We start from the raw sequence: 104,375 nt of genomic DNA, 5'->3' as shown, positions 1-104,375 counted from the left end.
TTGTCATGAATATTGGTTAGCTTCACATATACATTGGTTTTCTATACACATGTATTGATTAGACATTAGTGTGTATATTGGTTTTATATTTATATAATGATGTAAGCATCGATGACAAACCAATATATGTGCGAATGACTAACCAATGTGTGTATAGCAAACCAATATCCATGACAATCAAACCACCAGATGTGTAAATAGCAAACCAATATATAAGCAAATTATTAATTGATACATGCATATATCAAACCAATATACATGGCAATCAAACCAATAAATACACCAATGACAAACTAATGGATACGTAAATGACAAACCAATACATCCAACCATTCATTACATTATATTACATGTTCTGTTATCTATTATCTATACCCGCTTATCCGGGGCAGGGTCGCAGGGGTGCTGTAGCGTATCCCAGCGTGCATTGGGCGAGAAGCTGGAATACACCCTGGACAGGCCGCCAATCTATCGCAGGGCACACAACATTCACTCACCATTCACTCACACACTCATACCTATGGGCAATTTAGAGTCTCCAATTAACCTACCTGGTCGTAGTGGGGGGAAAAGTGGAACTGACTATCCAGGGACTGAATGGAGGGAGGGCCCTTGAAAAGCCTGGAATGATGCGTGAGAGACATGGATCAAGAGAGGAAGGGGGCCCACAGAGACTGCTTATGTATAGGGCCCAGAATTTTGTGCTACACCCCTGCCTGCATGTCTTTGGACTGTGGGAGGAAACTGGAGCACCCATTGAACCCTTGAACTTCTTGCTTCTTGCACTACTGTGCCACCCAAACCAATACATACGCAAGTTGAACCAATATATGAGTCAAGCAAACCAATATATACATACACACAATGGCTTATTTTTTCCTGAACAGCACCCCATACCAATACTAATCGATACACCTCACGGTATAAGTAATTGCTCTGAGTCAAAATTTAAATTTGTATTTCATTTTCTTTTGTGTGGGTTTTCCTACCAAAGGGCATGAACTCGCATCCCTGTTCTGACCCAGTCACAAACACATCAAATTCACAGCATCATCAATAACCTTTTTATGCAAATCTAATAAAGGTGATCAAATGCAGCTCTATTTTAGCTGTATGCATTATTAAATGCATATTTAATTGGTCATGGATCAAACATCTCTCAGACATGTTTATGTTTTTCCAATAATTTCTGATGATAAAATATGAGTATGGATGTCTGTCATTCCATTGTAGAAATTGATTTCATTCATGTTTTGAAATGAAGCATAGATCTCATAAGTACATATATTGGAAAAATCAATTGCAGTATAGCAGCGATGATTAAATTATACTTGCATTTTTCACATAATCCTGGATAAAAAGGGAGTCTTTCAGATCCGCACGGAACAAATGGCCAATTAATGAACGAAAATTTATGGGGAATGAACTCACCTGAACATTTTGAATGTGTGCTGTATTATTTTACTGCCATGTAGTTGGATTCAAAAAGCTTTCCTAGAGCACATTTCCTGATTATATTAGCGGCATTCATCATTTGTCATATTGGGGCATGAAAAGAATGAACGCTTTGACTGAGGTATAACCGGAGGTAAACTCCCAAGCACCTAAATCATTAGCAGTGAGGGGAATGAGCAATTTATACTCAGCAGCACCTGTAATGAAAATAAAAGGACTACATTATCCTTTGTAAGCCTTTCTGACATCAAAGAAACACAAAGGCCTTCTCCAATCAGAGGGAGATTAATTGTGTGTGTTTTCCTTGCACAGTGTGACTGTGGCTGACCATCCCAGTTATGACTGTCACCTACTCTGGACATGGCAGAGCTGTAGTTCACTCATGGTGAAAGGAATGTCAGGGGCAAATTCCTCCCTGCCTTGAATCAACCCCATTTTTTCTGATGTTTGTCTTGCAGGTATTCACCAAATGGAAGAAACAAAATGGAATCTTTATTAAATACAATTCATTTAAACTATACAACCATGTAGACACAGCAGAACAGTAACACCCTTCGCCACTCCCTCTCTTTCTACTGCTCAACTCACGTCGCTGGCCCCCTCTCCTGTGCCAAGCATAGAGATGAATATTTAACTAGATAGGCTAGCGCTCCTTCAGTTGACCTAAGCTTGTCGAGTCCCGGAAGTAAACCTGTACTGCATGTGAATGGGGTATGTCAGACTTTTGAAGTTAAAATAAAACGTCCTTGATGGTATTTTGAAACTCGATTGATGACCGTTAAGTTTCATGTAGTCAACACATCCTAGTATTACAGCAGCACCTGCTGTTACTCAAGCTGCAGCATCTAAACGAAGCATAATAGAAAAAAACATCTCAATGTTTAAAAATGTACTAATAAAATAAACTAATGAAGTCAGACGTTTCCCCACATTTATGTTTTAAATCAAAGTAGCAATCCTCTTACGTAAACTAGCCCTGAAAACAAAAGAATAGAACTCCATAATTATACTCATAGCATGACGACTAATAATAAGAAAAATAACAACATGAATAAAATATGACTACTGATCTGTGTGCTATTGAATATATATTTCCTTTCTGCTACAATGAGCTGGAGGGGAAAGCTGAATGACACTCAGCAAATGTAGAAAACGTTTTACAAATCATTGGAATTTTTGTTGCAATGTGCTCTCTATTACCAGGCATGCAAGACCAAATAGATGTGACATTGATCAATATGATTGCATTATGCTCAGGAAGCACACAACATGTTTTCATTTCACTTATGATTATTATCATTCATTTTAATATTGGCAATTATCATAATTTCATTATCATGTTGACAATATTGAATTATATAATCTGTACTCATAATAATGCAATTGAGTATCATGAAACATTCATATCACAATCATGAATTCTTTTGTTTTATATCATTTAAATTACCAATGATTGAATGTAGTCCTAGAAGATCTAGTAAGCCTTTGAGCATTATCAGATATATCGACACAAGACAGGTTTAATTCGATTTATTAAAAAATCACAAACATCTAACTATCCTAAACGGTAAAAAAACGATAGCTTTTAGACCCTCACGTAGGTCACCAACGGAAGTCAGTACATGTGATAATCTCCATGTCAGGGATTAAACTAGTGCAAAATACATAAGTCTAGTCTCATGAATTAATACAATTGGTTCTGATCATATCAAAATGATTAGTGTTTTAATTCACATTTAAATATAACAAGATGAACTACGATAAGATTCACCGAGAGAGGTAGCTCAATGCATTCATCACAAACACTTCAATCAACCAACGAAACTGTGCTTGTTACATTAAAATGCACTATTATTACAAGTTGAGAAAACTTAATGTTAAACTCATGCTAGAAGTTCCTGCAGGCAATTAGCTCAAGTGACTACCGTGTGTGTTCCCATTACCGGAACTCACAACCCATTACCATGTCGGCTACTCCTGTCCAGCTCATCTGACCGGACCATCACTGTGAAACCCAAAATGCACACAGTCCGTGAGAGCCTTGCAGTTAATAAAATTGAAAAAAACTTGACAGAAGACCACAGTAAGCCTTTACCAAGTTGACTGATGAAATTCACAGTGTTCTCACCCAAACCTTTGGGTCACCCTTTAATTCCTGTCAAATTAAACGTAGCTGATGGCTGCTGCACAATCAGCTAACCACCTAGACAAATTGGAAGTGGAATTAAGCATGTTACAGAACATACATTTGTCCTCATTATATAATGCTAAATGTGCCTTTTTGGCAATCACTGGGGGAGATTATGTGTCTCGGTGTTGGAATAAAAAAGGGCAGCTAAATGGGGAAAACGTAAAGTAAAATATATACGGTAACTGAAGGCTCAGATTCCTGACCTTGTCAACTATTACATGAGCTGTGTACCTGGAAGTATATTGGTGTGTTCATTATCCAGTTCTAGCATACGTACTGCACCTCTCCTAAATTGTACGTACCTCAGGTACATTACATGGCTGTATTTAGAAGACTATATATGGTTGCTATAGTCCAGAAGGTAATTGTTCTTTTCTTAAAGCTTTTATCAATGTGCGAGCATTTCTGTGATTAGTGAAGATTCATTTTTTGCTTGAAATCCATGTCTTTGTGTTTCTTAGGTTTTTTTTTTTTTTTACTTCTATCCCCATACCTTTACTTTATTACGATGCAATTGCATTATTTTATTGCTTAGAGGTGTCAGTTTCTTGTGATGTTTGGAAAGCCATATATAATTTATACAAATTCTGCTCCAGGTGATGTGGAGCAGGGAGACATTCTTCAACTCTCCAAAGCATCAGCATGTTTTCATGTTGTGGGAATTGAGTAAAGCAATGTTCTTGTTAGAAAAGCAGTTACAGTAGTTGCTACAGCTTTATTCATAATTTAAAGAATAGGTTCTATGCATATTCTCTTTGAACTAACCTCATACTAATACATACACATCAACATAAAGTACATATACACATACATATTCATATAATCATACATACATTTAATGATCTTTGTGTGATAGTACCATGATACATACAGAACACTTATTTTCAATTTTGATATGGCCACCCACAAGTACTGTTAGCAATGTATTTTGTACAGTAGTTACATGTAATTAGTGAAACATATTTATGTCTAGTATCTATACCCACATAACCCAAATGCAAAAATGATATAGCCTGTTTCTTCCATTTTTCCTAGTTTAACTTGTACATTCCACCATAACTCCCCATATTTGAATAATAGGGTGCAATCGCAATCTGTTCTCTTACTTATTAGAATTATGTCTACCTGGCAACCACTTTGTCTGTCATGTTAATCTCTACTTCTTACCCTATCCTGTAACAAATCCTTTTGAATACAGGAAATGCCTATTTGTCAAATGAAACTATTTCCTTGGGATAAAGTATTCCTAACTTACTGAAATAATAATATTCGGAGGTCATACTGCTCCAGAAACTCTGGAAAATGATGAATCCAAAAATTATGCATTAATTGAATTTAACAGCGGTGAATGAATGCATATGCATATCCTCCTGCACATGTGTATCATCCTTATAAAAATCCTAATGTCATTTTGTCCATCACTCCTGACAGCAGTTTCCTTTCACACTGCTGTTTGTTCTTATAGCCTTTCATTTATTCCCTTTCATAATTTCTGTTTCCGTTGTGTTTGAACAGTCTGCACATATATTAAGGATTAATTGATCTTGACAGATACAAATACAAGATGCATCAAGTGGTGTAGAAAATAACCACATATACATTATACTGACGTACTCTGCCAGGCCAAATAAATAGCAATTTTCTACAATAGGTACATAGTACACTGAAATGATCTGACACATGGACACTAAGTGTTTCAGAATTGGATGCATTGAAAATAAGCCCAGTATTGGGGAATTGGACTGGACAGGACGCATATTGGATTGAGCGAGCCAGAACAGGGGTTGTGATTGCGCTGTCATTCTTTACATTTTGCCATGACAACCTGGTATTCCATTAGCAAGACCTAAAGCATGTGCTATCTAAAGCAGCCTGTATAGTACTCACACTGTCATTACATGAATATTTTATTGTAATGTATTTTACATTACATTACATTATAGGCATTTGGCAGACGCTCTATCCAGAGCAATGTACAACAAAGTGTATAACCATAACCAGGGACAAGTGTGTCGAAAACCCTAGAGAGAAGTACCGTTCCAAGTGCAGGGAACAACCGCATAGTTCAACTTGGACCCTGAAGGTTAAACTGATTAACACTAACACAAACGAGAACAGCAACAATGCAGTCTATGCAAAAATACAAGCAGTAGTTAAGACAGGTGCATTAACTAAGTCACCTACGAAACAGCTACCTAGTAACAACCCTAAGCTTACTGTCATTTAAGAGATTACAGGGAGGTAGGGAGGGATGGGGAGAGGTGCAGCCTGAAGAGGTGAGTCTTCAGTCATCGCTTGAAGTGGGTCAGTGTCTCAGCTGTTCTGACCTCCACGGGGAGGTCATTCCACCATCGTGGGGCCAGAACAGATAGGAGACGTGTTCGGGAAGCGCAGGTGCGAAGAGGGGGAGGTGCCAGGCGTCCTGAGGTAGCAGAACGAAGGGGTCTGGCTGCCATGTGGGGTTTGAATATCTTGTGGAGGTATGCTGGGGCTGATCCCCTGACTGCCTGATATGCTAGGACCAATGTTTTAAATTTGATGCGAGCTATAACAGGCAGCCAGTGGAGGGTAGTGAGCAGGGGAGTGACGTGGGAGTGTCTGGGGAGGTTGAAGACCAGACGAGCTGAGGCATTCTGAATGAGTTGCAGGGGTCTGATGGCAGATGCTGGTAGTCCAGCCAGAAGAGAGTTGCAGTAGTCCAGGCGGGATAGTACCATTGCTTGGACCAGGAGCTGGGTTGAGTAGGTGGTGAGAAAGGGGCGGATTCTCTGGATGTTATACGGGAAAAATCTGCACACCCGGCTTACTGCTGCGATGTTCTGCGATTTTACTTTGTTAAACTATATTAAATATGTTTTATATTATTTTAGTATAGTTTAACAAACTCTTAAAGATCTTAAAGAACTGGCTTTTTTGATTTAATCATCCCTTACTTGCCCTTTAATTTACCCAACCCTTTAAATAAACAACTGAAGGGTTAATGGAGCATCATATTGTTCAGGCAAGCCACAAGGTTCGACTTGGCTCTGGATGAATCAGAGAATGGCTCGACTGACTAGTGATGTTTGCCTATTACAGCCCATTCACATTTTAAACTGCCTCCCCCTACTCATGTGGCTGCTTCCTCCTGTACACAGGCTGCTTTATGCTGCCAGCCTAAACCTGCTTCCTCCCGCATACATGTTTGCTGCAGCCTGCTGGCCTAAAAACCCGCCACCACCCCAGCTCCTCCCTTATGTGTATATCAGACTATCCTTTATAGGAGGCATGGTGATGCAGTGGATGACATTGGGACTGACCCTCTGCTGAGTCACATTCTCCATGAACTTTTTCTGGTCAACCAAGGCATAATTTCGTGCCTGTCCCCTTCCTCTTGTGACCCTGCAATAAACTCACTGCTTGATCAATTAAAGCACCAGTTTGGGACAGGAACACCCCTTTTAGGAGGAAATGGGGAGCCTGATTTTAACATGCTTGATTAAGCATTAAAGCATTAATCAATGGTTTGTCTATCCATGTTTTATTGACTACTCCAATACCACAAACCAATCAAATGTTTGTGCGTATTACAGGCACAATGAGAAGAATGTGTAAAACAAGCAAAACACAAAATGGAGAAAGTCATAATGAATTCCGCTCCCTCCCTTGCTCCCACTTTTTCGATTGAGCTTTTACACATGTCTCTCTCCTCTTAGTCATCATTTCCACAGGGTACACACAGCTTTAGTTTTCGATTGCATTTTGTGCGGTTGTCTTTAGCCCTATTCCGACTGCATTTTTCTAACCCGGCACAGCGTTTACTTCCCAGGAGTGATGGAGGGACCACCGAGGTGATGCTGCGACCATGGCTGCTCTGGTCGCTGCTGCTTCTTTCTTCAACTTAATGTAATTTTCATGCAGCTTCTATGCCAGGTCCATGATGATGTCATTCATCAGTAATTCCAGTCCTTCCTCTGGTCCCATTCACTCGTGTGATGTTGCCTTCCTGTAGTCTATTTCGATTTCATCTGAAGTCGCTGTTTCAGTGAAAAATTGTCGGAGGCGTTATCTCCATGGACCAGAACCCATCATTTCTATGATTACAATGGCCAAAATTATTGATCCCCACACTGAAGTCAATAATCAAGGTAAATCATCAAATGATTGCGGTGAATTAATTTTGTGTTATTATATGTGCAAAATTAGTTTCGATAGGGCTTTACCCAGTAATTTGTACCAAAGCGTCGGTCATTCAGTTGCTGAATAGCTTGCTGGAGGAGAAAGCAACCCATTCACATGAGCACCTGGTACCTTTTGTCTGGCAGCAGGGTTTTGTGAAGAAAACAGAACAAAATGTCTGTATTTCTTTAATGAGTCGATGTTTTATAATTCTAACAATGCTGTTATTTTAAGCCCAGCTATTTAAGAAAAGTCCTGGAAGGAGGAGGGTATTGCATTTGTGGTTTTGGAGTAATTTGCATTTACATTGCAAGATCCAAACGCCTGATGGCATCGACTCTGATCTTTCTAGTGTTAAACCATCCCACCTAAATGTAGGCCATAGAAGTGTTTCCAGGAAAAACAAGGGGCAAACTACTGAAGATATTTAAGAAGGACCACCACCTTACGGCCCTGATGGAGTTATTGTTTTTACTTATGCGGCAATGATGGACATAAATCAAAAACATGCAAGTCTACTTCAAAAAAGCATCTTCTTATTCAGAGGTCACCAAAAAGATTAATGACTTGCGGGCAGCTTTGGAAAGATTGAACACAGAAAATGGGGAATTGTGATCTGTTTTGAAGAAGTAAGACATTAAGCCAGCTCCCCTTTCAGCATAGGGATTTTAGTCCGCCATGGTACACGTAGCACCTTTGACACAGCACAACTATGGAAGACAAAGTGTACATTTTGCTGTTGGAGGCTGACACAATTATTGGCTACTAGATTCAGGTGTTTTATTGTAGATTATACATCCTGATAGTCATCCACTCAATGACAGCAACATGGTACAATATCTTTTGCTTCTCGGTCAGACAGCTTGTCTTTTCAAATCGGCAGTGACATTTTCAAGGACAAAGCTTCCTTCAGCACAACAAGTGATGGTTACAATATTTTAGGGTCAGAAATCATACCGTAACCGTAACCCTCCGAGTAAAGATAAGATTCTGGTTATTTCTGAAGTTCAGGCAGTTCATGTAATCAAGAAGGCAGAGGATTAGCATTTAGATACCTTTTTATCAGTAGATGATTCCCAATATCCGATTTGTTGAAACAACACAGAGCTTTTGGTAGAAGCAAACATGACTGTGACCACATTGATCCCAGTGTCATGAAAGTGAATGTGCAAGGACATAACCCACCTTTGCTCATTCAGTAAAACTATCTAGCTTAAACAAGTTCATACATACAGAGCACAACTGACTCTCTGCTTGAACAGAGTATAATTAGGCCTTGCCTTTCACTCTCACTAGCTTCAATATGGCCCATATGTAAACCAAGTGATTCATGACGCTTGTGCATAGACTCTCAACATAAGCACTCCCACTTGTACACCTTTCACCCCTGATGTTCTAGCATCACTCTTCCCAGAACCTAATTACTATTCAGCGTTAGATGTTTCAAATGGCTTATGGTCCATTCCACTGCAGCCTGATTGTCATTAAAAATTTGTATTCAAATTCAAAAATACCCAATACACATGTGATCCCTCAAGGTTTTGCTAACTCACCCATATTGTCTCAGCAATGCTTTGCTAAAGTATGGGAAGCCTTCTCTAAACCAGAATGTCTCATTCAGTACTTGGACAACTTACTCTTACAGACTTCTGCTGGGGAAGAACACATCACTTTACCCTCAGAACAGCTTCACCTGCTGGAAGAGGCAGGAATTGAATTGAGTCCCAAGAAAGCCAACTTAAGTCAGAGGTTACCTATATGGGTATCAAGATACACGAAGGGAGGCACACACCTGACCCATGCAAAGTTGGAAATTATTCAGAGACTTTCAGTTCCAGTGCCAGTAACAGCTCTGAGGAATAGTAGGATTTTGAAATCAATTCACTGAAGACTTTGCTGACATTGCAAAACCATTGAACTCTTTTCTTTCTGGCTGTAGGGAAAAGACTGATTCTTTAGATTGGGGTCCAGAGCATCTTACAGCATTTGAAAAATTGAAAGAGGCATTGATTAATGCTCCAGCATTATACAATCCAGAATCATCACAACCATCCATTTTGCAGACAGTTGCAACAGAGTAAGCTCTTTTAGCCCCAGGTTGTACAGGGAAACCTGCGTCCCATTGCACATTATTTTTGTATACTCTCTCCAGTAGAAAAGTAAGTCCTGTGGCCGGCTTCTATGTTTATCAAAACTATGACTTCTCTGTTGAAGGTGAAAGCACACCATGAGAAAGGGGTGTGTACACACGGTGATGGTAATTTGGTAGTTGATGAGCTTGCACAGAAAGCTGCTGCTTCCAGACTGTTATATGACCAAACCGATTACAGCTATCAATATCAGGGAACCAGTCGACCTTGTGCTCAGCAGAGTGATCTGATCCACTTGTACAGGAAGAAATTGTATTGAAGCAAAATGGGGAGGTAATTTCAGATGGTCCATTTGCTGAGTGTAATGCACAGATTATTATACATGACAATGATTTGCTATGTAAAACAAACAACATTCCAGTATGGATCCCATCAGCAGGAGGATATAAAAATATTTTTCATCATAGCCACAATCAGAGGGACACCTAAGTGAAACTGTCAGGGGTACTGTAAAAAGAATCAATCAATCAATCAATCTTTGTTTGTATAGCTCATTTTGTACAACTGAATGCAATGAAAGAACAATACAAATCAATAAAATAATGCGATAAAAGAATAGCAGATACAGCAACTAAAATAATGATGTATAAATAAGTATGTAGTGCATAAAAAAGGAAAAAGTGTCTATGAAAGTAAGCTTGATACCTACGTGTTTAGCTGAAGGCCCGTGGACAAATTTGGTAATTAATTATGTTGTCCCTCTTGAAGCAGCTAAAGGAGGGCACGGGCACATTCTTATTATAGTGGACACGTTCAATAAATGGATAGAGACATTTCCATTCAAGTCCAATACTGCTGCAGCCAAAGCAATATGGGAACAAGTTTATTTTATATGGGGCCTACCTTAGCTTGGAAATTGATGGAGGTTCTCATTTTACAGGAAAAATTCATACAGATCTGTTTTAAATATTGGGAATGAAACATCGGCTTCACTGTGTCTCACCACCCACAGTCCTCAGGAGGAGTAGAATGCACAAACAGAACACTTGAAACAGCACTAAAGAAAATGGTGTTGAAGAATGGCTCAAATTGGGATCAGAACCTTCCTGGCATTCTGATGTCTATGACAGGAATTGTACACAAAGCGTAGGGCAGAGTCCCCATGAATGATGACAGGTAGGAAAATGTGAATGTCAGAACGTTTTCTGCTAGAGGTGAACACAACATTCCTTGAGAATCTGTGTTCCTCTTTACCCGATATGTACCAAAAGCTGGCTCCCGTCAGGAATACAAACAGTACTACGTCCAAAATATCAATGACCAACATGACCGTGGAACTGCAGGGGTGTCCAGAGCAACAACCTGATCCCCAGTCTGTTGTGGTGATGAGTCCTGATCAACAACATCCAGCAGGTCCATGTTGCAGCCCCGGTGAACCTGATCATGTGTTCTACAGAAGTTGATGGGCAGTACAAGAGAGAAAATGTGACTGGAATGTACAAGGACCTCCTGATGACAGCGGTCCTGGAATACTGTGGTACAGTAGCGACTAGTTCATCTATGGGCCAGTCGGCATAGGAGCTCCAAACTGCCCATCTGAAAGGAGCCACTTCAAAGTGGATATTATTGGGGTTCATGGATAATGTACTTGGAGCAACCAGAACAGTTTTGGGGATATCTAACTGGGTAGATGCCCAAAAGCTGAGTGAAAATGTAATTAGCCGGCACACTAATTCCCTTTAGCCTGTCCTCCAAAAGGACGCTTACATACGGGTAGGACAAAAGGAAGGATTACAGTATGATTGTGTCCTTAAGTGTGAATTCCAATCAAAGACAATCTAATTAGGAAGGATGTTTCACTGCTTAATTATCATGTTGCTAAGAAACAGGATATCTCTACATTTGGTTTCACCTCCACGTTTAGGTACAAATAAATTGATGATTGAGTCAAGGACGAATGGCCATCAATCATAGAATAGGACCTGCAGTGTGTGATTGTGAACAGTCTCAGGCTGGAATGTATATTGATTATATCAGGAGTGAAACTTCATTTACATCAGAAGCATAACTTTATTGGTGCAAATCTGTAGTGTAAAACTATATATATTGCAGGCTTGAGGTTTTAGATGTTTGGGATTCAGATTGACTATAGGCTACTAAAACTAGGGTGCATTTCACATACAGTATTTTTGACTACTGCTGTTCCTAGAAAAAAAATAATCTTTTCCACAAAGATTGGAATTGTGCTTTTTTCCTGAAAGTTTATAATGCCAATTTTACAAGGTGTTTTAGCTTTTTTGTCCTTCGGACTATACACATGCTACAGTATATATTTTACATAAATTTGGAAATAATAAGAAACAATGGCATTTATCCAGCCCATGCCACGAAATTGGTACAAACCCATCAGTCATTAAGCACTGAATGTAGCATCTCATCTCAGGGAGATTGTTACCTTTGCCTGAATAACTCACCTGTGTCACCTGCAGCATGTCCTCCCCTGTAAGCCTTATTTACATGACTTGACAGCTCAGTGCCATGCTGCACATTTTCTTCTTTACTTTATGACATTATGGCTTTGGTTAACTGACAAATGTGACTAAGAATTGCATCAAATTCAGGTCTGTAAACTCAGTGCTGTTACAGTGTCTATATACTGTACCTATTCACCTGCCATTATTGACATGGATCACATTTCTACAATTACTGCGCAAGGCCACTAATCGTAGTTCTGATGACTGATGTGTGAAACTTCTCTCGAGCAATTAATGCAATTTAAAATTAAGCAGGGCACCTTTTTGACTAATTCATTTTCTCTAATTCATTTTTCGCTTAAGAGATTGTTTTCTTCTTTCTAATGTTATTGAACTCCTTGAAGGCATATATTCTGCAGATAAGAAGCTGTGGGAAAGGGCAATTTTTCTACTAGAATGAGATAACAACAGCTCAAGAATCCTTCTCACATGCATCGCTTGCGAACGCCCATCTCTGCCACTTATACTAAGCGATCACAGGAAAGAAAAACATTTTTCATGGCTTGCAGCTATTTTTAACTTGAATTGTGGAATCCAGTTTCAACAAAGCAGCTTTGCCAAAATGTTAAATTGCTTCCATTTAATTTTACGATATGTTTTATATTTAGGCAAGCCAAACAAGTTTCATAAAAACTGTGTGTGTGTGTGTGTGTGTGTGTGTGCTTGGTCTGTCCCATCAAACACTTTCCCTACTTGATATTTTATCATACAACTAACCAAATGGCCTTTTAAAAGACTTTTAAAAGATATCAGGATTGCAACTTAACATATTATGTAAAAAAATTACATGATATTGAAATTCATAATACTCTGTGTAACTGATGTGATGCTCATGAATGCATCATGAATGCTTTATGAAGATAGAGTTCAAGTAAATTATTACCAAATAATATTTCATGGTTTAAATGTATAAATGCAAATATACTTCCGTAACTGAAATGGGAGTTCAATGAGAATGTGCAAAGCAAACCACTAACCACATAACAATCAAACCGACCGTTTATTTCTGGTGAATGCTATTGCAACCGTTATATGTAACAATGAAAACCCTAACTATTGGTTGTTGAAAAGGGTCTTACAACTTGATTCCTCTCGATAACCTTCACAAGGCATTCAGCAGTCTTCTTATTATGAATTTTCATTCAATTATTCATGGAAAAGTGACATTTAAAAAACCTCCATCACTTGTCATTTCAGGGTCATTTTTATTCATTTCAAAAAGCTCTGTAACTGCAGTAGTCAGTAGGCTTCTGAATGGCTCAATAACTGCACCTTCAAATGTGAGTGCTTGGAGGCTTGTCATGCAAACATGCCTTGAGTGAGGAGAGAGATGCTAAAGTGACTGGCCTTGGAGGAACGACAATGACTGACAGACAGCAAAGCAAGAGTCATCAGAGATGATGGCTACGCTTCACTAAACACCCTCCTCCCCCCAAACATGCTCCCATCATCTCAATTTATTTGGTTGACCTCTACCTGTAATCCCTGAACTTGGCACACTCATTAAAAAAACACTTAGAAAACTCTTAGATATAGAGGGGAAATGTCATGGATGGAACCACAGTTTAGAAGAGTAGCGATAAAAGGCCATTCTAAAAAAAAATTCTGTGCTGATATTCTCTAGATCAGGAGTGCACAACGAGGGCTAGTCGGTTATTGGATTTCATTTCAACATCTGCCCTTCACTATTTAATTAGCCCAAACATTATGTTTCACTGTTCATTATTTTAGAAACCACGAGCAACTACTGATCCCAAACTACAGCTACAGATTTCATTGTATTTCACAGATTCTCATCGGTATGACACATTTTCCAGTGAACATTTACTAACTGGGAAATGGCAGTAACCTGTTGAGCGCATAATGTTACAGTAGCATTTATCCATGTTTTTGATCAGATGCACAATACTTATCCTCTTATAAAAATGTGTGTACCCACATTTTTTTCCTCATCCCAGATAATGATGTAATTACTTGTGCTACTCATATATAATAAACTATTCAGTGAGATGAAATGATGACAGATGTCACCTGATGCTGGTGCTGCTGCAGGCCAGACAAGACAAGGTTGTGCTAGATGGCAGCTACTGCTGGGGTTTCGCTGGAGGCTGAAAAACGGCATGACTTCTGTTTAGGCCAGCTGTTTTTGTCCAGCGGCACATCACTCCATCCATCCAAATTCTGAGAGAGACCTCTGTGCCCTTTTTTCCATTCACTGCCTCAGCTTACACGTCTGTTAGGCACATTGGGGCTCACCTCACTCAGGAGAGCAACAGAAATACAACACAGACAAAATAATGCATTTTTATCAGTTTCGACCTATTTCTTTGAACCAGGTTTTCCCCATTCAGCACTGCACACATGATGCATGAAGTGTGGGATGCCCCTCAGGCTAGGGATAATACAGAATGGCTAAACACAAACACAAAGGGGTCTGCTCAATTCAGTTTGTTCGATTAATTTTAAATCCGGAACAATTTGATTCACATTTGTACCAGTATGTAGCTACTGGGATATGGGTGGCTCTCTCTATATAGATCTATATATACACACATCTTCAATTGTAAATTATTAAGTCTCAATTGTTATGTACAATACTGCATATATACTGTAGTATCTCTGACTTTAGTCAGTCAATAAAGCTCATAATTCAGAGCCTTAAGTTGTATGTTTGGAATTTCTGTCCTCTGATAATAGTGTTCATCTGCAGTCTCTATCATGGTTTAGTCTCCATATCATGGTTTTACTGACAGCACCGGAAAACAATTTTGTTTCATGGCTAGGTCTTGCGGTACAGCTCAAGGATGAGCAAGATTGACTGGAGTCGGCTGTTAATTCCCTCATATTTTTTTACGTTCAGGCAAAGGCCTGAATGACCTGTTGGAATAATGTGGCGCTGTGAGAGTATGACTCCAACAAAAAAGTTCAGAATGCAAATGCCTTCATGCATTTGCAACTCATGCATTTGGAGATAACCATGATGTGCAGCATATTTACGTGTGATTAGTCGCTATCATGCTGTCAGATCCACTGCACCATCTGGTCTCTAATCCCAAGAGGCACCCACAATTATAGGTATTTTTCCAGTCTAAATGCACTTTTACTATTGCTTACTAAACCATTAAGAATTTTTTGGAGGTTTAAAGTCAGAAGTGCATAAAACTTTCATGATGCTCATGCCTTATTTCCCTAAATCATTCAAGGGTCATTTGGGCACCCATTAACTATTAATGTTGCATTATAGTGTCTGGTTATTGTGCATTGCACTGGCCCACACATCACTGTTTGTATATATTATGTGGAACAAATAAGCTACAAAAATAAATGTGTGAACAGGATGTACATGTAGTGCCTTAGAATAATGTAGAAACATAAGCTAATTTAATCAAATCCTCTGCCAATATTTAATGACATCATTTATCGAGCAGCAAAAATGAAGTACTTAAGCATGTGTATGCGTGTCTTTCGTAGATTTGTAGCCTGCGAGTTTGTTAAAGCAGTTCGTTAGGAACCATAATCACATTGAGGTACTGAGGTATACTTTACATGGATGATTTTCGTCCAAGTGATTCACGTGTGTGCCCCACGTCACATGGCGCCACATTTATAGTAAATGCCCATATCCAGTTGCTCATTTTAACCTTGTTCCTGCCAGAGACATAGAAAATCAATAGTGACACGGCCAGCAGGGGTTACATCTAACTCATGAAGTAAAGCATGTAGGAAGTAGGGCTGCAATACTGAGGAGTTCACGTTATTCAAGAATGTATAAAGAGGGGGTTGGCCACCGCCATATTTGTTGCAAGGACTTATTCATTTTTGGGCCCTGTCACCAGGAGATGTATGGTTTTATTCCTGCAATATTTTCCACCAGCTCCCTCACCACTGACTGATGAGATCTCAAGAGGAAAGGTTAAGCCAGCTGTGGTTATGAATTCTGTCAAAGCACCTGAAATAATTGGAAAACAGGTCACATCGGTCAAGTACACCTTCATTACACCCAAAAGACTTGCGGTTCACCTTCAGGGAAATTCAGCTCAATCTGTGATACATAAAGGCCTTTCAACCAATTCACTTGCTCACAACACTCATAGTTGTTACCATTAGCAGTGTCATATGACCATTCCAAACATTCCATGAGCCCCCTTACAATGCTATAATTCTGTGTGTCCCACTAAAGTGCTACAAGACATTATTTCCCATAAAAAGCTACACTTCCATGCCCACTGCCAGTGTTGACGTACTGTAGTATGCATCCTAATGTCCCATTTATGCTTGTCTAATTAAGGCTCCTATTCCTAGATTATTCATCAGTCAGATATTGTTGAATGCTTTTATTTATTTAGGATTGGTAAATCATCATGAAATGCACAAATATTAGATTTTCCATAGAGCTATTAAAGAATACAGACATCACATATTGTTCAACCATATTAATTGGTGAATTGTGGTGAAAATAGTGCTTCCAGCTGTTTCCTGTTTTCAGCCTCTCCCAAGAGCTATTTTAGGAACTCCCGCTAAGAATGTCCTTGGATCTAAGACAATATAAACCTTTCAAGAACCAGTTTAATTTCAGGGTCTAAATTTTAAAACAATGGGCTGTACAGAGATGCTTTTGTACAGGGTTAAATTGGCTCAGCATTATTTCCTCATATTCAAATAACTAAAATGTAGGAAATATATTCAACTGTGTCCCCCCATAAAGTAGATAAAATGTCATATACTGTATGGAGACTAACCATATATCACAGAAAGTAAATCTAATAGAACCTTCACGAAAGATTTAATAGTTTGCCCATAGCCACAGATGTGTAACAGGGATAAACATCTGGATATCATAAAGTCGAATTCAGAATTTCAGAATTGCAATATTACCCCAATTATATTATAATCATAGATTAATGTGGCACACATAAATATGAAAATAGAATGCAAATTCAAATTACCCATTAATATGTTGCTGAATATGTTATGCTTGCCACATGCTAATTAAATATGGCATCCAGAGGTCCTATCTTTTTTGAGGGGAAGGATGCACTTGGGTGGATACATACTACCCTGTTGCCTGGCTTCCAGCAGTGTGCACTGCATGTTAACAGGTCAGTCTATAAAGAACTCAACACAAATCATGAGATTTGAAAGAGCAAACCTGACAGAGGGTCTGAGAAAAATAGGATGAGTGAGTGAGAGACAGAGAGAAACTGGAGTGTCACCTCCCTCCTATCTAAGAGGCACCATTGGTGTTGATATAGCAGCTTGCCTTATCAGTGCGGTTTGACAAACAGCTGTTGGGGACACTGATGGAGAATGGGCTGCCAATCTCCCAAGTGAGAGAGCTGTGACATGCTGCAGTCAGATTACAGTCTGTCCCCATAAATCACACCTCTCGGTCCGTGTTTCCACTGCCCTGATTTCCAAAAATACGGCCTATAAATTAACCATGTAACCAATTAGAAGTTTAATTGAGTCAAGGCATTTTTGTAATGTAGTAGATTTTAGGTTTTACTTGTCATTTATGCTTTTATCAATGATTACTGGTTCTTCGGATAATTCACAGACGTGAGTGCCAGCATCTGTATTTTAAATTCTGTAACTTTACTTATTTATATACGATGAAGTAATATGATGAATATTTGAAAACTTATAAAATATAGAAGTGGCTGATTTGGAAACATTTTTTTTTAGAGAACATCAGAATAAGAACACACACACAAACAAGACCCCCCCCCCCCCCGCCTCCACACACACAAACACACACACAAATTTCATGGTAAATATTAGTATCTGTTACAGTATATTTGTCATGCATGGTTGCATATAATATACATAATGTGAAGCCACAGCCTCAGAAATGGTGCCGGTTTCCCACCTGCTCAGAACCAACCGTCCTGTTCTCATTTGTCTCCATGTACCTGATACCTACAGGCATATGGAGGACATGTACCAGCTGAGGTGACAGATGTGTGAAAAGACTTGTTGACAAGGACACAAGGTGTGAGCCTTTGCTGAGTCATAAATACACTCCATCGCTCGTGAATGGCCACAGGACAAATGGGCACTATCAGTCTTTACAGGGACGTTCCAAAACAATTGCTTTTAATCAGACACAGCTGCACATTGCTAGGAGTTTACAAGTTTCCCTGTCATTGCCAGGCATCCTCAGGAGACTTTCAAAATGACAGGTGGGGGTGACCCTTCTTTTGTTATCCTTCTGACCTCCGCGTCCCCGTCAGCCTTAACATCTCTCTTCCTTGAGAAGAAATCTGTAGTTAATTAACCTGCTTACTGTCTCTGAATGGTGCTGCCAGCCTAGCATACTGTGGTCCCTGAAACCTGTGCATGTACAGAACTCCCCATTAAATAATCTTAACTATCCTGAAAGGAGTGTCTTAATCTGTCATGCACACACTCCAATTAATATTAACACACTGAATTTGAACATTTAATGTACAGTACATGCATTCCATATATTGTATAAAATTTAAGTGGTAAAACGTGTTTGTAGCAGATGACAATGTAAAATAAATTAATTTACGCCTTATTATAAAATATACTGCTGTCATTTTTCAGAAAGAAGCCAAATTCATTTGAAGCATATGCATAAAATGTCTGGTATCTCAGAGATTAAACCATTAATTTCTGTTACTTTTCATTGGGTAATTAAACAAGAAAATTACATCTCTGGGAAGTGTTGCATAAATAGCTAAAGTTTATGACTAAGCCTGACAATAAGACAGACTTTGGTTATTCTATTTTCAGTGGTTACATACAGCTGTCTTACACTGGCCTAAGTATGACTTATACACCCATATCTCATTAAAGTTTTGGTACATTAAGATCAACATTATGGGGCCAGTGCCAGTCTAGGTTGTCTATAAAACAGCAAGTCAATGACATGTAAACATTATTCAACACTGGAAACAATGGCCAACTAAAACACCCAAGTAGTAAACAGAAATACAAAGTTAAAGGTGAACACTGAATCAAGTACAACTGTGATTTTTTTCAGATGGATGAATGTAACGATGTACATACATCAACATACAGCAGTCACAATCTGTAAATTATTTTTGATAAATCTCAACAAATCCACTCATGATTGTTACAGTATGAAGCATTTCACTGTCTATTCCACAACACACTGAGTTCAATTTACAAAATGAATCGCTCATGATGATGACCTCAGTGTGGTCATGTGTTCCCTTATAGAGATATACTTGTTTTACCAAATGATTCAAAAAAATTCGCTAAGGCAACAGGTTGTAGACCAATGTCTGTGCAGTACGAGTCAGCATTCTGATGTGAGCATGTTGAGTGAAGAGGGGCCACAAATAGCACAGCAGCGCTGATTACAATCACAGGCTAGAGGCTCGTCTGGTCAGACATGCTCCCGGAGCCTCTCCTGCCCGAGAGTGTTTGCAGAGACACTTGCTGGCTGGACGTGGGTGGAGTCTCACACACAGTACTGTGAGGGTACCAGTCAGAAAAGTGCTCCTCTGTCACCTGACAGATGGTCTCCCCATGCGCCTCAACCTCTGGCACTTTGAAGGACAGCAGATTGGGCAGGGGCGTGGAGGCAGTCTGCTCCTCTGTGAAGGATGAGCTGAAGAAGGAGATGATCCTCTGGTGGTACCTGCTTTTGATGACCTTGGCCGAGCGGTACAAGTCTCCAATGAAGCAGTAGCAGATGGGGTTCAGGCTGGAGTTGGTGAGGCCCAGCCACTGGGCGAAGGGCCGCAGCTTCCAGATCCAGGGAGGCGGCCGCTCCTCGCGGTCGATCCAGATGTCGGCCATGTAGAGGGGCAGCCAGGAGATGGCGAACACCAGGACCAGGGCCACCACCATCTTGGCGATGTTCTTGCGGGTCTTTAGGCGCGAGGAATGGACGGCCCGGCTGCGGGAGTCAAGCTCAGAGAAGTGGCGGGAAGTACTCCACAGCTTCCGCCCCGTCAGGAAGCTGATGATCAGGTTGAAGGTGACCGGGAGACAGTAGAGGGTGACAAACAGCAGGACGTTGTAGACCTGCTTGAGCCTCTCCTGAGGCCAGATCTCCCTGCAGACATGGAAGACGAAAGGCCGATCCTCAATTGGCTGGATCTCGTCCCGCTTGTTCATGAAGATGAGGGGCATGCAGATGCTAGAGGACAGGACCCACACCACCACAATGGTCCAGAAAATCTTCCGCCAGGTGAAGAAGGACCTGGCGGTGAGAGGGCTGTGGACGCTGTAGTACCTGTTAACGCTGATGACGGTCAAACTGAGGACGCTGGCTGACACGGACACCGCCTGGGTGAAGGGCACCGCCCTGCACAGGAAGTCCCCATATACCCAGGCCGTGTAGATCCTGTTGCCCAGGGTGATGGGCATGCAGACGCACACCACCATGAGGTCACACACGGCCAGGTTGATCAGCAGGGTCCGGGTGGTGCTCACCCCAGCCAGCCTTTTGCTTCGTTTGCTGGTCAGCACCCTGATGGACATGATGTTCCCAATGAACCCCACCACGAAGGAAAGAGTGTACATGACAGTGAGGGCGATGGTCGTGGGCTCCCTGATGGTCAGCAGGACCAGCCTCTCCAGCTCGGCGCTGTCCTGTAAATCGCTCATCTTCCCCGTGCCTCCCAGTGATCCATTCTCATGCGGCAGTAAGTGAAAAAAATGCAGCTCTGCTTTGTGGTGCTCTGAGGAGAGATTCATTTTGCAGAATTGGCATATGTTTGAGAGCGCTGATTCATCTGCATGTGTTTCTGTGTGTGTGTTCATGTGTTTGACAGCACCTGGCCCATAGCGTGTGATCCACGTCATCCCACATGCACACAAACATTCAAGTGGAGAGGACGTTTATTCTTCATTGCCCAAAAGGGTTTCTTGACACAAATTCAAGCCATCTCAGTTTGCAGGATATGTCACATTGGCTTCAAAAGAAAGGCAATGTCATTCGTTTGAATAGGCTTGTATTTTAAAAGTTAACAGACCAAGCACTTCTCAACAGAAAGTCTCATGCCATAAAACGCTTTCAACAAGTCTTTAATTTAGGTGTTACAGCCTGCTGCAATGTATAAATGCTTTATTCCTATGTAAAAAAAAAAAAAAAATTTTAATTGTACACTCCTTTCAGTGCAAAGTTGTCTTTATGTTGCTCCAATAAGATTTGTGTATTTTACGTTATAGTTTAAGGCAATAACACAGCGCACTTTGCATTGCTAACACGAGTCAATTTAGTGCCCGTATTCCAAAATGAATATAACCAGTCTACTTTCTGAAGCACGCATGTCACTAATACATTGCATCTATGCCATATGCAGAAGACCTAGAACAGTAGAAAGTATGTATTCACATTATCTTTTAAATATTTTGAATTGTGTTTAATCTGAATTTGTATTTTAATCGAAAGAAAACGCCTACGTTCAGCCGAACAAACAAACTATGTATTGCCTATTTTCTTTTAATTAGCAATTATTTTAAGGAAAATAACTCGTGTCATTACAAATGGACATTCTCATGTTATTGTTATTCACCACCATATTATTAACTAGCCTACTGTTTATAGGTATGGAATGCTTACCTTACTGAAAGACACTGGTTTTCAATTGAAACCACGCGGAAATTAAAACAAAAGTTACGTCCGAACAGCTGTTTCAAATTCACAACTTCTTTTAATGACAAAATCCTCTTAGTGTGTCACCTTCACCTGTAAATCCAGGTTACATGTCGTTGCCCTGCTCGCGTGGCGTCTCAGAAACGAATGAGCATCTTGCTTTCTGTAGGCGCTTCCTATGAGCTGGTTCCCTAATGCGGGAGGCAGAGATGAAAGCCGCTGCACGAAGGCACTTTCATGATTGTAAAAAGCGGCTTCGATCATTTTTTCCCATTGCATGCAATTCGCATATTTCCACACTAGCGACACATTCCACTACAATGAGTTCTGAATTGTCATGTGCTGGCAGTGGAGGAAAAAAAAATCATAAACCAAATAAGCAAGTTTTAACCTGATGGTTATTTAAAACTTCTACAGAATATTAGTTTAACTGTTTCTATGGCAAGTAAAAGGTAATAGCCAAATTGTCAGCAATAGAAAAATTGCATAAAATAGTAGCCTGTGCTATCAAATCAACAGAACTCCCCAGCATGAATTATACAGCGGCTGCAACATTTAACCAATGTGGAAAAATATACACCCCGGGGCTAGCGTGATGCTGCTGAAAATGAATGTCTACACAGACAATGCAATAAGGATAAGCCTAAAACATCGTAGATATGCTACGTAAGACAAATAACACTGTTCACCATCGGACAGCCTTGCAGTTTACCAATACATGCAGAAAATGTCAAACATTCATCTCTGTTATTTTCCTATTGAAGTACTTTTTCATTCAGTCTGACAGTGAAAGTGATTGCCTTGCCTAACGGTTTTGTTAAACCGTGTTAGGAAACCAGCCAGGTTTGTTTATTTGCTAGTGCATTTTGGTAGCCTACCTAATTGTCTTTAATAATGTGTGCGTGAATTTTGCTCCACTCTCAAATATACATATATATGTGGGTTATGTACTGTTTTGTAGCATTGAATTAGATTTATTTATTTCTTTATTTATTGAGAAAAATAAGTCCTTAATTCTGTGTATACTGCAATTGATATGGAGCAATCTTATCATCAATCCTCGTAAATGTTACTGATAAAGCAAGCTCAGTGATCCCTCTCTAGTTTTTAAAATACTGTATGTGAGATCTTTATGAAATAATGTTATTGAGGTATTATTTAAATGCATTGAATGGTTAATTTATATGGTGAAAGATATGAACTAAAAAATAATTATTCAGAGGCTTGCTTCACATTTTATACAACATCCATATTTTTTTAACCATTTGCATGGAGAGATTGTAGTCCTTAGAAAGACATGACTTTGTTATCAGACTTTGTAGTCATGTCTTTCTAAGGACTACAATCTCTCCATGCAAATGGTAAAAAAAAATGGATGTTGTATAAAATGTGAAGCAAGCCTCTGAATAATTATTTTTTAGTTCATCTCTTTCACCATGTGAAGAACATGAAAATAATTTGTTATTAATGTGTGAAATTACTTAATTACTTCACCAAGTATTTTAGAGTCTGGATCAGAGTAATAATTTTATACATAAATTAGATGTATGCCATTGTTTTGTTGGATGCAAGTAAAATGGATCCCCATATCAATCCTTTAGCATTTTATAAAATGTAAATACTTCTACTTGTTGAGTTGTGTAAGCTCAGCTACACCATATCAAGCATGCAAGACATGGTTTGATAATGCAGAACAAGCAAGGTTTTGCATTACAGTTCAGGTAGCTACTGTACACGTTCAGGATGTGGTCCATAGTAACAGCTTGATACCTCTGAGATGTGCTTATTATTATGAAAGGCAGAGAAAATAAGCGACAGTATGTATCCTTCTGTATCAGTGCCAAGCAGTAATGCACATCTTTTCTAGAAAGATGTCAAAGTTACCGTCTGAAAGTTGATGAAAATTAACTCTTCGAAAACTTACATTACTTTCATTTCACAGCCCATTTACACTGGACTTAGTCATTTAAGCTCTTGTGCCATCTCAATGGGACAACTGTAACTGGTTGTCTCCCTGTATGAGTCATCAGACCACTCCAGCAGGCCACCACAAGATGCAGCTGGTCATGTTGTCTATTACCAGTCAAAGTACTCACACCATGAATTTCCTCATCTCCTTCCACTGATTACCATTTGTGTCAGGAGTAAAATACTAATTTCCTACTTTATAGGCAGCAAGAGGAACTGTTGTAACTTTCATTCTATTATTTCATTAAGACATGAAAAGTATGCTAAAGATGAAAACACAAAATGTGATTGCCCAGCTGGTGATACAATGTATTGTAATACAGTCCTAAAATGGAGACCATTTAATCACCTATCAGTGCCTATTTCCTTCCCATACCCGCCCCTTCCCCAAGGTGATAAAATATACAAACAATGAAAAATGTCCATGAACATTTAGACAAATTTAGTTGTACAACCTTATGTAGCAAACTGATTTACAAGTTATACGTGCTGTTAAAACTGTACTTAATAATTCTACCTACAGTATCGTCAGTAGCTTAGTTAGCTCCATAAAGCTGCAGGTAATGGTGCAATAACTATTGGCTTCCTAATAATAGTGGTATTGCGTTAAAGTGTCCTGTGATTGGTTTCCCCTTCTGGGCATATTTTATTCATAGTTTTTGCAGAGGAAACACAGTGTGGTATGTTAGCATTTTTGCTCTTCTGTTTTGTTTTTGTTTTTTTGAATGCTGTCTTTCTGCCTATAGGTGGAGCTGGCATGGGGAGCTTGAGGGTTTAAAGGGGCACGTTCCTTTGATGAACAGAATTGCTGGCTTACATATTTTGATAGCGCCTTATCCTGTTTAGGTTCTAGCCTTTTGTTATTGATTTATTTCCTTGGCCTTTTCATGTGGTGTACTGTGTTGCCAAGGACAGGCTGTGTTTATTTTCTTCTTTTTGTGCACCTTTTTGTTATGATTTTGGTAAGTTGACAGAGTAGGAAACCTGTAGAAGACCTTCCATTGTATTTTTCTTGGGAAGAAGAATAACTACAGATTGAAGATCAGGGTAGCAGTCTTCTGCATCTTATTTTTATGCATTTTATGATTTTAGCTTGTTTTGTCGTTTTGTATGTATTTTATGATTTTAGCTTGTTTTGTGTTTATTAATTTGTAATAAACATTATTTTGGTTACATTTCAGTTTTATCAGCACCTGGTTTTGCTTTTGGCATATGGGTTTGGTTCGCTATACCCAAACTGTTGTTCCACAGTTAATGTAACATGGATGGATTTTGCGATGTAACTTATTGGGGGCTCATTCTTGATTGGGCTTTGGTTGTGCTCCTGTTGTAATACATGTTTTGAGTGTGTCCAGTCACATATTTTTTATGCATTCATGCATTTTCACTTGCTGTTGGTTTTTGTAGCATCATGCTACTCTTCATCTCTAGTATTTCCTAAATGAAAGGAAGCACAGCAACTAACATTTGTGCTCTGTCATGATTGCTCTCTGTCATGCCTGTTGGTCAGTTTGGTATGGTTACAACCTGTTCTGTATTTTCATTTTGTACAATCACATCATAGCATTTAATTTGGGTAGTTAGTAAATGACTCAACCATAGAACACTTGGACAGCTGCAAGAAAGCTGACCTTTTGTTGCTTGCAGAATATTAAATGGTGTGTGATTCAGTCTGACACTTAAAAGGACAAAAGTAGACAGCAGATTGTACCTAATAACCAACCCAGCTGTTCAGAAACTATGGTGCAGTTATTTTTGAATGAGTTACAGCACATTTGAAATGCCTTGAAGCTGTCTGGACGCTGATTTTATAATGCATGTTGATGGGTAAAGCAGAAGTGGCATATTAATCACTGTAAACAGACCAGATTTGAGTTGGGAAAACCTATGTAATGTGAGTATATGAGTTGGCATACTTAAAGTATCGTCACACCTGTCTAGCCTTTGGCCGGTGAAATCAAGAAAATTAGCATATCAAAAAAAAATTTTTTAAACTCCACACATCAATGCTGCGGCAAGTATCAACATTTTTTTCTTTTCTTTTGCTGTTGCAGTGTTGTGTAGAAATTATGAGTTGGTCCCAGGAGCTTATCACCAAAAAAACAGCATTATCAAAAAAGCTTCACAAGTTTCCCTTGTGAAAATTACCTCACCTGTGTCTGGAATTGGTTTCTATGAAACAATTTCTATGAAATGGTATGAGATAAGCCAGTAGAAAATGCATTTAGCGATCGCATATGGAAGCCACTGCTTCTAGAGCTACTTTAATGTTCACTGAAGCTGTCAGCAGTGGCCCTCATATTGAGGCCAGTAACAAACAAGCTAACTCAAAGGCCAGGGACCTTGTCCTGTGTCGGCTATGCGGGCAAAACCTATATCTGCTCCTATATGCTGTTGGCGTAAGTTGCTGTCATGACTGCCGTCTTCACCGGGCCCTGCTGCTAAGCCTCTTGCCTCTGCCCGCTACTGCTACCGCTATAGGTCTGATAAACATCATGTGATTGCCCCAGGAGCAACAGAAAGGTCTGATGAACATCTCACATACGACCCAAAAGCTTCCTGCTGCTGCTTCTGTGAGCAACTATAACACCAAGCCTGAATACACGGCCCTGCTGTCCAGTGATCTGACAGCACTGTCACAGGGTGAGTTCACCTCTGCGTCTTCCGCCTGCTCCGAACCGTCGGCGCCGCGTGCACAGGTTGGTCACGGATGACCTCCCTTCTGTGCAGCACCCAATTCGGTCCTGCTTCCTTACTACAAAACAAGACATGAACTGCCTGAGCACAAGGAATATTCGGCCAGGCCTCCGTAACATATTTGTGAATAATTGTTGGGAGAGAGCAGGTTCATTCTGTTATCTTCAAGATAGAAGCCGTAAGTCAGTTTCGCTGTGGTTGCATCTCCCTTGATTAACCACCTTAATAAAGTTGATGTTGTTTGGTCTAATAAAATGTCCGCTTGCTTTTGAATAATGTTAAGGCCATTTTAGTCAGTGCTCCTGTTCTCTCTGCCTGACTCCTGTTTAAGCTTGCTGTGGACGGAAGTGGGTAGTCCTTCTCCAAGATGATTCTCATGAGGTTGGGCATCTAATCTATTACTTTAGCCGTTTTAGAGAGTATACTCCACCACTGAGAAGGAGGCACTTGCACTGGTCCTTGTGCTGCAGCACTTTGATGTTTCAGTGAGCTCTGCTTTTTGTCTCATCATAGTGTTAACTGATCATAAGCTGCTTGTTTTGCTTCATCAAATGCATAACACTAACAAGCATCTTGTGCAGTGCAGTTTGTTTTTCAGGCATTTTAGCATACTCAACTCGGAAAAGATAACATTGCTGGCAATGCCTTGTTGAAGACTTTTCCCATGTTCATCTATCTTATTCAACATCTCCATTATGATATTTCAAAAGACACACATACAGAGAGATGCACATCTGAACTGTCTCATTCAGAGTGATTCACAGGCAATGCAATAAAGTCAAATGAGCTCAGATTTCCTCATGTGGAGCGCTCGGTAAAAAAGCAGCACATTTATTTGGCCCTCACTACTGTATGTCATGACAGTGTTTTCAGAGGCACACTACTCTCCAAAGTGTTCCCTATTATGGTTGCATATTATTCAAAATATGCTAGAATTTGAGGAATGAGTCAGCCCAAGCCAAAAGAATTTAGCAACAGACTTAAGCCTCAAGGCAATTTGAATTACACTGTGTGTTGACATTTTCAACATCTTTAACTTGTATTTTTAAATTCTGAACGGATTTTCCTTTGTATAAATAGCCCAAGGAACTAAATGAGAACAAACAGAACATCACTTAACCGACACTCTCATGGATACTCTGCTGATGGATGCATTTTACTTATGCTGTCTCTGGGAATATTAAGATTTTTCAAGAATTTAGGCTTTCCAGTGTTCTGCTGAAATAAGTAATAGATGACTGATTAATAAAATAGTATTCAATTACGCAAAACTTGAATTCGCTCGTAGATGAAATATAATTCAGTAAGCCAGTGATGCTTGTTCACCACTGCTAATGCTGTGAAGTTACTCTTCCCACCTGTCTCCTTGAAAAGGTAGCCACAGAAAAGAGGAGGTTGGTGTCATCTGAGCCCAGAATGGTGGTAATGATGAGTGAAAGAAATGGAAGGGCCATCACTTAAAAAAAAAAAAATCTGAAGACAGAATTGGGAAACAAGAGTGACAGGATTGACATTCTTTAAAATGATTCACAGAGAAATGCCTACTTCTCTTAAACAAGAGTGGGAGGGTTTAAAAAAATCACAGCACCCACAGAAAGGTCAGTCTCACTACCAGAGTAAAATGTTTTATTAATTTCATGCAGAGCAGCAACACACTGTAAATTAAGCTGCCGGTTCAATTTCAGATGATGACATTTTAGGCCTTCTGGACTTCTTTAAAGCCAACTGAAACATGGCAAGTAATACTTGAATTGCAGATTAATTTGGCTGTATAAAACCAGCACTGAGTGGGCAGTGTTTTTTTCTGAAATAGTTTATCTTCTCTCAGATAATCTGTGAAAAAATGTCACTCCAGCAGTTTTGATTGTTGTTTTAAAATGTGGTTACAACTGAACAGAGAGCAGTACAGTAGCTGTACTATGAGATGTTGCCAGCGAGTGTTCTAATAATTAGAATCTGAAAGTTCCAAGTGATAAAATGACACTAGCACTATGAAACTGGGTCAGCTGCTGACAAAAGTGAGTATTCTCTAAAAAGTGCACTTACTGTAGTACACTTCTTAGTACACGAGTACACTTCTGAGGCAAAAGATAATCATAAAAACTGTAACTCCCAGAAACATCAATGGAAAAATAAATGTTAATACAGTAATTTATTGATATATATCCATTGTCTATACCCGCTTATCCTGAGCACGGTCGCAGGGGTGCTGGAACCTATCCCAGTGTGCAAGAGGCAGGATTACACCCTGGACAGGCCGCTGATCTATCACAGGGTAAAACCTCTCTTTGACTCTTTGTTGATCAGTGTTGTAGCACATGGTAATACTGCCTTGTAGCAGTAAGGTTCTAGGTTCAAACCCGGCCGTGGTATTTCTATGTGGAGTTGTTCCCCCTGTGTCTGGGTGCCCTGGGTTCCTCCTACACCCAAAGACATGCCTATGATAATGAATTAAAGGTTGATAATTGAAGGTATGCCTTGCTGCTGGATCTGTTCTGGAGTACCCCTCCTCTGCTGCCCTCTCTGCGTTACCCCTATGCATGCTTGCATGGATGGCCAGGATGGATTCCAGAACAGTGCCACTTTTAGCAAGCAACTGTGTTGCCATTTTGATTGCCATAACAAGATCACTAATAAAGATTGTAATTTTGACAACAGTGGTTCTGGCTGAATAACATTTAGCATAATTTTGTTAAAATGTAATCATTATATAAACCAGTGTTACATGTTACTAAAAGTTTTTCTGTATTTTCTATCTCATTTTGACCAGTTTTTAGGAAAATGATTTCCCTTCTGTTTGCTGTGCTTGCAATGGACTACAATTCCTCTCAGTGAGAGTTTGTATGAAAACACTAATATTTCAACACTTACACTTATCTTACCACACAAAATGCATTGCACTGAACTGCACATCATTTGTCCATGACAAAGCCTTTTATTAAACCCAGCAATAGCTGTCATAGCCTGCATGTGTCACTTCCTTGCCAGTGAAGTTGGAGGCTGTGTATCTGTATTAGATCCACTATTAAAATGTCCAGACTTGTTGTGCAATTGCAGTGACCACGGAGGCCAAGGGAATCCAAATAAATTGATTCCCGTGTTGCATTTGTTGTTCTTGCAGCGGTTTGTGCTCGGACTTGCCTTCTATCTGTGAAAGCATACAAACAAGCCCTTTCAGAGAGACATGCAGGAGACATATGCTCCACAGAATGCCCCAATTACCAGTATGTATGGGTAATTGCCCAGTCTATTTAACCATTGGTGTATGTCTTCAGGAAGATAAAAACATTTTTAAATAAAAACATCTTTAGTGCATGTATATAGTATATGGTAGTGGATAACAAAGAAGACATTGCTGTGTTAAGTCAGTTGTATAACAATTCAGATTCCTTAGCATTATGCTGCTTCTTGCAGTTCTCTTGTGAGCATAAACGTACCAGAAAAAAAGAACTATGGGAATAATTATGAGTTAAATTTTCAGCTTAGATTGGAAATGAGAAAACTACTGTAGGCCTAATTAATTTTTAGATGACTTCTTTCACTATTTGAAGCGGCTCATTTTTCACATGATGTCCTCAGTTGATGTGCTATTATACCAACATTACAAATTAATTTTATGTTCTGTAAACAGAATGTTTGTCAATAAACATAACTTTTCTTTATGAACTGTGTTTACCATGTATTCTTGTAAAATGAGTTCAAATGATTAAACTCAAGTTCTGACATCGATCAATAAAGATTTTCCGTTGCCTCTATGAGTAAAATTGACTGTTTTGAGGTTGAGTGAATATAAAATGTCTGCACATTTAAATGCAAAAATAAAGGCTAGAAAGACAAACATACACATGAAAAAACCTGCTTTAATGAACAACAATGAACAGTGGGATTAATGAGTGCAAGCACAATGCATGCACCATGTTGAAATCCAACACTTATTTAAAAGAATGTGTCTATTTTCTGCATACTGCAGGTTGTAAAGTGCTAAATTGGCTAAAATCATCACACCAGCTAGCAAGCTCTTTATTTTGTATCATGCCTAATAAACCCCTACAATCTCAGGCAAAAATCCAAAAGTTAAGATGGGCAGCAGGGCATTTTCTAGAGGGAAAACTATGAATTGTAAATAGGAGACAAATCTCCCTGTATAAATTAATTATTTGGCCTTAGGTTTATCAAAAACATACTCTATACAGAGGTGGCAGTGAAGGGCAAGACAAATGAACAAATCAGAAAAAAAACAATTCATGAAACACATTAACAACACAGTTCAACAAAACAAATCAAAATTAATTTATATTACGCATTTGACAAACAATTGTCACAATACGCTTCACAGACAACACCCGGCCTAAACCCCCACAGGAGCGAGCCTAAAGTAACAGTAGCACGGAGAAACTCACTGTAGCAGATAGGAAGAAACCTCGAAAGAAACCAGGCTCAAGGGGGGAACCCATCCTCCACTGGTCGGCTCAGGGTGTAGCTTTGTGACCAACATGGTTAGTTCATGTTGATCAAGCAACCATCACAATTAAGAGTAAGAGTACACATTTCCCCCCTTAGTATTTTAGGACCTAAAACCAACATTTCGGTCTTATCTGAGTTCAAGAGCAGAAAATTGGAAAACATCCAAACCTTGATATCTACAATACAGACCTCTAACCGTGATTCGCGAGGTTTGAAATATATCTGTGTATCGTCCGCAGGTAGCAAACCTGCCATTTCCGATGCAGTATTTCGTCTGAATATCGCTTAATACAACTTGCTTTGAATTCAATGAATTTAATCCTGCGGTCGATTCCCACGGACTCACAAACAGAAAAGCAGCATACTCTCCAGTTCTACTCACCGGCTTTGCGGCCTGTGGCAGGAACAGCTAGGCTACTCTTGGACATCCTGTAGACTTTATTTAACGTTATTTTGCTGTCTGGCTCTACTCTCCGGCTTTGCGGCCCTGTGGCTCCCTGGCTTTGCGGCCCTGTGGCACCCCGCCTTCACTCTGACTCCGCACCTTGCGACTGCTGCCAAAGGACTTTTGGACTTCTTCGGAAGCGGAATCGGACGTGCCTTCGTTGATCCCACTCCTTTAGAGCTGTTCTGCATCATTTGCTATTGACTGGGCTCCTGCCGGTTTTTGGCCGCACTGGCTGCAACTCCTAGGCTCTTGGCGAGAGGGTACCTGCTCGGAAGTCGGCTGCTTTGCTACCAGCGTTTCTAATCCGTGAGTAAGCGCTCAAAATTTATCCGTGTTGATTTTCTGGTTTGGGTTGTTGCTTTGTGTTACTTAAATTATGAATTCGACTCCGTATCCAGTCTCTGGCAAATGAGTTACACCTGCTGTGTGTGATCTTATTGCTCTGGATAGGCTATCATTTATTGTGTTCAGTTTCGGCAGGACGCAGGTTACACTTTTCATAGTCTGCTAAATCATGACGCTGCAACGCAGTTTGGCGATTGGACTTGGATTTACTGGCTCACCTCTTCTCATGCTACCTCTGTTTAGGATACCTTAGCAATCATCTACATGTAAATTAAACTTTTGTAAACTCCAGAATACTTTCCTCTCTGCATTTATCTAATACTATCCCACGTTTTACTGAAGTTAACTGAATTACGAGGCTTGAACATAGCAGGTTTGATTTCCCATTTTGTTCTACCTCCAACATTTTGTGATTTTAAAAGCATTTATTGTTCCGACTGAGTCCATTCCAGGTCCTGATGTCTTTAATAATGATACGCAAGGGTTAAAGGACTAGGACTAGACTCTTAATTGTCCTTTTACTTTTACTTTCTGGAAATATTAAGCCTAATCCCGGGCCTGGAACTGATCTCGGTAGTTTGTCAATTGATTGATTTGGATGTGTGAAATTATGAGTCACAGCACAGATACAATAGTGATGATATTGGTCCAAATTTACAACCCAGATCCATAAGGAGGTTCATGCAGATGCTTACTCAGCAGAACAGTGTGTGAGTGACTGTTTCATTCCAGCACTGAGTGATAATTCTCACAACATTTATTTATCAATGTGTTGATTTGAAAATGAAAGAAAAAACATTTATGCAAAATATTTATGTTTTACATTGTGTTTACTAGTAGTTGACAAGTATTTTTAATGCTTGCAAATATGAGTACGAAGACATGTCTCACACAAGTTAAATCTAAACGGAAATGAGTGTGTACTTCAAAATATTAAAGACAAGAAGTCTTTCTTGTTAAAAAGTTACAAGCTGTTTTACATGTCTTTTTTTGCTTTTATTGATTTGTTTTGAAGAAGGCCTTATCCAGAGCGACCTCCAACATTGTAAATACAAATAAGACAAGAAAAATGAACAATAATTTTGTAACCCTTATGGTTGGATAGTGATATTTTAATGGATTGGAATGGTAAAAACATAACAGCCAAAATAAATATGCCATATTATGTAAAAGCTCAGTGATGGCTCATACACAACTGGGCATACTGATTAGGTACATGCTGCCAACTCTATTGTGTGTAAGAATTCAATTATAAATGACAAGCGGGTTTGTGCTATCTTTTTTGCTCTGTTCATTCACTGCCTGCGAAACCCATTGGAAAGTGGTAGACAAAGAAAAGTGGCCATGACCAGAACGCCTCCTGTGAGACAGCAGCCACTCTATCAGTGTTCCTGCAGCCTTCCTTACCAGACATCTGGACACGCACGTGACCTCGTCAGGCCACAGGGGCCTGCTTATCTGGATGAAGTCTTTCAGGTATTTTCCGGGGGTGAACAAGGAAAGGCATGAAACACGCAGACCTATAGGATTCAATGGAACCTGCAAAACACTTGAACCGACTCAAACTAACTCATTGATTATTTCACGTGCATATTTTTGGTGTAATACCGATACATCTTCTTTGCATTGTATGTGTTTTTCCTACCAAAACTGGAATTCTATTGCTATGTGAATGCTGAGACTTGTTAATTTGCGATAGTTTCGCGTTCACAATAAAAGGCTCTTTCCCTTAAACTCAACTCACATAACCCAGTTTTAAGGAAATTGCAGTTTAATCAAACCCCGAGAGTTCTGCAAAAGCAGTTAGAGATTGAACATTACCATAAGATGCCATTGCGTGTGGTCCTGATGGATTGGCCACGATGAGGATCAGAGATTGCAAAGCCATGCCCACCTGTGAAATATCTACCAGTCAGTCAACCAGACAGGCAATGCTGTCTTAAATGTGCTCTGATGATTGTCTTGAGGTCCTAAAACACTTCAGTAAAAAATCTGAATCTGAAAGATCTTAATTGTCTGAAACTGGTGGGGAAGACTAGATAAAAAGAGGATGACATCTTTCCAGAAACCAATGCTTTCACAATTTAAATTCTGTTTGTTTCATATGAAATAGAGATGTTTGTAAAATATTCCATTTCAGCAGTGCAGTGACCTCTTCCTTTCCCTTCATTTTCCTTCAAAATAATTTGCATTATAACTAATCATAGGCATCGCCTAGAATACAAATGCATATTTATATGCAAAAAACACGTTGACACAAATACAGTTTGAATGACATGTATAACAAATGTTTAAATTAATATAACGGTTCTAAAATAAGCAGATGGCTAAAATAGCTTTTTAAAAAATGATATTTAATAATGAAATAAGTTCATTAAATAGGAATTTAAAAACAGTAAAAAATTGGAGGAAGAAGAAAACAATTTAGAGTGAAAATATCACTATGTCTCCACTCGAAACATAAAGTAAAAGTGAACAGAGGGTTGTGTTCTGTATGCATAAACACAATTTTCTGTGAGACTGAAAATGTCCTTCTTGGATAGGATAAAGATTATGCAACACATAATGATAAGCTCTTATGAAAATGGAATATGCAAATAACATACTGAAATAATAAGGTTATCACGGTACTGCAACACTTCACAATATACAAGCAAATAGTTATAAATAAATTATCACTGCTCATATATTGTGATATATTTATCCTTATATTTAATATGTGCTGGCATATATTCAATCTTTGTAGCTTCATTGCCACAAACATCCTAAAGGAAGAACAAACACGCTGAATGGTGTTCATTTTCAGTCTCATCTCAGGGGTGCAATATCCATCCTGATGAGCACAGTAGCAGTGCATCTTCTGGAAGGACAGGACCATTAAATACTCATCAGCTCACAGTGAGGTTCTGATAAATTAAAAGCCAAGAAAATGCAAACACATATTGAAAGTCTTTTCATTTACAATCCCACATCCTACGCAGGGAGAATGGAAGCATAATTGAATAATCATAAATGAACAAGCAGAATGAAAAGCATTTTCAATAATGCCATGTTGTATGGAGTGCTTGGATTCAGGGATGCAGTTTTCTTTGTTTTCACACTGGGAATCAGACTGAATAGACATCATATGAGGGTGGGGAAAATTATATATCTCTCTGAATCTAGGTTGTGGCGCTTCATTATTATCTGGCTCTAGTTTGTCCTGAAGACGTACAGTGCTTATTGATTCACACTGCCATCTTCAATATAACTGAATTGTCAAAGAGCAGATGAACACAATCACATATTGGGAAAACAATGTGTAATTTAATCATTAATACAGTGCTTGCACAAAATGCTTGACATTTTGGCAAAGCCTTTCTCTAGGGAGTGCTGATCACAATTGTAATTTTGTTATGTGTTATCTCTGTCTTTTTTCTTTTTTTTTTTCTTCTAACATGTTACAACAAGCATTCATTACACCTGAGCTTGCTGTGAAAATAATTTGTTTTTCATTTTTAAGAATCAAGAATAAGGTCTACCCTGTGGTAGAGCTATTTTACATGATGACAGTGCAAAGAATGTCATCTTGTAGGCCGTGCTCACAAGTATCCATGCTTTCCTGATATTTTAGAATGGGGTGGCGCAGCATGCAGCTAAGATGTACTAAGAATAAGGATGTAAAGTGTTATATTGTTTGAGTTAACAAGCGGAACTTACGCAGACCAAGTGGCACAAAGCCTGAGGAAGTGTACGCACAGTTCTTCCTGTTTTCACAAACCCAAACTCACCAGTCACAATACACTTGGTTGCTTTTATCTCAGGATTGTTTTAAAGGAAACTGCATTCAAAGGTATTGCTGTATGTCACTGCACACCTGCCAGCTGTCTGTCCCACAGTGAGAGTGCGTCCACTCTTGGCATCGTACATGGATACTGCTGGGTAGTCTGGTCTCTAACATTTGTCCTTAACTTGCCATGAAACGCAAGTATTTCCTTTACTCATTTTGTCAAGTTCAGTAGAAGGTTCACAGAAATTAACTTCCCAAATCGTGGGAAGGAAAACAGTTTCACTCGCTTTTAGGTCAAGTTAAGGACAAACTTTAATTGAATTCAGGCCAGCAGCTCTGCAATCCTGTTTGGCCTTCAGCTGTTTTCAGCCAGATTCAGATGTTTCAAGGGCAGTGAGGGAAGAGGGGAACACATGGATGCACGGAGACTTGAAAACCTGTGGTTCTAGAAAATTCAGTTAAAAAAGTGATTATACCAAGAAGCAAGTGTTACAAACGGTGTGAGGTGGTAGCGCCCTGTGTATAATTGCATGGCATGTGGAGAACAATTGCATGGAATTTAAAGATTGAGCTGACTGCCTTCGTCTGCACTAACCTGCCTTTGGAGTTTTCTCCCACCACACTAGTAGTACATGAAAGCAATGAAGCTGTTCTTTTATATACATTACTTTTTAGGTCTTTTTTGTTCTAATGTTTATGCTTGCCAAAGAAGGTCATGGTCTACATGCTTTTGTGGTATCATGTGTCAGAGAGACAGAGGGAGAGAGCATTTTTCGAAATACATAAATAAAATAAACAAACAAAAAACTTATTTCATCCTCACAGGATCCGGGTAAAAATAATAAATTATAACAACAAAGCCAAAATAAACGGAAACAACGCAACAGCTTTTCAACCAGGTCTTTCCTCTTCCTTCATCTCTCTCTCTCAATTCAATTTCAATTTCAAAGTGCTTTATTGGCATGACAAATATAGGCACTTGTTTTGCCAAAGCAGGGGTTGCAAAATACAACTAGTATATACAATTATTATTAAGTTAGATTATGAATGAGTTATTTAAAAAAAATGTGTTTTAAAGCCAAGCCTATAATGAAAATGGCAGTAAGTGATGTCAGGTGTGTGTGTGTGTGTGTCTGTCTGTCTGTCTGTTTGTTTGTCTGTGTGACGTGTACATGAGTGCACTGCGTGTCTGCTTGTAATTGTGAATGCAGTCAAATTTGGCACATTCTATCAGGAAGTGTTTCTCTGTTTCACTTTTGTTGACTTTGCATTGTTGGCACAATCTTTTGTCATCCGGCAACCATGATTTTCTGTGCCTGCCAGTCTCTGTGGCTAGGTGGTGCTCACTGAGTCTGTACCTCGGCCAGGTGGTTCTCAGTTACTTGCCTGTGACTGTGGTGAGAGAGTTTGCTACAGTCTTCTGTCTTTTTAGGGCCAGATGACGTTTCATTTTGCTCAGTTAATAATTCAGTTTCAGCTGTGTTGCAATTGGGTTTGTTCTTTTTTTTGTATTTTTTATTTTCTTCTGATCCTGAGCCATTGAGGTGTTAGTATGTGTTAGTGTATGTGGACTATGTATGTGCAAGTAAGACTCAGGACCAGCGGGTGCATAAAATCAAGCCATGCAATCTCCATTGACAAACAGTGGCAGTAGAATGGGTCGTACTGAAGAGCTCAGTGAATTTAAATGTGCCATAGCTTATCACCTTTCCAACAAGTCAGTTCGTCAAATATTTGCCATGCTCGAGCAACTTCTGTCAACTAAGTGCTCTTATTGTGAAGTGGAAACAGCAGCAGCTCAGCCGCGAAGTGGTAGGGCACACTAGCTCACAAAACGGTACCGTCGAGTGCCGAAGCGTGTAGCGCATAAAAATCATCTGTCCTTCGTTCCAGCACTCACTACAGAGTTCCAAACTACCTCTGGAAACAACGTCAGCACAAGAACTGTTCATCAAGAGCTTCATGAAATGGGTTTCCGTGGCCGAGCAGCCTTACACAAGCCTGAGATCATCATTTGCAATGCCAAGCATCGGCTGGAGTGGTGTAAAGCACACCGCCATTGAACTCTGGAGCAGAGGAAATGCAGGGTGATTAATCGCGCTTTGCTAACTGGCGGTCTGACGGACGAATCTGGGTTTTGGCGGAATGCATAATGCCGATTGTACTGGCCCAAATAGTGCCAAGTTTGGTGGAGGAGGAATAATTGCCTGTGGCTGTTTTTCATGGTTTGGGCTAGGCCCCTCAGTTCCAGTGAAGGGAAATTTTAACGCTACAGCATAAAGTTACATTCTAGAGAATTGTGCACTTCCAACCTTGTGGCAACAGTTTATGGAAGGCCCTTTCCTGTTTCAGCACGACAGGGCCCCCGTGCACAAAGCAAGGCCCAGAAAGAAATGGTTTGCTGGGAGTTTGGTGGGAAATAACATGACTGGCCTGCACTGAGCCCTCATGTCTACCCCATCAAATAACTTTAACTTTAACTGCGAGCCAGGCCTTATGCCCAATATCAGTGCCCAACCTCAGTAATGCTGTTGTGGCTGAATGGAAGCCATTCCCCCAGCCATGGGTTTGGAATGAGATGTTCAACACGTACATATGGGTGTGATATATTAGATTTGAAATTAAGCAACGAATATGATGTTAAAGTGCAGATTGTCGACTTTAATTTGCTATCTATAGATCCATGTAGGAATTACAGCTTTTTTATACACAGTTCCCCTATTTTAGGGGACCAAAAGTAATTGGGCAAATTAACATAATCTTAAATAAAGTCCTCATGTCTAGTACTTGGTAGCAAATCCTTTGTATTCAATGACGGCCAGAAGTCTGTGACCCATAGACATCATCAGATGCTGAGTATCTTCCCTGGTGATGCTCTGTCAGGCCTGTACTGCAGCCATCGTCAGTTGCTGTTTGTTTCTGAGGCCTTTTACCTTCATTCTGTCTTCTATTCAGTGAGTGAAATGCATGTTCAGTCGGATTCAAGTTTGGTGATTGATTTGACCAGTCAAAAATATTGTACTTTTTGGCCTTAAAAACCTCCTTGGAAACCTCCTTGGTTGCTTCAGCAGTATGTTTTGTGTAATTCTCCAGCTGTAAGGTGAAGTCAAAAGAGTTTTGCAGCATTTCATTGAGTCTGAGCAGATAAGATGCTTCTGTGCTCTTCAGAATTCATTCTGCTGGTGCTGTCAGCAGTCACATCATCAATCAAAACAGGTGTGCCTGTTCCAGTGGCAGCCATGCATGTCCAAGCCATAACACTACCTCCACCATGTTTCACAGATGAAGTGGTATACTATGGCTCATGAGCAGTCAATTTCTTTCTACACACTTTTCTCTTTCCATCCCCTGGTACAGGTTAATACTCATCTCACCTGTCCATAAGAGTTTGTTGCACTTTACAGTTTTTTTTTAAATACTTATTTTTTTATTTTTAGAGCAAACTCTAACCTGCCTGTACTGTTCTTGAGGCTTACCAGTGCTTTGCGTCTTGCATTGAACCCTCTGAGGTTATGCTGTTGTAGTCAAAATATGTTATGGCCAGAGCTTGATATGCTATGCGCCGTCCCCAAAGCAGGCCAGCCGGAGCTGCACAAAAGAGCGGAGAGTCTCCTGATGATATCTGTGCGAGGCTCCGTGTCAGGCGCGTTGCGCTGCTGATAAAAGAGCCGGACAGAGAGTGCCGAGCTCTCTCCCTTCTGCTGGAAGCGCAGCGGAAGCTAACGGCTGCATCCTGCTAGATTACATTGTGTCTGAGGAGCTTGTGCTTCAGGGGCTGGGGCAGAAAATGTGCGGCACGTGGCCGACCGTGTCAAGGTGGACAGAGGGCTCGGAGGCAGTCCTGTCGCTGCTTTCTGATTGGTCTTTGCGTCATTCTAATCATGGGAAACCCTGGCCATTTCAATTAATTCCAGGTCCAGATAATAGCCAGTTTGGTGACAGCACTTGAATCTGTTAGAGAGTGGAATTGAGGCCTGATTCATTCATTCCAAAGCTTTAAAAATAGCACCCACTGCCTCTGTAGCCCTCAGCATCACTGGAGATGAGTAAAGATAATGGCCTTGCTGTGAACTGACATCTAATCCCAGAGGGCAAAATCATGCAGGTGCATCTGGTTGTTTTACAGTGAAAGTGAGGGCTGGCTATGAGCCATTTACAGTATGAGGCACAATAGAACACATCAAATTTGGTTTTACAGTCGTAATAGGGTGGAACGTCCTGCCAGTTCAGGGTCTGTTTTCCACTGCTATTGACATTAAGAATATGATGCATTATTATATGATGAGAGGCAATACAGGAGCTCTTTCCCTACTGTTGGAAGCACAGCGGAAGCTTAAGGCTGCATCCTTCTAGGTTACATTGTGTAATCATTGTGTTATCTCTATCATTTTTACATTAATAAATGAGATACTTCATTCTTATTTGTTAGTAACTTCAGAAAAGACATTTAAAATGAAATTACACTGAAAGATCAGTCTCCTTGTGATGTGACACATTAATTACCCACCACTGATTTGTTTAATTAGAAGTACAAAATGTAACAATTGGGAAGCCAAGACACGTTCATAGTGCATGTAATAAACGTTCACTTATTTAGCTGAAGTATAGATTTAAATTGAATTATTTTGACCTTTAATAGCCTCTACTATGTTCATGTTGTGTTTGCTTCAATTCTTTTATGTTGATAGTATCAAATAAATTTAGTTCTTTAGGGTAACCGACAAAAGCTCTTAGAATCCATTTTCAAACATTCCCGTTTGTTACCTATTTGCTTCTGCATCTGTTAAGCTTGGTGTATGCACCTGTCTCATTATAAGAGCATACTATTAGTCTTGATCTTCAGAATACCAGTTATGGTATGTTTGCACAGTTTCAGTTTCCCTTCAATTCAAAGCTTCGCAGACATTAAAAGCCGTGCTCTGGAGGTGCACACACATTAACTGGAGCTATGACTCCACCTTGTGGAGAACCCTAAAATGTACTCTTTACTGTGAAAACATACTTTGGACACTTGCATTTGAGCACGCACACAAATACACACACAGTCCCACAAATTCCAACATTATCTCAGAAAGTTATTACATCACATATGCTTAACACTGGAAACTATCAATTGCCGTTTGAATTGTATTTCATATGTGTCGTGTCGTACTGGTCTTCATTCAGTTTTACATTCTTCTAGAGGAAACAATAAATTGTGCTTTATTTTCTGTCTGATAGTCCTGTTTTCAGGGGCTGAGTAATCTGATTTATATTATTTCAAACTACATAATCAACCACTAGAGGGCATTAAATACACATTTTGATATATAGAATAACAAGCTAACAAATTGGTTGTCATTTATGAAGACTAATTTAGTTCTGTCATTAATGAAGACTAATTCAATCTACTACTCTGAAAGGTATATTGAGCTGAACGTTATAATGAATAAAGAGTCACAGATAGTTGTGCTCTTGTCTGTATTTTTTAAAATAACTTGAAAACATTTACACAACTTTTCATTTACATTACATAAAATGTACCAATTACTCTTATCCAGATAACTTACTGCATAGAGTTGTGCATACAATATGATTTAGATGAACATCTAAATAATTGTTTTCAAACAATGCTGTAGTAATCACATAGTCAAGAATATTTTTTCCGTGTTGTCAATGATACGCTTATAATTTGAAACAAACATACACTGATGAAGCTGTGGACCGAGTCTAGCATAACAATCATTTATAAAGAAATTCTATATACATATGATCTGAACACACAGTGATCTGCACAAGTGTGATAATTCAGGTTTAAAAGGAAACAAATACTCTTTGACCCACCAAGTTTCATTTATGAAGGGTTTTTGTGAGAAAAAAAACATGAAATTATAAGATGTGAAGAAATGATAATCCTTCGTAAATTGTGCCAGAAATCAATATGCCACAGAGCAAGAGGCATTAAGCGCTGGCTATGTTGAATTGTGAAGGCTTTTGTGTGATAATCACTGTAAAAGCCTGGCTGGAGCTATAAAGAGGAGAGTGTAGCAAATTGGTGTCTGTTTGAACCCACTCTAACTTAGTCAGCCATGTTCATGCTGCATGAGAATGCATGCTATATCAGTGAGAAAAGTCACTGTTGCTCCTGAGTGAACTGACAATTGGTGCCAACATTGGCCCCTCTAATGATTTCCAGTTACCAAATGTTGACCATGGTATTTAACAGTTAATCAGCCAGAAACATATTAAAACCACAACGTCACTGGACACCTTGGCTCAAAGAATGACATTAGCATCATATTATTGTTTATTTAGGCAGAGATACAGTTTCCCATAAGCAGAAAACTCAGAATACAAACTAAAACAGCTATAATTCACAGCATGAGGCCAGCACTGTCTGGTGAATCATGTTATAAAATTGTCACACCTTCTTAATTCACAAAGCTTGATTGTGTCAATATTTTGCATTGCATTTTGCCAAAACATACAGTATAAAGCCAAGATTTTAAATTTAAATTGGTAACACTAAGCCAAGAAAACTTTGTAAACACTCTCTTGAAAACCTACTAATGGTAATACAATTTGATCATTACCTATTTAAATTTATTCAAGTTCACTGCATGCCACCAGGTTTATGATTTCTGGATACACTGGTAAAGATAAAATATTATACCTCATTTCTGTTGGAGCTATTCACCACCAATGAGCGAGTGGAAAGGGAAATAGGGAAATAGGCTCATTAAATGGCAGATCATTAACTGGGTCAGCATACATTTCTATCAACAACATCAAACCATGTGATGGATGGTTTCAGGCCATCTCACACAATCTGAGGTCCAGACAAAAACATATCGAAACAAGGAGCTATACATGCGAGGACCCTCCATTTTTAAATGTCCAGTACGGTCTGATGCACCTCAAAGATGCATCATTGTTTTTCCGATTGACCGCCGGGCTGCATGGGAATGAGCTGGTGTCTCTCAGACTGCGCCCCTGGGCTGCCGAGGCTGTGCCCTGCATGCTGTTGTGTAATGAATGCGGCATTGGCATTAGCATAATGATGCTGCGGGTCAGCGTTTCCCAGCAGACATTTAAATGCGCACCATATGCTGCTGCTGCCGAACGAGTCCCTCTGGGAGGGGTGTTTTCTCACACTGGCCGTGATGTGGTGAGACTGAAGAGCAGGCTCTGAGCAGCAGACCGTCACTCAAATTGCTCTGCGTTTGGCGGTTTTGGAACAGGCATTCCGCAGCACCCTAAGCAGGCAGCTGCTGTGGGTGGAAAGGAGGAGATGGTTACAAGAATCATTTAATTTGTGGCACATATTATGCACAGAGCCATGAGGAGCACACCCAGTAATGAGGACATGATAATTACTTCATCACGTCCGGCTTGATGCTTCAAAAAGGCTGAAAACAAAACAAACAGCAGTGCGTCGCTCCTTCTAGTGGTGGCAACGGTTAATTGCACAACTCACCACACGCACACGCAACACACATACAGACACAAACACACACACACACACACACACACATATGCTCGCACTCATGAACACACACGCACACCCACACACACACAGACACGCACACACTCATGCACACCCACATGCAGACACACATGCACGCACGCGCACAATAACCAACGTGCTCACACGCCACGCTCATATCGGCTCCTGTGGACACAGCTGCTCAGTCTGCACATCACTATGCGGAGATGACACGGCAACAGGGCAGCGCGCAGCAACAGGCAGTGGCCGTGCGATAAGCATCACCTGCTGCGCTCCCCGAACGCCCTCTAATCCCGCTCCGTGTCGCCCCGCATGCCGGGGCCTGACTCCGGGAATGCGGGGTCCACCCCCCCCACCCCCCCCCCCACCCCAAACAGCACACGGTGAGGGGCGCAGTGAAAGGAATAAGGCGTTCCGCATGCGCCCGTTTGCGTATGAATGCTTTCATTTTAACGCTCCGATCGCTGCCGCCTGCACGGGCTCTGCTGCCTCTGGCAGCTGTCTCTCCCTCTCTCCCTCCCTCTCTCTCTCTCTCTCTCCTCTCTCTCCTCTCCTCTCCCTCTCTCTCTCTCTCTCTCTCTCCCTCTCTCTCTCTCTCTCCTCTCTCCCTCTCTCCCTCTCTCTCTCTCTCTCTCTCTCTCCCTCCCTCTCTCTCTCTCTCTCTCCCCTCTCTCCCTCTCTCTCTCTCTCTCTCTCTCTCTCTCTGTGTCATGGCAGACCGGTGGCACGAAACACACTTTCAGTTTTCTTTGGAGTCCCTTGCCTTGTTTTGCCGTGTTTTTGGGTCCTCCCTGGAAACGGGTCCTCTCCATTTCGGAAAACGTGTGGCTAGCTGACTGCAGGCTAATTGGAAAAAGGTTTTTCGTTAGCTTTTGGGAGCTGCACAGAGAACTGCAGGGGCAAAACAACTCTGATGTGGTGCCCTGTAGCCAGTAAGGGAAGGCAGTTTCTATGGCCAGTAGAGAAGGGTGTGGGAAGAGAAAGTCCAGGGGATGGGGGGGGTTGGGGGCAGAGAGGTTGTCTGCAGCCAGGGGGCTAGCACTGACCCCCCTGACAGGCAGACAAACTGCCCCAGTGGTCATCGGGGACCGCAACAGGATGCACCGCTGCAGTCCTTGTGGAGCACTCTCTGGTCACGCTCCGGTTAAAGTCGGAGTCTTTCATGCCCTGAAACATAAACACAGACTGTGGTCGCAGCTTTCCATTACACTGAAGAGGGAGACTAATAAATTACTGTATAAAGACTCAATTACTGCATTAGAGTGCTAACCTTATGGCACTTGTTGACCACAAGAGCTCATTCTTCTGCACACGCACTGCAGTGCTGTAGCGGACTGGTGTGCTGGTCACTGCGCCATGTGTCATTTCACAACTCTCCCCGTGGCTCAAATACAAGCATCCACCCCAGTGTGATTAAAAACACTCCAGCTTTGCTCAAAGACTAATACTTATGAAAATTGTTGAATAACAAACTGAACTCTGTCAACTGACGAAAATAGCTTTAGCCCCATTAAAATGCCAAATGTGTTCACCGAAATGGGCAATGAGGAAGGAGTCCTATTTCAGACATGGCTTGAATAAAAACCCTAAAACTTAAATGGAGCCATGTCGTTGATGGAACCCAGTTGCATTCAGTGAAGGTCCCCTTCTGTGAGTCAATGAACAATAGCATAGCATAGCTTTTGAACATAGCTTTTTGCTATGTAAAAAGTAGTGTAAGTCGCTCTGGATAAGAGCGTCTGCTAAATGCCTGTAATGTAATGTAATGTAAAAAAGGATTCTAGCACTGAGGCGGCTGTGGCTCTAGGCATATGGGCTTGTTGAAGGGGATTATGGGGAAAGGATGTTTTCCACAGGGGTTGCAGTAGATGACAGTTCTTCTCACTTTCCCCTTGGTCGAGGTGGTGATGATGTGATGGGGGGAAGGGGTGGGGGTGGCATGCTCTCCGCAGTTTTCTTTAGGGAGAGTGGTTTGACCTCACGAGGCCACTGGTCTAAAATTTCAGGTCATCCAAATTCCACGTTTGTTTAGCCTGAAGACTCAGTCCATATGGTTTTGTTTTGTCTTAGAAACCTTTAATGCTTCAAGAAACAACTAAAGTATATCATAGAACAAACCGGTTAATTCCATTGTTTATAGTTATAAACGGTCTTCCATTTAATGTACTTTCCTTAAAATAAGCAGTCTCAGTGTACTCAAAATGTAGACTGATATCAATGCAGTACACCAGTAACTATTCTTATTCAGAATAGAGCTTACCATGAATTGCTGAAGTAATCAGTACTAGTCACAAATTTAAACACAACAAAAATAAATAGCACAAATAGCAGGTATTTAGAGTGAAATGTACTTATATCTCAGGCACTGCATTGTATGAGACATGCTACATGGCTAATGAAATACCCAATAAAACCCAGTTGTGCAGGCTACCCACCCTTAATTAATGACACAGAAAAATGTACTGTTGAGAGGAAAATGAATGTGTGTGACTCTGAATGTCTAATGATGGTATTGCACATATTAACAATCAAAGACAAAAAACATTGTAAAGGCCAAAACATAGCCTAAGCATCAGAAGTGACCGTAAACATGACCATAACTCATTTCTGCTCGTCGAAGCTTCATAATTTTGTAGAACAGGCCTCATGAAAATGAGCTCTGCATGCATAAAAATGAAAGCTTGCCAACTTGATAAACATTCTTGACCTCAAGTGAGTCAAGAGTTTCAGAAAAATGGAAATAATCAGTTTAATGCGCATTACGGCAAATGGAAACAGCTGCATTTCGCAACAAAACTTTCGCACCCCACCACAAACAACCAGGATGTGGGGCTTGTTAAGCTCGTATGACATCACACAGAAACACCTGCATCAGCGGATGTTTTGTGCATAAGTACAAACCATTGTTTTTCCACTCAAACGTAAGTTCACGAAGACCTCCTAATGTAAACATCTCCCATACCACGGCATCCTCAGTTCATGCTCAAGGCCCCTGTCCTCTGGCTGAAGGGCCCTACAGGAGTGGAAGTGGTGCAGTCTCAACAATGATGAAGGCAGGCCAGCCACACCCAATGGATCCGACCCGCAGTTAGGGCCAGAGGTCCTGCAGGTCTCCCCCGTGTGTCTCCAGAGGAAAGAGGTCCTGCCAGTGATGGGCAGGGACAGATGGGCTCCCCTCCAGAGGACGTTCTGGAAGTTCATCTTCAAGGAAAGACAATACACCACAGGCTGTCCAACTTAAACAAACACTCATGTGTCTCTCAAATTCAGATGATTAAAAACCAGAGGAAATTCACGGTTACTGGCACAAAGAACTCATTCAAGCGCAATTAATAACTGAAGGTGGACCAAAGCCCAGTATATGAAATGTTGGATTAACCTGAGAGGGAATTACCCCATTACACCCAGCTGTGCAATATTTGCCCTGGATGTCTTACACTAAACAATGCTTGCCATGAAATGACTATGACCTCCACATACTGACACTTTCCAGGACTGTGAATGACTCTTACAGACACAAAACGCATAAAGCTGCCATTATACTGGCGTGAAAAACACAGTTATGATCTAGGTTTCCATGCCCACTTTGTGCTAAACAAAACATCCTAGAAGCAGTTGATGTAATTGCGATATGTTCAAATTGTATGTAATTTCAATAGACATACTGTAGTTTGAGAGAACTATTTTAATAAAATATAAAAAATTATTTTGGTCTTTTCAGCATCCTAGATTGATTGTGTGTGAAGGGGGAGAGGCTTTAAGACATGAGATTTCTACACAGACGCCCAGTTTCTCCTGTGCCAAAGATGTGCACTAAAATGAGTTGACATGTCCAGTAAAACAATGGCTGACCTGTATGTTCCAGGCCCATCATTCTCTTCTAATCTCTTATCGAGTTGGGCTGGATTTGTGAGCAGGCCAGAGAATCAGATGGGACGTTTGAAGTCACAGACTCAAAGCTTCCCTCCTTTTCCTGCAAAAGAAAATGGAAAACTGGCAGTACAGAGATAACATTCCTTGAAGAAAAGATGGCACAAAATAAAAGTTTGTTATTTAAAAAAAAAGTTGTTATACAGTTTATACTGTGTAAGTCAATTCTTAAATACTTTCCTGCACAATCAGAGGGATCAAAATGTTTTGTCCTGTTGGGGACTGAGGCAAACCTAAGCACTGACTTCATTCCATAAAAAAATTTCTCTGCTGTCACCATAACAACACGGAGCCTAAAAAGCTTGATAAAACGGACAGTGTTATGCTGTAACCCCTAAGGACGCCTGAGGAGGTTTTCACTGTCCGTGTGAAAAATGCCTTGGCATGGCGGGCGCAGAGGCCGGGATGGGGAGTGAGGGGTCAGCTGAAGAAAAAGAAATGATGTCATGCAAAAACATCTGTATACGTAGGAGTGACCCGCTGGGGATACATCAGCCCCAGCCGAAATGCATCCGCTTCACCGCTGGATGTAGGTTACTCATGCCTATTGATACGGGTGGTCTGCACTCCTAGAGATTTTAAGAATATTCTCATATGGTACTAGCTAAGGCAAAAGGCTGTAATATATGCATATGGTTTCATAGCAATCTGATGTCCAAGCTCTTATACTGGGCAAATCCCATCACACACCTAGCTGCCATCTGGGCATCCTGCATCCTCATTTCTGGGTAAAAAAAAATATCTGTCCTTCCAGCATTTTACTATAACTTCACATCCAACAGTACAAGATTACTCTGGGTTTCACTGCACAAACTCTCAATGAGCCATGAAAAGCTTTGTATGTGCCTACCACAATCTCCTAAGTCAGAAACTAGTCCTTAGGACACTGAATGCCATAATACCAGTAAAGCATCTAAATCTGGGCAGCTCATAAGGTCAGAGCTTATTCCTATTTCCATGGCACGAAGGATTGTGATGTACAAGTACACCACTTGGATAGGATGGGAGTAACAGGGCGTTTACCATGTCTATCTCATTACTTGCCGAGTGCCAAGCGGAGAAGCACTTGATACATTGGCCCCAGACAGAGACTGAACCAAAACCCTGCTGGGTCATTTCAGGCACTAACCACAAATAATATGCATACATTTATGTAAATATGCATGCAACATTATATAAAACTGACTGCAGACTGAGACGGATAGTATAGATGAACTCCCTTACATAATCTGTCTGACAGCCAAAGTGTGTGCATGTAGGTGGAGGAAGTTGGCAAGTAAACATCATAAACCTTCCTGAGCCTCAGATGGTATCTCAAGTTACTGGTTCCTTCAATTTGCCACCCTAAGCAAGTTTTCAGTGATTATAGTTTCATTCACATGACTGACCTGTCACGCACAAGTGACCACGTTCCTGTGCTAAGCACAAAATGCAGTGCATTGGCTCTCTCTCTCGTATTCTCTCTCTTAACCCTGTTTACACTTCCTTTGTTTTAGCTTTGTAGCATGAGTCAATGTTGCCTCAGCTGTAACAAAAAAACCTCAGTATGACAGGACATATTTGTATTCTACTGTGTGTATTAAATATTCATATTCACATGCCCAGGGCTGTACATTCTTCCTGAAGAGCATCCAAACAGCAAGGGCACCCCTTGCTCAGCCAATAAACCTTGGCCTTTTATAACGGAACTTGCCTTCTTGCACATACCAACAGGCCTCCTCAGGTTATCCAGAAGACTGCTACTCATTCCCCACCATTGATGAAGAGTCACATCATAATTTAATCTGGTTTACTGAGCATCAGCCTCTGGTTTACAGGATGGATCCCCATTAATTGCTTTACCTTTGGAGGGCATGCATTCCAGTCACATGACACTTATTGATTGTCACGCCCCAGCACAAACTGAAAACCCATCTCTCTTGGCTGTGTCTGGTGTCTCTGAGACCCAGACTATCCTCTCTCATTGCACTAATAAGGATTTATTGAACTTCAGCTACTTAAGATCATACAGATGCACTTTGTCATAGCACTTCTGTTGCATTGTTTTAATTCCTTTTGTTACAGTACTTGTTCTTCAAAAAATTAATGTACATTGCATAATACAATGTACAATAATACAATACTTTCTCTACTGTGTTAGAGTTTATTCCTTTATCTTTACTGCTGTTCAGCTTGCCTTTTACTGTCTGCTAAATGAATAACTGCAGACATAAATGAACTGACAGGTGACTTTAAAAGGAATGATTTTTGTAGAGGAACTTTGGTCACTTCTTATTTCTTCAGGTTCCTGTAGTAAGAGGTCTTTCGGCTCATTCAATACATGAAATTGACTGTGGGTAATAAAAATGAAGGAAATGGTTTTATTTGGCCCAATAAACAATGTTTACTCTGGGGTGATAAGGCCCTTTGTTCCCTGGAGCAGCTGCATGTGTGGTGATAATAGACTGAAGGTGGAGCTTTAACAGGGAGTGTACAGAACATTCTACATGTTAACACTTTCCCTGTCATCATAAAACTACCTGTTCACTCAATGGTTGATGGCATATTTCTAAATGAAACACAGTGACATATATGATTGTTGCATCGTTCACTGTTTAATTTACTGAACTAACCTGTGCCTGTGTCAAATAATTATACATTGACACTAATGATTTTAAACTCAATTTGCAGAAAAATACTTTATATTTCTTATATTGATGACCATAATGGGTAAAATGTATAGCATGTCCTTGAATAATTCAGCTGGTTTAATTCTTGCCATTTTACCCTTGAGCAAGGTATTTAACCTAGATTTTATAAATAATAAAATCCAGCTGTATAAATAGATATGTAAGAAATGTAAGCTGGTGCTGAATGATGCTGTCTGCTAAGCAAATAAATAATAAATAACAAAGATATTACATAATGTAAAACTCATCCAAACTGAACATTTTGTGAATGAACTTGTTGTTTTTTAATTCCCCGTGAAAAACAGCACATCTGCTTTCCCACAAACAAGAGGCCAAGGTTTCCCCCCTCCCAAGTTCCTGATAATTCCATTCCTATTCTCATGAAGCTGCTAAACTCCACACAGTCACAGCTAATTGTCGATTATATTGTGAAATGACTATTTTAAAAAAACAGGGCTATTTTTGGAAATGCAAAATACCAGAGAAAGATATAAAATCGAACTCTTGTCTTGTAAAATAACAAGCCAAGGCCGGCTGTTGGGAAATACAACAAGCACGAAACCGTCCGGACTCACGGCGCACTTGTACAAAGTGTCATGAGTAAAACTTGGCTAACTATATAGCTAGCTAGCTATGGCATGTCCTCACCTCTGTAATGTTATTTATTGTCCTTCGTGTGTCCATACATCTGTATCGGTGGTACGCGCTAACTAGGTTAACTAAAGTAGGCAAAACGCTAACATGTTAGGGTTAGCTAAAGTAACGTTAGGCGATAAAACTGTGCTTAAAAATCTTCCGTTCGAAGTGGTGATTTGTGGAGATGCACCTGTGCATGTGTTCTACTAAACGAAGCACCACCTGCGCATGCGTCCTACCAAACATCCCTCTCAGGTTGTCCATGAGTGAGTGAGTGCGTGACCACAATTTGCCACGCATAGCCCAAGGCGGCAGGCAGTCCTGCGCTCCGTGGGGAAAAAAGCAGAGACACTGATAGCTAAACTTCTAGCATCAATGGTCAAAGGTCACTTTACAAGCTTTCAAGGCCAAGCAATGCTTTTAGTAGAACAAACTGAAGGGCTATTAGTTGCCATAATTCCCCTCCCCCACCAATTCACAATATGTGCCAGGCCAAGCCTTACATACTCACGCAAAATCTTTTTTTTTTTCTGGCTAATTTAGTTATCCCAATCAACCAGTGCATTCAGTACTTTTTTACTGAAGGTCAATAAACAATAAGCTAATTTGTACTGTACAACATATGGTTTTGAGCAAATATACTGTATACAAATGTATGGAATACTCAAATCACAAACAATTCTTAAATAGAAGCCACCTGAGGCAGATGAAAGAGGATTTACTGTCCGTACTGCATGGCCGTATAAGTGTTTATCATGGCAGTAAATCTATTGCTGATTTGCACAGGTTAATTCATGTGCCGCAGTTGGCTTCACCATCTGCTGTAAAGGTGTGAGTTGGCTGCAGATGTAAGAGGCCCTACCCCTCATATCTGTCTGTGCATCGGCAGTCTTTGTTTTGTGATACAACTGACCTTGTTTTTTGGCTTCAGTCCTTTTATCCTCCTTAATCTTTTGCTCAAAGACCGAGAGCAAGGCAGCTGATGCTTCAGCTCAACAGGCTTTCATCCCGATTGGACCTGAGGACTTTTTTGAATTGTGTGACATAAAAGTAAAAACATTGAGGCATAATTGTCATTGCATTTGTAAAAACATATTTTGTAGAAGTAGAAGTAGATTTTCTGAGGCCAGGTAATAGCATTTCTCCTCTATAAAAAACTATTTAATTTCTTGTTACATTACATTACATTACAGGCATTTAGCAGACGCTCTTATCCAGAGTGACGTACAAGAAGTGCGTGATGTCTTATGTCCATTTTTACATAATCTTTACTGGAAATGTGGACAGCTGTATACAAAAGATGTATTACCCAAACCATTCAGTAGATGTGAACTTGTATTAAAGGTCCAGTTTGACAGTAAGGCCGAAAACACAATTTAACTAAACATGTATTTGCTTACGTTAACTGAAATATGTCTTTAATGACCGGGCACTTCACTGGACTTTTTGGCTCTCAGTCCAAACGAAATACGCAAGTTACTATCCTGTTTGGGTCTCATCTGACCAACGGGACATTTCAAACTTTTGCAGCAGGGTGCGGCACTGGATTGGCTTACCTTGGGCATGTCATATGTCCCCCGGAAGAGCGTGTTGGTGCTGGGATAGCCAGCCACCCCGCTCCTTGGTGGTACAGCATGTGCAGCCAGAGAATGCAGCTCTGCAGTTGTAGAAATTCCTAAGAGGCGGAACTAGAAATGACAGCAGGGGCTAAATTTGAACTGGCCCTTCTTCACCATTTTTGTGATCTGGCCATCAGGTTCAGATTAGGGCACTGTCAGAAACTTGGTGGGGAACGGGGAGGTTGGATATTAATCACAACGTTGGCGGGAGGGGAGCCCCCCCTGGGACGGCCTCCCTGACACCTGTGCCTCAGCAGGGCCTCCAGGCCTGCTCGCCTCCTCAAAACAAGGCCCTCCTCCCTCACAGTCTCCTCTGGTGTGTTGCACTTTCTCCTCAGAGTAAATTTGCATTCCCAGTCCTGCAAATACATTAACGCAGCGTTAGAGTTTGTGAATGTTGCTTGCTGAGGGTCTGGACAAATAATAACTGAAGGGTTAGTTCAGAACATTAACAGGCCTATTTGTGTAGCCTAATGGGTCCTTCCCTGCAAAGTTAATGGCACTAAGGAAAACAGGGGCCTTATGGTTCCACGGCAGGGGTTCCAATAAGAGTAGGATGCTTTGCAATCTTATGTATACAGCCCCACATCAGGCCGTTATTTATATTTGCTTGGACAACGTCAGCTAAGGGGTCCGTAATGGCTTGTCCAGATGGGAGTAGTGCATTTCAGCACGCTCTGGGAAGCTTGGATACAGGGCCACACCTCCCTTCTCTCCGTCACCGCTGAAACAGTAGCCTCTCTTTGATGATGAATCTGACACAGAAGAGCAATAAACTGCAGTGCGCCCCTCATCACCATGGTAATCCAGCCCAACTACTTCAAAGTTTTAGAACGTATTTTCATATTAATCATGTTCAAGGTTTTCCTCAAGTATCCTTCAGATCTATGGCATTTTGTTAGTGACTTTTGCTTACTGACAGTTTGAGTATAAGTATATATTTATATATACATACATTAATAATTAATACTTACTTAATAATACTTAACATAGGTATTTACCATTTGACTGTATATACTGCAAAACTTCTGTTTATAACAGGTTTTTTGGTTCAGCTGAGCAGAAGCTGGAGGACAGGGCTAGCAAGGTGTCCGAGGGGATGGGAGACCGTTAGACTGCAGATAGGCAGACACGTTCTCATGTCATGTACTGTATGTGACACTTCACACCAGCCAGCAAACACTGAGTGCCCACCCCGCCGTCTATTTGTGTCTCACAGATTAGATAACCCTCACACTACCCTTATTAGAAGGGTCTGCTTGTGAAACGTAAGAACAACACGGAATACCTGTCATCACCTCCTCTGTGGCAAAAGACTGAGTCTGGCTGACAGTCTCACAGGATGAGATCATCTGGGGTAAACGGAATTAATCATTTTCATCACAACAACGCAAATCAACAAATTTCAGAATGCCGATAATGCAGAGCCGATTTTGTTTCAAAGACTTTTATTGCCCTTTCATGTGTTTTTTTATTCAAACCATGAGAATCATTTCAAAGCTGGCAATATATATTCAAAGCAGTGACAAGTTAAAACCTGGAAATATTTTGTTATTTTGTTACTTATTAGGAATGGCTGTGCACAAGGGATTCCAGGAATCGTATCACTATTGACTGCATGCCAAGTATAATCAACTGCATGTTTTCAATGAAATTAGTAAATCCCTTGTCAACCTTTGCCATTGCTTGGCATATTTTATGAGGTGGCAAAGAATACTGTCATGATATCTGTCAGATATTGTTATTTAGGAAATCTGAATCACTTGCCTAAAAGAATTTATCCTTTTTTAATGGTGATTTTTAAATGGTTTTATATGACATGTTTTATATAGAGTTTTATGTCCATATGGTTTAAATACACACTTGTTAGCTTTTTGAATAATAGATGACCAGGACAAGAGCAGCGGTTTTATTTTGACTATTTGAAGGGGCAAAATATGTCCCAAAATATATTTATCCTACAGTCTTTTGAAGATTACTGACCTGTGGGAACATTGTGTTATATAAAGGTAAAAATGGCCCTGGAAAAGAGGGGGGAAGGTGGTTCATCTAGAATTCCACAATAGAGACTGTAAAACTCACAAAGTCAAAGGATTCCTGACCTTTCAGCTGTACTGTGAGTGAGCTCTGGGTCACACTCCACATCTGGGCTAGTCATCAGCTCTAGGGAGAGGTAGGGGAACACACACATTTCCTCCGTTCAAACATAAAGCTTTACTTTCAGAACTCTCATATACAATGACGCTGTCTCAATTAAAGAAAAATAATATTTACACGGATGGCCTGTTTCCATAATGACCTGTACAAATTTCTGCCTTTAAAATGTAGGCAATTAACTCAGTGGATACCTGATACAGTGATACGGTGATTAACTCCCAGGAGCGCGTTAGTCATGGGTCAGAGGTCACTGTTAGTCTTTAGCTGCACCTAGTCACCATGAGTGAAAGCAGGGGGAGGGTGACTTAAATGATTTTTAAATAGTTTTTAAAGTTACAAGTGTTTTCAGATGCTTATTCATGTTTCAACGGATGGAAAGGGTTATGGCGTTAGCATTTTTAGAGATATATGGTTATTGATTCTTCGTTTTGATTACTCTCAGCTCTCTCTCCTATGCTCTAAATCAGGAGTCTTTGCTGTGAGAGCCACTGTATGAACTGACTAGCTTAGCACCAGAGAGCTCCTTATCAAACTCCCGCTGAGCTGACGGAGGTACCGAGTGTCAGATCACTTGTGCCCAAACAGAAAGATCAAATAATGAGCTTTCAGTCGTCTTGAGGGAGAGAGGAGCTTCGCTTTCATTCTGTGTATTTTTAGAAAACTATGAATTGGCTGGCTGGTTGGGGTCTTTCAAAGCCACCGCTCCAAAGCAGAAATGCAGCTTGGATTGCAGCCGCAAATGTAAGGTGACCACAAAAAGCAAGGACACAGGAGCAAACCGATCCCTTAGGCATTTAATCATTGCAGATGACATCGTGACTGTATCACCACTATTTGAAGCTTCAGGTCTGCGCTCAATTAAACCATAACTGGAGCCAGGCAATTGATGGGAGACATTATACAACCCAAGTGGAGCTAGAAGGGAAGGCTTTATAAACAAGATCAAAGTTTCACACCCAAGATGAAAGAAACAAAAGATTTTATGACGGAACAGCTTGTTTGTTCTTTACTATGGCCGCCCAAGGACTTTTAGCTTTGTCACTGATTAGCAGGGACAATGGATCTCTGGGCATAGACCCATAACCTCTTGCATGCATCCAGCACTTTGGGAACTGACAGATACATGATAAAAATAAAGACACACTTGTGAGGCGAAGCCATGCTGTAAACTGGTCTTGGACTGAATGTATATTAATGTACAAAGGCAGTCGAAGGGAACTCTCATTCAGAATTAAGGGAGAAGAGTGGAAAAAACATTAAACGAGGCATGAGAAATTCAGACGATTAAAAATAGAAGAGTGAACGAATGAATTTCTTCTGCTGAGGTTTTTTTTTTTGTTAATTTAAACAGAATCTTCCCAAGGTTACAAGTCTCTGATGTATGGAATATACAGAGTGGGTACTTTTAAAATATAAAGCTTTTTTTGTGATTGCATGTACATTATGTCAGTCACAACAACTTGCCTATACTTAGCAGATCTGCATATGTTATGTAACTACATACTGTATGGGACGGTATGGAGCAGGTAAAAATGTGTATGGAAATATCCTCAGTATGAGTTCGACCTTAGTATCATATCAGACCTTCCTTATAATATATAACAAAACAATATACTCAGGATATTAAAAAAATAGAAATCAACCCACTAAAAAAACTGACCCCTTTTAATAACATTTTAAAATGGGTAATTACCCAATACAATTACCAGTGTCTTTGCAGTCCATACAAAGTACATGAGAATGAATTAAACTGTTCCCCTTCGCCCCATAAGCCATTTCTCAAATGGTGGTTATGAGCTTAGAAATGTGTTAAAATGGCAGTCCTTTATATGAAAGACAATAAAAAGACCTTATTAATTTCCCATGAATACAAGAGGGCTGACCTCTCTCGGCTCTTTTACAGTTACATCACCAAATGGCTATTTTCTAAATGAGGCCGGCAGCTCCAGACCTCGGTACAGTCCCCTGCTTTCAAAACAGATCCATTTCTGCTCTTTGGCCGCCCCAAATGGACTTTATTAAATATCAGTGTACACTGTAACTAATCCATACTCGCAAAATAATTTATCTTCCCCAGGTCCCCCGTGAAAGGCAATAGCGCTAGTGACCTCGTTAAAGAAGCCTTGTGGGAAGGATGGTCCGCAGGTCAGCTACTCTCCCTCTTCTGGGCTACTGTACTGTGCTCTCAGGAGGAGCGATAGCTCCTAATTCAATATTCCCAGAGCCCGCTATTCCTGTCTGTCTGACAGGAGGGATGGGAGACCCGTCTGTCAGGGGTACCTCTGATTTCACGCCGCGCCCAGAACAAACGGGCCGCGGAGCCGAAGGGTTCTGCTGGCCGCGCTCGGGGTCGTGGGGCGCGTCTGGACCGAGCCAAGCGTGGAGAATCCAATCTGGCTGTTGTCAGGAAAATGCTGAGGTGACCTTCCACACAGCACTGGCCCTGGAGCTCCTGCCAGTAAATCATAGCGTGGAAAAACAACTCGTCAGGCCATGTAAATGCACCGAGGAAAGCAGAGATGCAATCACCATTTATCACTTCTGCTGCAGCTTGGCTATGGATATTAGATTCCCATTGGAAAAGGCTGTTTGAAGAATATGTAATTTGAAGGTATTCACCCATGGGACATCAGTGTAATACTACTTTAGATTAACATTCATTATTATTTTATGACAGAATAAGAAGCTCAGAAAGCATTATTATTACTGTAAATTTTCATCTCAAACCTACAGCACAGAGTTGGTCATGCAATCTCTTGATGCACATCTTGTATGTATCCTGGCTGCCCACAGGTGGACATCAGCCCAAGAGGTATGGCTGAAGAGACTGTGAACGGATGCACCGTCTTATCCGAATATGGCCAGATGCTTCTCTTTCCTCCTGGGAGAAACAACAAGTCTGTGGTTTTGAGTTTGCTTTCTGTCAGGCTCAGATACACCATCAGCTGTTTACATGGTCTTACGGCCAGCATGCCGGCATCCCTGTGATGACTCACAGGAGATGTCCGACGCCTCCGTGTGACCCGGCTTCATGCATGGCGGGGGCAGCGATGACACGTGTTACACCGCAGGCAGCCTGTTTCTGCTCTGTGTCGCTGCTAACACCAGGCCCGGCCCAGGGGCTACTCGACCGTGCTCTACACTTAAAGTCCCCTCAAAGCTGGTGTGGCCATTGACACTTCCCATTCTTAACTCTGCTGTTAGTTTCGCACGTTGAGTGATGGCCTGTTTAAACCCTCTAATGACTTGACACGTGCCCCAACGGCCACCAGGAACTGTAATCCAGCCGCGTTTCCAGCTGCTTCTGTCCGTGTATCCTATGACTTCTTGCTCTTATATGTTTGCCTATGCAGGCATGCCCTGGAATAAAAGCAGAGGAGCTGTAGCTAACGGGGGGAAGCTCTCCTGTAAAGCCAGCTTTTCAATCTGATACCAAAGGTAGGGGAAGGATTGAATCCAGCACTGAGAGACCGGAGATTATATCTGAATGGGGAAATTGCCACAATCATTAGAAAGTGGAATCCGTTTCTATTGACAAATACACCTCACTAGAGTTTCAAAGGGATTCAGAGGCTGCTCGGTTGCTCCCCCGCACACTGGCGCAGGTTTTGTGTGCGTCTGTCTTTGTAATTCAGCACAAGGTAGATAGAGTTACAGCCATGACTGGGTTCTGACACAATGGCCAAATCCTGCTCTCAGCCCCTTTCCTGCAGCACACAAACCCCTCTCATATCTGCTTCCGTTGGACTCTAAGCTACATTAATGTGGATGCCAAAAAAATGTAAGGTCCTATAATGATCTACATTAAACATAATTAGCGAGGCTACAAATAAAAGAAAACACATATTAAGCAACCTTCTCTCTGAGTCCCACACAGGCCACAATTAGTGGTCATGCCGTCCCACAATGTTCACTTAAGCATGACGGTGAGTGAGACAACTTCATTAATCACCCCAACTCTCTGCCCGCCTGAGGACAGTGAGAACCAACTGTACCAAAGTCTGGCATTCCTTCTCATTAGTCCTGATAATCTCACAATCCCAGTGTAAGACACTGTTCCAGCGCGCACAGCATTGAGAACCAGACCACTAAACTGTTTACTTTAAATGGTGAGTTTACTCTGTGCTACGTGAACTGAGAAGCATGGCCCTTGAGGTACAGTGAGAAGCTGCTTTCTCTCACAGTAGCATATATGCCCACACATACAGTCTTCACCCCAGCAGTCCGGTTCTCAGCCTGTTTGACTGTATTGCAGGTCAGAAGAGAATTCTTGAATAGATGCATTTCCAGTGTGAGTGTGAGTGTGAGTGTGAGTGTGTGCGTGTGTGTGTGAGTATGCATGCATGTGTGCATATGTGAGTGTGCATGCATGCTTGTGTGCGTGCATGCACGCATGCATGCATCCATGCATGTGTGTGTGTGTGTGTGTGAGGCTAGGGTGGGTATATGTGTGTGCATGTGAGCGCATTGAGTGAGCGAACAGATCTGAAACTGGAGGCAGGGTGGGGGTGTGGAGGAATTCTCCTTGGCAGATGGCGAAGTGGAGCCCTGGGGGCAGAGGCAATGCTACACCCTGGGACCTGGACACCTCACAATGCCCCGCACATCTCTCCACTTGCAGCTCCACAGCACACAATGTAATCTCATCTCTCTGGCCTATTGTCCTGCTCATTGGCAGTAATGATACTGTGTGGCTACACACAGAGAGGCAGACAATCCCCCAGAGCGGACCACAGACATTACTGTGGGAATATAGCAAAAAATGGGCTGCATCTGTAAATGGCAGCCATTCATTGCGCAGTAGCTGATGTATAGCATATACATTAAAATAACTGCAAATTGGAAATGACAGGATGAACAACACATTTCTATGAACATCAGTGGCACAGTAGAGCTAATATATTAAGTGCATTCTTGGTTCGTGTGATTGAATTATTGAATGATACATTTCTGTGGTTTATTTACTAATGACTGCTGGCAAACGGTAGACAAGTCAGGAAGTTGCGGCTTCCTCTCTTTTGTAGTCCTTTGATTGATGGTGTCACTTGTGAATAATATGAAGGGCGGTGCCTCTGAGGCAACAGTATCAAACAAAGGCAAGAAGTTCTGTTTGGAACAGCGGACAATTGACAGTACATGACAGGCCTGTAGAGGGAGAGAGCATCAAAGAGCAAAAGTAATCTTCTTTAAGTGACAAAATGGCAGGATTCCTTCTCCTGTCACTTGCCTCCCGGACATTTCAGAAACCATATGAAATCACAGTTAAATTCTGTAAAACTACAGATATCATTATACATACAACGCCCTCTTCAATTTTACCAACATACTTTAAAGAAAATAAAAATGTAGATTCATCATTTATTTTCTTTTGAACTAATTATTAGGCATAATACACAACATTTTTGTTCCATTAAATTTGGAAAAAACTAGTTAGTATAAACTAACATAGCTATCCAACAAGGAACTAAAGCAGCATCTATCCTGCAACAATATGATTATATTTCTCCATTGGATGAGGACTGATCGAGTCTACAAGTCCCAGCTGGTTAGCTCAATCCATGACCTCTTTGTCAAGAATGGTACAAAACCTACAGTGGTTCTTTGGTAGATGTTAAAAGCCTACATCATATACTTAATCATTGTAACTAGGACACATGGAGCCAGACGATATTGGTCATGTTACAGAAGTTTCAGACGACTTGCTTTCTAATGTATACAGTTATGACTTTTTAAAGCTATTCTCCATTAAGGGAGAGTCACGTATGAAACATAAAGCAGTTGTACAGATTAACCGACTTAGATTGTACAGATCTGGATAAATTATTACTCGTGGTTTCATTAGAAATGATGAAAGAACCACAAAAGTCAAAATCCAAGGTTGTATAAAAATGATGATTTGTGATCTTGCTATTTAAATAAACAAAGTGTCCATTTTGGTGATGGATCAGCTCATTTTTTTCTCTGTAACTGACATCTACTGTAGCTCTGCATTTCCATTTGGGACCCTGTAGGCCATATACAGTTATATGAAGATCACACTGCAGTTGCATATGCCGCTGACAACCGGATGACCCCTGCAAGCTTTATTTATTCCATACATTCTGAACCTCCCAATTCCCCAGGCTTTCTTCTGCTATTGGTTGTGTGAGATCCCACTTCCCTATTACTACATGTCAAGAGATACTGGAGGTCAATTTCAGAAGGAGTGCATTCCCTATAAAATAGTTTTCTTATGGAAAATGACCCATTATAAAATTTAAGTCATAGAACAGTACGATAAATTTGATTGGTTTGATAAAGCCTTTCATTCAATTCAGTTCAATTCACAGATTGTGAATCCATCAAATCCATCAGATATATATATGAAAAGTTATCTCTGGCTTGTTAGCTTAATTAAACAGAATGCTTGTCACAAGTTTCCTACATTGGATCAGTCCCTGAGCAGGGCACACGTACGAGTCATTGGTCACACACTTCACCAAATCCCAGTCCCACCAATCTTGATATCAAAGGAGCTTCACAAATCATGAACCGCTACAATCTCCGCTACCATGTGGGTAATTTGTAAAACAAAGGAATGCCTTGTTTCTCCCGCAGTTTGTGATGGTGGGGTTGCAGAGGGATGGATGGGTTGGGGGTGGTGTTTGGGGACACCCTAGTTCATTTTGGGAACTCTGAAAATGTAACCCTATCCCCACAACAAAGGACTCGTGAAGCCGATAGCTCGGAAAGGGGTCCTTTTTTTAACCTCGCCGGTCTCCAGAGCCCTGAAACACAATCTATTTTCAAACTGGGCTCACAGAGAATGCGAGCGGAGCTCCAACCGAGGGGGCAGACCCTGCCCCGTCCTACAGGTCAGCGCAGAGGACACACAGAGCCGGACCAGTCCACTGTGGTAACATATCCCATGGATCACACCTTCCCAGCAAAACCCACAGCGTGACCCCGCTGCCCCCTCCCCGCTGCGGGTGTTGCTCTCCATAGTTCTATGGGAAACAGAAAGTAGGAGAGTGATTCAGTTACTTTGGGGATTACTTTAGGGCCCTGTGTTGCTCCGATGTCCCTTAAATTTCCATGGGCAGTCAAGATGAATAATTATCAGCTCGCTGGTAGTGGTCTGTCTTAACCTATTCATTAGTTCAGCATCTTCACCAGTTGTGAGAACACATCTTCCTATAATGAATCAGAGTGAAAGGTTCTGTGAATGACGGGTTTCTCTTTCCTTCCATAGAAGAGCTGTTGCAACAGGGTATAGTTTTACAAACCCATCAGCATATTATTTTGTTGCTTATATCGGAAATCTGTTGAAAATGAAAATGAAAAATCTATTTGTATTCATGTCCTTAACACAGAGTTTTAGTCACAAGTTAATCTAAACTTAAATGGGAAAAATTTATTCAACCTGCATCAATTAGACAGTTATATAAAAGTCCTACCCAGGATACACATTAATCTACAATTTGATAAATAGGCCGACAAGACATTAATAAGATTGTTGTGTGACACTATCAAACATTTATTGTTTACTGGAAAGTCTGCAGTAATGACAGAGTACACTTTATTCTTAAAGATATTCAATTAGAGTCAGCATACTACAATGATAAACAGAATGCAAGGTACTACACCAGAGTGTCTTTCTCTAAAGGAAAGCGTCTGAGATGTGAATCAGATATTCTCATGTTGCAAAATCTTCCATAATAGCAGTCTGCTCTACATCCTGGAGTGATGCTGTAAAATGACCTCTGGGCATAGTGACTAGACAGGGTTACTGTGGATCTATCATAAAGTCTCCAGGGCTGGACGCAGTTTAGGGCTTGGAGTTAGTCACGGGAAGCCACATGCGGAGAGCAGTTCTATATCTCCATTGTGTCTTGTGTTCCAAGTCTCCAGAAAAACTTTCTTTTTTGTTTCACCTTTGTATTCCTGCCCATGTTCATCCTCCATCTCCAAATGCAAGGTCAGTGATTGGGATGAAGAGTTCTCTCACTATCTTGTAAGCGGTGCACTGATGTCAAGCACACGTACGATGAGCGCTTGGAGTAGAAGACCAGGCTGATTGTTTTCCAACCTTTATTACAAATTAATCGCTTTTGCAAGGCCGTGAATGAAAATAAACCTTTGGTGAGGCCTGGATACCACTGCCATTAAAATGGTCCATCTGAAGTGTGCTAGCTGCAGCGAATACTAGCTTCTCTGCCAGTGCACATGTGCACGATTCAGTTGAAGATGTTTTGGTTGGCCAGGAGCAGCAGGCAAGGCTACAGCTTTGTTTTGGCAACTACAGGCCTGTTTGCCTGTTGTTATATTGGTGGCTTGCTATAATTTAATCCAATTACATTATCTTACCAAACCAAAATAGATCTGAAGACAGAAACTAATGTACCATTCTGTCTTTACCCTCATTCAACCTGATATCATCATATGGATTTTGCATGAATTTGAATTTGGATTACGCAGGAACATTGACACAAAGCATAAAAATCTATATCATTAAGAAAAGCCCAGGCACAGTTTAACCTCAGGCAGAGTTCATTTATTTCATGAGCATCTGGGGGCAATGTGGATTAAAACGAATCTTTTTCTGAACCAAATCCACATTTGAATGTTGTGGACAAATGGTTGTATTTATTTCATTTCATTGAGTTTTTCTTGTGGGGGCCCATCTTTTTAACCCAGCATATTCCAGGGATATTCAAGTTTCTGTTTTGAGTACTACTTTACCACTGTAGGATAACCTGTCCCATGGAAACTAGCAAAGGACACAAGACATACTAGGTCATTAAACATATTCAGCAAGTTTGATAACTATGCAGCCATCGAGCAGTATCTTTCTGGACATACAGGGAGTACAGTGGATTTCTTATGTCCAAACTCTAATAAAAGACAGTTGAGAAAGGAGAAGCATGATGCATTACTTCCGCTCAGGGGTCCACATTAATGATGAAATTTTCATTTTAACAAAGTGATCCTTGTCATAACAAAGGACTACCCTGTTCACACATTGAACAGTATTAAAATGTCTGGAGCCAGACTGTAATTCAAACAACATACCAGTATCGCTTTCTTTAATTCTACTGTGTTTCATGAATGGGCTTGCAAGTAATATTTTGTCTGCTTGGATCTCAATATGTTGTGTTACCCATGTTGTTCATCCAGGAGTAAAACACACAAACCATATACAAATTAAATGAAATTCAAAATGTGATCTTCAACCACTCTGAAATGGCCACAAAATGAAGTACACGGAAAACACATAAACTCTCGACTCTCACATACGGCTTTATAACTGGTTTCACTGCATCCTTGGGAGCATATGCTGTGATACAGAGCAAACCAAAGATAGGCATCTGGACGAAGCCTCTCCTGCTCTGCCCGTGAAGGGCTCCCACATTCCCAGGGGCAGTGAGGAAGATCCATATCAGAGAGGCCCAGTCCAGCAGCCCCCTCCAACTGTCTTTCATCTCCATGGCACCCAGCCTGCACCTCGTCCCTCCCCTGGGACTTAGCACCACCTCCCAGTCCTGCATCCACTGATCATACATCAAAGCCTGTGACCACCACAGGGCTCCTGGTCCACCGCGAAACAAGCGTCCCCCCATCACTTTCCCGTCAAATGGCTGGTCTAGTTTTCTGCCATTTTCAGGGTTTTGTGTGTTCTGGCTGGATGTGCTTTGATGTTAGCATATGTGTGGCAAAACTCACAGGGTAGCGCTGATATGCATTGACTGCTTCAGTCCCGCTGTCATTCTGGCAGTCATGCGGTTTTGGCACGGCCTGTGGGGCAGGGATGTAAAGATTAGAGCAGGAAGCACATGTGACAACATCACAACCCACAACCTAACATTACATCTGTTTAAGGGACATTACTGTTCGTAATCATCACATCTAGTCATGGTTTATTATCAATGTTGTGCATCTGCCTCTGCTCCTGTGTGTCAGTGAGTCTATCTGGGCCACAATCTGGCTCTCATTACCCCTGTACCCACTAAGCTTACAGGGTAAGAGCTCTTTGCTCATTAGGATGGGAAATATAAGTAGTTCACCAGAGGCTGAGCATGGGATATCTTCTTATCAAAGGCCAGTTAAACCAACACTGTGGCTCCTTACACTGGCTTCTTAGCTAAATAGCATAATTGCCTTTGACATCAGAGACTTTCTGTGGAGTTGGGTTGTTTCTTTGAACAGGAAAGTGCATTAGGGCAGAGGCACACAGTTCTACTCTCTGAACAAACTGAAGACTTTCTTAAAGACCGTGTGTAAAGGGTGCGCTAAGTAATCTTTTAGCCAACAGTGAAAAACACTTCTGCTCTATGTGGACCCATCTTGTTGCAAATCATCAATTTCTAGGTTGTGGCAGCACCTTATTTACACAGCAAACATAAACACAATTTGTGAAATGTATTTTCCCAGCTGTAAAATGATACTGTGCATGGAAGTAGGGGTGTGGAATTTACTGTGGTGGAAAAATATATGTCGGTGGCGATTTTCCTGTTTTTATATTTTTGGCACATGTTCAAATGTTTAAATGTGATCCCTTGTGCACTGTGAAATTCAACTGAGCCATGCTGGATGTTGATGAGCTGTTGGAAATGGGATGTCAGTGCTGCTGGTGGCGGTCAGTCTTGGTTTGACCACAGTTATAGTTTTGACACACAGCTTTCAGTCTACACTGGCCTCCACAGAATAATTCTGTCACTGATGACATGGCGAGCTTACAAACACCATCAAGAAGCTCAGTCCTATCCTTAAATTATGAGGTAGAATTATGAGGTAGGGCGAACTGGAAAACTTTGCTCCCAAAGCACCACATCATGTATTACAAAGTTGTTTCACAAGTAACACACCATTTACCACTCGGTTTTGTTCAGTGTTTCATTCATACTGTGCATATGCACTCTGTGGGCCAGTGCTTACGTGGCTGTGCTTGTGCGTCTGACCCTGAAATTATTTTACAGACTCATGGCCGATAATTTGCCGGATAGAAATTTTCCTGTCGTTGCCTACGCTGCCGTATGACTCAGGCAAGAGGCATTTGCTGTTCAGACGGGCACTGTTTTCTGGCTGCCATGGCGACAGTCCATTGAGGTGTCAGAGTTAACGGTGGACCGTTAGCTTCCTCACTTCGCCCCACGCTCGTTAGTGCTGACGGATGGGCCGCCTCCCGTGTGTGTGCCAAGCTCTTGGGCGTGACGCCCTCCCGGCACGGAAGAGAGCGCCGTGAACGCGACATGCTCGAGAGGGGAGCGTGTTTTCAAGCGCACAATGGCGGCTCTTAAAATGGAATTCACGCTCCGCTTCATATGTCTTTCCAGAGAGCCCTGGGGGAGGGAAGGAGGGAGTTTCCTTGGGCTTTTGTGCGATGTCCTTTGTGTCAGCAAGACCTTTCTTCTTCTTCTGGGGACACACGGGCCGACAGGAAGCAAATTAGTACCTTTTGCATATGAGACGTGCATTGAAAGCCAACCCAAACGTGACTTTCTCAGCAGTAGGAAAAATGCCTAGAGGCACTATATCACATCTTATTGTAATTAGGAAAGACAATAAAACAGACACTGTTATGAAGTATCATTGAAAAAAACTGAAAGGACGTTCTTTTGATATCTGACCTTAATGATAGCTAAGTTAACTGAAAACTGTCTGTTCATCCCTTGTTCTTTTTCTGCTCCTGTTAATTTATTAAAGCTATTTTCCATGCTCACTCCCTGTGGTTTTCACTCCCAGGAAAACCTGTGATTGTTTGGTCCATGATAATTGGAAAGCAGGGTAGATAACCAGCGATTCAGGTTTGCACTGCACTATTGACTGTAGGCAGGTGCATGTCTTATCATTACTTTTAAAAGTTCTTAACAGCCCTTCTCAAATGCCTTTGGGCTGATTTAGTCTCTCTTTGTGATATAGTATCTTATCATGCTTAGTATACTCTTCAGTCTTCTGTCTGTGCTGTTGATCAGCTCATGGTAGACATTGATTAGGTCTTACCAATTTCCTGTTGTAGAGAACAAACAGTGTTTTTCTTAATTGTTTGGACAGTGACACTGACACAAGGTAAAATGAAAACTTCCACAATCTGCCGCCCCCCCCCCCCCCATTGGTGTATGACCCCCCCCAAACAAGTCTGGTTCTCCTTGAATGCTATTTTCTTTCTAGTTTTAATGGATTTTTTTAAACCCTCACCCCACCCCCCTTAGTGGGTGCACCCCACCACTTTGGGAACCATTGGTTAAACTATTATTATTTATTGTGGTGCTTTAGGTTCAACTTCAATATCTTTTATGTTATTGTAATGATGAAACATGAAGAGATGGTACCACTGCTTCAGATTATTTTTATAGTTTTCTGTGGAGCAGGTCATATCTAAACACATCAGAAATCCTTGTAGTATGGTATTAAATGATTCAGTGGGCTGACTGCAGCTAGAGAAAGAGAAAGAGGTCGCTGGGCTGTTGTCCAGGGACTCTGCTTTGAGATGAGAAATCCTAACTGTCAGACTTTTCATCTTTTGCAGCAGTGGCACCAAATCCATCCACTGTAACATCATTTCACAGTGTGCCCATCATCATTCACAGCGGCTCACGTTGGCATATTTGACACATGAAAAGATGAGGTCGTTCTGAGAGTAAAAGGGCAAGACAACAAACGGAATCACGGCTCGGTTGTTCTCTCAAACCCCTCAATCACTCATTCCCCTTTCTGTCCTTCCTGCAAATCTCGCTTGAGCCTCTGCAGAGACTACTGGGGCTCTGAGTACACATTCTGGTCCCTGTCCAAGTCAGTTACATGATAATACGCATAAGTGGTTTGGGAAAATCGTGATTGATGTTGGCGTTTAAGACGCGTTTGGGAAATGATAGCCGGGTCACGGCGAGAAAGCGCTGGATTGCGCGCAGTCAGTCATCTCGCGGTTACTGGCGGTATGGAATAAGAGTCGTGGGAGATCAGAAGATGATACTCCTGAGCAGATTCCCCGCTGCTCTGCCGCGGAGCGCGTCACATCAAAGCTTCGGTGACCCTGTCCTCTCGTTTCACAGCCGAGTTCCAACACCGCTTCCAGACCTTCAGAGTCAGTTTCTCCGGTAGGGATCCTCAGCATCTGCAGCAGCACCTCTCCATTTCAAACCAGGGCTGTTCACACAGTGTAAAATGCCAGACCCTGGCTGCCACTCACACTCCCGGGGTCATTAAAGGGTGTGTGAGAGCAAGGAGCTCAGAGCTAGCGCCCGTGTGCCAGTAATCCAGCCGCTTTTTACACACTGTGTTCCACCAACTTCTCCCATGACCACAAGTAACTGCAGTGGGCAACACACTGAAAACAGTTTCCTTTAATTCCTCTGATCATTTTGTTTTAAAACTAATTTCTGACATATAAATGAATAGGAACATGGAACTTATTGAAGTGCAATCGAATTTCTTGCTACTTTTGATAAGGACGATTTGGATAACGTGTCATATTTGAAAAGCATGTCCTTCTATGCTGATGTGAATGAACGGTTAGCTAATAAAATGTTAGTTATAAAATCCAGTATACCAAATCTGGAGCAAGAGAATGTGCAAATGCTGCAGATTTGATTGCTATTTCAGAGAGGGAAGAGGGCCATACTCCATTGTACTGCGCGAACCTCCGGTCAGAATGTTTATTGTCAGTGAAAGCCAGGCCTTAAGGAGGGATTGAAGGCTCCTTAAAAAGCTCAGATCTCCCGCCGGTGCCCCTGGGCCCTGCCACAGCCCAGAGGGACTCTCCTGCACTTTACCACATTCACACCGGCCCTCTCGCGGGACAGGAATCTAAATATTTACACAGCCGATACACTCCAAAGACACGGACGGTTCGGCTCCACTGAGATAAAAATGCTGATTTATTATTTCAGACAGCGCCGTGCGGCTCACATGTGACGCTCCATTAGAAACCTCCTCTGTCTCTCGCGAGGATTCCTCTACTGTCACAGGCCTTTCTGAAAACGGAAAGCATGGGGCTGTTTGTTATTGTTTTTTGTTTTTATCTTTTGGGGTGGACGGGGGCGGGGTGGGGTGTCTTCGCTGACCCGACTTCAGTCGGGATGGGATCGGAGGGTCTGTCCCCGCCGCCATGGGGGTGGAAATGTGCCACCCGCTGGGGCAGGCAGGCCCACGCTGTAAATTCGTACTGATGATGGGACAGCCATTCCCCAAGTGTTTGTCCCTGCTCCACGCTGCATATCCGCTGTGTAAAATAACAAACATTCCTCTTCACTGGAATCATTTTTAAATGATTCATTTTACCTTTTAGGGTTTTTGTGCATGCTCACCTCAAGCAAAGAGGTTTGCTAGATACAACTGAGAGCAGCACTTTAACTAAAGAAACTGTGGAGCTGGAGGGACGCTTTTCTCTTCTTCTTGAAGAATCCTAACTACGCAGCAACTATTGTGAATGATCCATTTTCACCTCTAGTCAAGTGTCACATGACACATGAAAGAACTGCAGCAGCATAATCTATAAATGGGAGCTAAAAGGCACTTTTGACAAAGATTAGATTGTTACTGAATTGTACAGTAGCTTCCTAAAAGAGCCTCGTGAGCAAAAATGCTTTACATTAAAATGAAAACATCAAATCAAACTCACGACATCACATTATTTCTTTTCAAATGACTATATATCAGTATCAACCAACCAGTTCTTATCATACAGAATTAGGAAAGGACACTTGAAATCTGACATATCTGGAAACTGAAGTGGCCTTAAGGAGCATAAATGAGCCACAATGTTCTAACCATACGGCACTGTCAGCACAGGAATACTGGAGCCCTGCATCTGGCATCAGTGCATCTGGACACCCTTAAAGCTAATGACCAAAAACAGGCTCACATACCACAGCCAATAAAAGAGCACTTAGGGTTTTTAGTGTCTCCTTTAATGACTTGAAAACACATTGAGCACCAATGGCAAGCTAGGTAATAAAAGTTTTAATGCATAAGTCACTTGCACTAAAATGCAGGATGAATGGTGCATTTTTAAAGAAAAGCAGAAAAGTGACATGTCTGTTTGTCTACAACATCGAGTTGGAAGCACACCAAACTGCATTGTGCCCAACCAATTATGCTTCCTGGGTAGAAAACATCCAAACAAGATTCACAAAACTTTTATACGTCGGTTTATATATATTTTATATATAAACCTTTTTTAGAAACACTTTAAACATTTATATCTCTCTTAACACTACATTCTGAAAGCTTTGAAAAGAAATTCTCCCGAAGCAGTTCTTTAAAATGTCATTGGAGAGAAAGTAATAAAAGCAATCGGTTTGTATTTTAGGTTGAGCAGGAAGCTGCCCAGTGAAACAATGGCTCTCCCCAGTTATCAGTAGTTTTACAGGAGGATACAGTCTGGCGCCTGGCGTATCCTAAATGGTGGGTAGGTCCAGAGAGGTCGCACACCTTCCACATGACAGGCACACTTCCCTCTGCTCGTGGATCCTGCTGCACCGCCCATAAAATAACAAACACCCGGGAGGGAAAACAGGAGCGGCCTTTATTTATTGATATAAGAATTTGTTCTTTTTTGCCAGGACAGTGCTCGGAGGATAAATCTCTTTCTTCTGCAGTGCTTTCCTCTACGCTCCAAACATTATTAAAAAGAAAACAATGGACCTGAACCAGGGAAGAACATTTCACACAAAAAAAGAAACGGTGCAAAGGACACGGGAGGCTATTGTTTCTTTACTATTGTTCCAAGATCTCCTCTTTTGTTTTCTTTTGATTAAACATCAAATTTCTCAGTCATGTCCTATTTCTATAAATCTCTTAAGTGCACAACCACCCCTGGCTCACCTGTGACAACATTCTGTCAAACACCCTTGTCCCCTTTTAAGAGTAATTAATAGCAGTATCCGAAGTTTAAGAGTGCACCATAGTTGGACCAAATGTGCAATTCGAAAATATTTAATGCATAAATAAATATTTAATACTGTTACATAATTGTACCGGAGTTCCGTAAAGATTTAACAAAAATATCATGCTGAGCAATGACATTCTGATGATTCTGATTTGTTAGATGAAAAGTGTTATTGACACTAAAATTCTTATCTCTAAAATTTAATGAACTGCAGTACATGCATAAAGGTTACAGTTTTTTAGTATTTACTAAATGACATGCTAAATGAAATGTGAAATACTTGGCTCAGCATAGCTCAGACATATTTGGCTCAGATGTAAAAACATGGCTCATCTCCAGTTGCTGAAATGGGAGGATTTTGGATTGTTACTAACCAATTGGACAGTTTCTCTGCCTGAGTCTGGGGATAAATATCCCAAAAGAGACTTCCACTCAGTTACTGGTCTCTGACGGGCTTGTGCAAATGATAATTTGAGAAAAAACATAATAATGTTTTTCCTTTTCATTTCCACCATTAGCTAAGACAAAGACAAAGAGTCACTTGTGCAACTGCATGATCTCCAAGAAGAAATCTGACTGTAAGCAGGGATGGCCCAGTGCCTGTTTCTCTTCATGTTTAAGGACTGTTTGATTTAAATAAGAGAAAAAGAGGATCATATACAGGGTATTCCCATCAAAAAGCTTGGACGGTTCACAAAAATCACATCCTCTGCACAGCAGAAATCTCTTGGCGGCTGATTAAGTTTGTTTGTTTTGTAGTTACTGAGTGGAAAAAGTGACCGGCTCAGTGAGATCTGGAGTCAAAGCCCAGTGACACTGGTCGCCCTTCCTTCTGAGGTGTCCCAAAAGTATGCACAGATCCCTCCAGACTTCCCACTCTTACAGAGATACCATGCCCTATGTCTCCAAGTTGACTCTTGGACAGAGACAGTCTCTCTAAATAAACAAATCTCATCTCAATACATAGGATTAATGACCACAAACATTCAAAGCATGCACAATTGTGTGTGCTTTTTAATGGCATATTCATGCTCTACACCACTCAGGGCAAAATATTCAATGATGGGGTAAACACTAAAAATAATTTATAGGGCCTTAACACAACCCATCTTCAGGATGATAAAAACATTGTATTCCTGTTTTTCAGTGAGTTACCACATGTTGTTCATCTCTAGCCGTCAGGTCAACAGTCCCTGTGATCTCATCCCAGTGATATGCGATTTATCCACATCTGAGATCTGTTGGTTTGCTCAGTTTGCTCGATGGTAACACAACAACGCATAGCACTCTCATGGGGAGGAGGTGTGTGTCACAGCTCCCCATTAAAGGGATTAAAACTGGGCAGATGCACTTTTCAATGTCGTGTAATTGGTCAAAGGGAAAGTGAGCAGCAGTCATGGTGGGGCAATTCCCAGCCGAAGCCTGTTGGCCTATTCTCAGTCTCGTACAGAGACTCAGGCTGCCCGTCACAGCTGAATACGTTCCACTCGCAAAATAGATGTACCAAAAACTGAGAGCTGGTCATGAAACTCTGCTCCAGGATGCGTTGGTATATCTGACAGAAAAACGTGCTAACCGACACGTGAACAGTTGCTATGAATCGCCAATCTTCCCCCCCAAGCAGCATCATCTAAAAAAATTTCCAACATCGTCGAAAGTCCCATTTGGTTTATTTTCGTTAAATATTTGAAAACACTGAACTCAAAGCACAGGCTACTGCATTAGTTCATGCTACCCTGAAACACCCAAACATCTCCAGCCTTAACTAGGTCCGTCACAGTTTATGTGTGAGTCATGGGAAAAGACACAACCATGCTCCTGTGTTATGCCGGAGATTTATTAACATTCTTAACTCCAAATTCATCCCTCCTTTTAATGTGTTTTAGTTAATTTTTTCATTTCCTGCCACAGAAGGCAGATTAAATCTCCCTTGGCTGTGACCCAAGCCCAACAAACTTTGACAAATTTCTCCTCTCTTTATGCTCTCACACTAAGCCTGGTAGGAGATGTTATCAGCCAGTCCCAATACCACAGGAACCCAAATTGAAGCTTTGGATTTGTCCACATTGCTTGCATGATTGAAAAACAATCATTATGTCTTCTTCATGAGTTGATTACAGTATTTCATGACTGCCTCAGGAATTGGCCCGCTCTGGGTGGCTGTGGGGAATGCAGACAGTAAGTGGTTCAGTTGTACCCTACATACCACCCAACCTCACTGTTTATCCTGCTTGGCACATTAAAGTTATAGACCCTGTCCAGCAGAAACTCTATCTTGTTCTTTTGTCCTTTCACTTTTCATAGTGTAATAGCTTCCACGGTCATGGGTAGCAGATATTGCAACAAAATTCTTCTTTGTTATGCAACAAGGTTTTCATGGAAAATGGCCATTGTTGTACTAGCTTTACAACCGATTTCAGCTAGCATGTGAAATACTCCATGATCACCTTCTCTGAAGAGCTGAAGAGCTGTTCATGTGCTGGATATTTAATTGTACTGGTAATCCCATTACATTGAATGTAAAAGCATAGCAGACTGTATGTAGCAGACTGTATGAACTCCTCAAAATGCAGGAAATTCTGCTTGCTGTAACCACTACAAAATGTGGTGCAGCAACCAAAGCCAATCTAGTGTATTCCAATATACATTTAGATGCAATGAAAGTCTAAATGTTTCAGTTGTAATGGTACCTTCATTAGTGGCATGGGCAGAAATACACAAAGATGTACAGTATGTTCTGAGAAAATTCAAATTGCCTTCCAAATAAATGTACCCATGAACAACAATCAAAATGGTGGCGGTATAGGTGACTTTACAGTTACAAAACATTAAACCATATAAAACAGGTGAATAACAAATACATGTGTTTGAAATTTGTTCACAGATATTCCAGTTAAGATTTTGTTTTAGAAATCTCTCAGTTAAGCAACATTTCAACATAGATGAGCTTCATTTTTTGAATGTATAATATTTAAAGAGCTCCTAGACAATTGTTGTGTTCTGTATGCTTTTTTCAATAGAGTTATCATTGTATGACAATGTATTGCATTATGCAGATTCTTTCAGATCTCTTTACAAACAATAATTTGTATTTATATGTGAAGGACCAGATGGTTAGGCATGTGACGCCCAGAGATTGGGGAGTGTACTATTGAGCAGAGATTTTATGGGCATATCAAACGGCTCAATGCTCCAGGCAGAGGGATTGATGTCATGTACTGTTATGTCAGTGAAACAATAAAAACCAGTGTAATTAGCAGAAGGTTTGTCACTGGTCCAGAATTTAGAGCAAAGAACAAAAAGGAACAAGATATTCAAGTTTTGGTTGACATGACAAATGCTATCTCATTTAAAAAATCTGTAACATTTTAGCCCTTGTTTCACTGTAGTTGCATTTTTATGAGTGATATGCAACAATTATAAGAAATCTTTAAAACTGATGCTGCACTATCCTGCAATAAAGCCATTTCTGACTCGCAATAATACAGAGACTCTGTTCCAGTAGAACTTCTTTCCCTCTACTGGATTAGACCCGAGTGGTGTAGCACATGGAACCCTCTGGCCTTTTTCTCTGAGTTCTTGTGTGCGAATCTAATCAAAAAGCAGCAATCATCTCCCTTCAACAACTGTGAAAGAGATCAGAAAAACAGAGAGTTTTTTGTCTTCCAAACAGATGACTTTGGAGCCAAACTCAAAGCTCTGGCTAAAGCCATAAGAAATCATACTAAATAAAGCTTGTGATACATTCAAGAAGTCACACCTTTTTCATCAGGTAACTGTGGGAAACACTCATGAGACAACAGCCTTTGCCTATACTGGTTCTGTGCTCCAACTACAAGAAAACAACAGTAGCCTAAGAGCAGGCTGTAAGCATCATTCAGCTTCAACCAACAACGTTTATTTCCTCGGATAGAATGAGCAGGGGGAATATAAAAGTGAGGAACGTTGTTTTGACCTCGGACGCTCTTTCCAGTGACGGAAATTGGTGAGGGGAAATGATAGCTGGACCTGAGCTTACAGTGGAGCCCTATCTTGATTAGGAGTCTTCCTCCAGATGTCGGTTCCTCCAGGCCTGGGGGTCAGAATGGAGACACCCCGCTGGGCTCGCATCAGACTGGCTTTGGCCTTGTGTCCACCACATGCTTTCACCTGGAACCTTTGTGCTCCGCGTCCCCCGGGAGGGAAGGGCGGATTTTCATCTTTCCCGTCAACCCTGACACTATGGGATGTCAGCGCAGGATGGCGGAGCCTGTTAATGAGAAAGACATCAGCAGAGAGGAAGGGGGGTCCTCCCCAATCTGTAAAGCTTGAGCGGTGATGATATTTCCATGTTTACCTTGGCCTGGGATGAAAAAACAAATGGACAGGGATTGATTTGAAAGCATTCATGGTAGAAAATGCTGGCTCATAAGCTACCTTCATGAATGGCTTTCTTTCTGTCAAGTTCAGTAAGTTTAAAATCATTTATGAATGTCTAATTGAAAGCCAAACCAGGCTTTCTGAGAAAGCCACATATGAGCTATGCAGTTACATTGTCAACATGACTTGCAGTGACAGCTGGTAGCTAGTTTCACAGAGGAGCCAGGAATTAAAATGTGGGCATTTATAAATCAACCACATGCAGGCATACATCAAAGTTAAAATAGTCACAGCTGCCATAAGCGTTAGCATGCATGCATGTATGCACATACAAACCCACACATACACACACGAGAGAGAGAGAGAGAGAGGAGCAATGCAATCTAATAAATATCTTGACTTATGAATTTCTACTGTTGCGGAAAATTAATCCAGCCATCATAGTTACATTGCGCAGACTGTGATAACCTACACACAGTTAATCAAATACATGACATACAGATGCAATCAGTCCATCCGTAGACCTCTTTCCAAAATGCACGAGCCATTCTTACATGCAACCAAAGTCATACCCACTTTTCAAAGCTCACATGACACTTCAAGAAGAGAATGTAAATGAATGAATGAGTAGTCGTAATCACTCCAATAGGCCTATGGGCTGTTAAATCAAATTTATGAGTAGGCAAAGTTTCAGATTCATCCTCTAACCAGCCTCCTCTGACTTTTAGATACAAATTCCAAATTGTCATTCATGAGAATTGTGCTGTTATGCTTTTAACATTGAAATATCACATTCTCCATCTGAATGTATTTACTCAGCTATGGTATTTGTAACAAGATGTAGGATCTTTTCTTCTCCAGACATGTGGTGCAACTGTTTAATATAACGGGAAACACGAAACCAAGAAGACATTGGTGCTGTGAAGAAGATGGCATGTGTGAACCGAGAGTCTGAAACCACTAGCATCTCAGTGGTTTCTACAGGAAAACCCTTTTCATTGACTGTTAAGAGTGGCCGAGTTGACGACCACCTTGCCCTTCATCGCTTGCCAATGGCATACATGAGAAAGCTGACTTAAATCAGCAAAACTCCCTGTGATTGGTTGAAGAGTTGGCCTCAAACAACATGTCTGTGATCAGAAACCACTGAAACATCTGCTCACTCTCTGTTCGCAGTTCCTTGAACACACACTCATTTGCAAAGAAAAAAGTAAAAAAGTAACATACACTGGTTAGCAGGTTATTTTGTTATTTTTAAAATAGCCTTATGTGACATGATGATTGTATCTTGTCAATCAGCAGCTATGATGAGATCCAGTTAAAAATATAATCAGTCAATGGTGACTACTTATCAGTACTGCCAAAGGTTATTATGTTATGAGGAATACTGATGAACGCATTGATGTGGATATACACTCACAAAACCGAGGTTTACAAGCTGTATATGCATAAAGATGGTTGCATTGTTTTCACAAGAACAAGCAAGGCACTCGTTCTGCTAAAACATGGACACACATGGGCAGTTGATGAGATATGCAGACAGAATGCTTGGCTTCAGGTATGCACATGACGGATCATTAACCTGGGAGAGAGGAGATATCAGTAACCGGGCCATTGCTTTCTCAGCAGTAATCTGCCAACTCTCAGTTTTCTAGCTGGGTGGTTTTGGAGCAAAGGAGGGGACTGGAGCTGACCTGTAGCAGAAGAATGCTAACCCGGTTTCAGGGATGGGAACCAGTACACAGTCCCTGCGGTCCATGAGTAGGGGAGCGAGGGTAGAAACGGACGCAAGTGCAGCTGAGGAAGGCTCACACAGAGCCCCTCTGTCTGTGAGTCCGCTGGACAGAAACATGCCCAAATTTATATATAGCAATACAGATGCATTGGCTTCATCTGGACAATGACCTCAGCTCATGTGAATTAATCCTGTCCATTGAAGGAAGCCTACAAACGTCCCCTCTGTAAGGGCAATGCATACTCAGGGATGTAGGCCAGCCAGAAAACCTAAGTGCTTAAAATAAAGGGATGTTGTACTGGGTCGTCTTTAAAGTATTTTCTTTTCCATGCCGCCAGATAAAGGAAACAAAGATCTGAAGTATCTGTAGTCCTCCTTGCTTCTTGCTATTATTGTGCAAATATCTCTCCTTGGAAAGTCTTTATATCTGATATTGGTCACTTGATATCAGACCCTTTGTGGAAAGCCAAAATAACAGGATAATAACAGGGTTGGTTTTTCTCTTTATTTGGAGCTCCCATTTATGAAACAGCACAGACCCACCCAGTGTCCATGACAGCTGCACTTGATTCACAGAAGGGTGAAAGAGGACAGTCCTGACCTGAGCTCTGCACATCTGAAAAACCCTGTTTTCTCCCCTCCTTCCACAGCAATGCCACAGGAGTACACGTCTGTGTGAACAGTCTGTACCCAATGGTTCGCAAAAGAGTTCTTTTGATGTCGCATTCCTGAGTCAGTAACGCATTTGTGCGGCCCTGCGTATTATTCTCCCCGCTGCTTTGCACACAAAGCCACAGTTGCACTAAATTCAATTAGTGATGGGCATCTGCAGGCACAAGAACAAAACCAATCCCTCAATGTCTTTATGCTGTGGGCTTTACCAGAGGAAACCTGATCGGGGTGATGAGCTGATACAGTTAAATGAGGCTGTCCCTTCAACATTTGTGTGACGTGTAACTCCATTCTGCTTTAATTTCATCAACAGCACAACAGAAGATAGAAAACAGATGACAAAATGCTTTCTTTTTTATGTGTCCATTATTTTCCACTATTCCCCGCTTTTAAAAATAAGAAAAGCTATTTACGGTTGTGTAATGTCTAATTATAACACACATTATGCAGAGTAAGTAAGAGATTACCTTATACAAATCCTTAGTCCATCCAAAATAATTTATGATAGCATTGTTAAAGTGAGCAAGAGAACACTTCACACCTGTGAAGACACAATAAATCAGCATGCAAACAACATTAAATGTTAAATAATGGTTCATAATTCTATAAATACAACTACAATTGAGATGATAAGGTGAATCTCTTGAAATTGAACTCATGGTCTACTGATATGTGGCTGTCACAAGCATAGTAATCATGTTCAATTTAACACTAGACACATCTTGGACAGCATTTAAGTTGAAAAGTCAATTACGATTTGTTTTTGTTATTTATGTAACCTTAATTTTAACAGGTTAGTGCCATTGAGATGAAAATCTCTTTTACGAGAGAGACCTGGCCAAGTTCCTGTTTAATAGAATCTCATTATACTTGCTGTAAACTCTCACACTCTGATAAATAACAACTTTTCACACAAAACACTCAAAGCTGCTTCACTAGAGCTTTTCAAAAACCGAATCTACCAACTGAATCCTAACCGTCTATCTGACTATGAGCAGGCTTCGGCCTTTTGGCTGAAGTTCAAGACTTGTCCTCTGCGATCTGATGACCCAGCCATTGCTTCTTTTCCCCTGTGCACCTTGACCTGAGGCACAGAGTCCAATAATATGAAATATAAACTCCATTCATCATGCTTTTGACAGACGTGATTCAGATGACCAGCTTTGACCCCTGGAACAATGTCTCCAGGCTCTTTGGGGGCAGGAAGGAGACCCCTGGCCTGCCGCAGGAGGAGCAACAATACACCCACTCAGTTCCAGGGTCAAACAGAAAACGCCAGTCAAGTGGACCGATGCCGTGTCCTTTTCAGCTTGCGATTTACTGCTTCCCTAACCTTCTTTGACTACCCGCAACCCCCACCCCCGCCACCACCTCTTTTCATTGGCCCAAAAGCCTACCCTGGATATCCACTCTCAAAGAGGCCACTGTTCCACAGTTTGCGGCTCCAGTCTTTTGCAAAGCAATTCTTCAGGCCGCTTAGTGTCCAAGTTTAGAAATGTTCTCTGGAAAGGAAGTGCTACCCTTGGAGCTGCAAGCATGCTGCGGCTCACACCAACTTCAGTGTGATTGTGCAGACTTATCTAACAACAGAATAATGACTCCTTTCCCCTGGGGCCGGTCTGTGGGCCCCTGAGTGAGCCTCGGTTCACTGGAAGCTTGCAAACAGTACAAGCAGTGAGACTTTCTGGTGAAGTGCCACACAGGACCTGGCATATGGGTTGGATGGTTTGAACAATGTATGCTGGTGTATCAGAAAAATAGGAGAACATTTGAGATGTTCAAGCTCATAGCAACGAGGCAGAATCTGAACCAGGGCCAGGAATCCCTCTTTTTCCACTGTTTCCTGTGGAGTAATTAGTCATAAGCATATTTCACTCCAGCAGAATTTCCCTGCTGAGAGCCTGTCCAGGTGTCCCCTGTAAGATTTTGATAGTGTCCAGGCACATGCAACTGTTGCATTGAAAATGCCAAGAACAATTTGATTTATACGCATCACATTAATTAGGTTGATTCGATTCCAAGTGTTTGAGAGGGGTGCCATAATTTACATATGGAAAATATTTGTTATTTTAAATTAATTGCTGTGTCTCTGGATGTTGTATGTTTTTATTAAGTCCTAGTATCGGACTGATCCTTAATGTTCAGTACCTTTACAGTCTACATTAACAAACTAGCTGAATATTCCCACTCCATTGTATTTGACACACACTTGAAAGTAAAACATTATGAAATTGGGAAGTGACAGGATGTTGCTATTGGTATACAGTAAACTTGTGTAGTGTGTGCCCCTGTAGGAAAAAAAACTCAAAAAAGTATGTTGAGAACAATGAAATTTCTTGGCAAAAAGAAGTTATTGGAGAAAAGAAAACATTCCCATTGTAAGTAACTATTAATAACATTCTTACTGACTGTCTGGTCAAGAGACAGCAAAAATGATGCCATACAAGGAATGCTATAACATATGTATTATGTGTTGATGCATTATAACCCGCTTGAATGCCTTTTAGATTATACTGCCAAAATTCACAGTAAAGTGATGCTGAGCAGTATTTTTAGTGTTTTCAACTGTGGGGGAGAAAAATAAATTTTCTGAATACCATTTTGTTGATGTAAAATGTGAAAGCTTGTGAATTCAGGCTATGACAAACATCTCCCGATTTATGATGTGAACATTATAAATCGTATCATATCAGCATCATGAGATGCCTTGCAAAAGAAACATCACACTGCTTGTTGTGGCTGGAATTTGTCCAAAAATTTCTGAAATCACCCTTTAAGTGCTTTAAGGATGTGATAAAAAAAGAACATTCTACAACATAATAGAGGAATACTCTATGGCTGTGTACTTCTCCAGATCTCCCATTATAACTGATTAAATTAGTTTAGACTTAAAAATTGTGGATATGAGTGGAATTCAATTCAAAACGTGTTAAACACTGACCCTTGAGAAACACCAACTTTGAGAAATCATAAAACTGTTTGGTTGAACATGCTAGATCCTGCCCCATATAAGCATGCTCTAACTCAGGAGAGTTCCTGTCCATGAAGTCCAAAACAGGCCAAGAGTTTGTGAGTTTTTCCTATAAGATCTTATGATTAGCACTATTGAATTTAAACGTTTTAAATTGTTTCTAAAAGTCATAGGAGGCTGGCTAGAGGAGGAAACTGAAGCTTTGCCTACTCATAAATGGCTTGTGCATTTTGGAAATGGGTCTACAGATGGACGTCATGTATTTGGTTCGCAGTGTCTAGTGCATCACTGTCTTCATAGTGTATCTATGATGACTTTTCAGATGTAACTATGATTATTTTGCCATATCAGTAGCATGTATTCATAAGTCACGATGCAGTATTCTGTGCTCTCCTTCTCTCTCTCTCTCTCTCTCTCTCTCTCTCTCTCTCTCTCTCTCTCTCTCTCTCTCTCTCTCTCTCTCTTTCCTGATTCCTGGCCCACCAGAGAGTCAGAGTTTTACTGAAACATTTTGTTTTATGCATTTGCACCATTAACACAGCCTTTTATTGCTCTGCACTTCAGAATATAATGGATGTTCAATATGTGCCCTATTTTCATATCTGCAGAGGGTTACTGGGTAATGGAACTAAAGCTGGCCAACCACTAGGGCTGACCCAAAAGAAAAGGGAACAAAAAATAACTGAGAAGTACAAAAGATTTTTTAGAAAACACATGGAGCCTTGGTTCAGAAGTTGGCTAATTCTGTTTTAACCACATCTAGCCACATAATGTCCAACATGATTCCATAAAAATTTTTCAGAATTTTTGTTTCCTAAAGAAAGGGCTCCAGTGTTTCTGGTGTTTCAGCTACATTTTTTTATACGCTTCAAAAAGAAATAAATAAATAACTATGAAAACATCATGGCAACTCTCAGCTGGAAGATCAGTGTGTTCATGCATATTCAACATTTTCAAACACTGTCAAATTATTCTGAGTGGTAGGCTTAGTTTTTTTTTTTTTTGGTCATTGTTATTGAATGGAAAAGAAAATGGCCAGGGTCTTAGACCACTGGCATTCTGATGACAAATCAGTATGTCTGTGCTTTCAGGCTGCCCTTCCAGGAAGAAAATGGTTATAAACAGTTTTGGGGGCAAGCTATGCTTTCAAACTCAGTTTTGTGTCTGCTTCCATGGGGCCTTTGAAAACAGTGTTATATTTCCAGTGCAGTCTCTGTGTCCAATTAGAGCTATTCTTGGCCAGTACATTCCACTGCCCCCAGTGGCTGAGGGCAATAAGGAAGCAGCAAGTACCGCATTGTCCCCGGCCCATGCAGAGTTTTGTCTTTTGTCTCGACCCTGGTGTCGCTGTGACAACAGCAGCTCCTGGCCTCAAAATGAATTTTCCAGTCACCACTACCTAATGGATGCTGATTATGCATCAACGTGATAGGGTGTGGACCAGGGCCCTGTTTCACGGAGCAGGATTACGGAGTTGGCGGGATAACTGCAGGACCCAGGATCTCTCCCAATTCTGGGACATGGACTGAAGTAAAAAAGAGCTGTTCCGGGTTTTACTCAGTGCAGTTATCCAGCTAACTCAGTTATCCTGCTACGTGAAATACCCCTCATAACTCATATAGCATTTCTGTTAAACATCCTGGCTAATTCTGTTCCAAAACAACACGTATTTTGCCAAGGAGAGGCACACTTGGTAGTCAGACTAAATAGAATGTATATACAGTAAGCTCCATAATGTTTGGAAAAGGATGTATTTTTTTCTTGATATGGCTCCGTTCTCAATTCTGTGTTCTGTACTGTGCTGCAGGAGACACCGTCGTTCAGATGAGAAGTAACACCGAGGTCATTTACACTGAAGTAACATTTCCCACACATTACTCACTAACGGAGTGTTACAGTTTGTAGTCCTAAAACATGGAGGTTTGTTCATATTGTTGAGCCTTGGGTTCCCTCAGCACATTTCCAATGATTTTTTTCACATGGTCTTGTGTTTTAACAAAGTAAACTGCTACCAAGTTGCTATATTGAAACTACAACAATGGTCGCATTCTGACAGCCACCACTCAAATTATAGCTGTCACATGCAAACTGTACTAATTGATCATTTAAAATCGATGGCCAAAGATTGGGGAGGGGGGCCAGAGGAAACATTTTGTGGGGGGCAATAGCATAATTGTTGAATTCCTAATAACTTTAAATTCTACAATTAAACATTTACCATTTACCATTTAAACATGTATTGCCACAAGATGAATAAAAGACACTACTGTTATTTCAGCTTCAGCTTATTCTGTGAGTGTCAGCCTGTGGCAAGGCAGGGAACACTTTGTGTGCTGAAGCGTTTTACGGCAACAGGTCACTACGGAGACCGGATTTTGTCTTCTGTGTAGGCATGGCAGCTATCTGGCCTATTGTATCATCTCCTTTCTTTAGACACGGCACACTTTCCCCCAGGGTATCAACGTGCAGCATCTGTCCTGTGCAGCCCCTTTTACAAGACCCCTGCACTGCGGCCACAAAAGGGCGAGCGCGAGAGCCCCTTTCTGTGCACCCCAGGCACACACCTGCTGGGTGGGAGTCAGAGGGCAATGTCCAAGCATGCACCAGTTACTCTGCATGACAATGTCCTATGGCCATCCAATCAGAGGCTCACAACTTCCCTTTGTCTCACCGCTCCAGAGAAGTTCCCGCTCTTTCTGCATACCAAGTGCAGGCATCATTCCTTCAGACTCTGGGGACACTGGTGAGGCATCAGCCATCTCCATCCTGCTGGTGATCTCCATCGCCAAATGTCCATAATCAAATCAAGAAAACCAGTATTAAAGATAGTATGAGTTTCCCATTCTTCAATTAAAGAGGTGGGATTTGGTGGAGTGATCAATACAATAGTTGTTAACTGTCAAAAATTAATTGATCCAAACCCTTACCCTTACAAGCTTAATTTGAAATGAATATTTTCTGAACCAACTTCATGCTAACTTAACTTCACACATAGTCCCGGATATAATGATAAACTTCAGTTTTTCCTTGAAAATTACATTTACAAACTGTGCTTGCTTATTCTTTAAATGGATGAAGTTTCCATGCTGTGTTCACTTGCTGACCAGTGATATGTTGTGCAAGGAAATGGGTATCTGTCTTCTGTGAAATTGGCTTCTTTCTTTATAATATTGTTAATATTGGCCACAAAAAAGCGCTATTGAGATAAATTTAAGTATATTTTGCGGTTTCTGCTGTGTTAACATGGGTCAAAATCTTGGTTTCATTTCAATGAGCTCACATCAAGAATAAGGTTAAAGAGAGGATTCATTCTCCATTCATACTTTTTTCTGGGGTCTTTGGTTTGAGGGATTTGTATGAGGCTTATACAACAAAACCACTTAGGGGTGAAACATTCCAGCAATGTCCGTGTGTTCAAAGCTGCAAGGGAGTTGAATAAGGCTATTTCAAGGGAACCTTACACCCGGTTTACTGCATCTAGTTGTAGAGTGTGGTAAGCAGGAAGCAGAGACACTTAGACCACCTGCTGGAGCCTCTGCTTGCTGTGTGAGGGAGGAGGCCAGGAGCGCTGGTGTGATGTGCATCCCTCTGAGCTTCCTTGATGAATTACTAAAGGCCTCATCAATCTGGCTTCGCATTCTTCTGGGGCTGATAATGGATCTAGCTGTGTCTGTGGCAGATGGCTAGCCTTGGGCAGTCCAAGCTCCAAATCTACCATTGTTTAAGCCTGTCTCAGGATGCTGTGATGCTAATTCATCTTCCTTCTGCGACAGCGATGCACAGTCACACTCATATATGCAGTGAAAGGGAGTAGGGGATGGGGGAAGTAATCGAGGATATGTTTATTAATCAAGGTGTAAAATGGTATACCATATTTAGTCATAAACACCTTTGTCTTTGAAAATGAAGAAGAAAGCTGTATGGTATAAAATGCAGCCTTGGTTGTCAGTTTGTAATCAACAGACAACCTTTTAAAATAAATGTATTTAACTGTCTGCTTAGTAAATAATTAAAAATGTAAGTAATAAAAAAAAAAAAAAAACATTTCCAGGAGAATAACAGGTTAAACAATAGACACACTTTAATTTCCACACTGTAACTAGATCTCTCTTTCTCCTCAGCTGTTCATCGGTAGTTTTACTGGAAATCATCACTCAAGCGTGTGGAATGAAAACCTGGTCCCCAGTGCTGAATTCCCCCTCGCTCCCCTTCACGCATAATACGCCCCCACGCTGAGCACTGGCAGATGCAGGGCTCCGGGCTGCACACTGCATGTCACCATTGTGGACTGTGGGAAAGAGGGGCTCCTTTCAACCTGCCTATTCAGGCTGTCCGTCAGGCAGCCGCCTCAGAGGTGAAGCCCCGCACTTCCTGCTTTCACGCTGCCTGTGATCCTCCCCTCCCCGGCCCAAAACTCCCGCTCAGTGCAAAGGGGAAGGGAAAGAATATGTGGCCGGGCAAAACAGATAAAATGAAATAATCTGGGATGGCTGGGTGGCTCATCCGGTTAAGGCACCATTCTAGTGGTCCGGCGTCAGATCCAGACATGTCAATGCCAACAATGGCCGGCAGCCATGATGTACAAATGGCTCTAGAGTTGTCCAGGGATGGGAGAGTTTCAGTGAGTCAGGATTACAGTGTCTCATTGATCACTGCGAGCCCAGCTTGCGTACTATGATGTGATATGATGACTATGATGAAGGGGTGGCTGACATCATGTGAAAAGGCAAAAAAATGTGAACCAATTGAAAGGTAACAATAATATATATTGCATGTGTAAATGCTTTTACAAAAAAAAGATTTTCCTGAAAAATATCCCAAGAGCCAGGCATTTGTTTGTCTGTTTAGTAATGCTTAAATGTAACGCTGCATGTGAAGCAAGTCACTTAAACAATCCACTTTACTAACGTCATCTCAGATTTAATTTAAATTGGGGGCGGGGGGCATTAGCTGTTTCCAGAGCCTTTTGTGGGTAACGTCAGCTACTCTTTCCAGCACTAATATGCACAATGTCCCCCGCACCAGCTTGTACTCCAGTCCCAAAAGCTGGGAGGACCGGGCGTGTGCCCTGCATAGTAAATCCTCTGTCTCTGTGTGACAAAAGTCTTTCTTTACTAGGCTGTCTTCTTTACTACAGGGCCAAGGGTGTTCACCAGCACTGATGCTCACTCTTCAAAAATTACCATAAACTGTCCCCTTCAGATAGAGAGAGAGAGATGGAGAGAGAGAGAAAGAGAGTGAGAAACAGAGAGAGAGAGAGAGAGAGAGAAAGAAGAGATGGAGGGAGAGAGTGAGAGAGAAAAGTGGGGAGAGAGAGAGAAAGAGAGAGAAACAGAGAAAGAGATGGAGAGAGAGAGAGAGAGAGAGAGCACGCTTTTTTTGAGGGGACGGCACTTTCTTAACACATCTGCTGCTTGCTTGTCTGTGCAGCCCACAGACAGGTCCCCCAACAGCCCTGCTTTTCTTCAGCGCTGAATAGAGCTTTACAAATTCCTGATAGATTACCCTCATTTCAATGAAAATAGAAAGAATAGTTACCCTCCACTCTACCCCCAAAACCCTCAATATCCCCTCTCCAATCTTTTGGCTCCAAAACAGCCTTTAACAGGTCCTTCTTAACCAGCCTGATACAATGCTTAATCGTATCTAAGGGCAAAATAAAAAAATATTTTCCGTTTAAGCTCACCCTCAGACTGCTGCTGTGACATTCAACGCATTTCCCCTTAATTATCAACACAGTAGAGTTGCACTGGGGACCATAAGTACCTCCAGCCAAACTTAAGCCGCGTTTCCACCGCAGGAACTATACCCCGGAACTAGGAACCTTTTGAGGAACTCAGTGCGTTTCCACCGCAGGAACTAGGGTCTAAATTTAGTTCTGGGGGCTTTGTTTTACCCCCCAAAACGTTCCTGCTCGGGAGGTAGTACTTTCCGAAAGTACAGGAACCTTTTGGGTGGAGCTTGCAGCGCTGAACATTTCTGATTGGTCGAGTACTCGTAGCATTTGTGTTGTATTTATTTTCCGCCATTACCCGCCATGTTTGAAAATATGCAGCGGCAAACCAATTTAATTTCATAATAACTTCAAATCAAACATGTTATGCGGCGCAGTAGCCTAATTTTGGTTATAGCCTGTCAACGTCTTGGAATTATAACGTGTGCTCTTCTGTTCTTTTCTTGCTTTAGTATTCGTTTTATAAAATGCTAAGCATTCGTGCTGGGACAGCATATTACGTAGGCTACCAAAACATTCAAACGGATTAATTCGGTTGCTGAATATTTTCTTCCGGATTTTCTTTGTTAGCCCGTTGTAATCGACTCAAAACGTTTGATACAGTTATGTGAGGTATGCGGTAGTTCTGCATAATTAACATTGGTGATACAGTACAAGCAAACTGGAAATCACCTTCCGCACTTTTTATCCGGGTAAAATAACAGGTTAATTCTAGTAATCTTCCCTTTAGCTTTTTCAGACTGCCGTAATTTTACTCAATTTTACTGCCATTTTTTCAATTCCACGAAAAGACCAGGAAGACTATGGACTCATTTATGGTGCATGGTTCGCATCTGGAGGGCACACTTCGCTGCTCGGCTAGCAGTAACTTCGAAGGAAAGCAAACGGTGGCTGTACCACTACTAATTTACATTTTCACGCAAGTCCGAGTTTTCGTTCTATTCTTGTCATTTTGCGATTAGCCTATATGGAATTGACGACGAGAAAGTAATAAAACAGCAAATTGTTTACAACGTGTGCATGTTTTCTGCTGTTAATGAATGTGTTTGAGAGGATATATGAAAATCAATAAATACAAAAGTAACCATATATAGTCATTGTTGGTAACCCGTTGTATATAAGTGGAATAAACCCCTCCGGGCTGTCCCGGTTATTAGAAAATAATGTAGGCTATTTCTGTGGTAGTATGGGGTTACAGAAGAAATCATATGACAGATGGACCGACGACAACGTCAGTGGGCTAATTTGCCTAATCTTCGCGGTACTTTAGACCCCGGTGGAAACGCAGACAACCATTGGCTGAAGGAACCTTTTAGTTCCTGGTAAAGTAGTTCCTGGGACTGAAAGTTCCGGGTAATTTTGGTGGAAACGCGGCTTTATACAATAAACAATGTGTTTTCTTTCTAAAGCCAAATGCAATCCAGCTGAAATGACTGAAAATATATACAGGCTTGCAGCATTTGGGGATTCTTCGGTAACACATGCATGGGGAATGGCTCATAAATTTGCTCGCTTTGGATCATGCATTTAGAGGTGCCAGTACCCCTATTGATGGTGTTTAACAGGTTTCTCTTTCAGGAGAATGACCAAGAGAAACAAAACTATATATTGACCCAGGCAACAGAATCTGTCTCTGCTTTCCCAACAACTGATTATATAATATTTGTTTTACACCTGTCAGATTTTCCCAGGCCAATGAAATAACCATGACTACCGAATAAAACATGACTTCAGTATTCTATTTTTTTGCTGGTGGTTTACAGTTTTTTTTTTTTTCCAAATAGGGAAAAAATATATATGCCACATTAAAAGGCATATTTTACTTGGACTGGAGTCCCTGTTCACATCAAGGCTAGCCCTGAGCAGATGTTTCTTTTCAGAAACCACAATTAACCAGACACCACGGTTACTCATGGGCAATGAAGGCTCTTGTAAAGTGCTCATGCTGAGTATGAATCACATACAGCTCAGCGCATACAGTAAAATCATGTTTCTCTTTATCGCAGTAATAATGAAGTGAAATTTATCCTAATCACTCCATCCAACAGGCAGTGTAATCGGACCTGGAATCAATTAACAATATGTATCATTAGTATACTCCAATGTAATTTGGTTATAGGCCATTTTCTTCAGACTGTTTATACAGCGATTGCATTTAATCTATGTGCATTTCAAGATGGCAATGTAAACAACATAACATACAGCAGCAATTAACAGAATAGAACATTGTTTAAATAGGTGATTTATTTTCAAAATGAAACTAAAGACATTCAAAGGACAAAATCCAGCACTGTTATTCATTCATTCATTCATTAGTTAATTCGCTCGTTCATTTTTGGGGGCATTATATTTTCCATGTCTATTTCTCTTCCAATTAAATGTTTCTGAAAGGGAAAACCCAATTTCTTCCGGAAACTATGCATTTAAATAGCATCATATACAATGTTGAATTACAGGAAGCAATAGGACGACTTCCTCATCCAGTTTTTAAAATGCATAATGTTAATATTAATATCACAGAATGTGTAATGGTGTTTTGAGGGGAACAGAGAACGAGCACACAAACAAGCAACTTTATTTTAGAAGGTCACATCCCAGCGTCTGGCTTAACACTGTTTTATTTTGAGCAGTGTTAAGGCCGTTGTTGTTTTGAGCAGTGTTAAGGCCGTTGTTGTTTTGAGCGGTGTTAAGGCCGTTGTTGTTTTTAGCGGTGTTAAGGCCGTTGTTGTTTTGAGCGGTGTTAAGGCCGTTGTTGTTTTGAGCAGTGTTAAGGCCGTTGTTGTTGTGAGCTGTGTTAAGGCCGTTGTTGTTTTGAGCAGTGTTAAGGCCGTTGTTGTTTTGAGCGGTGTTAAGGCCGTTGTTGTTTTGAGCGGTGTTAAGGCCGTTGTTGATTTGAGCGGTGTTAAGGCCGTTGTTGTTTTGAGCAGTGTTAAGGCCGTTGTTGTTTTGAGCGGTGTTAAGGCCGTTGTTGTTTTGAGCGGTGTTAAGGCCGTTGTTGTTTTGAGCAGTGTTAAGGCCGTTGTTGTTTTGAGCGGTGTTAAGGCCGTTGTTGATTTGAGCGGTGTTAAGGCCGTTGTTGTTTTGAGCAGTGTTAAGGCCGTTGTTGTTTTGAGCGGTGTTAAGGCCGTTGTTGTTTTGAGCGGTGTTAAGGCCGTTGTTGTTTTGAGCGGTGTTAAGGCCGTTGTTGTTTTGAGCGGTGTTAAGGCCGTTGTTGTTTTGAGCGGTGTTAAGGCCGTTGTTGTTTTGAGCAGTGTTAAGGCCGTTGTTGTTGTGAGCTGTGTTAAGGCCGTTGTTGTTTTGAGCAGTGTTAAGGCCGTTGTTGTTTTGAGCGGTGTTAAGGCCGTTGTTGTTTTGAGCGGTGTTAAGGCCGTTGTTGTTTTGAGCAGTGTTAAGGCCGTTGTTGTTGTGAGCTGTGTTAAGGCCGTTGTTGTTTTGAGCAGTGTTAAGGCCGTTGTTGTTTTGAGCAGTGTTAAGGCCGTTGTTGTTTTGAGCAGTGTTAAGGCCGTTGTTGTTTTGAGCAGTGTTAAGGCCGTTGTTGTTTTGAGCAGTGTTAAGGCCGTTGTTGTTTTGAGCAGTGTTAAGGCCGTTGTTGTTTTGAGCAGTGTTAAGGCCGTTGTTGATGATACAGGATTCTGAGCAGCGCCTTCAGATTTTCCCCGCAGGGTTTATTTTCTTTCAGCTGCAGTGGATGATGGAGTTGGCAGCGGTGTCATACAGTTTTGTTTGCATTGATCCACTGTTTCCCATGTTGTAAGAACTTAGCCAAAGGTAAAAAGTTCCCAGGCTGGACATTCAATGTGCTTCTAATTTTTCACTTCAACAGCAGCGCAGACAAGCACGTGAACTGGCGTGAAAGACAGGCTAATGTTATTGTTATATCACTGGTGCCTGCTTTGAGAGGGTAGATACATTGATAATAATGAGACTACATTGTCTTGTCAATTAAGTAATCTCTATAAACAATCAAAATATTTTGTATTCACAAGAAGATATTCCAGTCAAGTATATGGGGAGTGGTTTTCCCCTCTTCTGCATTAGCTCGGGGATTAGTCTTAAACAAGCTGTCAAAATGATATAAAACAGATACCAATTCAGATAAAAACAGGTAGTCGTTTATTCTTATGAACACTTAAGTGTCTCAGCCGTATAATACCTCATATTTAACAGCATCTGGTTCAAGCAGGGTTCACTTAGGATGTTTACTTCAAACTGCCCAAGATGTGAATCATTAAAGCTTAGAGCTATGATATAAAAAGACTGACAAAACAATACACAAAGTCCTCAGTAAAGGCAGAGTTCATGCTTATAATAAACCCAATCAAACACTGCGGCAGAAGCCATGGGTCAGAAGGAACAGACACATTTCATTTTGGCACCAGGAGAAAGGTCTGTACTGGATATCTACTGTGTAGCCCTTACTTTTCATAGACATTTGGTACATTTATGTCATTGACAGAACCATGCTTTCATTTTCCCCTAATGCAGTGTGTGAAAATGCTATGCTATGTCCTGTGCGAAGTGCCATTCCTAAAACAAAGAAGCATAATTACTGTCCTTAGCAAACCAGCAGTTACCTAAAGAAAATTATTCAAGTAAATTATGTTTTGCTGGCAGATAATGTCAGATGTTTTATGATATTAAGAAGTGTATTTTCGGCCAGAAAGTAGTAACAATACTTGTAAATTTCAACTTGTCACAGAAGCAGGAAAAGAGACACCCTATCTTTTCTACGCAAAAAATGTGGCAAGTCAGCTGTAGGTCATTCAGTGATCTTGTGCTTGGAAAATCAGCTCCCCTGGGGTCAATTTCTAAGTCATGTAATGTGCAGTTTTCACCATTCTATAAAACTGACATTAAATCTTTTTTTTTTTTCCAAATCAAGATTTTTAGTTTTCTGTTTTACTCGTGTTACATGTATGAGTTCTGTCAATAATCAAAACAACATCATTGGGGTAGGAAATATTTCCATCAAACAACTTTGTTGGATTTTAAACTTGCTTTTAATGTTTTCATGTTCTGTCTTTTCACGTTATGAACACAGTTCCGAACTTCGCCACCATCCAGGTCAACTCCATTTGTATCAGGTTATATTAATTCACTGGAGATGGATGTATCATTCTGCTAAAATGTGCATGTTCTTAATGAAAAAGACCATTGCAAATATGCATCGTTTAATCTTTTAGTAGATCATATTTGATTTGGTTATGTAACTATTTAAATCACACTCTCTGCTACCACACTGTCTATGAAACCAATGAGGCTACAGGAGCTAGAATCCACTGCATGACACAGGAGAGTTATGCGCTGTCATCACTGGAGAAAGGGTCACTCCAAATCAAAGCACTCAGAACTGAGTCAATACAATGGGCCACTGTAGCCAGCGTCATTCAGCTGTGAAAGGAGAGCATGTGCCTCTCTAATGCTGGGACCCTGGCTGGCAACCTCCAGGACAACTTCTAAATTCAGCCGTTGATTAAGGAGGCACAGTTTAGTTATGGATGAGTTCCCCGTGGTGCTGGAGGCTGTGGGAAAGGCTGTGATGCGAGCATGGCCTGGTTTAGGGCCGGCCATGGGCCAAACACAGGGCCTCGGAGGTTACTGATACTGCTCCTCTCCCCACGGAGGGACTGGCCTGAGAGTGCTATGTGAGGTCACAGCTCTGAGTAAGGACTTACACACACACACCCGCACACACACACACACACACACACATACCCGCACACACACACACACACACATTCACACACACACACACACACACACACACACACACATACACACAAACATACACAGACATACACGCAAACACACAAACACACACACACACACACACACACACACACACACACACACACACACACCCGCACACACACACATACACGCACACATGCATACACCCGCACACACACACACCCGCACACATACACATACACGCACACACATGCACATACACACACACATATACAAATGGGTACATGCACATACACACACATACACGCACACACACATACACCCGCACACAGATATGCATACACACACACACGCACACACACAATATGAGAGAGGAATTCAAGGGAGGATTATTGCATTTGGTTCAATGATCCTGAACTCTGAGTGTCACATGGTAACCAGTGTTAATGGTGTAATTTGCCAATAACAGGGAACACACTTGTGGACTCCGGGGGCTGTCATACCACTGTTGAATGAGTATTCAAGGAAGGAGTACAAACAAAGGTAAACTCAAGCAGGTGTACATAGGTAGGCATTGCAATCATTGTTAAAATCATTTAAATTATGCAACAATATTCACAGATATGAAAGACTCTGATAGATTGAACAGCTATGGGAGTAATGTGTAACAATATAATGAGCAGTCAACAATATCAGTCCAAAAAAGTCTACATTTCTAAGAAAAGTAAATATGTCTATAATATATAGTATAATTTTTACAGATCTCTCACAACCCAGATCTTAATCTGAACAGCTCTCTGGGATAATGCAGCAGGCATGTGTTGGATATCAGATACAGTTCTGTTTTAGTTGTATGTTCAGCTTTAAAGAGTCAAACAGAAGTATCTGTTAAACAAGCTCAAATTCACATAATATAAACTACTGATGCCTGTCTAACCATATTCACCACGTCAGGGGTTAACGCCGGCTGCAAAAAAAACAAAGCAAATATCAGCACCAAGTCCTGCTCCATTAGGGGCACACACACGCGGGTGAAGGCAGTTCCATAAACCCTGTCGACAAGCCTAAAGAAACCTAATCGAATTGGGGATGGCAGTGTCGGGAGGGGTGTCTTTTGCTCGCGAACGGGACGCCTTCTGCAGCCCCCGCGCAAAGGGGGGCTGTGCTCACATTCTGACGAGCCGCCGATCTCCCGCGAAACGCAGCGATTAGCGTGGCGCCCGTATGGGGGACTGCGTGGGGCGAGAGGTGGCTGCCTTCTGAAAGAGATTAATAGCCGCGGCGCGGCGCGGAGGAGCACCTGCTGCTCGGCCAGAGCCCCGGGTGCTTCATCGGTGCCGCCCGCCTCTGTAATCCCACCCCCCCTCCCCTCCCCCCCTTCCCCCACCCCCCTCGTCTCGGCATCTGTCTTTGTTTGCGAACAGGTCCCTGCAAAATGCCGTCAGTTTGACGACCATGTCATTCCAAATGTGGTTGCGCTGACAACGCTCAGTCAAGCATTTCAATCTCTGTTTAAGAAATGCACATATGTCGCACAATGTTTTGTGTTCATTGTCGTTTTGGGGAGGGTGGGGTGGACAGGGTGGTTGCAAAAGTCAGCCATTCTGTTTGACATTCTGGCTGACAAGCAGAGCTCGACACAAGAGAGAGAAAAGTTTATTACTTTTACTCTGTGAGCAGACCTGGCGTTTCTATCTTTTGGACTCTACCACAAATAGGTAATTCTATCCATTCTATACCAGAAAAAGGGAGTTAATTGTCCCAACTGCTGTGTACCAGGTGCTAATGTTGGAACAACAAAGGCAGAGAAAATTAACCTCTCCTCTCTCATTGCTCCCACGGGAAATCAAAATGCTAGCAACCCACGCTAAGGTAATAGTTTCCCACCGCCACCACACAGACCAATCACAGTCCAATACCCCCAGGACTGAGAGAGATTTCCATTTATCCATTTCACATGCAGGAAATACATGGTGCCACAGGTGCTGTGAGATCTCAAAGGAAACACAATGAATTTGGCCTATGAGAAAAAAATTATAAAGGAAAAGCAAAACAATGCTGAAATATAGCCTGTTTAAAGTAAGGCCTGTTTTCCTTCGTCAACTACATAACATGCAGTAAGCAGCAGCACACTTGGGTGACTGCAGCATCATGGTGAAAACATTGAAGGCATATGACAGGCGAAGTTCCGCTAACTGAACAGTGGCTGAACAAGAGGGGTTCCTGGTTAAGCAAAGGGTCAGGCTCTGCTTGCTCACCTTCTGTTCTACGTTGGAGGGTCTGAAGGAGGGGCATTTGAGGCTGTCAGGTCCCATTGAGCAAACTCAATGGCAGAGCTTCTGCTTTGCTGCACCCACAAACACATACACAGACACACACGCACACATGCACCACCACTCACACACAGCACCACACACAAGCACACACAACACACACACACACACACACACACACACTTGCACGCACATGTGCATACACACAAACACACACACAACACACACACAGGCCTTGGGGGGGCCTGCGCAAGGAGCAGGGCCTCACATGTTTAATAGTAGGGTAGGGGGTGGGGGTCAGGGAATCAGAGCGCTAAATGGAGCAGAAGATTCCCTCAGCTGACCCGAATGCCCAGCCTGGGGTGCTGGGGTGTCTCATTAGGATGGGGGCCTGCTGTCGAGTGTCCAGATTCGCACAGCCCCGAGTCCTGAAGAACAGGTGGCGCTCCCTACATCTCCCATGTGTCGCACCCTGCCCACGCCTCGACAATACCACCCCTTCATACAGGTGGCCCAGACCTGCTGCACAAAGGTATTGTTAACTCTTCTGGAAAGAATAGTGACCATATTAGTTTCCCCTTCCTTTCTTTATACACTCAGTCAATTACATTGAAAAAACTGCTGGAAGGACTTCCTTGGTAAACAATAATCTTTGCAGTTTTGTTTCCCACAGTGGAAATAGACATAGCCCATGATAAACAGAAGGGCAATTAATTCATCAAACAATGCAAAAAAAGAGGGCAAACCAATGGTTTAATGATGAAATCATGTGGCTCCTTTGAGGTCAGTTGCCAAGGCTTTACGGCTGTGTGAATTCAGTGTGGAGAAACACATGATACAGATTGTCTGAATTCCAAAGGGCCCGGTCCCATGTTTACTGGCTCGGTCTCTCTGAGCCTGCATAAGTGATGCCGGGTTTCCATCCCGTTTGAGAAACCTGGACCATTCCCCCTGCCAAAGACAAAGCCGTCACACAATGCAGCCGTAATGAGAACTGAATGGGCTGACCAGTTGGGAGGTCAGGTATGTAATAGTCAGCCCTATGCCATTTGACTGATCCTGGATTTTTCCTAAATCTGTTCAGCAGTGCCACAGGAGCCATGAAACTCTCCCCTCTTCCCCTGACACTGATGGTGATTTCTAGAATTTCCACTGTCAGCCCACCCAGATTTAAAATCCACTTAATCTTTGAAATTTGTGTTCAAATGCATGTTGGCAAATCTTACATAATTAGAAAATAAATATATTTTGATTTATTTGAAGATTTATTTCATATGGCTAATGAAATTAGAGCATTCTGAATTTGGTTTCAGTTTAGCAGTGTTCTTCTCACATTCTTGCTTTGAAGGCTTTCCGTGGTTCTTCCATGGATTAATGTCTTTTAACCTCAGTTGGGTACATCTGCTTCCCACTGAGCGATTTAATGCCACTTTCCTCCAAAAGTGATCTATTGACTTCAAGTTGAAAAACTGGAAGTGCTTGTTCCATGTGTATTTGTGTTAAATCCAAGTTCAAAATGCAGTGACTACAAAATCTTTATGTTATTTCAAGGATCAAGTCTCACACTTGAGGTTAGTATCACATAAGCTTGGAACTTGGGATCCTGCAAACAAGAGTTTGAGGTTTTTATTAAATGAAAGAAAAACTTAAAATTAAATAAACAATTATCAAATAGAGTGGAACAAAAAAATCAAACCAGTACCCAGTGAATGTGTTCTATGTAACACAAAATGGACACTTCGAAAGGCTTTATATCTGTAGCATAATTCATTATGAATATACTGGTATATAATTGCTGGTCTATGTGATGACTGACACAGTAGCTGATCAAGTCGGCACATAATGGAAAGGGAGCAATAACATTAGCAATAACATCAGTGCACAGGTGTGTGTGATACACACATTTGAGCTTCTTTATAGATGATGACTGTAATAGAGTTCTAAAAGATAAGCAGTTACAGTGCTGGGATTGCAGATGCAGAAGTATGGAGACCTCCTGGGTCCTCAGATGCTGGGAAATAAGGCCAGCAGTGTGTGAGTCAGTGAAAGCACGATTGCAGAGGTAGAAGTATGGAGACCTCCTGGATCCTCAGAAGCTGGGAAATAAGGCCAGCGGTGTGTGAGTCAGTGAAAGCAGGCCTGGGTTACTGCAGAGACTGACCGGCAGAGAGGTTCCTTTGCCATGAGTGAGGTCTCTCCCTGGGCACTGATAAGGGTCTGTGATCTCTCCCTAAAGAGCTGAGGAGGGTGCATGGGGAAACAGTCTCATCTAATGAGCAGAAGTGAGTGAAAGAGCTTGGTTCTTTGAGTTCACCAGCTCTGATGCAATGACCATAAAGGGTGACAAAAGGAGAAAGAGAGAGAGAGAGAGAGAGAGAGAGAGAAAGCATGAAATCATTAGGCATAGGCTTAGTGCAAAGATGTACTGACCCCACAGCAGGGGAAGGGGGAGGTTTTTGCCCAGTAACTAAGACATGGCAAGATAAAATGAACTGAAAAATCCATAGCAAGTCTCTGGAGGGGACAAAATTCTCTGTTTATTAAAATGGTGGCACAGGTCAATGCAAAGAGACTGATATTTCTCCAGCGAGGTCTCATTCTCTGAAGGTTGTTCAAAATAAACTAAGTCTCTGTGTTTTCTTTGGAAAATAATTAAATAGTTTTTGTTTTTATTTCCTTTGGTTCGATTATAAAAAAAAAAAAACTGTTTAGCATGGTCTGCAGCAATAGCACAAAATATTTTTGGTTATAGTACCTATTTATAACTTTGTATTTTTTTTTTTTTTGGTATAGATTTTGTATGTTGTATTCCATGCATAGCTATGTACTGTTAGCCAAAATCCCCAGGACTTTAGTTGGTATTGGTCCATAATTGCATGCTGTGAATGGTGTTCCTTACAGCAGACTCACAAACTGCAGGTCTGTGAGATTCCCACACATTAGCATGCCCCGTCACTCTATCCAGTCATAGCTGGCTTCTCGTCTCCCTACTGTATCAGTTCCCAGTCCTCCATTCATGGCCTACAATAGTCAGGCCGGCCGTTTCCCCTGGGACCTTTCAAACGGCGCATTCCACACAAAGCCCTCGCTGTAACTCAACAAGGGTGAGAAAACAAACACAAAACAGAAACCCGACTGGTCCCGGCCACTTTAATTGGTACCGTCCAAAAAGAAGCTGTTCTCATCGTCAGCCCCAATTAAGGGAAAGGCCCCTCTGATATTACATGGTAATGAGCGCACTGTTCATTAGCAACTCCGGGGGAGGTGACGCAACGGGGCACAATGAGGGAGAAGTGCTGGGAACAAACGGGAGCGTGTAAGTAGGGCAGGGACAGACCTGAACAGTTATGCAAATGAACACAGTACTGAGAGAGGAGAGCTGCTAGGAGCCCCTGTACTAATGACCAAGCAGAAAGGAAATCTGGCTCATCCTGTAGTCTGCCGTCTTTTATTCCCCTTTCAGTCTTCCCAACTTCAGCTGTAATTGGTTCTGTTGCATCACTTCCCCACAGCCTGGAAAGCCGCTAATTGTTGAGAACACTACACAAACTCACATTTATTTAAGCACATACAGAGAGAGAGAAAGATAGAGAGAGAGAGAGAGAGAGAGAGAGAGAGAGACTTTAGGATGTGCCCTTCAAATGGATTCATGGTGTATCCTAATGTAAGGCATTAGCATCTACTTTAGATCACACAGCTGATATTGGAGGCAGCAATCACTTGTTAGGGAGCGCCTGCAAGGTCTGAAATTGGCCTTATGTAATTACCTACCAAGCTATTTACCAAGGCTATTGTGACTATTCCCTTTTCACTCTCCCTGGATGTTGGGGGATTTCAGCTATATACTCATCAGCTCTCACGCTCAGTGCACATACGCACTTCTCTGATTTAACCTCTGTTGTTAAAAGCTGACATGCATGCTTTGTCGTTTTGTTAAATTTTCTGGGAGTTTTGCAAGTCTTCAGGCTTACATTGTGGCACACCAACGTGCTTCTGCAGACCAACTCAATCAACCACAAGCTTACCTCACTGGGTGACCTGGAGCCTCAGCCTCACAATGAGATTGACCACTTTTCTAAATGTAATGCATGGATGCTTATGCACAGACTCACCCACTGTAGCAATCTCTGAGAAGCTGTCATACACAACCCCCTGTGCTTTGAATAAAAACAGCTTATTTTGTCATTACAGCAGGGGATTCACCCTTCATTGTGTTGGGAAATGTTTTCTTTGAGGGTGTTCTGAAAGCAAAGGCAGGAATGACTTGGCTAAACCTAACACAATCACCTCAATCAATCAATCAATCAATCAAAATTTATTTATATAGCACCTTTCAGACAAATCAAATTGCAATTCAAAGTGCTTTACAAGCGACTGACAAAACATAAAATGTTAAAATGGATTTAGAGACTAATGCACACCCAGTTGAATAAGACAACAATAAAAGGTGGGTAGTAAGATGATAAAAGATACATAATAAAATATAATACAAACAATAAAAATAACAAGAAATAAAATTACGAAATATTACACAAAGTAAATTTTATGAAAAAACAGTGAAACGTTAATAGAATAAAATAAAATAAAATGCATGATCAACAGTAAAGTGTTGATAAAACAAAATAAAATAAAATAGATAATAATGATGATAATAAATAAAATAAGTGTAAATACTAAGACCATAAAATTAAAAAACACTACATAAAAGCCAGACTGAATAGATGGGTTTTTAGTTTACGTTTAAAAATATCAGTATTTTCAGCTTCTCTCACATCCACTGGAAGGCTGTTCCAGCGGCTTGGAGCGTAATGGCAGCAGCGCCCAATGTTTTTGTTCTGCTTTGTGGAACAGCCAAAAGAGAGGAACCTTCTTCACATTTAATTATAATATCTCAGCTGAAAATTCCAGCTAAAACCAGCCGGGATTCTAAGATGGTTTAAGGTGTGTTTTTGACACTTGGCTGGCGGTAGCTGATCCGTGACTTGTCAAAGCTGATCATAGCTAGTTAAGCTGGTAGAGTAAGATGGTGGCCAAACTGGTGGACTAGCTGATTATAGGCTGCTTAAACCAGCTTGACCGGAATTTTCAGCAGGGATACATGATTGTCAGAACCATGACCTCTGACACAACTGCTAGTTTAATACATTGTTTTTAACTGCTATCGTTATTCGTTACAAATGGCAGTTTAATTCAGTGAAAAGACACCCTAGCAAAAGAGCAACATCCTTGACTGATCACTTGTATCACCAGAACAATACATAAAAAAATTGCAATGTTCCCACTTTCAGTAGTATATCATAATATTTAACTTGCATTATTAAATTAAGGAATAATATTGCTGTCTGAAGAAACATTTAATGGACATGGAATGGCAGCATTACAGTTCCAAGCACTGTTTGAAAATATCACTAAGCCAGCTTTCTTGCATCTACCACAAATGTATTTCCTTCATGCATACAGAATCCATATGTGTGTTTTTTTTTTTGTCAGTGCTTGGCTGATCATACGTTTTGCAAAATGTAAAGGTTCTGATACATGATGTTTTAACATGAAAACAACATTAAAATTTGTTTTAGGAAGCAGTATGGATATAGCTTTCTGTGTCTTTCTCTCATCAACTAAGTTTCCAGGATTGTATTGGTATTGTAGCGGCAGCAGTATGTTGTATCAAGGTTATAAAACAATAAAAATATAAGACCCTCCAAACAGGCTGCTGAGGCTATGAGCAATTAGCCTGTTTTGCTATAAACAATCCAAAGAGCCTTTACCACAGTAGAGTTGGAACCAAGTTAGCATGAGCTGAGTGCAAAGCTGTTTCACCACTGCCTATAACACATCTGCTGCAGGCAGTGCACACACATCATACTGCCCATATCAAAATGACTGCCTATGCTTCCTCAGCCCAAGGCTGAGGTTTCCAAAAGAAATACATATTACTTCTACTCCTGGTTGTTTGCCATCTGTAATTATCTCTTTGGTTTCAGCAGTGACGTGAATGACATCAGTGTTGTCAAATAGTTCTCCAGCTGCATTCGCTTGTAAACAGGCCAGTCAGTAATGCTATTTGGCTGAGCATGACCGAGGGGACACGTGAATTTGACCATGGAATCTGACCACGGGTTTACAACAAATGTGATATTCCTGCCAAAATCATTCAATAGCAATGAAGAGGTTTGCAAGTTGTGATTGCCAAATGGGTCCCACTGCCAGTAATGCAAACCTTAAGGTAGACAGCCTGCACTCATACTGAAAATGGTTTTACTCCTGTGACCATCACCAGCACTGCGACCAATCATGTGAAAGAAATTCACAAGGGAATTCTTTGAAAAATCGAAAATTTTTTTCCCATGTGCATATAGATTTCCTGCATGCATATGCATTTCACACATGTTTTGTTGTTTTTTAAGATGTGTGCAAACTTTGAGAACATTCTGCTTCCGTGCACACTTCAGAATGTGCAGCCTTGTGGCTGAATTTGGGTAGGGAGGATGGATGACCTCAACAATATATTAGCATTTTTTGTTCCCTCTGCAGGCTGAGAAAAGGCCAAAAGTGAACTGCGATATTGTGTCTGGTCAAGTGAATAAGTCTGCCTACAGCTCTACAGAGGAACAGAGGTCCAATGTGAGAGGCCTAAGTCTTAATGGGAGTAAGAGAGTGCAGTCCAGAATAAATTCCCACAGAGTTAACTTTACACAGAGACAGTCCATCCCGAGGGAGAGAGAACACGTGATACAGGAGGTAGTCAGACCTGTGACTCCACCAAGGCAGGGCGACAATCACTAACAGCTGGTCAGCAGGGACCTACAAACCTGAATGGACGTCTGCAATAACACACCTCTCCATTCATACCCTTTGGCAACAGAGTCAATGGCCCCCAGATTCACATGAATAAAGGCGTATCTGCTGAGTGCTTTTTTTTTTTTTTTAACAAATATGGTGATCCTACGCATCTTATATCGGGAAGGATGAGAGCCAGCTGCTATGCCTGGATATTCTTTGTCACTAAATGCACAAGAGTGTCCCTCCAAGTGGTTATACTGTTACTCTAAACCCGGTTGGATACATCTTGCGTCAAAACCAAAAAAGTCTTCTGAATTACACAGACATGTTTAGTAATTAAATCTATACTTTGATGTGGCTCACTATATTTGTTGAAGAGTTGAGAAACTGGTATGGTTTGCTTTCGTAGTGGAAAATTTTACCGTTTAACCATTTGGATGTGGGCCAAGTGATAAAAAGATGTGCTTTTAAGAATTCTCAGTGCTTCTTACAGACAGTTGCCTCTTCCCCTTGTGTGCTGAAAAATGTTTTATTTCTTGTTTTCTCTGCACAGTAGAATGATCCATATTAATTTAACTTGAACAAAGTCCACAAAAGATCAATGGGGACAAATGTATTCTATCAGAGTAAACCCTTTCATTTTTCTGTGTATGACAATTTTATATATGTTGTAATGAATATGTATTGCTTGTTGCTAGCAACAGCAAGCTACAGTCCTTTCCCACGCAGTATAAAATTACACCACCAGTTTAGTCCAGGCTGTGGACCCCATTGCTCAAGTGCTGGACACAACAAATCATGCTGTCAGTGAATCTCCATATGCAAAGTGAAAATGGGTGTGTGAAAACACATGTGCCAAGATCTCCTTGACCTGCGTGGGATGGTTTAACAAGTCACAGGGACAAGACGTCAGGGGTTTGAATATAATTCAAGCACTGACTTGGATTGGTCATCCGATCCACCACTGGATTTCCAGTAATCTATCTACCATGGTGGAATGCATATGTAACAATAACGGTAGCTTTCTCTTATACACAGAGCACTCCCTCTCACTGGGCAGATGATATCAGAACAATATTACACTGAGCATAACCAGTTTTTCACTTTAGAATTTATCAATAAACAGAAAGCAATAATCATATATTTAAAATAAGGAAGATAAAGAAGTCTCCATTGAGCATGTGTGTGTGTGTTTGTGTTTTTATACTGTGTGATATTTTTTGTGGTGGTAGTTGAGAGCAGACAGAATTTTGGCTCTCAGTTTAAAGTGGGATTGGTTCGTTTTTGAGTCCCCTTTAATTATAAAAGCCCTGGAAGCCCTTAGTTGCACTGTGTGTGCGTGTGCGTGTGTGTTTGTGTGTGTGTGTGTGTGTGCACGTGTGCATATAAGTGTGTGTGTGCGTGCGTATGTGTGTGCATGTATGTGTGTGCGTGTGTAGATGTGTGTGTGCGTGTGTATGTGTGTGTGCGTGAGTAGACGTGTGTGTGTGCGCGCGTGTGTATGTGTGTGCGTGTGTAGACGTGTGTGTGTATGTGTGTGCATGTTTGTGTGCGCGTGTGTGTGCGTGTAGACGTGTGTGTATAGGTGTGTGTGCGCGCGTGTGTATGTGTGCCTGTGTGTGCGTGTGCGCATGTGTGTGCGTGTGTAGCCGTGTGTATAAGTATGTGTGTGCATGTATGTGTGTGTGCGTGTGTGTGTATGTGTGCATGTGCGGGTGTGTGCGTGTGTAGACGTGTGTGTATAAGTGTGTGTGTGCGCGCGTGTGTATGTGTGTGCATGTGTGTGTGTTCGTGCATGCATGAAAGAGAAAGAACGAGAGAGACTCATGGTGATGACACGGGGCCACAAAATGTCAAACTCACTTTGAATCCACTCGTTTCTCATGGAGGAAGTTGTTCAGATTGTCTTTGGAAAGGCTCCCCTAATTAGCAGCACATTGTTCACAGATGCACAGACAGAGCGGACGCGTCCCTGCCCACAGAGTCCACTCCCATATAGAGCACGATCCACACCACAGGCAGCCCGCACATTTCTCACAAGACTCTTGTGTTTAGGGGTCTGTGGAAAAAAACATTAGCAATAAATGCTTGAGCCTTTTCTGTTTGTTTCAAATGTTCGCATTTTTGGTTGTATTAAATTGCAAATGTTTCCATAAGAGAGATAGCATTACTGTAGCACAGATGGTTCGTGTTCACTACTACTACTACTACTACTACTAAACCCAATCAGATTTATAACGTTTCCTAGCTTTCCGTGCTCAGTAATAACATTTCTCTGACCTAGCCAAAGTTTTTTACTGAGTGCTCTGACCAGAGCTTAAAAGGATTAAACAGAAAAGTCAACCACGCGGTCAGAGTCATACATGTGTAAAACATATCAGATTAGCTGACTTCAAGCCCCTTCTGTGGACACAATCATGCCCCTTTTTGGGTTTGGCCTGGGTGAGATGCTCATTGGGGGAGGCACAGGGCTCCTGATTGTGTGCGAAGCAGACGTGTCTGACGTGTCATGCGGGAGTGAGTGACAGTTTGCAGGGAACGGCAGAGCAAAGAGCTAAAGCCTGTGTTTATTCTCCCAGCATGGACGCGCTAATGCTGATAGGATTACAGATTATACAAGGAGCCAGAGCCGGGGGACCTCGTGGAGCCTCAGAACCTGCTTCGTGTTTTCATGCCCTGGACACTACTTTAAAATCTCCGAGGACTTTCCCTGCTGGATTTATGGTTGGAGATGGACTTGCCTTTTACAAGGCAAATAAATAAGGCATGTTTCCTCTTTATCAGCCCATGGCATCCAGGCACTGTTTCCATCACCGGCAGTGGACGGGACCAAAAAAGAAAGAGCCATTCCCAGTGACTGCAGTACGTTACTGCAGATGTTAAAAGCCATCCCCTCTCCCCCAAAGTAATGAAAATGTGGCTGCAGGACAGAGGAAATTGAACCACATAAAATCACATGGGTACCAAATAAACAAATAGTCTATGATAAGTAATCTGTTTTAAGATAGCTCACAGAGTAAAACTTCAATATACAGTTAAATGCAGAAGTACTGGGACAGTGACACAACTGCTGTTGTTTTGGATTTGAAATAAAACAGTGAATATGTGGTTGAAGTGCCGATAGTCGGCTTTAATTTGAGGATAAGGATATACGCATGTCATGTGAGCTCTGTAAGAATTACAGCCCTTTTTATACATGCACCCCCCCTCATTGGTGAAACCTAGTGATGGTAGTGTTATGGCTTGAGCGTGTACGGCTGCCACTGGAACTGGCTCACACATCGTCATTAGTGTTGTAACTGCTGATGGCAGCAGTAGAATGAATTCTGAAGTGTACAGAAACATCTGCGTAGATTTGACGTAGATCCAAATGCCTGATAACTCATTGGATGGCGCTTTACCTTGCAGCAAGAAAATGATTCCCAACATAACGGCTAAAGCAACTTTAAAAGCAACTGTTTTCAAGTTCAAAGGAATGACTCAGACGGCATCACACCCCAAAACCAACAGGAACTGTCACATGCTGAAACAGGTTTCAAGGGGCATACACCAAAAACCACAGTAATGAAGCATGGCTTGCAATCAGGCGTTCAAGAGATTTGTAACCATGGAAATAAGTATGATGACTCTATTTCAGATTATGTAAATTTGTCCAAATACTTTTGTTTCCCTAAAATGGGGGACTATGTATAAAAAGGGCTGTAACTACAACAGGGATGACCCAATATGAATGTGCCCTTAAATTAAAGCTGACAGACTTCACTTTAACCTCATATTCATTGTTCTATTTCAAAGACAATGCACTGGAGTACCAAGCTGAAACAATAGAAATTGTATCATTGTCCCAATTAATTAAATTGTATATTTCAGACAAATTTAAAATAGTTTATTTTCAATAAAGCATAAAACTTTATAAAAATAAGAAATGTCTTGAATGTCTTTCAAATATCAAGCGACAGGTTCAAGCCCATCAAATTAACAAATCCATTTAGAAATATTCTTAAATCCAATTTGACAGGTGATTGTTTGCAATGGTATTTAAATCAATTGAGTCTTAATACAAGTGAGATGTCTTCCA

General features: G+C 41.2%; 1 protein-coding gene and 1 long non-coding RNA gene across 3 annotated transcripts; one reads left to right on the top strand and one right to left on the bottom strand.

Annotated features, from left to right (window-relative positions):
* Nucleotides 1-18,503: 18,503 nt before the first annotated feature.
* zmp:0000001069 (QRFP-like peptide receptor) lies at nt 18,504-22,603 on the bottom strand. 2 transcript variants are annotated; one of them, XM_064322516.1, is made up of 2 exons: nt 21,994-22,603; nt 18,504-21,343 (listed from the first exon to the last, which is right to left on the bottom strand). In XM_064322516.1, exon 2 carries the CDS (start codon nt 21,231-21,233, stop codon nt 19,791-19,793), a length of 1,443 nt encoding a protein of 480 aa, XP_064178586.1. In that variant the 5' UTR covers nt 21,234-21,343; nt 21,994-22,603; the 3' UTR covers nt 18,504-19,790. The 2 variants fall into 2 exon arrangements, with proteins under 2 accessions (XP_064178586.1, XP_064178587.1); XM_064322517.1 differs by having other exon boundaries at nt 18,504-21,109; nt 21,994-22,602.
* Nucleotides 22,604-31,398: 8,795 nt separating this feature from the next.
* On the top strand, nt 31,399-84,631 carry LOC135248185 (uncharacterized). The gene is made up of 3 exons (XR_010328382.1): nt 31,399-31,909; nt 33,277-33,424; nt 83,938-84,631. It is a non-coding gene; the product is annotated as an uncharacterized LOC135248185 (long non-coding RNA).
* The last annotated feature ends 19,744 nt before the right edge of the window (nt 84,632-104,375 follow it).

The sequence above is a fragment of the Anguilla rostrata genome, chromosome 2 (genome assembly GCF_018555375.3).
Source record: "Anguilla rostrata isolate EN2019 chromosome 2, ASM1855537v3, whole genome shotgun sequence".
NCBI lineage: Eukaryota > Metazoa > Chordata > Actinopteri > Anguilliformes > Anguillidae > Anguilla > Anguilla rostrata.
Note: the sequence above shows the minus strand (reverse complement) of the source record. Positions and strands in the feature narration are given on the sequence as shown.

Coding starts and splice junctions, on each gene's coding strand:
- zmp:0000001069 (XM_064322516.1), bottom strand. CDS start 21,233: ATGACGTGGATCACACGCTATGGGCCAGGTGCTGTCAAACACATGAAC.